This window comes from Prinia subflava, chromosome 9, assembly GCF_021018805.1.
Source record: "Prinia subflava isolate CZ2003 ecotype Zambia chromosome 9, Cam_Psub_1.2, whole genome shotgun sequence".
NCBI classification, from domain to species: Eukaryota; Metazoa; Chordata; class Aves; order Passeriformes; family Cisticolidae; genus Prinia; species Prinia subflava.
The window spans coordinates 3696501-3840679 of NC_086255.1; the positions used below are offsets into that span (position 1 = coordinate 3696501).

The 144179-nt window shown below is 43.1% G+C and overlaps 2 protein-coding genes across 2 annotated transcripts; one reads left to right on the forward strand and one right to left on the reverse strand.

Annotated features, from left to right (window-relative positions):
• Window positions 1-17515: 17515 nt before the first annotated feature.
• CPXM2 (carboxypeptidase X, M14 family member 2) lies at window positions 17516-87358 on the forward strand. Its single transcript, XM_063405138.1, has 13 exons — window positions 17516-18395; window positions 39278-39387; window positions 45723-45862; window positions 59959-60043; window positions 60329-60479; window positions 67848-67936; window positions 70613-70736; window positions 71651-71847; window positions 72655-72834; window positions 73973-74270; window positions 78498-78637; window positions 79114-79213; window positions 84575-87358. Exons 1-13 carry the CDS (start codon window positions 18083-18085, stop codon window positions 84823-84825), a joined length of 2178 nt encoding a protein of 725 aa, XP_063261208.1. The 5' UTR covers window positions 17516-18082; the 3' UTR covers window positions 84826-87358.
• A 17907-nt stretch (window positions 87359-105265) lies between these two features.
• Window positions 105266-116919, reverse strand: GPR26 (G protein-coupled receptor 26). Its single transcript, XM_063405029.1, has 3 exons — window positions 116252-116919; window positions 110977-111090; window positions 105266-105497 (listed from the first exon to the last, which is right to left on the reverse strand). The coding sequence occupies exons 1-3, from the start codon at window positions 116917-116919 to the stop codon at window positions 105266-105268; spliced, it is 1014 nt and encodes a 337-aa protein (XP_063261099.1).
• Between the last annotated feature and the right edge of the window lie 27260 nt (window positions 116920-144179).

Consider the following 144179-nt stretch of genomic DNA (forward strand, 5'->3'; position numbering starts at 1 on the left):
CAAACTACCACTGAAGATCCTGGCTGAAGAGTTTACACATTTCACCAGTGACTGTCACAGTTCTTTTCATTCATCTTTATCTTCTGACACCTCACATTTGATAATATCCAGCTCCCTCAGCCATGTGGGCTGAGATTCCCTGAATTTTTACTGTTAAGTTTATTAAAAGATATCACTGCTATGGGTACTGCTCAACAATGGGTTGGTGTGGGGTTTCCGTGCCATCGCTCTGTCAGTAAAGTTGTTTCTAATTAAAACACTGCAAATGACCAGGCAGAGTTTTTTACAGCACCAGAAATGTAAAGAAGCTGCATTCTTTAGTTCTGGGGCAGTTCAGTAATTTTCCCTGAAATACTAACTCAGCCTCCTTGTATTTATAAAGATGAATAGATTTTACTGCTCAGTATCACAGAAGCAAACACTGGCTCAGTACTGACTCACAGATAAGAAAACATTGCAAAAGGACAAATCAAATTGTTGGCATTATTGGGAGTTTCAGACATGGAAACTCTTGCCTTGCTATTGCACTAATGACAAATATCAGTTTTAGGAAGCACAAGGCAGGTCTGTATCTCCTGACTGAACTGAATATTGCAATATGAAATTGAGCTCTGCTCAGAAATGAGAGTTATCTCACCTTTGGGGCATGGCAGATCCTTAAACCTGGGTTTATATGGTGTCTTTGCTTCCCTGAGGATTCCAAGACCAAGGGGAATGTATTCCATGATTCCTCTTGGACCAGAGGTCATGAATCAAATCAATAGCTCATCCTTGAGCTTTTAGAAGATTTTGTATAAACGCCTATTACCAGCTGGGTTTTGCCAAAGTCTTTTGTTGTTTTCTTAAATATTATTAGTTCAGCCACAGGAAAAAAATATTAGGGCAATATTTGGGAGATTTTATTTCAAGACTTGGTTTTCACCCCAGTATCTGAAGCTGGACAAATCATTTCCTTTAATTGCAAATCCACATCAAGATACTCCACCACACTTTGGACAAACTGACCCAAAGCCTGACAGAGTCTCTACCTCTCCATGACTTTTCTGTTATCTGCTGAGAACATGAGGAGGCAGGACACAGATACCTACAGATGATCCCTGAAAATTCATGTGGATGTGATCTAAAAGATTATTTCTTCAGCTGCCCACTGTCCCCTTTGCTGTAAGGACTTTCCATACTACACTACAAAGCTTTTTCCAGCTCTGCTACGATGCTGGTGACCTGTAGTGGCCGTGGAGCCTGAACACCTTGGCCCCTATGGAGTGGAAGTCTCTGGGAATTCCTGGTGCCAGGTATAAATATGGAGACACCAGCAGCAAAAGTTGGGTGGGATATTCCCCAGTACACAGCACCAAACTTGTTCAAATTTCAGGAGATAAGCACTGAACTGGCGACTTTGATTTGATCAGCTTCTGCATCCAAACCTGAAACCAGAAATTCCCCTGATGGGTACAGGGAAATCTATAGTAGGAACAGAAAACAGTAACACACTGCTGATGTGCAAGGCATTCTGGTTTTATTTCCAGAGACAGACTGTGCTATCAGGTGACAACAGACATGAGTAAAGCCAGTACGTGGTCAAAAGCAGCATTTATGGGATGAACATCACCCAGGCCTTCTGCCCCTATTGCTGATCATGCAGGAAACATGCTGCTAGGGCTGGGAGCCTTACAGAATTTTTAGCTCTATATTCCTGTATGGGGGAAAATTAAATATTTTTCTGTTGTGACAGCTGTCGAGAATGCTTAGATGTACCCTTTAATTTCCTTCATCGATCACTTCAGATTGTTTTTAAATGGGGATCATAGGGGAGCCATATGCTCAGAGATATTCTCTGTACATTGTTCAGTGGAACAGAACTGCACTTGCTCCTTAGCAGGCTGATTTTTCACTGTAATGCTGTTTCCTGATGAAGTTTCCCAGCAGTTGGTGGCCTGTTCACTGTGCAAGGGCCATTTCAGTGAACCCCAAGCTCCCACAAAGCAGAAGAGCTCTTCCCACTTCCTTCTAAGTGCTGCAAACCTCTCCAAATGCAAACCATGCACACAGGTTTTGAGCAGTGACAAGTGAAGCTGAGCAGATCAAAGCAGAAGATTGTGTGAGGTGTATTCATTATTTGAAAGAAGTCTTTGCTTTGTCACAAAACTCTCAAACGTGGCTGGATCTGCCTTCTGCTCCCAGAGGGACAATGGGGCCTTCTCACCCCTCTGAGCACTCAGCAGTCTGTGAGCTCTCTCCTACCCTTCCCTTTAATCTTTAAGGTTTTCTCAGTGGGATTCAAGCTTTGCAGAATTCAGAATTTGAAGAAGATCCTGCCTCAGATCCCTTTGTATGTGAAGAGCCGCACGGGGTTTTTTTCCAAAAGGAGCAGTTAGCTCTGGGAAGTTATTGGCACTGAAATTCCCACAGTTGTTATGAGAGATAAATACTCAAAAATGCCCCTTTTTCTTTTTATTGCCCCCCTAGCCTTTTATTGCTTATGAAGGAGGTCCTGGAAACAAAAGGGGGGTCAATTAAGATAAGATAAAATGATTAAAATTAGATAAGGATAATTTTTTTTACAATGAAGGTGGTGAGGCTCTGGAACAGCACCCCTCATCCCTGGGAACATTCAGGTTGGATGGGGCTGTGAACAACCTGGTCTAATGGGAGGAGAGTGGTTTCACTCCATGGCAGGAGAATGAAAACAAGACAATCATTAGGGTTCCTTCCATAACCCTGCTCATTTTCTGGGATGTGCAGTCGGACCCATCTCCCTGGGCTCTTTTTTCTTGAAAAGGAACAGGTTTCTGCAGGAGGCTCAGCCCAGTGCCTGGGGGCTAAAAGGTGGCATCACCTCCAAGGAAGAGGAGATGGAGCAGTTTTTTTAAGGCTGATGGAAATGCCAGCGCTGGGCATTGCATAAATATCACCTGCTGCTTTCTGGGTGTGTAAATCAAGACTGGATCCATTCTGAGTAAGAGATAAAATGCTATAAAGTGCTGTACCTGGAAGGAAAAAAGGCAAGAACTCTGTTTCTTTTGCTCTCTGCAGCCTGTAGTTACAGCCCCCAGCATGGGAGATATTTTATAGAACAACATCTGGTTACAGAGTGCAAACAAACCAACAATTTACACAGGGGCATGTGAAAAGGTTTGACATATGGTATTTATTTATGAAATTCAAAGAGCTGACTGTATTCAGTTTACATTTAAATATTCCCCGTGTCCCACAAAGAGACCCCACGTGTAGGCTGAAATAATTTTGCTGTATTTACTCATGATGCTGAGCTAAGTAACCTCTAATTGGCAGACTCAGATTATACAGACATTAATCACAATTTTCCCCATAGAATAGATGGATACAGCAATGTTTACTGCAATAAATATCAGCAACAAATTCAGAACTGAGAAAAAAAATTCACGCAATAAAATGTGAAAATTCTGTGCACAGCATTTGCATCAAAACAAATTTCTAGAATACTAACATATAAAATGCAAGAATTGAAATATATTAATCACCCCAATCCTCAACTTTTAACATTTCTCAGAGGGGAATAAGAAGCTGTAAATTTGGAATGGATTGTTATGATCATCCATTTTGATCTACTATACAACACTAGCTGGAAGGAGTGTTTTATTAGGTAATTTCTACAGCAAAATTCACTTTTAAAGACATTCTCACTTCTCTATCACATCTGTCAGCAGTTGAGCTGTTCCAATAAAGTTTAGCCTTGCTGTTTAAATTCACAGCTCATTTCTGTTCTGCTTTTAATTTGTTTTATCAGTTGGTTTCAGCTACTAGAGCTGACAAATCCATCATTTGCTGAGCCAAAAGAGCCCTCTGCTGTTGGAGTTCTACTTCCACCCAGGGGACTTCTAATCCACAGCCAAGAGTCCAGTTGCATAGTGCAGAAAAACAAGTTTTCAAGCATTTGGAAGGCAGAATTTCTTATGCTGGCAACCTTCTCGTAGCTGTGTTCTGAAACATTTCTAAAAGCTGCCAAGAGGTGTGTGGGTTGGCATTGCAAACACTGGCATTTCAGCCGTGGTGGGATTCAAAAATACTTTCTCCCCCATCTCCTTTCCTCAAATTTTTGAAGTCTCAGATTTCACCTTGAACTGGTTATTTTTCAGAACAATATTGAGAAAATGGCTCATGTTGAAATGTTGTGTTTGGTGAGAAGCAGGCAGCCACAAGGTGTGGATTTGACACTCAGAGAGAAGACAAATTCAGTGGTGTGTTGGTTCTGTTTTGGACTGTGTGTCACAGCATCACCATCCAGAGCAGGAGAAAGACGTGAAGTTTTGAAAATGTAAAATTACAGTGCCTGCAAATGCCACCAAAGCTAGAAACAGTCCAAAGGCTGAAGCTTTCCAATTGATTTTCATGGCTCTCATTAAAAATGAGGGAACAGACCTTTAACAAAAGCTCTGCCAGTGCAAAGTGAAAGCAATGTGCTTTGAAACTCCAGCTTTATCTTCTGTGAAGAAGATATTATTAGCTGTGAGGGTTTTTTTCCTATTCTGGCTGCTGCTCCCCTCCCCCTGATGGACCTGGATCCCCTTGGGCTTTTCCTGGAGCTGCTGAATCCTGCAGAGCAATCCATGGTGAGGAAACAAGGATTCCTCCTGGTGGCACAGGGAGTGTCCCTCTGACTAGCACAGGCATTTAGGGACACCTCAAGTAAAAAAAGAAAGAGTGGACAGGGCAAGCTGGCTGCACACACATCATTACAGACAGTCCTTGGAGAGTAAATTCACTTTGTGGAAGCCAGGACTGGATCATCTATTCCAGCCAGAATGAAATGTTAATTTTTTCTGCATCAGACTTACAGCAATTTACAGCTGCACGTGCCCCAGTCTGGCAGGATCAGCTCAAACCAGCAGGGCCAGGGCACTCAGCAGTGATGGGGCTCAGCAGGAGCCACCTTGGGGGCTGCATAAATGAACAGGGAGGCTGCTGGCAGCTGCTTTTTTAATTAATTATAATGAACGTTTCTCTGCAACCTCTTGTAAATGGATCCACAGAAATGGAGACAATTCCAAAGACATGTTCAAGAAGCTGAAAGTAAATGGGTCCCCTGAGACAGAGGCTGACCTTGGCTCTGCTACTGTCACCAGCAGCACTGCAGAAATCCCTTTGGAGATTTCTAAAAATCTTTAAATTTTTTTAGATTTCTAAATCTCTAAAAAATTCTGAAATGGACTCTGCTTCAGAGGGCCTCCTGCACTGATTGATGCCCAGCTGATGTGTGGTCACCAGGGCTCTCTCACCTTTTCCTGATGTTCAAAGGAGATTACAGAGTCGTGGTCTCTTGGCCCAAATCATCACAGCATGTTGATTGTAGCCACGTAATTAATATTATTAGTGCTCTGGATGTGGTTACCAAATCCCAGTTTGATTCTCTAATTAGCCTGTTTTGCTAATTAATTAGGTTTTTATATCCATACAGTGAGGGTGTTTTCTCTAATAAACTTTTGTTTCAACTGGCCTGGCTTATTGGATTTTGACAGAGAATATGGAGGCTATAGAGATTTAAAATTACTGCTACAGATTTCCTCTCCCACATTCTTAATTTTATGAAATACAGATTATTGATGCTCTGGGTGAGGGACAGTCCATAGCTTGAACTGATTTGTTTACAGCCAATACAGAATTTATGTGGGCAGGTGCATCATAAGTAGTTCAGTCACCATAAAATATGATTAATTTTATATTTTATTGCAATGGGTTATTATGTAGTGTATATTATAGTTTTTGTTCTGATTTTGAGACAGATTTTGGCTCCATATTTGAATGCATCTACTTCTTGGTGTCTGCACTGTGATGCCCACGGATTTTAGGGAAAATCAGGATCAAATGTCCCTGGAAAGCTCCCAATCACCCCTGACCACATGGTGAACCCACAATAACATACAAAGAGAAGAAAGAAGAGTTAAAAAAAGGAAAAAGTGGATCACAAAATGAGGGAAATGATGGAAACCCAGAGGCCCTCAAGGCAAACACGGAATCATCCTCCAAGAAGATGCTCCCTGGGCTCACTGCCTGTCTGGGGACACAGCAACATTTGTCTGGGCATCTAAAAATTCAATTTACAGCTTAAATTAACCCATCCTCCCTGGGCTTGTCACAGAATACATGCTGGGGGAATCTGGGGACTCAAACAGGTCTGGGCAGGAGAGATGGCTTTTAGAATTAATATCAATACAAGGCAGAAGCAAGAAACTCCCTGAGAGAGCATCTCAGAGAGGGACACTCACACCCTCCTCCTAATTAAGGGTCATTATTTGTACTGAGCTCATTTGCATGTTATACTTAAAGGTCATCTTGGCTGCTGCTGCTGTTTATTTGCTATTATGATCTGCATTTATTTAGAGATGAAACAGGAGCAATTCGAGCTAATCTGTTCTGACCACTATCATGCAAATAGAAGTGGTAATCCTTAACTACCCAGAGCCACACAGAAAGAAGAGTTAATTAATTGTAGGCACAAACACGTATCAACCTTTTATTTAAAAAAGCTGCATGGTGACATCAGCCTTCGAGAATGTCAACAGACATTTTGAAGAGTTTCTGCTGCTTTTGTCCAAGAGCATTCAGCTCCCCAGAGCTTCTGGAAAGGGAGTTAAATATCCAATTATAACAATTTTTACCATCCAGATCATGAGCCTATTCTTCAGAATTAGCCTGAATTAATGAAAAGTGTGGAGAAAGCAGTTACACTCATTACCAGCTGCATGTTTTTCTGGACAAACCCAAATCCCCGACCTCAGGTTTAAACCCTCATTAGCAGCATTTGCAGAGGAGTTCAGGCTGCTGCACATCCACCAGTGCAGCTCCTGCTGCATTTCTTCCTGGTGTTCCCTGGGCAATCCCCTGACATCCCAAAGGACACGGGGATCCATGGCCAGCACCACCAAAAACCAGACCTGACACAGCCAGCTATGAGAAGTCCACAAATGTGATCCTCTGGGGGTCCCAGCCCTAAATTCAGGAACTGTGGAGCTTTTTGGAAAAGGAACAAATTTACCTTTCTTTAAAAACATAGCCACGTATCACACTCACTATACACAGAAATTGATATTTGGAGTGTAACTCAAATTTTTGCACACCAGATTTCCCATTAGGGAAATGTCATAATTTCAGAGCAACGTATAGACATTATTTTTTTTTTGCCTCATTTTCTTTGGAAAGTACCTTTTTATTTGAATCAACTATAAACATAACTGTCATCTTAGGTGATTTTTTTTTCCTTTTGTGGCAAAGGAAAATCATGATTATGCTTTATCACCAGTTTAACCAGGAAATTTGCAGAGATGAGACCTCAAAAGCTGTCTCAGCAGGAGGGAGGCTCTTACAGTCTCTTTTGTAAATGTGCCTTATTGAGAGTTTACAGGTTGTAGGTTCTTTGAGAAATTACAAAACAGAGTGAGTGCAGGTGACACTATTGGAGAGATGCCAAGAATTTTCCTGTTTTCTCCTCATTAGAATGGTGGAGCACCATTCACAATCAACTTATTAATTGTTACTCTTAATATAAATTAAAAAAAACCCCAACAAACCCACAAGTATCTGTGTTCAATATACAAATGCACATGAAAGAGCAAGTGAATAATGCTGATAGGTCTCTTCAGCTGCATAAAAATGCACCATTTCCAAGGAGAATGAATGGAGGAAGTGAGATACAGAGAGTTTAAGCAACATGGGCAGGTTCACACAGCAGCTCTGCCAGAGTTCAGAGCAACACTCTGCTCTGCTGTTCCTCAGATTTCTGTGCTCGTGGTTGGACCTTGTGTTGTTGCAGTGCAAAGAAAGGAAAATATGCAAGGAGCCCTCCTGTGCCTGGGGGAAAGGGAGTAACTTATGGAAAAAAGGAAAGTTTTCCTCTCTACTGAGTCCTGAATCTGATGTTTAAGGAGTGCAGTGTTGCTGCTTATCTGTTGAGAGATGAACTTGCATTTTTGGTTTTCCAGAATTAAAAGTTCCTAATAGTTTATAGAAGCACAATACTGCCCACTCTGAAGAGACCACGATCACAACTGTGCCATTTTAAACCTTCCTTTGTAGCACAGATATTTATTTTCTGACAAGGAACTGAAAGAGACTGTCAGACCAAGCAGAAATGTCTGTCTGTAAAGGCAGTGTTGCCTCAATAGATGGCTGTTTGAGCTGATAATAAAACCTCCTGGGTTTATCCCATTTTCTTAGAAAAACAGCTCTTGGAAAAAATGGCACGGAGAACACCAACACAGTAACAAATAGAACCAGGAGCCACCTGAAACGAGGGTGCAGGCATGGAGGCCCAAGCTACAAACTAACTGGGTTGTCTGGAAGGGAATGGAGATAGAAATCCAGGGAATCACTAACTGAGGTGTTAGTTATTCCAATAATCTTCCAATAATCTTGGAAATTGCACGGATTTTTTTTCTGGTTTAATGTTTATCTGTGGAATTTGGCTGTCTGTCTGGAATTTGCTGTGTCTTGCTTTGCCTTTCGCTACTCTACTGGCTTGTTTTAAGCTTCTGGTTCTTTCCAGGGTACTTTAAACATTGCCTTTTAAGTATTTTTTTTTTCTTTTGTGGCAGTCTTAGACATGTAGGCAAGAGGAATTTGCACATGATTGTGTGAAATAACAAGAAATAAATATTTTCCATTGCCATTACGAGGTTGGTCTCCTCCTGTAAATTATTTATGGAAAAATACACTTAATGCCATTACCCAGATTTTCCAAGATAAAGGAAGATGAAGCTAAGGTTGCTGCACTGTAATCCATTAGTCTGGTATGTGTGATGGATCACAGTCAGAAGCAAACCATGTAGAAAATAGCTGCAAGTGATCCTCCAGCTGAACTTTGGGAGCTTATTTTCCACTACCAAGGTGTGGGTACTTCTGGTAGAGCAGAAGAAAACATTCTAGGCACATAACATCCTTCCTCCCTGCTGTGTTATTGGGAGGGAAGTTTCCTTCTCCCTTTGCACGTGGGGTGAACATAAGTGATTTAAATCAGACGTGCCCACAAAGCTCCATTCCAGGCAGTGATGTGCTGCAGACGTGTCTGGGAGCTCACTTGGGAAGAGTTTTTGGCATTTTGCCCTCCTGCCCAGCCTGCCAGCCTTGGGAGGGCTGTGCAAATCACACGCCAGAGATGCTGGTGCAGTACTTGAAGGAGGCTTATAAAAAAGACAAAAAGTGACTTTTTACAAGGAAAGGTAATGATGGGACATGGGCGAACAGTTTCAAACTGACAGAGGGAAGATTTAGATATTATTTTAGGAAGAAATTGTTCCCTGGGAGGGTGGGCAGGCCCTGGCACAGGGTGCCCAGAGCAGCTGTGGCTGCCCCTGGATCCCTGGCAGTGCCCAAGGCCAGGCTGGACACTGGGGCTGGAGCATCCTGGGACAGTGGGAGGTGTCCCTACCATTGCAGGGGGTGGAATGAGATGATTTTTAAGGTCGCTTCCAACCCAAACCATTCTGTGATTCTCTGATTCTTCTCCAGGGGCTCAATGCCTGGGGCTGCTCATCACACTGAGTTCAGTTTTTCTCCATATCTCCAGTTCCCCTGTCCCAACTGAGTACCTTTAGCTCTCTTCCACCCCCTCAAATTATCATTTTTGCAAGAGAATTCCTGTGCTTGGGTTGGTCTGCAGCTATCTGTATATTGAGAAATCAGCTAGCTAAAGAAACCAGAAAATTGTTAAATTCACCAATGCAGTTTTCCATCCCTGGGGTTATTAACTTGGCTGCGTTTTTACTATTCAGCCAATTTTCATAACATGTGAAGGGAATTTATTTGCCATCCTGATTTTTTCATTCAGTTCAAATGAAATCCATCAGGACTTCTAGCATCACTAGAGATGAGGGCACTGCAGATGGACAGACTTCTGGGACAGACAGCCTGGTGACAGGGCAACACAATGGGACAGGCATTTCCAAAGAAACTACTAAATAAATTATCTTCCATGGGGCTTGAGGGAGTAAAAATGAAAAAATGATGCTTCTGTAATAGTTTGGATTTGTTGGAGATGATCTAGATGCATAGGAAGGGTGTGGCATTTTTGTTAAAACTGGTTTTCAAAGGACGGTTTGCAAGTGACTTCTAAAATTTATAGAACATTTTGACCTCGTATGACTGTAATCTCATCTAAAATACATGAAAAGTACCCTTAAAACCTAAAGCTGTCACTGAGCATTAAATAACCAAAATTTGTGAGTCCATGATGGAGTTCTCTGGAGAAAGAGGAGCCACATTTTCACTTTTCCTCATTTGCCAGCAGAGAGGCCCTTGGTTACATTCTCTTCCGAGGCTCCAGATCTTGTGAGTTTCTGCTGGGATTTTGTCTGAAGTGAGTAAAATACAGATGATGAATGAATTTGAAAATGCTTGGTTATATTTAGAAAACACATCCTATATGTTACAGCTCCAAACCACCTGTGAAATGAGATGGGGAAGATAATTATGGGATGGTGTTGGCCTACACAAACACCAGGCCAACCCCAGGCTCAGCTCTGCAGATGTCCCATTCCCCAGGCTGCCAGCCTTGATCTCATTCCCAAACCACTGCAAATCTGGAATCTCCCATGATGTGGAGCCCTGAGCCTGTGGTCAGGGAGAAACAGAGAGGAGCACAAAGCACAGCACAGTCCCAAGGCCTCCACAGCAATATCTGTATGGAAATCTGGGAAGGTGGCACTGGGAGCCTCCTTGGCTCTGTAATACCTCACCCTGTGGAGAAGCACCTTGATCCTTGCTCAGCCTCTGGGCTCAGCCTCTCCCCTGACACACTATGCTAAATATCATACAATAGCAAGAAGAGGAGGCCCTTCCCAAGGCAAAGGTGTAGGGACCATGGGAAGGAGAGAAAAAGATCACAAGCCATAAAAGCACATAACCAGCATCCTTAAAATGCCAGGAAAATGTTGAAATTGCTTCCTACCAGTTTTGTTATCAATCCAGCTAGAGCAATAGAAAGGGAGTAAGAAACTCCCTTGTCTAGGTGCTGATCAAAGGAGCCAGTAGCTCTTCCTCCTATTAGTCACAACTGGTTTCCTTTCAAAAATATTATCATTATTTCTGAGATAAAACCCTTTAAGTCCTGATGGACGGTTCTGGAAATTACTCCCCACTCCGCTGACAAGCTTATCTGGCCTCAAGTGAGGCTGAGGTATTTTGCTTGGACTGAGTTTGCCCTAACCAGCAGGGAGCAAACAAAACCATATCTGAACTGCACTATGGGGTGCATTTGGCTAAATTTCAGTATTTCCAAACCCAAATTCAGTAACCTAAATGATAATGACATCCTTTAGGATAAAACTGCTGGACTCAGTAGTATCCCTATAATATATATCCTAATAGTATCCCTGACACTGCTGATCCCATTAATGAGTGGGATATAAAACCACACTGCGAGAAATGTATTCAATCTTAGAGATCTTATAGCTTAAACATACAAAGAAGGTTAAAAAATGGAGATTCTGATGTCCTAAAAATCTCTTTCAACCTAAGGTATTCTATGAGTTTTGGAAACAAAATACTTTGGATAAATTTTAAAATGCAAGGTAATTTTTATATCCTGCTTTTTTTTTTTTTTTTTTTTTTTGGCAGAATTGGTGCCAAGTTCTGTGTGGAAAAATACATTATTGCCTTTCAAACAGTGATTATGTTTTTCACCTGTTAGTAAGAATCTGCACAGCATTAAAACTTGAGTGTGCCTTTAAATCCTATCATTTCACCTCTCAAATAGCCCTGTCCAGCATGCTGGCACAAGCCCTTTTTTAATGGCTTAAAGTTAAGTTCAAACAAGTTTATTACACAGCTGTGAAATTATATTGGCATATCCGGTAATGTAAGTCTGACATGAATCTCTGTGTGACAAGTGAAAACTCATTTCATTGCTTTCCTTTCATATTAATTCTTGCATTTTCACTGTTTTCATAAGTGAATGCACTGTGGAAGGTCCCTTCAGTATATTGTCAAAAATATGTGATTATGGAGATGAAATTAGATCTTCCAATATTGGCTTTACATGTCACTAAATTAACCAGTTTGATGTTGGAATTAAGCTATGAAGAGACGTTGTTATCATACGAAACGTTTCATTATATTAAATATTTCTTCACCCAAAGTAATCTCAGCCATGAATACTGCTTGTATCTGAAAGGAATAATTCCTGGCTCTTCTGTCTTTAAAACACAATCTTCAAATAGAGAATTCTAAGGAATACTCTCCAGTGATGCATTTGCCAGCTCTATCACATGGAGCATAACCAATATTTCTACATTTATGTCCCATCTTCAGCTCCCACTGGACTTTCATCCATAACGTCTCGGGCTACACTTATTGAAGAAATCCCAGGAAAAAATGATCTTTCAGACAAACTCCACACTACATTTCCCTGCTGCTGCCTGGGATGTGTTAAACATGCTGCTCACACTCCCCATGGCACATGTGCAGCAATTTCAGTCCAGGAAATACCAGACTGCAATGTGAGAGTCGTTACTTTTTGGGATTCAAATGTTGGCAGGTAGATGATGTCCACAGGGACTTGCTGGAAGTGGCTGTTTTCATCCAAGTGAACCAAAAAGGGACGTTCCAGATGGGCTGTGAGCACAGCGGGGGAATTTCATCCCGTTTTCTCCAACTGTTCCATATAACCACTGTCATCCACTCATCTCTGTTGTCTCAGTGCTGTCTCGGTTTTACAGTTAAAATAAAACTTATGCAGTAAATATGCCCATTTTTGGACAATGCAGACAACTCTGAACCATTGACTGGTGCAGAACTACAATCTTTCCAACGCTGATGAATCAATAAAATACAAGTAGTATTAAAAAAAATTAAAATATTAGTTCTCTTTTTTATAGTGCTAGCACCAGAGAACTTTTGACCCCAAGGGAGTCTCTCCAGTCCCCTTCCTAGCGAAAATCCTGCTGGCTTGGGTCCAGCAGTGGCTGCCAAATGCCAGGGCAATGTGTTGTTAACACAAAATCTACAGACATTCTGGGGCATGAAGAAATGTAATTCCCATACTAATAAACCCTCAAAAAAACTATTAGGTTCTTTGCAAAAATGCCAGAAATTCCTTTTTTGGCTTTGTTTATGTCACTGGTTAACTTTGCCTTTCTTAAAATTCTGTTTCTTCTCATGTGTTCAGCACAGAAGGAAAAAGTAAAGCAAACTCTGGGAAAGTGTAGGTAGAGAATTTTCATTTCTCCAGCAGAATGGGGCTGATGCAGATGGATCTGATCTAAATATCCCCAAATAATGGTGATGGTGGGTGCAGTCTCTGCTTGGCATTCACAGCATTTGTACCATGAACTGATCCATCACTTTGAGGTGCTCAAAACAGGAAAATCCCACAATTCCATTTCTGGCTCGGAAAAGGGTTCATATAGTGAAAATGATATCACAGCACGGGGAAGTCTGAGAGAACAAGGAACTTTTTTTTCCATGGCAATCTGAGCTCCTTATCCAGTCACCAGCACAAAGGCAATATGCTGAATGATTATCTGAAGGTCATGTTGTTCTTAGGAGAAAAAGTTAGGGAGAATGCACTGGGATAAATTCCCCAGCCAGGATGAACACTGCATTTCCAACCAGTTCAAATAAACAACTGCTGAAGGAAATAACTGCCTTCATTAATGGCATCAGTTCATTTTAAAATCTGTTGGCCCAAAGGGAACAGCAGCCTGCTCAGAAGGATGTTTTGTACAATTATTTGATATGTTCAGAAACAAATGTTGAGATTCTGGGTATATTTGGCATCCCTCACCTGGCAAATTAATTATATTCCCTTTAAAATTAAATGTATCATAAAATGTCTCCTTGTAAGAGCTTGTTTATGTTTCCAGTCAGTTTTCCTTTGAAAAGAACCTCTCTTGTAAGGATCTGCCTTATTAACAAGTGCAAAGAGGGCTTTAAATGCCAGGATACTGAGGCTGTGCAGGTGAGAAGGACCTTAGTACCTGTCTCTGTTATTCGTATAAGAAACAGGCATCAAAGAGCCACAGAAATGTTCAATGCAGTTTCCTTTGTATTTCCCAGTGTCAGTTTTAGGTTTCCATTTCCTCTGAGATGGTTTGACCTTGTTGACAGCAGGGGTAAATGCTTTATGCAGCAAAGAAAATGACTTTAGAAAAGTGTAATTCTCTTTTCTTGCTCTGCTCTGTGCTTCATGATTTACTACAGAGCTGAAGTACAAAGGAACAGAAACTTCACTGGTGTTCAGGAGGAAAGCTATTTTTAGAGTCATTTTGTTGCCAAAGCATATAGAAACCTTATGTGCTACCTCAGAAAGTTACCCTGGAATGGCAAGGAAAACAGAAATGCCTGGTTTTTGTCTTTTTTTTTTTTTTTTTCCAACCACGAAGCTTTGCTCCAACTAAAAAATGATTTTCCAAATGAGAAGTTGCAGGAGTCACTGATCTGTCTGAAGTTGAATTAAACCTAAACGTGTGGATTGTGAGGTATAAACACAAATTAAGATCCTCAGCAAGGATCTTCAGGTGCTTACAGGTGCACCTTTACTTTCTCCTCAGTGAAATGCATTCCTGAAGCTGCCCTTCCCAGAGTCATTTAGGTTGGAAAAGACCTCTAAGATCATGAAGTCCATCCATTTCCCAGGCACTGCCAATCCCACACACGTCCCCAAATGCCAAATCCACAAAGATTTAAATCATCCAGGGACTGGGCAGCCTGCTCCAATGCTTGATCACCTTTTCCATGATGAAACCTCCCCTAATACCCACTCTAAGCCTCCCCTAGCAGGGAGGGTGCCAGGGGCAAGGAAGAGCTGGGAGTGCCTCTTTTTCCAGAGGTGGTGTTGAAATTGGCTCAAAATACGCGGCTTGAGAAGTGTTAACCCAGCTTAGAGAGCAAACCAACATCTTCCAAATAAATCCTTCTTGGGAAGAGAGCGGGAAACCTCGCTCAGACCACAGCATGTTGTGTCTCACTGCAGCAGGGCAAAGCCAAGTTTAAAAGTTAAAGTTTAAAGCCAAGTGTAGAATGACTTCTATACTCTCACTGGCAGCATTGCAGGGGGGGAGGGTGATGCTAGTTACAGTTGTTTTCTACAAAAATCTCAGTTTGCTTTATCTCCTTCCACATCGGCAGGTTTTTACAAGATATTGTGATACTTCCCAGGCAAAAGAAAAGAAAAGAAAAGAAACAGCCCTTAGGCCCAAAACATCTGAGCCCTCAGTGATCTTCATACTTCTGTGCCACTCTTAGAAGAAAAACCTCCTTTCCTGTAAGTTGTTTCTATGATGCTGACAGATTAAAAAGTGGTAAAAACGTTTTATGGTGAAGTAGATCAAAACTGTGCCTAGAGACAGACTTTTGTGTGGGTTCAGCTGACTGAATTCATGCACATCCCAAAAAGAGAGGTGGGTGTGGAAGGGGAAGCAGCGAATCCACACCCACACCCCCAGAAAGATTTAAAACCCTAAAAAAGAAATACAGGGGAGCTGGTTATTTGCACAGGTTGATACCCAGGAAGAGGGAGTGATGAGTGTTTGGATGAATTAATCTTGCTGAAGGGTAATTCCAGAGAGAGAGAAAAGAGGGATTTGTTCGTGGTGGCTGCAGGAGGAGCAGCAATGGGTTTGGTGCTGCCTGACGTCCTGCAAAGTTCCTCCCAGCAGAATGCAAAATTTCCCCAAATCACATTCCTCGGGTCTTTAATTAAAGTACACTCAACTTTGTATTTTATGAAAATGCTTCTTGTTATGGTTGAAAATGTTCATACTCATCTCTGTGTCCATCTTTAAACACTTCAGCAAGTTAAATAATGATTTGCAGCCAAAGCTCCTTTAGTCACTAAAAAGCCAAGTCCTTAACGACGTCATGGAAAAGTTTATTTTTCTACTGCTTCTCTGGGTATGTGAGTGTTCATAATGTTTTCAGAAGACTGGCTGTGCTGCAAATGGCAGCAAAATCAAACACATTTTCTGTAGTTTGTGCTCTGCCCTCAGAAATTAGGATTGAGGCAGGAGGGGACTGGGTACGCTGGAAAGGGGAAACAAAATAATATTTGGGAAATCACTAAGAGGGGATTTCCAGGATATTCAGGCTGCTCCCACACTGCTCCCAGAGGCAGAGGTGACAGAAACATCTATTACAGATAAAAGGGTCTGAAAGTTTGATGGGAAGCAGCTTTTCATCAAATTAAGTTTATTTATGTATATATGTATAATTCAGCAAAGCAGTGAAAATGAAAAGTACATTTTATTCTAGTTTTAAAAAACAAAAATTCCTATATTTAAAATAGAAAGATGCCTAGTTTTCAGATTTAAAGGAAAAAAAAAATTAAAGTACAGCTGCATTTTTATAAAAGGAAGGACAACAGACACATTTCAATCACTACATTCCTTTTGGGACAGCAACTAAGAAAGCAAGGATGATCATTGCATATATGGGATGGGATCACCCACAGCCTGGAAATCAAATATATCAAAAGATACAGGTACCAAGACATGAAATGATGCTTATTATGGTATTAAAATGATGAGAAACACACCAAAAATGCGAGCACAAAGCCAGGATAAAGACTGGGGCAGCAGATGTAATGCTTTCTCCCAGCTGACTGGACCACAGCAAGAAATACAATATACATGATGAAAATATAAGCTGCCATTTTCAACACAGGAATAAGAATTCATATTTCATGTGAGCCAACTGTTGCACATTTCCTTCAGCACTGAAGGTTATTTTAGAGGTATGAAAAAGATGAAAGGTAAGATTTTGCTCCCAGACAAATTGATTTCATTAACGACACTGGCTTGCGTGTGTGTAGCACAAAACACCCTGCTCTGCTGGGAAGATGTTTCAGGGAGAACAAATATCAGGATTTTCACAAAAAGAGTGAGAAAAAGGGCCACAGATGAACCGTGCTCCTCCTGGTTTTCAGCTGGGCTGAATCCAGGGAGCTGCCATGAACCCCAGGAGAAGCATCTTATGACTTGGCACACGATATGTGTTGAGTTGTGTTAGTTGGAGATAACTTGCTATAAGTTGCTATAAAATAAGAAGCTACTGCAAAGTAAAACTTTATGTAAAGCTATATGATTTAAACTATATTATTGAAGCAATAAACAGTAAGTTACTATAAAGTAATATAACTATATATAAAAATATAGTTCTATATAAACTAAAATATAGTTTTCTGTCTATAAACTAAGTTACATAGAAATTTTGTTGTTATATGCATGCAAAGTAATATAAACAGGGGAGGCTGAGATGGGTGCTGGAGATGGATCCTACTTTATAAAAGTTAAAAGGGGGGGGGGGAAATAGCACCACAAAAGGGAATAACTTTTCAAATACGGATTATTTGCCACCGTCCCACATCCCAGGTATCCCCTGCGTGCCCAGGGTGGCAGTGCCAGCAGATGACCCCTGCCAGGCACGGGCTCTGCGTGCCCACCCCCGTCTCCCAGGGGAGGGAAACACTCTGGCCACGGGCTGGGAGGAGAGGGCTGCCTGCCAAGTTGACTTTTCTTGGAATAAGCGCTCCCTTGGATGAGCCGCGCAGGAGGAGCGAGGAGCCCGGGACGGAGCGGAAACTCGCGGAGCTGGGGCCGTGCGGGAGCGGCTCCGGGAGCGCCGGGGCGGCTGCGGACCGCACCTGCCACGGGCCGGGCGGGTGTCCGTGTGTCTGAGTGTCCGTGTATCTGAGTGTCCGAGTGTACCAGTGTCCGAGTGTCCGTGTGTCTGTGTGTCTGAGTGTCTCAGTGTCCGTGTGTCCGAGTGTCCGAGTATCTGAGTGTCCGAGTATCTGAGTGTCTGTGTGTCCCTGTGTCCCTGTGTCCGAGTGTCTGAGTGTCCGAGTGTCCGTGTGTCTGAGTGTCTCAGTGTCCGAGTGTCCAAGTGTCCGAGTGTCCGTGTGTCCGAGTGTCTGAGTGTCCGAGTGTCTGAGTGTCCCTTTGTCCGTGTGTCCGGCAGTGTCACTCTGTCCCCTCCCCGCAGCCCCGTCCCGCAGTCTCTCCCCGCCAAGCAGCGCCCGGCCCGGGCTCCTTCCCCGCCGCTCCCGGGGCGCTCCCGCCGCTGCCCCAGCTCCGTTCGCTCCCGGTAAAGTTCCAGCGCTCCGCCAAAGGGAGCGATGATCGCCCGCGGCCGCTCCCGGCTCTGCCTCGCTCTGTGCGCCCTCGGGCTGGCCCTGCTGGGGGATGTGTCCCGCGCCGTCCCCATGGACGATCAGGATTATTACCTGCAGGAGATTACCAACAGGGATCATTATTACTCCTTTCCATATCCCGGGGAAGAGTTCTTTCCTTTCACGGAGCAGCCCGGAGAGGCAGGACCTGTCCGTGCTGCAGAGACAGAGGAGCACCCAGGGTTCAAACCGAGCAGGAAGGAGTTAAAACAGAAGAAAAACAACAAAAAAGGAAAATCCATTCTGGAAACGCCACCAGGTAACTTTCCTCCTTCTCTTCCGGAGTCTGGAACCTGTTGAATCTCACGCTGACTGACTAAATTTTAGCATTAATGAATATTCAGTTAATGGCAGTCTCGGCAATAATAACAATAAATGTCATTGTGATGATGATGATGATGACACATTAAGTTTTAATATCCCACAGAACAGACCTGCAGAACTTTTACACACTTTGAAACACTCTTTACTTGAAAGGGAAAGAGTTAAAGAGTCGGAATGTATTAACTCTGCTGTACTCTGGCTAGTCTGTGGACTTCTCCTTCTTAATTATTCTTAATTACACTTGGCAACTGGCTTGCTGTGAAAGCTGCTGTTCTATAAGCAAAAAAACCAGATTTCATAGTAAAAGGTGATTATATGTAGTGACATCTCACCTTATCCCTTGTCACTTTAATCTAAGAGAAGTTTCTGAATTAATTTCACTTCTAAACCAGTGAATTTCTCTGAGATTTCACTCTGAAGCCCTCCAGAGGAAGATATGTAAACAGAGGTCTGCCTGAAAAAGACTAAGCCCTAACAAGCTCAATTTAATTATTGACCAGTTAAGTGAAGAAATTAAACAGCAACAAAAAGACCTTATAATAAAACAGCTGCCCAATTCCATTTTCTGAAGTTTGCAGAAACGTGATCAACTTTTACCACCCACTTTTTCGCATTAACACCTGATTGCACCACCCCAAAAGAGTAATTCCTTTCCGTGTTTCTGACTGGCTGGTATACTTAGGAGTGAGTTTGGTCCATGAAGTTCAGAGTTGTAAAATTTCGGGCCAAATCTCACTCCTCTACAGCTGAACTTCGCTTTACTTCAGGAGGAAACTTCATGTCAATGACTGGGGCATATGGCACAAAATCTGTGATTTAGAAGCATCTGTACAGCATAACAGGGAGTCAGGGGTTGTAGAGTGGCTGTAGCTTTATCCAGTGACATCCAGCAGACAGCAAACAAAATACTTTAAATTTAATGCTAACACTAGTAGAAATTAATTAGCACTTGTGCAGTAAAAATATGGGCTTTTATACTAATAAATAGTGATAAGAAAATGTAATTTCTAACATTTGGAAAACCATTTGTGGGGCAGACAGAGTGGCTTGCCAGGGTAATTCCAGGCAGAAGGGTGGTGGCAGATCACCTTGTGTGGGGAGCAGAGGCAGGAGACATCCGTGTCCCTGTCTCCTCATGTTGGAAAAACCCAGACACGGGGCAACTGAGAAGCCTTTCAAAAGATTTTATTCCATTATCAATCTCGTAGAAGGGTGAGACACAAGAGATGTAAAACTGAATGCCATTCCATCAGAAGCCAAGCTATCTCTTAGTTGCAATACCTTATAAACTTTTTCAGCCTGTCAGCTTTTGCCACACAATGCTGCTAATACTTCTAACACCACTTACCTATTATTTTACTCCACGTGGTCTTGCTACAATGCATCTTTCACAGTTCTAATTCTCAAAAACACCTGGTCTGTTTGCAGGGCCATCATTTAAACTTGTTTCCAGTTCAATTTCTCTCTCAACATCTTCTCTATGCCACGGCCTTTCCGAGTCAGCACACCTTGTCTCAGAGATGCACACAGATGTACAAGACTGTGTGAGCTTTCAGTCAGGCTTTGAGAATCCTCCACAAATCCATAGGTCTCACACCTCTCTCTCTTTCCTTTGAAACGCCTCTCAGTTTACCCCCGAGCATCTCTGTAGAGTTTGGTTTTTCCAACATCCTCAAGGTCCAGCAGCTTCCCAAGGGCGTGGCACTGCCTGGACCATCTCAAGGGCTGCCTTATCAGGTTTGTTATCTCAGTATGGTCTTTGCAGTCTACGTGAGATCATCTGAGAATGTTCTCGTTTCAAAGTCTCATTTGTTTGGTTTTTTAAGCTGAGGAAAGAAAGGCTCTGCTTTCCACCTCCACAGACTGGATCAGGTGGATTATGACAGGACAAGGGGGCTTCCCAGTGCCAGAGGGCAGGGTTAGATGGGATATTGGGAATAAATCCTTCCCTGTGAGGGTGGCAGGCCCTGGCACAGGGTGCCCAGAGCAGCTGTGGCTGCCCCTGGATCCCTGGCAGTGCCCAAGGCCAGGTTGGATGGAGCTCTGAGCAACCTGGGATAGTGGAAGGTGTCCCTGCCCATGGCAGGGGGTGGCCCTGGGTGATGTTTTATGTTCCTTTCCAACACAAACCGTTCCATCAATTCATGACCATGGGAAACACGTGGATATTAAAGCTCTGTAATTAGGTTTTTGATTCCTTGTTGTGATGGAGACATTGGGGATTTCCATCCTGTGGTGGGATGTTCTGTGGTTCATCTCCGCTTTCACCTTTCCTGTTGGCTTTTTTCCAATTTTGCCAGCACTTGGGGATTCACACTTGCTCCAAACATGACAGTGATGAGGAGAGAATCCAATCCACGAGGGCAAAGTTTATTTATCTTTACAGACAGGCACCTTCCTCGTTCCCCACCGGCTGCAGTGAGCACAGGGGGAGAGGCTCGTGATGCACCACCAAAAGCAGCTGGAAATGCCAGGAAATGCCTCAATCCCTCCTTCCACAGCAAGTTTGGGCTCTTTGGACACAGCTGAGCTTCCAGGCTTTCACCAGCCATGGGCAATAAGAGGTTTCAAAGCCTCTGAGCTTTTAAAAAATAGCCAGAGGTACAACAAGCAACTGATCTGCTCCACCAAACTCCTCCTGCTTGATCCAGGATGGGTGATTGACACCAACTGTGCAAACTGGCTGCTGGACTTACTTATATGGGAAAATCCAGTGGATTTCCCTGGGAGCAGCTGAGCAATTTTAACTGCAAGAGGCATAATAAGCCCTGAGGTGAGGGCCCAGTGAGGAGAACGATCACCACTCATTACAGATGTGAGTGAAAACAGGAGGGTTTCAGCAGGAAGTGTCAGGCAGTTTGAGCTGCAGAGTTAAAAGTTCTGGCTATAATATTGAAAATTTCTCTTTTCTCCTCTCCCAGAGGCAGGCAAGGGCAAGGTCCTGTTGGGGCAGTAACTCTGATGCTTAGTGCCGTTGTCCCCATGTCACCAGGGATCAGTTTGGAATGAAAATCTGGCAATCTGGCCCTCACAGAGACGTTTAAATACTAATACACACCTATATTTACTCACATTTGGATGTTAAGAGGCCAGCTAGAAATAATAATAGCAACTGTCAGATACCAATAATAATAATAATCATAAATCTGGCTGGGTAAGAATGTGTCTTGTGCTTACATGTACACAACTGTGTTTATGCATCTCTCCAGAGGTGGAATTAATTTATTGGACATGCAGTAAATACCGAAATTTGGGGTTTGTGAGGCTCTCTGGCAGCCAGGACATGTGGGATTAATTAGTTGTAACAAACAATAGCCTGGCTGGAGCTGGGGTGGAGAAGGAGGAGGAATGGGAATGTGTGATGTGCCCTTTGGCTGAGCAGCTGGTCCTGATCAACCCCAGCTTTGAACCAAAGTGGAAATCAAAGGGAGCAGTCTCAAGGACATGGCACTAAACAGATGACACACACTCCATTTATTTCAGCTAATTACTGAAGGTGGCCAGAATACAGATATTTGCAGTCTGTGAAATATGAAGGTAAAAAGAAATCCAATTGATGCCAGTGGGTTTGCAGGTTTTTTTCTTTGAAATATTAGAATCAATATTTGCAAATAGTCAATTCAGGTACAAGTTAGAAGTATCAATCTGCCTCTTTGCCCTTTAAATGCCTCATAAATTAAGTGGTACTAGGTCATTCTTGGAAGGCAAACAGTTGGATTGACAGGTTTTGTGTATATAAACAGATTTCCATTTTCTAATCCCATCCTTGTTTGTACAGGCCTCTGTCCAAAGCCCAATCAAATCAGTGGAAAGAGTCTTGTTAACATCAGTGGTTTTCTTTTTTGAGGCTTTTAACAGAGTTGATGTGGTACCTCAGCAACCATCTGTGGGGCAGATCCCTTCAGAGTCTGGGGGTCTGACTACAGGCAAAAATTCATCATCAAGAGATTTATGGGGCTGAGGTGCCCAATAACCTCCTCAGTGTAGCCCAAATCTGCCACAGTGAAGTCTGTAATTATTTTGATTTGATCTACAAAACTTAAACTTGTAGTCCTTGTAGAGCCATACCTACATTCTGAATGTATTTAGAAAATAAAGGACTGATGTTTATTTGTGTGGCAATGCTCAGAGTGGGGCTTAGAGCACATTTGCTCTGTATTTCACAGATCTCCCAGTGTTTGATCTCTGCACAACCCAACATTTGTCTGTGCTTAGCTGAAATCAGGATTTCCTTTGTCTCATCTCATTTGGTGCTTTCCCCAGGCTTGATGAAACTCCTCAGATGCATCAGTGTTTACTTGCCCCATATCTGTTTATTTTTCTGCAATCTTGCTCAATAATGCAATTCTTAAGGGGTTTAGTTTGTTATTTCTTTTTAATTCATGTAGTGCATAGGATGGGCCAGGTCTTTTCTGGGACGTGTGAGGAGGAGTCAGAAAGGGAAGGCAAGGAGAGGATAAAATGGACAGTGCAGGAAACATGGAGATAATCCAGCAGAGATTATTTGAATTTAAAAAAATAGACTGATAGTACTTTAATTGAGATGTTTACCAAGGTAATGAAAGCTTGGAGAGAGATCAGTGAGTGAATGAGGAGGGAAAGCTGAATCACAGGGATGTTATTCAGGAAAAACTGGAGATATTTTGGTGTGAAACGGGGGCGAAGAGCTGAAGAGTGTGTGAAGTTAAAAACATGACAGGTTTGGGGTGTTACTGGCATTTGTGTGGTGATTTTGTTCACTAGAAAGAAGAAATGACAGAGTGAGACATAAGGCATTGAACTGACAGCTGAAAGCACTGGAGACCTGGTCACCAAGACACACCACAGAATTTCTCATGTGCTGGGAAACCACCAGTGCTGCTCTTTTCTAGTCCTTTGGTACTTTTCTAGTCCATCTCCTGTCCTTCCTTCTCTGAGCAGCCCAAAGTGGAGCACTCCTGTGACCTAGAACACAGATTTTAATTTTAAAGCTTTTGCTTAAACTGCTCATAATAGGAACTCTTAAGAATGAACTTCCTGGCCCTAGGTGGGTATGCCATGAATTTTAATGTGACCTGTATTGCATCCTAATTGCCATATGTAACAAGCAATGTGGCTTTTAATGAGCTTTCTTTCATCTACCAGCCCCTATTTTCTCCTCAGCACTTCTAAAATATGCAGAATAATGGAATGTTCACTATTCCATTTAAGAGCCCATCCTTTAAAGAATGTCACAACAAAAGAGGACAACGGATGACTAAGAATGAATAATGAGCAATAGCCTCAAAATTGGCCAAACCTTTTTGATGAGCATCTTTTCTTACCCATGGCTTCAATGAATAATGTAACATGAGAAAGAAAAAAATGGGAATAAACACATTTGATTATGCCAGAGAAAACCACTTTCAAAGATAATTCTTCCAGCAGGCTTCTCTGAATTCAGCCTCATGTTTCAGGTGAGAAAAATGTCTCTTTAAAAACACCTCTTTAAAAAGGGGATGATTTCACTGAATAGATTTTAATAGTCTCAACCTGAGCCTGGAGTTGTTCCTGAAATGCCAGCATATTATGAGACACTCATTAGCTGAATTCAGTCTTGGGGTTTAATGTTATTATCTGTTCAGTGAGCTGGCGAGACAGGTCAATCCCATGGCTCACAACCAAATTTCACTTATTTCTTTTGGGTTTGGAATTAAGATTTCTGTCAGCTACATGAGCTTCAAATCTGTCAGAAGGATGAAGTAGTGGAAGTAGAAGCTGTGGTGCAGAAGTAGTAATTTCCTGAATTTTCAATATCTGAGCTGGGATTTTTAAGTCTTGCCAAATTCACTGTCTGTGTAAAAAGCAAACTACCAAAAGACTGATTTTCTGAGTACAGAGTTGGGATTTAAGTGTCATATTCACACAGTGGTTGCTTGTGATTTTATTGTTATTATGCAAAGGATGCTCTGGATTTGGTCTTCTTGTCAGGCCTATGGTGAGGTGATGTCTTGTGGGATTATTTGGTCAATGTAAATATAAATATGGGCCTTTAACACTGGGTACTCAAGGAGAATGGGAGCAAACAAAGCTCTGATGTAGTTAAAATTACTTGCCTTTTAAAATGAACTTTTAAATTCAGTGCCTGGAGAATGAAAAAGGATGTTCAGAGGAAACCGGCCAGCCCAAAGACTCCACCACTGCTGCTGGGTGATTATTTTCCTGATGAGGATTCCTAAGCCACGAATTCCTGCATCTTTCAGAGTCAGGCCTTGTTCCTGTGGACCCTTCTTCTGCTTCAAAAGGTGTTTGGTGGGGTGTTTGCATATCTAATCAAGCAACGGGAAACACCTACATTAAACCATTAGTAAAACACACTGCAGTGTTAATTCATTACTTCTGATGCAACCACATTTATAATTTCCTTGTGGGACAGCAAAAGGAACATTTATGATTCCATTCCCCTGCAGTTTTAGCATCCCAGTGTGGGCAGGAGCAGGGTGTTCTGGATGTCTGCTCTGTGCTGGGAGCACTATCAGAGAGGAGCAAGGCATTTTATTCTTCATGCACTCACCAGGCAGTGCTAAATCAATTTGATGGGTGTAAAAGGAAAATTGTTTCTCTTTTCTACCCCCAGCTAAAAACGGCAATGAGAAAAAGGTGAGAAAAACAAAGCTAATGAAGAGATGGCAGATGGTGACTCAGGGAGCCAGGGTGAAGGCATCAGAGGGAGGCTGTGCAGATCACTTAGGGCATCCTCAGAGCCTCGGGTTTGGCTGTTCATCCCTCCAGCCCTGCTGGATTTGAATTATGAATTATTCTGGTGAGTCTGCTGGTAGATATCCAAAGTCCTCTTTTGGACATGAAGTGCTTCCCTGCTGGTGGGGAACATTCTGGTGGTAGCCAGCAAGGCTTTGCACCATCTCATTATGGGTTAAATGGAGACAAGGAAAGACAAGGGCTTCACTCCTTATTTGATAGTGGTTTATATCATTTTTGCCAACAAAAAAAGCCTTTAAAGTGACTTTCTGATTCAGGAGGGGTGGTTAAAGGAGCTGTCTTGTAAATGGGAATCAGCCCCAATAGACTGTGAAGCATATTTTATAACAATACCTTTCAAAGAATTACATGAGATAAATCTACTTTGTCAGAAGTGGGGAAACTCATTTTCCTCTTGGCTTAGGAAAAGTGAGTAATTTCCTTTTCTGACACACGAATGCCCCCCAAACCTGCACTGCCTGGGCTCTGTGGGGCTCTGTTGCTGGGATTTGATATTGCAGAAAAGTGAAAAAAAGCTGGGAAGCTTCAGAGGACCACAGTGACTTGCAGTAGCTGTGACTCACAGCTGGAGCTGAGCTGACTTAGGAGTGAAAGTACCAGATCCAGGATCATTCTTCTGTTTCTTTGTGGTTATTTACCTGTAACTGTACAGGTCTGTAAACAACAGTAAATAGAGTTTTGCTCCTGCTTTCACACAAGCATTAGCAGAATGCTGGAATTGCAGAAGTGCTGCTGCATCCAACATGCCAAGGAACACAGTAAAAGTTGTGTACATAAGTTAAACAGAGATCATAGTCACGTGTCTTTTTACTTTCTATTACACAGCATATCTGCTCTGTAGCTTCTGGCTTCTGACACAGAAAATACTACCTTCAAAGTGGATAGTGGAGGTGATTAACTGAGCTTTTTTATAGGGAGGGTTAATTACTTACAGATTTATTTTGTGATTTACTTTTTTTTTTTTTTTAATGAATTGCCAGACAGACTTGTTGTGTGAGTGTACATCAGCCTGGGGCTGCTGGTGAATTATTTAAGGTATGTGCCTGGCAAAACTCTTCTCCTGTCAGCAACATGATTCCCAAAGACCAAGTCCAACTGACATCTTCCGTGAAGTTGGTAGTAAAGTGTTGTGTGTATATCTATAGTTATAAACTTAAAAAATATGTGAATTCTGAAAGTTCTGCAGTGGGACTCAGTTGGATAAAGCACCAGAGTCCTCTGTTAATGTGGATTCATTTTTTTAGACCTCAGCAGCTCATCCATACAGTGGCTGATAGACCTTCCTAAATCTGATTTTCTTGCTGGGGTTATGGGGCTTGAGTGCTTTCTGAAGAGGATTTCCTCCTTACTCTTGCATGAATCATAAATTTAGTGGTTTTCTTGTTGCTTCCCCTCATTCTGGCTCAATGGGATTAACCCTTCTGGCCGGGACCCAGAAGAGACCCTGAGGGTGAAGCCCAAATGTCCCTGCTTGTCTTCTGCAGTCCCCACTGTCCCCAGATTTGCTTTTTAGCTGTTTTATCATTTGAACTTCAGAAAGCAAAGCAGCCTCCCATTTCAAGGGAGTTGTGTTTGAAAGGGGGAGCAGAGAGCGAGTCCGAGCATCCCCTTCCTTTTCCACATCCAGGATTTAGGGGAAATGCCAAGCCCAAGAACCATCCTGGGGTGCTGGGACAAGGCTCTGTTTGCAGTGGGAGCAAGCTGGAGCCCATCTTTGTCCCTCCTTCCCAGAAAGCAGAGTATTTTTATGTGCTCCCCTTCAGAGATGACAGTGGTTCACGGTGACAGGTTTATGGCTCCTCACGACTTCCAGGGTGCTCCCAAAGGAAGGGAACAGTTCAAAGTGTTCTGGAAGAGCTGATCTCAGACCTGGGTGTCAGCACTCCCTGCACCACTGGTACAACCACCCCTTAGGCCAGGTTTGGCTTGGACACACTCTTCTCCCCCCCTCAAGATCATTTTCAGTAGTGTAATGAATTTCCCTCATGCACAAGGCAGAGGATGTCTGAAAACAAGGGACCAAATCTCAACCTTCCCAAAAATGCTTCACGGATTGATAACAGAAACTGCAATTTCACCCAAACAGCCTTTCCTATTTGATTGCCTAAAAGTAGAACTTCAGCCCTTGACAACATCATTTTTCTCCTTTTTTCCCTTAATTGTCCATTTACTGAAAAATACCATTTAAGGTTGGACTTGATGATCTTGGAGGTCTTTTCCAACCCTAGTGGTTCTGTGATTCTATGTTACAGAAGGCATTTCAGAAGCTGTGAGAATTGTGTTTGTCATCACAGGCTGGATGGGAAGTACCCTGTCCCAGAGGACAGACCCAGTTTTAGCCCAGACTGTGTAGACTGCACTGTCTTTAAATTCCAACCAAAAAATTCCAATGAGAGCTCTGCCAAAAGTCAATCTGGGCTATATATGGTCTGTATAGATGGCTGGTGGGGAGGCTGGAATCTCCCCTGGTAAATCTGGAGTGGATTTGGGTTTGTTACAGGGTGGGGCTGACCCAAGAACATGGGGATGTGTCCCAGCCTTCAGGGCATGTCCCTGGAGCAGGTGAGGCCAGAGCTCTTACACTGCTGGGGAATAGAGGGATGAGGGGTGGCCAGACCCAGCACACGCCCCAGCTGACAAAGAGAAAAGTGTCTGACAGCTCTCCTGGGGGATATTTTGTTCCTCAGGCTCCTCTGGATAATTTTGGATCCCAGCAGAGGACTGCAGTCCAGAACTCCTGCAGGCTCCCCAGGTGAATGGCTCAGATCTAGACCAGCTACTTTGACTTTCATTAGATACACAGAAGTGACAAAAAGTGACCCCAAAAATCTTGATTCCATCTGGTAGTGGAACAAAGGATTGGGGAGTCATACAAAAACTCAGAAATGTGAGTGAACTGTGAGTGTTCTTCCAAAGACCTTTAAAAATGCTGTCAGTGTGAGTCCAGGTGCTGCAGAAGCCAAGGGATGGAGCCTCTAAGGCCTGAGCCTCAGAGAAGAAAATGGATAAATTCCTCAGCTGCAAACCTGCAGGAATGGGGACTGAGGGGTCTGGGGCTGGTAGCATGTGGAATACAAAATCCTGCAGACACATCTGGTTTGTTCCATATTCCAAAAATGGACTTGGCTTTTTTGGTGCTGGAATGCCAGTGAAATGGCAATCATATATGGAGACCCCTTGCTGTCTTACAGGCAGAATAAAATGGGAAACTTTAAAAAATAGGATAAAAAAGGATGCTAGTATGGTGTTAGTGCAGATAAAATGCTGCAGAACTCTTTGAAAAAGTGGACAGAAAATAGCACAGAACTTTTCCTCTGTGACTCTTTCCATATTTCTGCTCATTAATCCTGAATCAGAATTTTTCCCTTTCCAATTAGGAGGTGGAAAAATGAGGAGTTTTATGCTCAGGGAAGCTTGCCTTGAAGCTTTCCCTATTCCATGGCTTTTCAAGTGCAGGATACCTGCACTTAGCAAATACTTTTGGCTCCTGTGGATGGGAAGGAGGATGAACTCTCCAAGGCAGCACTGGAGTTAATAAGTCCCAAATTGTGACCTGAACTTTTCACATTAACACGTTGATATTTTGCAGTGGAGCTGAATCTCTTGGTGACAATGTGGGCCCTTTTCTCCAGGGAAAGGATGTCAAACTTCATTGGGCAACTGGTAAAAATCAGAGTTTATCTGAGTGCACTCCTGGGCATTCCTCCTTGGCTCCCCAGGCTGGGAAATGCATTGCCTTCAGTTGGATTTTTGGGCTTTCAGCCTGGAGCAGGCAGACGTGAATGCAGGCAGTTTTACACTCACTAATAACTCAGATTCCAATTCATTTGGAGCTCCTGACACACTTTGCTTTGAACCACTGAGGCCTCCAGTGTGCTAAATGTGGAGCCTGTGATTATGAGCCTTCGCTGGACCACGGCTGAATTGTTAAACAAAGCAGAAAAGATGTTTGGACAGAATGAATTTTGGGAATCTTTCATGGGCTGCATGAGGCTGCCTGACCGTAGGAAGCTGGAACAGGGAGAGAGGAGCTCTGAACACTTTGGGCTGGACAGGTGCCCAGCCTTGGAGATATTTGTCTGAACCTTGCTTGAACTGCTTGATCTCCTTTGCTCCATAGCTTGGAGCTGGGACTTCACACCAACTTCCCAGCTAAAGCTCCAAACCTTCCCTACAATCCTCTCAGAGATACCCAAAAGCAACATCTTCCTCAATTTTAGCATTTCTCTTTCTGCATACATGAAGCTCAGAGCCTTGAGAAAATGCTGAGTATTCAGAATTTAAAAGGTAATAACCAAGCTTTTAAATCCACAGATTCCTGGTGCTTGCTTGGGCTTGAGGCATTTAAAAATTTATTTATTGAGTTATTTCCATAAGCTGACTTTTCCATGATTAGTTTGGAGGCAGGTAGAGAGGGAGAGGTTGAACAGAGAGACTCTGGTATGTCCAAATATCTTCACAATGGACACATGAAAGCCAAAATGTCACCTGAGAGCTGAAATCCTTGGGAAGATGAGCAAAAACTTAGGGAATCACACCTGATGGGATGTGGGAAAAGGAGAGCCTGGCTGCAGAGGGGGATTTCTGAGCTCCTTAAAAACCATGCCTTTCTCTAAAACTCCTTTGGGGAGGAACTGATTCCCTTTGCAACCCTCTGTCCTCGGGTTTTCCATGTTTTCCAGTGGCATTCCTGGGCTGCCCTGGGGTTCGTGTCCCCTGAGTGAGCCCAAATGCCAACTGGAGACTCTTCCCAAGGGAAGCCCCTCTCATGCACCCCTACAATTCCACTCCTCCTTTCTTTATTTATTTCTAGGGTTTGGTTTGGGATATGGGTGTTTTGGTTGTTGGTTTGGGTTTGTTTTTTAATAAAAGAGGGTAGTCACACTTCAATCCAGGCCTGGATTTGATTTTCTCAGATCTCAGAGTTATTTTTTGAAATGTTGCTTCTTGGTGTTTTAAACTCTTAAATCCTCTGCTCTCAGGGTGCTCCTCAAGGGTGCCACAGCTTGGACATAGTGGGCTTTAAAGGAAACAGCAAAGCTCTGTTATATGAGTTCCTAAATCTTTTGCTTTTCTGCACTTCAGGATATATCCAGAGAACCTCTGTTTATTTTCTGTGTGCACCTGGCCAATTTTTTATCCCTCCACTGAAGCCGTTTTCCACTGTTTGGGATTTAAATGTATAAGTTGCTTCTGACAATTTAGTGCTGTCTTAGAGCTGTGTATCAAAGAATACTCAAGAATTCAAAGAATTCTGTGTACTCAAAGAATATGCAGTCTATCAAATGAAAAATCAGTTAAATAAAAAAATGAGTAATTAAGTGAGAAGCAGACAACTCAATCAAACTTATTTTTTCTTTTACTCTGCTCTAGAACTTACAAACTGATTCCTTTTTAAGGGTTGGGAAGGAGTGCAAAACTTGAGTTCAGGTTTATTGTAACCACACAAATTTCTTCTGGAATCACTGTCTGGGCAACAGCTCCAGGCACTATGAAACCTTCCATGCCTTATGAGAACTGTTTGGGTTTATTAATTTCTCTTATCATTTCCTATGAAATAATAACAACAGATGTGATGCTAGAGCAAAAAAAACCCCAAGTGTATAAATGTATAAATAGCCAGAAACTTGCTAGAGCAGGCACACCAGGTCTTCATAAAACTCAGACCTTACACTTTATAAAAGGTTTTAAAACCAAGCTGGATTGGTTTGAGGTATTTCCTGTCACAGGCTCCTTATATAGGTCGAGTATTCATCCCAGATGTGCAGCCTGGCAGAGGGCTGGGCAGGGAGGGAGGGCAGGGGACAGCTCCAGGAGAGCTGGGGCTGGGCAGAACCTCCCAGCGAGGCTCCCCCAGTGCTGCAGGAGGAGAAGGGTGGGAATTCCAGGGCTGAGGGTGGGCTTGGCAATCCCAGCCCATCTTGGAGGGTGTTGCTTGTGCATGGAGCTGTTTGCAGCTGTGTGTTCTGACTTTACAGTCACCCATGAGGAGCAGCACGTTGTTGGGAGGATTTCAAATCGACAAGGATGAGTTTTTCCCAAGGCAGCAGAGAGAGGAGGGCTGATGGTCTGGTCAGAAGGATGATCCTCACCCAGCTCTCACTGCAGATACACACTGCTGCTGGTCTGTACTCTGTTGCAATTTGAGTATTTTTAACTTTAATAATAAAAATAGGAGAGATGACATCTCAGCTCTCTGCTAAGATGACTGATGGCCCTCGGCTGCCCAAAGGCACAGCTGGTGCCACTTCATCAGCGTGGCTCTGGAGGTTCCTGGCTTGCACCACGAGCTAAGTCAGAAAGCTAAAAGGGTAGAAAACAGGCTATGAAAGCCAAAACTGAAGAGCCAAGTGGTTCTATCCACATCCACGATTAACTCGTGTTAGGCTTTGAGCTCCATCATCGAAGGAAGTGAATGTATCTCTTTCAGTATCATTGCCAACTCATTTTCTGCCTTGTTGAGGAGTAAAAAATACAGTTTTGTCTGGGCTGGAGCTTAACTGGATTAAAATTTGAATAACATTAAGTGGAACTGACTGGGAAGCTGCTGATTTCAGTCCTTCTCAAGTGTAGATTTAGCACTTGGGAGTGGAGGTGACTGGAGCAGTGGGGATAAAATTTAATGGCTCGTCCCTGCTAATGAGAACTTTGCAGTTTCTCAGCTTTTTCCTGCTCCATGTGTGTGGGCTCCACCTGTGTGCTGTGGGAGAGTGAGGAGGTGAAAGCTGGGTGATATCAGAGTGGTGCCATTTATTCCAGTGGAATTGGGTATTTCCAGAGGAATTCTGAAGCTGTTCTTGTGTACCTCAGCCCCAGGTGAGCAGTTCTGATTCTCAGCCCCTTTCCTGTGTCCTCCCACTTGGATACTTCCTTTGGACCACCTCAAATCCACGTTTTTGGTTGTTTTTTTTTCCAAAAGCATGGCTGTGTTGCAAAATCCTCAAAGAGCAGCCAGAGTTCTCAGTAAATTTGTATTTCTGGGACCAGGAATTATGGATACTTTCCAGTTTATTGATGTTTAAGAAATTTCCTGACTATGCTGTGACTGCCACAAAGTGAATGTTCTATCCCAACCATGGATATATTGCATGTATTTACTGCTGTATAAAATTCCTACTACAGCTCTCATGGAGGGGAATAATTGCACCACAAGCCATTTTTTTATTCATACAACTTCTTATATATTTATCCTATTTTTGGTAAAATACACTCAAATTGGATTGCTAATATGGTTAAACTTGAGCTCTTCTAAGATGTCTCATTTATTGAGCCAGGGCTGTATCTTAAGATCAGAGTTATTTCTGTCTTAGTTTTATACTTGTTAATAGCATTCCACATTTTAATGTTTATTTTTGATGGCTGCAATTAATGCTCTTAGTGTAGAATCTTTGCTCTTGCAGTACACCTCAGTGACCTGGTATTTTTAGCTATTTCTGGAATGAAGATGTGTTTTTAATGGTAATTTTTGTCCTATACCCAGCCATTGTGCAAGTGGTCTGTCTCAGTTTTGTTCTCCATTTTTTTGGCTAGGTCTTTCTGGCTCTGGAAAGAAGAGGATGGTTCTCATTTTTGATGGCTGTGCTCAGTTTTGTGGCTTCAGCTGGAATTACAGAAAGTCTTCACCCTGTGCTTCAGAAAAAAAAATCAGAGGAGACATTTTGAAATTAATAGCACAGAAGTCAGCCCTCAGAATTTAGTCAAAGCTCATAATAATAAAAAGTTAAGCACTGATATGATATTTTTCAGGCTGGGTTCTTTTTGCCACTAAAGCAAATATGATTTCTTCAGAGTGATTATATGAAATTCTTTCTCTAGAGAGAGAGAGAGAGAGGGGGGAGATCTTTGCAGATGTGGGTACAAACTGGAGAGTTCCTTGTGCCACATCACAAATCCCATCCTCTGCCAGGCTGGTGGCAGCAGAAGGCAGCTCAGGGAGTGAGGGTGGTGTCTGGAGTTTAGATGAACCTCTGGAGTCTGGAGGCTTGGCCAGCAAACTCCCAGGCACTCTGGGAACTGCTGCCTCCAGCCGTGCCAGCAATAACAGGAGCTCTTCCTGCAAATGTTTTGTTGCATCTCGAGCCAGCCACAACCTGGGCTTGTGAGAGAGCAAAAATGGGAAAAGCGAATGAGAGAAAATGGAAAAGGGTATTTTCAGGATCTCATTTGTTTTCATGCCAGACCTGACCTAAAGAACCCAGATAATTCTTCATTTATTCTTTATTTGTTTTTACATCTTCCAGGGCAATCACCAGTGTATGTTGCAGTGCTGTGATCAATATTGAAGACCTCAATGCAACATTTGTTGCTTGTCCTGGAAAAATATACAGCTTCAATGCAAAGTTAGGCAATAATTAACGTGGTCTTAGGATAGGAAATGTTGGCATCTCCCTAATTCTTTATTTGATCTGTGGTCTGGGACTATAATTCAGTATTTTAGCTTCTGTGCAGGGTGTTTGTTGTAAATGCACTTTGCTTGCTTTGGTCTCGCAGTGCTCTGGGAACGGGTTTTTCAGAAAAAGTAAATAAAAGCAAAATGTGTTTGAGGAACTTTCAGCTGCCTCAGGATGCAGCTTCAAATGATCTGGGGCGTAGGGTGGCTGGTGGTCTGAATTCAGGCCAGAAAAGAAAATTGTAATTGTTGTTAGCAACACTTCAGATCTGGGCAGAGTCAGAAAACCACTCAGACTGAAATCCATGGACATTTTTCCAACTGTGGAGTGTGAGTCATGAGCATCTGTGGGAATTTCACACTTCCATGATCACATCCTCAAAACAGCAACATTTAGAGACCAAATTTGCACACATCCCCACTGCCCAATGCCCTCATAAATAAATATAAATTATTTATGTTATATATATATATATATATAACAAATTGTTTAGAAAATGGAAAACTTCATTCTGTTTAACTCAGCCCCTACAAAGGCCATCAGAGAAAAGTAGTTAAAAGATATTTTCAGCAAGGTGAAGGTTGTCAGAAATGTGCTTTTACTGTTATTTCACCTTGTGTGCATTGCAGTATTGAAGTACTTTGCCTACCTGTGACCTAAACATAACTTCAGCCACAGAAATTAGACTGGCAGAATTCCCATTAAGAGTTTCTGCTGTTGGAAAATGAATTATCAACCACACTTTTCCTAGGAAAACCTCTAAATTTAGCTGCTAGGGCAAAATTTATGATACTGGCCTTGCTAAGAAATTTTTGTGCAAGACTATGAAGAATAGTATGAACGGTATAATGACCATTAAAATCTTAATTCTCACAAAATATACACTTATTTGTGTGCTTAGTTTACCTGTATCTGTAGGTAAATTCACAGTTTTGCCTCTTAACTGCATGTTGAAGTGTTTTATTTAAGCAAGACTTAAATCCCGTGTCTCCTCTGGGATAGGAGATTGTCAGGCTGCACAGAGCTGATGTTTCTCCATTTCCAGATCCCAGTGTCTCTGCTCATGAGGATTTAGACCAGCACAGACTTGTAGGAATTGAAGAGGATTTCAGGTATGGCTCTTATGATATGGACTGAAGAGGAAAAATGCTGCTTCTCTCTGCCCCCTTCCATTTGAAAAGCTGAACCAATTCCAAACTTGATGGAAAATTCTCTTTAAGCTAAAGATATGTTTGTCTGCTTTGCCTCTGAAAGAGGAGGACAGAATGATTTCCTAAATCTTTATTAGATACAAGAGCCATAAAGGCAATCTGGACTTGCCTCTAATTCTTTATTTAGACCAGAAGGAAATAAAATAAATGAGTAATTTAGGCAATAGAGGTGAACACATGTGTTTTCCTTGCTAATACAGTAGTGTGCTGCAGAGCAGCTAAAATTGCAGCAGAGCAGCTAAAATTGCACTGCAGGAGGGAAGGAAACCACGCTGGCTCTGCTGGAGGTGGGCTTTGACCAGAGCTTCAGCTGAAGATGCTGCAGCAATGGGACAAAGCCATAATGGGGATGAAACTGCTTTAAAATATCCCCACACATGCTGAGATTGCAAATTGTCCCTGCTGGCTCGAGGAGGGGGCTCAGCTGCACATTCAGGTGTTGTTCTTGTTATAGGCAAACCTGGAATGAGAGGTAAATTCAGGTTTCAGGAGGTGAGGTGGAGACTGAGCTAATTCCTGAGGTTTCTCCTGCTGATTTTTAGGGACAGGGGGTTCCCCACAGAGCCCAGGTACCAGAGCTGCCTTGGTGCCCTGGCTGGGACTCCTGGGAGAGAATAATTGACAATAATGGACACTGAGGTGAGGCCACTTAGCATTGCTGGAGGAAAGCTGTTCTGGAATCAAATCTCACAAGAACACCCTTCCACAGGCAAATGTTCTCAACTCTCAATCCAAGCCCTTCTTTTTACAGCTTGGAATGAATTCCTTGATCCTGACATCTTATTAATGGCTGGTTTCTGAAGTGAGTACCTATCCATGGCTGCAAATCACACACAAAATCATGCTTGAATATGGCCAGGAAGGAAGAAATGTCCACAACAGCCCCATCCCTGCACCTTCAAGCCTAAGGTTTGCTTTTTGTGTCCCTGAACCAGAAATGCAATTTTTTAGAAAGCTCTTATCTGCACAGGACGTGCATTTCAATGTTTCAGAGCCACAGTTTGATTCCCTGTGTTTTACAATGATTAAATTTTCAGCTGGTTGAAGAAACAACCAAATAACTGGGTCATTTCCAGCTGAATCCATTATGTAGTAGATTCACACAATCTCTGGTCATTCCTGTAGCTTTCCCTGAAGTTTTTTTCAAACTGAAATTGTACAAAATCATTAAGACAGCCCTGCTGATTGGGTGGCAATTTTCATTGTTTCATGAAATATTTCTTCAAGTTCAATAAAATATATTAAAGCAATACTTTAAAGAGCAAAGTTTTTGTGAATGCCATAAATCAGTTTCTTTTCCTATATGTTTTTCAAAACTAGGCTGTCCTGGTTATCTCCAGTAGCTTTAAGAAGCAGGGGACACACACCCCAACAAAATAATTTATCCAAAATTAAATTCACAGTATGAGTCAGAATTTATATCTTTTCAGTAGTGATATGGCAAATTCAGGTGGATTTTGTTGTATTGTACTGAGGAAATTCGAGGTAATCAGAAGAAGCTATATTGAAAAATTTGTCCCCACCATCTCTGAACATTACAAATTGTTGTCCTGATCTGCATGTTCCTCTTTTCATCCCTTTATTGATGTTGGAATTCCTGTGCATGTGGAAAACATTTATATCCTAAAGTGTTAATATTCAAATGTTATGGCTATAAATAGAAGACATAATTTTGTTTTAAAGCAAAATCAAATGTCTTCTCCTGTGGAAAGCTGGATGAATTCCATACATCCAAACTGCCTTAAACAATAATCTTGATGATTCCAAGAATATCATCCCCATGCAGGGTTACACTGATGGAAAAATCTAAAGGTCTTCAAATGCAAATCCTGCTGCTCTGCTCCCAGTTTGGGATGTCCACTGGAGAAAGAGGAGCCAACAGTGCAAGAAAGTATTTTCATTCATTTTCAGTCAAGTATTGGAGCAAAATATTCAGGTTTTTCTTACCAAGATAATAAAAAAAGGATTTGCTTAATTAGTGAAGGCACAGCCTAAAGTCTAGAGAAAGCAGGTGTTTTGCTATTAATTTATATGGATAATTGTAAAAAATAGATTTCAGTATACTATTGAATTGATGGTGAAGAGCCTCATGATTTCACTTGGAATATTGTAATGCTTGAGCAGATTGGTAAGGAGAGTTTCGTGAGCAATTAATTGCAAGGTTTTCATCAGAGTTACCTGTTCTGCCTGTTGTCCCTGCCTGCTCACACAGCCCAGTCTTGGTTTCACTGCTAAATTGAGCATTTCCTAATATTGGCCTGGTAATCTGATGCATCCACAGACAACATCCACAGGTAATTCATCCTTCAGAAAGAAAGAGCAGTCAAGCACCTTTCTCTGAGATCCACATGAACGTTTATTATTAAGCTTCAATTTTTCTGCAAACAGAGATAAACACTAAAATACCCAGGGAATTTTTTTCAGCCTGGAAATACCCATCTTGCAGCCTAAATCCACAGGGAACCCAGGAATTCTGCAGCTTTACAGTGAATTAATACCATTTCATTCTGAATAAAACCAAACCCCCTTCTGGTACCTGCATGGGCAGGTGAGTGTCAGTGCAGGGAGCCTCAGGCTGCTCTGACAGGCAGCTGCCAGGCTCAAAATTGGTGCATTTCCTACAGGTTTCATCAAAAGAGGGATTTGCATTGCTGAGAGCAGTGGTGGATAAGGACTGTGCATGTCATGGAGCAGGGATGTGACCCCTGGGTAGCTCCATAAACCTTGGCTGCAGTTTGGCAGCAGAGAACAGGATGTGAAACACAGAGAGTTTTTCAACTTTTATAACTCCCAGCAGGAGCTGTAGATCGCCCCTTGGCTTTGGTAGGAGCAGCATAAACATGGAATTAAATGATATTTTATGAGCTGAGCATGCAGAACCAGCTTGCTTTTATTTTTCAGCTCACCTTTATTTTAGCTCAGACCTGGCACGGGTAGTTCTGGGTAACTTTTGAGCGTGGGGAATGTTGAGATTGTTCACAGAGGAATATACAGGATTGCACGATGACATTGATATCCAAACTTGCCTTGAGGACCAAACTTGTTAAAAAAGGCAGGCAGTTCCCAATGATGTAATTTACTCCCAGAAGAGATCTGTCAGAGCTTCTTCCAGTTGGAATATGATGAAAGATGCAACACTCTATAAGGAAATGAAATTAAAACAATCAGACAATCAAACCCAAATCCTCCCAGCTATTCCTTCCTCTGGCTTTCATTACACATCCTGTATCTTCTCTATTTTGGATAATTGAATTGAAAGCTCTTTGAAATGAGGAGCTGTCTACATTTCAGCTCTTACATAAGACTAAGATTGCTGTTGGTACTTTAGAAAGTACATTTAGGTTTAGCTTTTGTCTTTGCTACTTCTGAAGGAGACATTTGGCCCTGGATTTGTGTGAGAACTTCCTAAGGATGAACAACAAAACTGCAGCGTGGATTGACAGCCTGACATTTCTCCTGACGGATTTTATTTCAGTTTGTTGTGAATTAAGGAGGACTCTGGGAAATCTCAAGTCTTGCCTGTTTGTGCCTAATAAAGCAAAACTGCACCTGGAAGTTAACTCCAACCGGGATGAGATTCTCAGGTACATTCCCACTGTCCAGGGCAGAGTCCCCATCCCTGGAGGGATTTGACAGGTGTGGATGTGGCACTTGGGGACAGCAGTGCTTGGACTTGATGATTTTTGTGCTTTCCCAACACAAATCATTCTTTCATACTTTGATAACCTCATGACATTTTGGTGAGTGATTAAAAAACCAAACATTTGTTGGATAATCACCAAACAGATTTTTCTCAACCTCTTCACTTCCAAAGCCAAAGCTCCAAGCACTGCTTTGCTAAAGTAATGGCATTTGCTTTTCTGTCCTCAAGGATGTGCAGAATTTGGGGCTTAGAGAGATGCAAAATTGGTTCAAAATTGCTCTGTTTGTGCTGAATCACCATCTCTGCAGAGCCCAGCTCTCTCTGGGCTCCCAGACCTCTGGAACAGATGCTATTGTGCAACAGGAGGGACTCTGAGTGAAGTTTCCAAAACAGATTTTAATTAGAAACATAACTTCATACAGTAGCTTGGAATGAATACAGGGAGGGGAACAAAAATCCAAGCGAGAGATGAAAAAGAAATCACCAAAAAGAAAAAGCAGAAGGGCGTTTTGCTGGTGTTTTGTACTGAGAAGCACTTGACAGGAAATACCGTGCATGTCCGTGGAAAAGTGAGGCACAGAGCAAGCAGCAGTAACCATCTGAGCCCCTGGAAAAGGGTGTAAATCTGCATTGCCTCATTGATTTTCCAAGAGCTGCCATTTCTCATTGACCTCAGCACTGCTGTGCTCGTTTGTCCCAGGGAGGACCCCAGCCAGCTTGGCACTGCCGAAACCCACAGACTTTGAATACTTGTTTGTTTTGTTGTTTTGGGTTTTTGCAGGGTTGGGGTTTTTTTTCTGTTTAATTAAAATTTAATCAATCTTTTGTTTTGTAGATTGCCCTCCACTTGGTCTAGAGACATTAAAAATTACTGACTTCCAGCTCCACGCCTCCACAGCGAAGCGCTACGGCCTCGGGGCGCACCGAGGAAGGCTCAACATTCAGGTAACATCAATTTTGCTCCTGAGTGGGAGAATGGCTCCAGGTTGTGCTGCTGAATAAAGAGAGCCAGTGGATAGTTATTGGTTCTGACTGCTTTGTCAGCTCATGTAATTCAAGTCAAGGGGAAGCTCTGGGGTGGTAGAGTGAGTAAGTTTGATGGATAACCTTTGGGTTGTGGGCTGGTTAGGAAAAACTCCAAATGTGGTGTGCAAATCCAGAGTGACCTCTGCGAGCAGGCAGAGGTGGGGCAGCTCCCTTCCCAGCTCCAGATCATCCCAGCCTGCAAGGAAGCTCTCACAGCAAGTTGCTTTTTCCTTTGTTGTTTGCCTGTTAATGACAATGGTTAATTGAAAGTGTGGTTTCAAGTGAAACCCTTTCCCTAAGGCAGTTTTGTTTCAGAAGCAGTGATTATACCATCCAAAAACTGCTTCAGTTCAAAACTCTCTAACACACAATCCTGTCTAGTTTCCTTTATTTGAGATTAAAAATGTGTTTAGGTGCTTTGCAGGACCAAATGCCTTTTTCCCATTTCCCCTGTTTGAGTTTCCCACTTTATTGTTAGGGCTGTTCTCTGAATTACAGTCTGTCCAGACGAAAAATGTTACTTTGCATGATAAACACAACACTTAAAGTCATAAACAGGACATGAGCACCGAGCCAACAATGAAAGACCTCTGAAGTTTATTTAATTTGTGATCTTTCACCCATTAGACCCCTCCATTTGTGTTTCTCCCCAGCTGAAGGGGTTTGATGCTTTTAGGGGGGCTGAGGCTGGGACTAGGAGGGATGAGCTCTAACCAGCAGTGCCACTCCATGGATCCCTCTGGAAGAGGGATCACCCCTGGTTAAAATCCCACTGTGCCTCTGCACAAACATCTCTCAGGGGAAAATACCTGCATACCCCTCCCTCCTGGCTGTTGGGGATTTTCAGTGTTTGTTTTAATGTATTAAAGTTGGTCAGAAAGCTCAGGAAACCACTTTGGAAAAGCCAGCTGTGGGGGGAGTGGCAGGCAGCCAGCACAGAGGTGGGAATGGGCTCTTCCTCTCCAACCCAGGGGCAGGCACACGGGTTTGTGTGCAAGGTGAGGTCCCACCTGCATATTTATTAACTACTGACTATCAGCCTTCATATTTATTGTCTTTTGAGAGCCCGCTGAGGGAGTTGGCTTCTTTACTTGGTATCTTCTGCTAGGAAAAAAAACCCCTCATGATCACAAAAATGGAATGCAGGTGATATTCAGGGGGGTCTAGAGGAATGCTTGGTTATTTTACTACAGTCTTGTTTATATGATGGCATAAAACCAAGGACTGTGCTGCAAACTCTGAGTTCTCTGTTGGTTCTGGCTACTTATTTTTCATGCTGCTGTTGAAGTTCAATTTGTTTAATCACAAGACCACATTGGTTTAGACCGGTAGCCCATCCACTCCTGTCATCACCAGTAGTGTGTTAAAATAAATAAAGAGATCTTAAATAAATATATATAATAAATAGAGTGTTACTAATGGCTGATGTTTCCTTTAAATATAATCTCCAGAGAAGCCAAGGGCACAGTCTTTTACTGAGAAGCAAAACAGAAGAAAAATGCCACTCACCTCTTCCCAAAATTTCCCCAAGCTTGGAGTAGACCAATTTTTTTTTACACCTACTGAAACTATATATACAGTAATTCCCTAAACCCCCTCACCACATAGGGTTACTCCAGCTGTTAAAAAAATTGAGCTTGCCTTTATTTTTCCTTAAAATTTTTTTCTAAGTTTTCAGGGGTTTTTTTTCTAAGTTTTTCTCAGTTTTCTTCTGGCTTGGTTAAAAATGAACAACACTAAAACTTTTCTGAACCTGGAATCTGCAGGTCCCTGTCACTGGGGTTTCAGAGCTTCATTTTACTCTGCGTGAAGATTTCTGACTTTCATATTTAGAGGGAATTTTTTTGTGAGCAGGGCCGGGTGCAGCAGTGGCTGATGTTCAGGTGGGTAATGAGGTCCCTGGGGATTTCCCTTTGCTGCTCAGCACAGGAGGTTGCAGCGTGCTGGGGAAAGGCAAAAGGCACTGGGGTTGAAGCTGCTGTGTTTTCCTGCTGTTCAGAGCTGTACATGCAGGAGAACACTTGGCCCAGCTCAGAAACACTGATGTGCCACTGGAATTCTGTCAACATGTAATGCTGTGGCTGTGGTGACAAACAATTTTACGGGCTGTTGCCCTTGTCCAGTGATCTGGATATCACCACAGAGCTGTCACAACCTTCGTGGGACTGTGGTGTTCCCCCCTAAAATAATACCAAATCCTCTCTCTGCCCAGCCTCATCATCTGATGCAAAGTCAGCTGAGAAGCTCAGAGCTCTCCCCAGGTAACTGGCACTGCCTCAATTCACAGAGAATTTGCAGAGTAATTAAGTTTTTCAAAAGCTTTTCAGGGTTTGTTTTGGGTTTTTCTTCCTTTTTCCTGTTTAGATTATCTGAAGCACATGAAATGAGTCAGTTGTTGTGTGTTTTATTCCAGAGAAGGACAGGCTTAGAATTGGATGAGACTTTGCAGGATCTGCTTCTCTTGTGCCCTTGAATTGTGTGGGACCTGATTTTCCTCCCAGTCCTGCCTGCATGTGGGGATTAAGATGGGATTTCTCAAGGGCACGAACCACATTAGCAGAGCCCCATATTTTGGGATCTAACTGCACTAGTGGTACACCCAGGAGTAATTTAATATCGTCAAGAGAATTTATGGCATAAAATAATATTAATTGAGGCTCTCTGCCTTTGGGGATAAAAATCATTAGTATTTGTCACTCATAAAATAATTAAGAGTGAATAATTTGTCAGACTGTGTTTCTTTCCCTTCCTTTTTGTCCTGGTTGGAGAAATCCAAACAGTGGATATTACCCAAGTAAGGCAATCCCATGTCTGCAGACACAGGCATTTGTGTATGAAGGAGACCTCCCAGTGCCTGAAGGGGCTCCAGGAGAGCTGGAGAGGGACTTTGGATGAGGGATGGAGGGACAGGACACAGGGAATGGCTCCCACTGCCAGAGGGCAGGGCTGGATGGGATTTGGGCAGGAATTGTTCCCTGTGAGGGTGGGCAGGCCCTGGCACAGGGTGCCCAGAGCAGCTGTGGCTGCCCCTGCATCCCTGGCAGTGCCCAAGGCCAGGCTGGACACTGGGGCTGGAGCAGCCTGGGACAGTGGGAGGTGTCCCTGCCATGGCAGGGGTGGCACTGGGGGGGTTTAAGGTCCCTCTCAACCCAAACCATTCCATGGTTCCATCATTGTCTTTCCAGGTCTTAGTTCCCTTTGAAAAGCTGCATTATCAAATCACAAGGAAAAGACAAAATTATTGAAGATTTACTCAGAGGCTGTGTTTGAGTTCCTCCCTACTGGCAGTGGTTGCTATAAATACCTGTGATGAGTAATGCCTTTTTTTTTTTTTTCCCTTCCCAAACTTCCTATGGTAAAATAATTTTTTTGATCATCCTCCTGGGAATAGAAAAGAATTTAAGCAGAGGTGGTTTGATATTCGGTGTATTTTTTACTGCTGCTCCAGCTGATTTGTGGCAGAACACTGGAATTTCTTTCTTTATTTGAATACATTTTGGTAGTATCATCTTTCTCCTCATTATAGAATAAGGCTTTTCAAACACTAGTATTGTGAGCAAGTTTTTATTCTGGCTTGCACACATCTAATTTAGAAGAGAAGCATGAATTAATATGCGAAGTCATGTTATTTGTAAAGGAATTTGTAACCTTCATCTTATTTTCTGGATACCTAATAAGCAGCTGGTTTGGTTTAGCTGAATTACAATTTCCAACTTTCACACTTGGGAATAACTTATTTGTGAGTGACAGAAAAAGTCTCCTTTCCTCTATCCAAAAGGGTTTTTTTTTCATAAGACACTGCATATTGAGAAATATTTTTGCATTTGGCTGCAAGTGAAACACAAACTGGGTTAGACTTGGAGTTATTCTTGAATATTCTGTGAAGGGAAAAAGGATTTGCTCAAGACTTAGCCCTGGCTTCCAATTTTCATCAGCTCCTTCAGTCTCCTGCTTATGAAGATAATTTAAGTACCCATGACATAACTTGAATCTGCTTTTTCCAGTAATTCAATATGGATTTTTAAAATTCAAGTAAACACCTTGCTGAGGAAAGGTGTCTTGGTCTGTATTATTTGATAGAATACTTGGTGATTACTCTACTCATCTCTTAGGAATGATCATTTTTCCACAGAAATTTAATGGGAATTTTAATTACTAAATACTTGATTGAGTCTATAAGTTTTTATTTCATAGAAACAGTTTTATGAAGTGGCCATAGAGAAATAAAGCACCTTCAGATAAAAAGTATTGACTTGAAGCTTGAGAAGAGAAATAGTAGCATAAATTTATTGAGTTTTTTCCTTCAGAAACATTTCTAAAAAGAATTTCTCATTGCTTAAACTCCTCTTTTTCATGCAGTATTTTGTGCTGATTAGACACAGACACCTGCTTCTTTTTACACAGTAAAAACCTTTTATTTTAGCTTCAGAGAAGCTGATATCAGAAAATAAGAGAGCAGGGAGAAGTAGCAGCATGGTTTCTTCTTTTCTTTTTTTTATTTTTTTGTGGTTTGTTTGTTTGTATTGTGTTTTGGTTTTTTTATGGTATCTTTGCCCCTATTTAAAGCCAGAGTATTTTAATCTGTGGATAACTAAGACTCCCCATATTTGATATGCAACTTTATTTAAACACAGTTGAAACCATGGATACTCCAGAATGTAATTTAAGTGGGAGGATTTTTTTTTTTATTTTCATAAGCACTTTTTTCACACTTTTTTCTTCTGTTTTCCACTTCTCATTGCAATGTGGAGGGGAGGTTTATTCCCTGATGAATATCCTCAGTTTAATAAGGACCAGGGGTTGGGAGAGAGGGGGTTTGTTCTGCAGGAACTGCTGGAATTCCCCGTGTGAAGGGGATTAGCAGGATGCTGGGTCAAGGTGCTCTGCAGATCTTAACACTTCCTGGCAGGGTTTTAAAGCCTGAGGCTACTTCAGATTCCATCTTATTTTAAAATGCATTGAAACCTTTTCTTGCAAAGGGCTTTAACTCAGGTCAGTGTTTGTATTCTCATGTTTTCCCATTGTTCTGCTCTCCTTGAAGAATTTATCTCCCATTGTTAATAGGCTTTTTCTCTGTGTTTTTTTCTCTGAATTTTGTATGAATTTCTCCTTAAAATATCAGAGCTAATGCATAGAAGTAGTGGGATTAATTTAATTTTGGTAGATGTAGAAAAACAAATAATTTTTAAGCTGTCTTATCTCCTTCCAGAATACTCAAGAAAATGAGAAGTTTTAGGGATTGAATCAGTGGCTTGTGTTTTGCAGCATTTCCTTCAGATGCCATCAGAGCCACACTGGGAAAAAGGATTAACCACTGCATCCTTTTTGAGTTAAAGCCACCCATTTGGGTAGAAAAATCTGTGCACCTCTTCATTTTATTTGGGAAATATTGAACGATATCCATTCTTGGAATTGCATGGATGGCAGTGATAAATGCCCACAAACCACAGATGAAACACCACAAAAATACACAAAAAAGCCTCAGAGGACCCCATGGCAAAGCTTCTGTGCTCTTTATGGCAGTATCCAGCTCGGTGCCAAACATTTCCTGGGCTTTGGAAGGAAAATAAATCTCTGAAGGCTTCAGATGCTATGTTTCATGAAATTCTAGTTCAGATTTATTTGGAAAACAGCTTACCCAAAATACCTTCAGCTGTTTCTTTGAAAATGGTGGGAAGGCTGTTTGGGGTGGGTTTCCCAGCAGAAATTGAGATACAAGTTGGTGCTCAAGTTGGGGAGCTGCCAGACATTCCTGAATTTTTAACCTTTGCCACCCTTGCTATGAAAATCAATAATTCTGGTTCTGGTGGGAAGGAGTGTTACTGTTTCCTGATGCCCTGCACTCTGCTTTTCTGCTTCCAGGGAAAATGAGATTTTTCTAATCACTGACCATTATTTATGTGGGCTGGAGTTGGCTTTGCAGGACTTTCCAAACTCTGCAGCCCATGTGGATAATTTGTTCTGGATAAAGGCTGTGACTCTGGGTCTGTGGCTCTATCAGGCCACAAGAACAGACTGAAGCTCTATTTATATTTTCTGACTTAAACTTATATGTAAATATTCTTTGCTTTCAAAGGGACTTCCCAGAATTTCCTGCCCCACCTTGAGTAAGGAAATATTTTAGTGAGGGCCTCAAGGGTCTTAAAGTGGTGCCAGAGGAGTGAGGGGGATGGATGATGTGTCCCTTTCTTTTTCCCATGAAAGACCTTCAGTTTCTTAGCTCTGATTTATGGTCAGCTTTGCCTTCTTTTCAGGCAGGTGTTAACGAAAATGATTTTTATGATGGTGCTTGGTGTGCAGGAAGAAATGACCCCTACCAGTGGATTGAAGTAGATGCTCGAAGGCTGACAAAGTTCACTGGAGTCATCACACAGGGAAGAAACTCCCTCTGGTCGTAAGTACACCTGAGATTTATCCATGGGGTCCTGAGCTTTCAGACCAAGGAATTCACGTCCTGATGTGCTTTGGTTCTTCAAGAAAAAAAACCCCAGAAATATTGGAATTGCTGCGAGACATCAAGTGATTGAATGGGGCAACAGTAATGGCAAAGTCATCATATATGGCAGAAAATAGAAGTTTAAGGGAGCAAACTCCTGTAGTCATGATCAACATCTGGGCCTTTACACTCACCTTGGCATATTTGCTTGTGTTAAACTTCCTCATTCTTTTCCAATATTTAACTTGATTAGCTTAGGCTGTAGTTTTTGGGGACCTTTTTAATTTAGTTTAGAATAACCATGCCTCTTAGAGATGTCTTAATTCCTAGGTAATCACCAAGTAATTGCTGTAATTCCAAAATAACATGATTTTTATGTGAGCAGATAAACTTTATATAAACTTATATATATCTCTAGAAATATATAGAGATATATATTTACATATATATTATATATGTAAGCATATAATTTATAAATTTATATATAGTTATAATTAATTTAAATATGACTTAATTACATCTCTGCATATAATTATGCAAATATACATTATATATGTATATATATATTTATATACACAATACATATAGTGTATATATAAAAATATACAATTTTTGAGCTTTCTGGACATTGCTTGTGCTAGAGAATGTGCTCATGGCACTGAGAAATGAGTGTTTTGCCCAGATTTGTCTGCATTTAGTCCTCTGTGACTGTTGTGGAGTGTATATGAGAGATGCAGCAATCAGATGGCAGGAACAGGAATTGGAGGTGAGGATTTGGAGTTTTTTCCTGCTCTTTATGTGTTTGTTTGGCCTTTTAATTTGTCATTGAGTCTCACAGCTTGATGTGAGCAGATAATTCCACTTGTACTGCTGGACCTTTTGCACAGAACTCTCCCTTAGAAAATGAATGTGATGTATAATTGAAGGTAAACCAGAAAAATGTCACTATATCTTAGGAAAAGAGTATTTTTCTTTCTTAATCTCCTAGGGGTTTTTTTGTTTTCTTTTTGTTTAATTCCTTTTAACATGGTTGTGGGAGTAGGTGCTTATTTGGCAATAAGGTTTCTATATTTAATCCACATTGTTCTGTGGTGGGTAGGTAATTACTGCAGCAAAGCCTTACTCTTTTCTTTATTCATCCTCTTGACATTGCTGTTCCTCTCAACGCCAGAGCTGCACTGCTTCATCCTGTCCTGCTTCTATTTTTAGTTCAGCTTTGTTAGGAGTTTACAGCAGATCTTGACACTCTATTTATAGCTGGGATTCACAGGAATCTTGGGGTTTTGGGGTGGGTTTTTGTTTTGTTGTGGGTTTTTTTGGGTTTTTTTTGAGCCATAGAAACACAGAAAGGTTTGGGCTGGAATGGAGCTTAAAGGTCATTGAGTTCCAGCTCCCCTGCCATGGGCAGGGAGTTTTGGTTTTGCCCATAAAAGATTGGTGGGGAGAACCCTGAGTGTCTGCAGGAAGAGCAGGATTGGTGCTGGCAGAGCAGGTCCAGGCTCCTCCTGGATTACCCCTCAGATTTGAGGAAAACCAGGCACATTTCTGCTGAGAGGAGCAAAGATGGTTTCAAGAGGACCAGCAGTGCTGTGGGGCAGGTTAAAGTCTGCTGAAAACACGTCCTGGAGGAGTGAGCTGTGCCCCATGGAAGGAGCAGGGCCATGGGGAGGGACAGTCCCAGTAAGGGACAGAAAAGGGCTGGGGTGGGACTTGTACTGGGTGGGAATTGTGTTGGGGTAGGGCTTTACTGGGGTGGGAATTGTGTTGGGGTAGGACTTTACTGGGGTGGGAATTGTGTTGGGGTTGGACTCTGTTGGGGTGGGAATTGTGTTGGGGCAGGGCTTTATTGGGGTGGGAATTGTGTTGGGGTAGGGCTTTATTGGGGTGGGAATTGTGTTGGGGTAGGGCTTTATTGGGGTGGGAATTGTGTTGGGGTAGGGCTTTATTGGGGTGGGAATTGTGTTGGGGTAGGGCTTTATTGGGGTGGGAATAGTGTTGGGGTAGGGCTTTATTAGGGTGGGCAGGTTCCTCTGTGCCTGCTTTGCTCAGAAAGCAAAGGAGACTCAGCAGCTTCCTTCCCCCACCCTCAGCTGCTGCCTGGGATGGAATCAGAAAGGGATTATTTGTGATACGAAATTTTGTACCAAAGGATGCCCTTCTGTCACCTGAGGCACCTTCCCAGCTTTGTGAGGCTGTGTGACAGGAGGAGAGTGCTTTCATGGCTGATGGAAACATATGTTGGAGAAGAATCTTATTGTAGGTATGGGAGCCAAAAAAACCACCTCTCTGATCTGTGTGGTATTAGAAGTGAAAGCCTGCCAGGCAGGGGAACTGAGGGAGAGACTTTTATTTAGTCCAAAGCCTTGGAGACTTTCCCAGCTTTATATTTTAAAAATAAAAAATCAAGGCACTGAAGGAGAGCAGGCTTGTGTTAGATATTAGGAAGAATTTTTTGGCTGTGAGGGTGGGCAGGCCCTGGCACAGGGTGCCCAGAGCAGCTGTGGCTGCCCCTGGATCCCTGGCAGTGCCCAAGGCCAGGCTGGACACTGGGGCTGGAGCAGCCTGGGACAGTGGGAGGTGTCCCTGCCATGGCAGGATGGAGCAGGATAATCTTTAAGGTCCCTTCCAACCTAAAGCATTCTGTGATTCCATGACACTGGGAGAAAGAACCAGCAAAGCAACTCTTTTTATTGAACAAGAATCTTTTAATAAAATGAAAAAAAAAATTGTTTCACTGGAAGATCTGGCTAGATCAGGTTTGTACCTGTCCTGATGCCTGTAGTGTCCTGCTGCTGCCTTAATGTGGAATTTCAAATGCCCAGGGAGGGCAGGCAAGGACTCCCTGCTGAATCCTCCACCAAACCTGCACTGCAAGGCTGCAACACTCGAGTTCAGAGCAGTCTGCCCTTTGCTCTCCTGTGGGTGATGCTGCAGCCAGAGCTCTGTTGCTGGTGCTGGACTCATCCTTTTCCTCCTTTGGAGCAGCTCTGGCACCTGGAGCCTGGTTTTGCTCATGATCACTCCAGTCAGGCAGGATCTGCCCACATGCAGCTTTGCTCATTGAGGGTTTTTTGGGCTCTCTAAGCAATGATGAACTGAAGGTTACACTTCACACAATGCAAAGAGCACAAAAGTGTTTGGGATTTCCATTTCCTGTGCACTGCCAGGACCTGCTTCCCCTCAGTCCTTCCTCTCCTGCTATTCCCTGTCTGTCTCTGGTGGGTTGTGGCTCCTCTTGAGGAGGAAGAGGCCGAGTTGCAGAAGCAGCTCTTGAAAACACAGATGACCCGATGGGAGAGAAGGAGGCTGAGCCTGGTTTGTGATGAATACTTGGATTGTTTAATCATTTCCTTTTTAAGGAAAAACACTTCTGAGTCAAATTTTTTTGCTCGGCTGTGAATTCTGTGATGGTCAGAGGGAATCAAACCTTTCTCCTGTCTTTTTTTAAGCCTGTAACAAGCAGAAACAGGTTTTGAACAAAAAAATCTTTATTTGAGGAGTCCTTTCTTTTATCAGTCAAAGCAAGCATGTGGCTTGAGGGCTGTTGCTGTTCAGGCACCTCAGTCACTCCTGGGAATCCTGAAATAGTGGAAAAGTGTTCTTTAGCCACCATAAATGGGCAAATCTCCTTAGATCATTCCAGAAGATCTGCAGATGATGAATTTCACAGAAAAAGTGGAGCCCAGCTGTGAGAACCAGGACTTCTGATTGATTTTTACACTGAAGATATCCAAAAATCAGGAGTGCCACAAGTGCTGATTAATAGGAATGAAGTCCAATGCCTTGAAAGTGAGGAGAATATCCGTTGCTTTGGGGGAGAAATAATCCATGTAATTCTTCATATTGCTGCCAATACACCTTCCAGTTTTAGGAACCAAATATCTTTAAACAACTGTTCAAGACACTGGAAGCATCACTGTGGAATTGTGCCATGGATTTAAAAGAATGATGTGGTAGTTTGAAATATGCACTCTCTTGACAGAGGGAAAGAAACTATTAATCACTCTTAGCAGTTTGGCAGGGATTTGAAAAACAGAGTAAACTTGTTTCCCACAAACCAAACTCTCTTCTGATAATTCAGCATCATCTTTTGTTATCAAGAGAAAACCCACATGTCAAAATAGAGTTGGTGTGTGCTGGCAGTAATATAAAGCTTCAGGCTGTGTGATTGCAGAGGATGTTTTGGTTTTCAGGAGAGGATGCAGTGTTGCAGTGAGTGAGATGTATTTTCTAAAAATTAACCTTTCAGTCATGGTAAATTGTGAACTATCACTGCATGCCATGGAATGACAGAATGACAACAATAAGAAAAAGCATGGATGAAATGATTTGGGCAGAAAGTTGGAATTCCACTGCAAAATAGTGAAACTTTTAGAGAAAAATCAAAATAGACTTATTTTCAAGCATGTTCTCATTAAGACCTGTCAGCTTCATGAAAATATTGAAGATTTTTTTTTACTTTTGTGCAAGATATTTGTCTTTAGGAAAAAAAAAAAAAATGTAGGGGGGCATCTTAATTTTTCAGTTCTGATTTGGGTAGAGGTTATTCCCTGTGTCTTCCAAAACTGCAATAGCTCTTAGAAGGTCTGAGGAGACACCAAATCAATGGTGTTGCTGGCTGGAAGAAATGACTTCCATGTATTTCCTGGCTCTAAACTGACACACTTTTAAGCTGGTCACTTATTTTCATTAGTGCTGAAGGAACACTTTAACTAGAAGCTGGTGTGGACACCACTGCACACTCCCTGCTGTGTCACTTGTTTGATTTCCCTGTGCTGCTCTGTAGAGACAGAAAATAACAAATATCCAGCAGATTGGATTCAGTGTCTGATCATGCTTTTGCTACAGACAAGATTCTTGTGGTTGAATAGGGGAATGATTTTGCAATTTTTTTTTTGGTGGTACACCCTCGACCTCAGCCTTCCCTGTGTGCAGTGGAGCTCTTCATGGTGCCCCAGCATCCCTTTTGACAAACTGTCCTGAGGGGATTGTAGGTCTGTAACAAGCTGGGTGCCTTCCAGAGATACAGCTGAGGATAAATTTAGGTCAGTGCAATTTGCCTGCTTGCTTCTAATTTTGGTGGTACAGCATTCTGCTCTTCAGTCACAAAATGGATGTGTTGCCCCACATTTCAGCTTATTGCTGCACTCACTGGTGGTTTCTCAAAGCTCAGATTTGTTTTTTAGGCAGTCTCTATGGCAAGGGGGTAATTTACTGCTTGCAAGGCAGTAAAAATCAGAGTCACAGAATCATTAGTGTTGGAAAATGCCTCTAAGATCATCAAGTCCAACACTGCCAGGGTCTTTCCAGCTGTTCCTGGTACTAAGGTCGTGGTCTCAGTAGTAGCACTGGCTTCCCAAAGAGATAATCACAGGAGCATCTTCAGTATTGCAACAGTGACAAGGAAAGAGCAGTGATAATCCTTCCAGTGACACTGTGGTAGCATTCAGGAAAGTGGAGTGGATATTCACAGGTATTTTGAGCTGTTACTACAGTCTAAGAAATCAGAATTTTTCACTGTACATGAGAATTGTTGAAATTCAGCAGTGCAGTGCAGCTTGTGAGAGCAGAAAATAAACCCTAAACCCTGTGCAGCTCACAAGTACAAGAGACAAAGTTAGCACTGACTTGCAGAGCAGTTCCTCCTGTCCCCACGCAGAGGCTGTGAAAACAACCCTGGTGGAACTTCAGCAAGTTCAGTGGATATGTCTCAATGTTTTATCCAAATCACTTCACAAAACAAGCAGCTGCTGTGTGCAGACTCGAGTAATTCTGCATTAAATCAGTTATTTGCCCTGACTGGGTGACAGGGCTGCAGAGATGATTACAACTTTCCCAAAGTCAGCCTCATGGAGTGAATCATTCCAAATCCATAGAAATCATATCAAGTGTATTGATGTGAGTTTTAAAACAACCTGAACTCATTGCAGGAAAAGCTCCCTTGAGATAATAATGCCAGCAGTTACATGTTATACTAATGTTTAGGATGGGTTTACCTAATAAGTTGTATTTTCTCTTGACTGTGGCTTGGTGAATCCTTCTCATGGGCTTTCATGAGCCAGCTTTTGGCAGCTGCACCTCCAGGGCTCTCCATCTGTTGGTTGAATTTCAGTCCCTGTGATGCCTTCAGTTTTATCTTCCCTGTATTTCACATTCTGTGCTGCCCAGGGTGCAGCTCTGAGCTCACACTCAGGGTCACTCAGCTCTGCACACAGCAGGGACACAAAACAAATCCTTCTCCTGCTGCACACCAAGGACAACTTTCAGCCCAAAAGCACAAACAAGGGTGGCTGGGGGGAGGAACAAGAAGGATGGGACTTCATAATCTGAAGCTATAATTGGACAATTAAACCCCAATATGCAAATGAGCTAAAACTTATCAAAGTGTGAGACCTCGTGAGCATTTGTCCATTTTGTGACCATTTTGGGTCCACTTTGGATGTAGCCCTGGCCAGGCTCTTGTCCTGCCCAAGCTGTATCCTTAAACACCTTTTAATAATTATCTGCTTTATTCTCTTAGCTCTGTCCAGTCTCTGTTCCAGGTCAGCCTAATGGACAAGGCATCACCTGTGCCCTGTTGATTTTCCAGATGAGTTCTTGTCCCCTGCCCAGGATTTTGTCACAGCCTTGGTCACCCTGCTGAGCTCTGGGGAGCTGCCTCAGTGACCAGCCCGGGTGATCCTGTGTGGGTGGGGTGCTGACAGCTCACCCAGGGTCAGGTTTATGCTTTCACAAGTCTGTGTGACAGCAGTGTCACAGCTGATGCTGCTCTGCTGTGGGGCTGGTTTGTCCAGGGGCTCCTCTGCCCGAGCCTCCGTGACCCACTGGGAGGGAGCAGCTCATTGCCAGCCCCAGGGACAGCTCCTGCCTGGCCACTCTCAAGGGGTGCTGAGGAGGGGACAGAACCTGCCCTGCACAGAGGAAAAGCTTTTTAACCTCCACGGAAGGGGCTTGAAGCCAAATGAGCCGAATCCTTTTGGAAAAGGCGACTTGCAGCGAATTTCAGCATCTGCTGCAGCAGATTGCTCACACTGACTCATCACAGCCTGGGTTTGTGTGTTTGGCACCTGCACGATGCCTTGGTGCAGTGAGAATGGTTGGGTGGGGGTCATGCTGGGGTCATCAGCTCCTTGTCCCTCCACGTGTGCCCTTCCCAAACCACGGTGTGTCCCTACACTTTGTCCCTTCCACACTTGGCCACCCCTCTGTGGGCTTGGTGGCAGTGAGACCCTTCAGCACTGCTGTGAGTGTTCTCTCAGCTGTGGGCACGAGTGGCAGTGTTTGTTTGCTGGCTGCTCTCAGGGCCTTTCATTTTCCTGCATTTTAACATTCACAAAGTGAAGCGCTGCCTGTAAAGTCTGGGGTTTTCTCCTCAAATACAGGACTGATTTACAAAGGTGAGGTAGGCACAGAAAGGGATGGAAAATTAAGGATGGCACAAAAAAGAGGTTCAGAAGAAAAAGCATCACAGCTTGGTTGGGGACAGCAGATGCAGAGGATCTGGTGCTGAAAGATTTTCAAACTCATGCAGATCTTGTTGCAAAATGTGGCCCAAATGAGGGGTGTTTGGACCAAAACGTTTAGGGCTGAGGATGTCTCTGACCCTGGCACCTTCAGGCATTACTGGCTGAATGTGCAACAGCAAAAAAAACCATCCACAGCTGGCACCAGATTTTCTAAAGAGTCATAAAATTCTTGTAAAAACCACGTGTAAGTTGGAGATGTTTGGTTGGAAAGGTATTTACAGCCCCAGCTCCTGTTTGTTGAGTAAAACTTTGACAAATCTGTGCTGAATTGGGTTCAAGCAAGTGAAATTCTGGCTCTAAGCTTTTCTTCATAGGGCCTCCAAAGAGATGGATTTCACAGCAGTACATTCATTTCAGTCAGCTAGAAGCAATTTTAAAAATTAAACATTCGAAGATTTCAGTTATTAAAAAAAATACCCTTGCTGGCTAGTCAATCTTCATCTCCTAAATCATATTTATTTTAATTAGTTTGCAAAACTTGCTGGGCTACCTGTGGTTAGCCTGGACATTTTTTGACTTAGCTTATTGGGAAGCTGTTTGGCAGTGGGTGATTTAAAATTTTATCAGCATAAATATTATTATAGAATATTAATATTAATGGTTTTACATTTAATTGCATGAGAGTACAAATTAATTTTTCAAGTAGAAGGCCATTTAATTGCCAGCATGCTGATTCTGTTGCACGAGTATCATTTAGTATAAGGCTTGTCCAGCATTTTTTTGGTATAGAGATTTTGCTATAACAAGTATTTTTGTGCATCAATTTATTTATTATTGCTGGGTGCACATTTATTTGCCTGACTGGTTCTATTTTGTATTAATTTTGGGGGTTTGTACTGCAGATAAATCAGGTTATCCTGACAGCAGAAGAATAAAATGCTTGGTTGGAGCCAGGTCTGTTGTAGATGGTGTTCGTGGGAGCTCTGCTGGTGTTTGCTGGTCTCATTCCAAGAATGTCAGAGAATTGTGGAATAGTTTGGGTTAGAAGGGACATTAAAAGTCATCCTGTTCCAATCCCCCTGCTGTAGGGACCTTCCACTGTCCCAGGTTTCTCCAAGTCCCATCCAGCCTGGCTTTGGGCACTGCCAGGGGTCCAGGGGCAGCCACAGCTGCTCTGGGAAATCCATTCCAGTCCCTCACCACCCTCCCAGGGAACAAATCCTGCCCAAAATCCCACCCATCCCTGCCCTCTGGCAGTGGGAAGCCATTCCCATGTCCTGTCCTTCCATCCCTTGTCCCAAGCCCCTCTCCAGCTCTCCTGGAGCCTCTTTAGGCACTGGAAGTTGCTCTAAGTTCCAGCCTGGAGCCTTCTCCAGGCTGAACATCCCCAGTTCTCTCCTTTCCAGATAGGAAGGTGCTTCATCCCTTCAACCTTCTTTGTGGCCCATCTCTTCCACTCTGGTTTGAGCCTCTGCTCAGCAGCCCCTCAGATCATCTGTTTCACCTCAAATCACGTGGGGTTCCCTTGATGTGGAACAGCATCCTCAGAGATGAGCATCAAAGTGTTCAGTTTATTTCACCTGCTGCCCGTTCAGCTTTCCATGACTGAGAAGCTTGGCCTTAAAATATTGCATGAGATAACATGCTGCTCCAACAGGATAAACCCAACCAGTCCCAGTCCTCAGCTGATCCTGGACAGGAAAATCCTGCTGGAGCCTGGGCAGGAAAAAGCCTGGCATCCCTGCCCTGCTTCCCCTTCAGCCCTCATTGTGTGTTCTCCTGAGCTGGGATTCAGCCTTGGGACCAACACACAGGAAGGAAAGTCAGGAAATTGTCTCAGGGAAGGCACGGCTGGAAGATGTTTTGTTGTTCTGGTGCTGCCCATGCTCTCTTTGCCTGTGCTCAGTAGCCTGGTGCCGTGGTTAGATAAGGAAAAGCTGATTATTGGGGCAGGAAACTGCCAGAGCTGCAGGAGATCTGCTTTTGATTCTCTGCTTTGATTCAGGTTTACTCTCTGTCCTTGGGCAAGTTTTTTAATCCCTCATCTTTTTTTTTTGGATGAAAATGGAAAAGCAGGACATTTCCATGTATCACAAGAACCTGAATTTGAAATTGAAGGTGTTCAAATAAGCTTTGTCTAAGGCCAGAGCATTACAGATAAAAATCGGGTAATTAGTAATAATTGAAAAGTCCACCACATTTGGTGAATTTGATTCACATTTTGATTTCTGCATTTACTATCTCTGAAAGGAATTGATTCATATTGTCAGTGGACACTGAGATTTTTCAGATGGGCTGTTTCTGCAGAGATAAGGCTGCCATAAATTTTAAAAGGGATTATTTTAAAGGGATGCACCTGAATAGTCCAAAGGATCCCTGTCAAATCTGTACCTCATGATCTTTTTCCTGCATGGAAGAAATTTGTGAGGCAGAAGTGGCACTTTGTGGCAGGGGGTAGCCTCAAACACTCGTGGATTGTCACACAATGGATTCTGTATTGCCTTGCCCTCTGCCAAGAAAGAGCTGGATAATTAATGCACACTTTTCTGAATGCTGGCCTAGGACTTCCCCAGAATTCTGTCCCCTCAGCTCTATAAACCCAACAAATATCTGTATTTTTCTCTTAGGAGTGCAAAGGTTTTTTGGGAGATTTTATAGAGTGAAACCAGAAGAGCTTCTCTAGAACAACAGCAGGGACATCCTGAGTCTTGGAAAACATTACAGCTTTCTTTCAGCCTTCTTTAGACAGCTTTATTGTTCAGTGCTGATGGGCCCCAAAAAGATTGGCTGTGACAGAAATCCCTGTCTGCAAATCCCAGACCCGAGGAGATGGATCTTGGTGTCACCAGGTAATCACACAGATGGATTTGCCCAATACCTCTCCTAGCACAAGGCTTTGCTCCAGCTGCCGTGTTCCTCTGATGGATTGTCACAAAAACCCTTTAGATTTCTGTGCCTACGTGAATAAACCAGGTGTCCATGGAACTCCTGGATCCCACAAAGTGCTGTTCTTGCTGCAAACAGGAGCATGTGCAACACATCCAGCTCCTTCCTGGGGTTAGCAGTGCCACACACGGGTGGAAAACTGCAGCTCTCGGGAAGATCCAGTGAGCTGGATGTTCTTGTGCTGGGCTGGAGCTGTAGAAGTGTCTGGGATTTGAAGTACTCAGCCAAAGCTCTGCCAGTTTTAGGCTTTGCCAGTTTTTTTCCAGATCCTCTGACCACAGGAACACACACAGAGCTGCCCTTCCCCAGCACGGGGCTTTTAGGGAGAAGGTGCCGTTTCTCAGGGGTGTCTGAATTTACAGGAGCCTTCTTAATATTACCAGAAGCTGTTTTTATTATGGCATTGGGGGAAAAGGGGGAAGGATTGAAGCCCCTGGAGGCAGCTTTGCATGTAGTGCCAGTGAGAGAAGGATCTGACCCCCTGTGATGTTTTTATTTTGCTTCTTCCTTACAGGCAAACACAGTTAATAGTGTATGGTGTGTACCTTCCTTTATTGCACTGATTGACCTCATCCATGACCCTCTGAGGTCCTTCTATCCTGCCACTGTCCAAGACTGGATGCAGTCCATTAGGATTTTTATTGCATTCTGCCTCTCCATAGCACGTTACTTGTTGCCACTCAAGATGGAAAATGTGCAGGACTGCTCATATGTATTTTCCTTTGAGAGAAGTTTGAACTTTTGTAATGGTAGGGAGTGAGAAAATCAAAATATGTTAAATAAAAGTCCCAGCTTAGAAATGTTACTGTGACAACAGCATTTTCTCATGCCAGTAAAGCGAGCTTGTTCTTTTAAAACATCCTATATGTGCTGTGGTTTTCTTACAAATCTGTTACAGAGTCTGTCCATGGTTGTTGTGGTTTTATGTGACTTTAGTACTCCATTTGAATTTCTTCTGTGGATGTTGAGCAATGAATATGGATGTGCTGTGTTTGCTCTGGTAATCTGATCTGTGCAGTGGAAGTGAGAAAAGTTCTGTAATGCTTCAGAAGCAATGATGTTATTTGGATTGTGGCGTTGCCCCTTTTGGTCATTTAGTCTGATTTTGAGAGATGGCCAAGAATAGTAAAAAAGCAATTATGTAAAGCCCATGTAAAACCCCCAATGAAATGAGCAAATAAATTTAGAAAACCCCAAACAAACCAGCAAAAAGCCCAATATAATTGTATGCACATTGAATATGTACACTGCCACCAGCACCCTCCTTCAAACCCAGGAGTTTTGCTCTCAAGCTTATCTTTTTCTACTAATTCAGAAAAAGCTATTTTCCTCTTTTTTAGAGTTTTGCTGTTGCCCATTTTATAGAATGGTTTGGGCTGGAAGGGACCTTAAAGCTCATCTCATATCAGCCCCTGCCATGGCAGGGACACCTCCCACTGTCCCAGGCTGCTCCAGCCCCAGTGTCCAGCCTGGCCTTGGGCACTGCCAGGGATCCAGGGGCAGCCACAGCTGCTCTGGGCACTCTGTGCCAGCGCCTCCCCACCTCCACAACCAAGAATTTCTTCCCAATATCCCACCCAAACCTATTTTCTTTCATCACCCTTGTCCTGGCACTCCATGTCCTTGTCACAAGTCCCTCTCCTTCCTTCTTGTTGGCTCCTTTATTTGACAGGAGTAAATCAGCCTTTCTTCAGCTTAAGAATACAGAGAAGCTGAGGGAGGAAAGTTCTTTGCAAGAGTCAGGAGAAAGTTGTGCTGAACATGCTGAAGTCACTGCTTATTTTGTTGTGTGTCATTTATCATTTTACAGCCAAATTCTAGAGACGCCAGCACGGCACTTCTCAGCTCTCCAGTAAATCTTCTACCCCAGGAGCCCTTCCACTGAAAGGCAGACAATTAGGGTTTTCAGAGTGCTGCTAACTTGTTACAGTTGTTTACCAAATACTAAAGTTGTGTGCATTACAAGTGGTAGATGTACCCTTCTTTTCATTACGATAACAAAAAGTTGTCTGCTTGGCAATAGTCAAGATTTTTCCATTTAATCTAACATGAATGGCAAAATCTATTCACTGAAGGAGGCTGGTGAAAGAGTTGCAAAGGACTGGTTTAGTGTCTAAAACAGAGCTGGGTTTGTTCAGTTGTTTTTTGGGTTTTTTTTCAAAACTCATTTATTTTTACTTTTGGAGGCATTAGTATAGAATGTCCAGAAGTGATTTTCCAAATTCTACTAAATATCTGCCTCATCTTTGTTTTTAGATGTGTAAAAAACCTCAGCTGTCTGTTTTGTGTGAGGTTTGGTGACCTGGGGCTGATGGTTTTACTCTTTTTCCATCCTTGCCCCTTTTTGGTCTTCATTAGAAGCCTGACTCTCTTTAGTGAGCACATAAAGGCTGGTTTGTCCCTTCAAACACAGGCACAGTGGGTTCAGTGGGGGGGGGGTGTGTTCATAGGTAGTTTGCTATTATTAGTTGATTTTAAAAGAAAAAACAAAACAAATCAAAGTCGTATTTGTATGGGAGCAGTACAAGGGGAAGTTCTTAGGTGTGTCTGTCCCTCCAGGTTCTCCTGGTCTCCAATTTTTATGCTCTGCTGTTTCTCCAGTACCTGCCCCAAGGCCCCTTTTGTTCTCTCCAGTGCCAAGAGCTTTCCTAACCTTGATTTCCCTCCCAGCCATGGGACTGTAGCTCAGCTAAGAACCTGTGCTGAAGAAGAGCAGCTCCAGAGCCCTGCTGGTTGTACATAAATACAGAATTTAATCATCCTGGACTGACTTCATGGTACAAATGTTCCTCCAAGCCACAACTCTCCTCCAAGTCACTGCCTGCTGAAACCAGGTGTTAGGGGAAAAAAATAAATCACTGCTGCTCTTCTGAGTAACAAATGTGAGGGGAGAGTTGGGCATTACCTTCTCCATCCCTGTGCACACATTTCCACAGGTGATGACCAAGCAGTGTGAAACTCCACAGCTTTAATCCAGAATACAGGAAGCAGCATTTGACATTTCCTCATACTCTTCTTTAGATGGATCCAGATGAGGCATAACTGAAGTATTTGACTTTCTTAGATAAAAGGGGATTTTGCTGTAAATCAGATAACATTAGAAAAATCAGCCTATTGGGGATTGATCAGGATATGGTAGGAGTGCAGTAGTCCTGTGATCAATTGTCTCTCTGTCCCTTATGTCTTGCTAATAAATACAAGAACTGCAGGCACCAGTTATTCTTCTGTTGAAAGAAATGGAAATGTTGCTGGTTGAAATTCAGAGATGTTTCATCCTTGAGGATTTATTACTTTTTTCCCATCCTCTCTGATAATAACAGCAGAACTAATAAATGTTCTACAGCTGAAAAGATGATCTTTGAACACTGCATAAATCTATTCTAGATAAGGCATTTATCCCAAATTCTGCATATCAAAGGAGAGGAGAACAGCAAATCTCTCACCTCCTGGAATCCCAGAATATTATCTCACCAGGATTTTGCTTCTGTGTGCTAGGCTTTTTGAATAGTCTGTTGATTCCAGACTGGCATGACTTTGCCAAATGGGATTTCCACTGCTAGCAGCCTTATAAGCTTGATTATATTAAATAATGTGCAGTCATTCTGAGTTATGAAAAATAACTTATTCATTCTCTTTTTCAAGGAGTAACTGGGTGACCTCTTACAGAGTGTTGGTGAGCAATGACAGCCACGCCTGGACTGCTGTCAGAAACGAATCTGGGGATGTGGTGAGTAGAATGAAACACGTTTTGTGAGGAGGAGCAGAGGTGGGAAGGCAGGGACTGGCCACAGATTGGTCAGTGGCAGCATCTTTTAGTGGTTGATTTTAAGAGCAAATCCCAAGGTACAGGATTGCCCAGGGGGAAGGGGGGCACTGCCATCCTCGAAGAGCAGTTCTGGCCTGAGCCACCATCAGCCTGGCCTCGACTGGTGATTTCACATTTCTATCACCAAAACCACTGCGAGTCAGCTGGCAGCACTGACGTGTCCATTTCCCTGCTGGGCCTGCCCAGATATTTGAAGGGAACAGCGAGAAGGAGATCCCAGTGCTGAACATGCTGCCGGTGCCGCTGGTGGCGCGTTACATCCGCATCAACCCCCGCTCCTGGTTCGAGGAGGGCAGCATCTGCATGAGGCTGGAGATCCTGGGCTGCCCCTTGCCAGGTAAGGACAGCCTTTGTTCATTAATGTTGGCGTGGCTGCCCGTGGCAAGACTCAAAAGCCTCATTTCCTTTGGATGTCTTGGCTTTTGGTGCCACATTAATCTTTAGTGAGTAGAGTTTGCAAAAAGAAACAGAAATATCTGCCCAACCCCACAGACAGCATCAGGATAACTTCTGATATGCAACCCATAGTGCCTTTATTAATAAAACAAGATTGCCTGGATGATCTAACAAGATTTTCTTTGTTGTTTGGGTTTAAATGAGGTGCAGTAAATCTTCCTGAGTGCGCATGTGTCTTGGTTTGAGAGATGTTGCAATGTGTCCTGTCGTTGGTGAGCCTCAATGGCCCATCAACAGAAGATATACCCTGGAGGGTGGACAGTGGTGGAAGAGATAAGAAACACTTCCTCACCTGGTTTAACAGCTGGTCTATTATCAGAAGGCATCCACCCTCCTCCCCCTGGAGTTACAAGAGATAAAAAAAAAAATCTCCCCAACTGCTTCCAACAGATGAAATAGAATACACTTTTTTTTGGTTACATAACCCAAGACAACATGTACAGTGGACACAACAGGATTATGTACTGGGACAGGCACTTGCAGATGTCTCAAGCTTCTAAGGCAAGAAATAAGAATTATATAGCCTGATTTATAATTTTTAATTTTTTTTTTCAATTATATAGGCCATAAGACTTCCCTGAAATATTTTGAAGGCAAATCCTGTTGCTGAACTAGTGCTTAGGTTGTAGGGAGGAAGGAGGGAGTTTGGGCTGTAAGGAATTTCTAGGATATTTCAAGTGTTATTAAATCCAGCATCATCCCTGGTAAATCAGAAGTGAGGGGAAGTTTTCCTATGCTATGCAAGGACACTTGAAAAAAGAAACCCAAATCCATTCAATACTGTGAATTCTGCCAAAGCCATGATTCTGCCCAGGCACATTGTGAATAGTCTTGTGATAGATTTATGTCTTCATTTCTGTGTGTACATGTATATAGATATTTTCAAAAACCTTTTTTCTCAAATATTTTCTGCTCATTCCACACCTCTGATCTTTTTTGTTGCCGTTGTTTTCTTTGATCTGAAATTCTGGCGCCATGGGGATTTTTTTTTCAGAGATCTGTGATTTTAAGAAATACTAGAGCCAGAAAAAACCTGTCTTTCCAGAGCCTTTCATTGCTGCTTTTACAGTTCCTGCCTCTGTTCAGAACTTGCTCCTTCAGTTCCTCTGGTGATGTGGGGTCTTCACATGCCAAGCAGACACAGCTTGATTTTTGTCCTTTAGATGTTTAAACACTCAGGGGAAAAGAAAAAAAGGAAAACTGTTTGGAGCTTGGAAGGGATAATTCTCTGCCAAAGCGAAGTGTGGGGCAAGCATTGTCATAAAATTTAGTCTGTAGATGTGTTATCATGAAGCACTGAAATTTAGCAGCACACAGACAACTGCTGTCAGTGGGTAAAAAATACATCCTGGACTTGATGGCAGTGGCCAAAGGTGAGGATGTGGATTTCCCTGTTTTCAGGAGAAGCCTGATTTCATTTAGCTGAGGGTTTAGAACACTGCATCTCTCTGGGTTGCTTGTTTCCCATTGTGATGGGCAATTCCACAGACAATATTTCCCCTCAGCTCTTGAGAGGACTCTCAGAGAGCAGTGATTTATCCCAAATTCCTGTGTGGAACTGCTCTCTGTAAACCAGGGTGTGAGGCTGAAGGAAAAGGAACCTTTTTTCAGCAGTGTGATTTTCTTATGGACACACACAGAGGTCTCCAGGGAATAACAGAGATGACACCCAAACTGTTTTGTAGGGAAATTCTTGTGATCCCTAAAACTGCATCTAATTGGGAAAAAGCAGAAATGTCAGTGTTTGGAAAGCTGATTTTTATTAAGTGCAGCAGTTTTTTACCCTGGATTCTTACTGGCTTTACACCCATCCCGGGCCAAATTCTGCTTGGCAGTGTTGGCTTTTGTTACCCATCAGCTTCCCGGGTCTGTGTCAGTGGGTGAAGCTGGGAACACATCTCCACTTTCAGCACTGTCCTGCTGAGTGCTCTTCCAGCTTTTCACAGGTCTTGGATTCACGTGGAAACAGCATCAGTGCATCCCCCTGGTAGTCATTTATGGAGTTAATTGCCCGCAGTGGCTGAGTCAGTATATTCCTGAAAGAAAACACCAGAATCATTCATTGAGAAACACAATGGGAGTGGGGTGTGTTCATTCAAAATGTAATTGGACTGAAGAACTAATAGGTTTTGATAAGTGCTGACCCATCTTTTTTAGCTCAGAAAGAGCTGGCATTTCTTTCTCCTCGCTCATTTTGTCCATCGCACGCGAGGTGCCCGGAACAAAGCTGTTCCTCAGGTTCCAGAGGCCTTTCCACGCACATTTTCTTCCTGTAGGATGGGACTTTTTTTTTTGTAGCTCCCTCTAAGTGGTTTTCTCACCCTTTATTGGTGTCATTTTGTGCATTCTAAGTTAAATATCTGGATGGTTTGGCCGTGGGAGCAGCAAATCTGACAGTGCTGCTCTAACACACTGTGTTGGCTGTGGGACTGGAAATCAAGGGCTCTTCTTTTCTCAAAGGTTTTTATCTTTCCATAAAAATGACAAATTTTCCTAAATGCACCAAAATCAGGAGGTGGGACTCTGTTAGTTCACACACCTCCAGCCTTTCCAAAGCCTGAGGCATAGGGCCCCCAACAGCTAAAGGAGGGTGGAAGGAAAGAAACCCATTTTTTGTAACTCTGAATTTCTTTTCAAGTCTTCTAGATTTGTAATTTTAGGGTTTATTCCTTTATTAATCCCTGAATATATCAAACCATTTGCATTCAGTCTGTGCTCTGTATCAGCTTTCCATCAGGCAGGCTTACAAGGGAGGGTAATAAAGGAATAAGGAGAAAGGATAAAAGAAAACGAAAAAACCCGAATAGGATTGATATTCTAGGAGGGGCTGTTAGCACTGTTGGAATGAGATGGAAATGGTTAAAGGCAGCTAGAACCCATTCCTGTGGGTAGGGCTCTGTCCATAAAACCTGCTGTATGTGGTAGATGCACTAAAAATTGGATAAATCCTGATAAAACACAATTTGGACAACTGAAATAGAGAAGTTACTACTTATCTAAGCAGTATTATATAAGATAATTGTAAATTTTTATCAGTGAAATGCTTCTGTCTTATCCATAACATACAGTTGTGTTGGATCTTAGGCTAGTTTGGACAAAAAAACTTTTCTAAACTGTTACAGTAGCTCTAAAAAAAAGAAAAAAGAAAAAAAGAAACTCTGTTGTCCAACTACGTTAGTGGTACCTTTGGATAACAGAAGGGATTTTCACCAAGAAAAAGACATTTATTCTTAGAGGGAAGATGCCAGAAAATCCTACCTATAACAACAATCAGCGCTGCCATGTCTCAAAAAAGAGGGCAAAAAGAGGACAAAAACCACAAGCATTTAATTCCCTCTCCACTTTCCAAAAATGCTGGTATTTACATAGAGGGAGACTGACACACACAATCTTTTGCAATTGCCTCAGAGGGATGGATGTGCCATCCTTGCCTTCTCTTTCTCAAACCTAAGGAAGGTCAAAACGAAATTGCATGTGATCAAAAGCAGCCAGAGATTGGAGAGAGAAAATTAGTTGAGTTCTTCATGAATTTATTTATATTGTGGAGTATTCAAGGCAAGAGGCAATTATTTTAATGGAATAAATTTGTGATGAAATTTAATTTTTAATAGTTCTTATATAGGAAACTATCACTGGTACCATGATTATGCCATTACTTTGAACCCAAGATAAAAATGAACTTTAACAGCTCTGTAATGGAGTACTGTGTTTTTGAGTGGCTTCAGTCTTATTTTTGCTGCTTCTCTCTTAGTGCCAGGCTACCTGGTCAAGTGTAGAGTTGTGTTCATTTTTTGATAAAAATGTGACTTTCTACAAGAGTCTTTCATTATAAATGATCCTGTAAACAGCAGTTCTAAATCCAGCATCTCCTTCTGAGAATAAAAGGAGAAAAGAATCAGTTTATAGTTGAAAAATATTATTTCACTGCTGATTTCATGTGTGATGTTAATGCTCATGAGCAATGCTTATGGGGCTGCCATGAAATAGATCATCTGGAAAAAAAACTTGGGATCTCCTGATGTGGCTGCCAGTGGATTTATTTCAAGATTACACATGTGCTGCCTGGGAGATGTTCAATTTAGTGAAGACAAGCCAAATTCACTTAAATTACATGGAAATTAAGAAAACCCAGTCATATGCGAAATAGCACATTGGGGTTTTGAGTGTAGTCTAAAGGGTTTAAACCAGAATATTCTTTTTATCAAAAACTTCTCTGAATCCCTTGGATTGCCTTCATCATGCCCTTCATTTGGAGCACCACTTCTGAGAAGCTGAAACTTACTGGAAGCATCAGGGCTCCACTGGTTGAGGTGCTGTAATAAGTGAAATTCTCCCTTTTTTTCATCAACTGCTGAGCAAGTGCTCATTTCTGGTACTTTTTGTGGGCAGTTTTCAGGGCCCTCATGCTGCAAAGTAGCTGGGAATTGATCCACTTGGAGTTCTGGGGTCCCCAGCACAGGAAGGACATGGAGCTGTTGGAGAAGATCCAGAGGAAGCCTCAGAGATGATCAGAGGGATGGAGCAGCTCTCCCATGAGGAAAGGCTGAGAGAACTGGGATTGGTCAGCCTGGAGAGGAGAAATGTTGGGATGATGTAATTGTGGTTTTCCAGTGCCTGAAGAAAGCTGCAAAAAAGATGGAGAGAGACTTTGGACCAGGGCCTGGAGTGTCAGGACAAGGAGGAATGGCTTCCCAGTGCCAGAGGGCAGGGTTAGATGGGATTTAGGAAGAAATTCTTCCCTGTGAGGGTGGGCAGGCCCTGGCACAGGGTGCCCAGAGCAGCTGTGGCTGCCCCTGGATCCCTGGCAGTGCCCAAGGCCAGGTTTGGCTTGGCCAAACCCTGGGGCAGTGGGAGGTGTCCCTGCCCATGGCAGGGGTGGCACTGGGTGGGATTTGAAGTTCCTTCCAGCCCAAACCATTCTGGATTCTATGAATCCATGATTTAGCAGCTGTTACCACTTGTCCATCTTTACAAAGAATAGAAAGATAGAAGGGAACAAGGTGCCTCTGCAGCAGCTTCATTAACTCTACTGCTGATGCAAAGATAGATAAGAGGTAGAAAAAGCCAATATATCCCTCTATATAAATGGGAGTGCCACAGTTTTGCAGGATTTTTTCTTCTTGGAAGAAAGAGAGTCTTTCTCCAGAATTTCTGTGAATAAATCAGTATGTTTCTATTACAACTCTTCTGTGGTTTGAGTTCCTCAGTCTCTTATTCTCAGTTTTATTAAAAAAAAAAAAATTTGCCCAAGTGGACCCATCCAGCTGTGCTCAAGCCTTGTTTGCCTTTGTGCATTTTAGCTTTTAATGTTCTAATCTGTATTCCTGCTGCAGCAGAAATCCAGAAATCCAAGCAGGCTACAGCAGAGCCTGGCAAAGGATGAGTGTTAATTCTCTAGGGAACTGTCAAATTGAGCTCTGTTGCTGAGGAAGGGCCAGAGATACAATCATTCTCACTGCACAATTTTTTCAAGTTTCCACCAACTCTACAACATTCTCAGTCATTCCCATGATATTAGTGTTTGATGTATGGAAAAAGAGCCAGGCTTTGAAAGGAGTGGGATTAAAGTATCAGGGGAAAAAATCGGTTGCTGTATATTTTGGCTCGTGGTGATACAGAAAACCTTCAACATCCTGGCAGTTTTATGATGTTTATTTTTATATTTTTACAGCGTGGGGATATTTTTTCAATTATGAAGATATTCTGTGTGGCATTAAACACATTGTCTCTTTCAAGAAGAAGTGAATTTTTTTTCCCTGATTTTCATCTTTTATCCATCAGTATATTAATGAGTAATTTCTACAAATTAACATTGGTTTTGATGAGACAGGATTCTTTTTGGACATTTTTCAGTCGTATTTGTAGAGCAGCATTCAACTGACCTTCCAGCATCTCTGCTGTAGATTAGGAAATGGAAGTGGAGACAAGGATGGGTCATGTTACTGAGAAGCTTAATGGAACTTGCATGTTTCATTTCATAAATAACTTAAATAGTTCAAAAAGACCCCAAAAATGTTAGAATTTTATGGGAGTATTTAATGGTTTTAATGCCAGAAATATGAAACTTTAAAATGTTATAAAGTATTTTGCAGTGTTGTGAGTTTTCCATAATTTCATTAAGGATTTGTTGCTGTGGGATGGTAACTACATATTTTTACTACTCAGAACTTTTCTTTCCCCCCCAAAAAAAAGTCACAGCTGACAGGTGATATTGTTTAAAACCATTTTTTTTTTCTCTAGAGACAGTGTCTTTTTGTGTTGCAATAAGACAGGATGATATTTAGACTTTTTCATATTTTGCTTTTCCCCCAATAATTTTAAACCAATGAAGATGATTTTGTGTGAAGGGAAACAATTTTTCATTGAAGCCTGACAGCTACTGGTTTGACAAATGATTACTCAAAATTCCAGACATCCCAGATGTGGCAAGTTAAGGAATGTGTCTGATGTTTTCCAAATAGACTTGTTTGTCTCTGAAAATAAATCACAGTAGATTAGGCTAGGAACACATTTATCAGGAACTTCAAAGCTGAGTCTTGGCCAGTTTGTTGTTGGTTTTTTTTTCAGGTGAAGGGCCTGGAATGTCAAGGAGACAAAAGATTCTTTTCTAACCACATATCTTCCTTTGATGCTTCAAAATGAACAAACTATAAATAATATCCATAAATAAGCGAGTATGTAAATTTTTAAATGACAAACACCTCTGGCTTCCACAGGAACTCTTCTGGAAGATAATTAGGATTGTTTAATGTGCACAGTTATTCCTTTCTATATTTTGCAAGCAGTGCATAGACTTGGAAAATACTCATCAGGAGAACTAAAATTCCTTGCAATAGTAAATTAATCAAGTGGACACAAAACATTTACTGTGGCTTTTTCCTCTAATTCGATTTTTCTTCCACTCTTTTATCTTGTATCTGACTCATCATTTCCCAATGACTTTTCCCCTCCTCTGCAGCCTAAGGCTGCCCCTCTGCTTTTCAGTTGAAGTTTAGGGTTTTTGTGCAGAGGAGCTGTCTGGAAAGCTGATGCCTCCCTGCTTTTGTTTGGATCTGTATGAATTGATTTGTGCAGTGATCAGAAATATTTAAAATTAGTTGTTTCTATGAGTTTTGCTTTTGGAAACCTGCTTTAGGTACACACAGGACAGTGGAATTCAGATTTCCACATTCCTTACATGATTTGTGCCAAAGCACCTCTAAATTTGAAATTCCTAAGTGTGTGAAACCTCTTCTATTTCTTTTCTCAGACCCAAACAATTATTACCACAGAAGAAATGAAATGACAACCACTGATAATCTGGACTTTAAGCATCACAACTACAAGGAGATGAGGCAGGTAGGCAAAGAGGGTGGTGGATGATGGAGGGTGGATGGGTCCAGGCTTTTCAGCCCTGGGGAATCTGGATTCCACCTCTACAGAATATCATTAAACTCTATCTACAGTATGTTTTTAAAATATTTTCCCTGTTTTAATCTGATAGAAGAAGCAGTCCAATGAAGTCCCAAAGTCTTAATTTGTAGATAAACTAACTTGAAAGAGGTGACACTGAGTGACAGAGGAAGTATTTTCATATAATGTGCCACTCTTTTTCTTCCATATGTATTTGAGAAGTGAATGACATAGTGGTTTCTCCTTCTAGATTTGACTCTGATTTAGCCATCAGTTTTCTCATATATTTCAGTGGGTTTGCATAATCAGAATAAACCCCAGAGTCCAATTCCATACTCACAGTTGTGAAAATCAGCAAAAATTCACCAGAAAAAAAAAAATCTGTTAGTATAACTCTAAATCTACCAGCCTTGTAATCTTATTCCTTTAACTTCAAACAGCCAACCTTGTTCTCGGCTTTGTTATTGTTTTTCATCTTGCTTCATATCACCACAGACACAAGTGTGGGTTGTCCTGAAGAAATATTTCTGCCCACTTTCTCTTCAAATATAAAGATAATATGTTTGGACTTGATGTGTGTGATTCACTTGCTGTGTGCTGGATTTTCAGTGTATTTATACTGCATGAATCACCACGGGGTTTTATTGAGCAATTGTGTACTGAGTCACACGTTTATTTTGGTAGAGATTTCATGGCCCATATTTCTTAGCACAAAGATTAGACGAGTAGGAACTCAATTGGCATAATTACTGTCAGGAACAATAAAATAAAATGTATTTATGTTGTCGTTGCAGAAAGGCAGGTTGGTCAGGTTAGAAATATCTTGGGGAAAAGAACCACAGCTTTAAATGAGAATGTTTTTGCACTCTTCATACAAATGGAAAATCTGTGACTGTGGTTGTGAATTGTGAACTGTGTGCTCTCCCAATTTCTGTTTTCTTCTGTGTCAAAATAATTAATTTTTTTAGAGCTCATCGGATTTTAATTGCTGGTGGGCAGCATATTGTGGGTTGCATTGTAGTAAGTCTTATATTCCCAAAACTATTCTCAAAACTTCAGTGCAAAATGGAATAATAACTGCCAGAGTCAACTTCTTATTAAAAACAAACAAAAAAACAGTAACAACAATCAAAACCATACTCAACCCCAAATATACATTGATGTCAGTTTTCATAGCCACTTCATCACCAACCACCTTAGAAAAATGCTGTTCTTTGAAGTGATTTGTTACCAGCACTGAAGGAGGAGGAGATGGTGTTCCTGGGCCATGCTTTGGAAGCATTATATTACATTACAATAAATCAAGTATTTGTGAGAGGGACGGATTTTTAGAGTGTCAGGTAGTTTTAATACAACTCTCTGATTAGGAAGATGAAATTTACAGCTCCAGTTTTCTCCTTGTAAAAGAACATTCAATATTCTTCTTCCAGTCAGTGGGAATGCTCGCTGCATCTTGTGTGCAGGATTGTTTTATGGCCCAAAATATTTATTATATGTTCATTTCTGTGTATGTATTTGTATATATTCACGTGGTACAGGAAGCTGTCACATCTTTGATGTGAGTATTTGAGTACAACCTTGTCTTTGAGACAACAAACCCAGATTATGGGTGAAATATTGTGCCATTTGTAGGAAATGGGAATGAGAAGGTCAAATATGAAATATGTTCATTTTCAGCAGTGTATTTCCATTAACTCCATTGCATTACATGTTACCAGAAGAGTCACTGTAAATGTTACTACAAAGGCTCTAATGCAGGAAAAGTTCTTTGACTCAGAAAATAATCACATGTTTGCAATTAAACAGATGATGGGGAGTTTACTGAGGCCAATGCAAATATTTCCACTGGATGTAATATACTTTGAACTTGGTTCTGGCCATTTTTCTCACCATTAATGAGCATTTCCATACTTCCAAGCACTTCTCTAAATTGGTGTTCCTGGTATCCTGTGAGCACTGCAGTGCCAGGCACGTCAGGAAAGCTTCTGCACGTGGAAATTTCAGGGTCAGGAGTTTCTCTGTTGGGTTTCAGAGGCAGCTCTGAGACAAACAGGCTCACACTCCCCATTTCTCAGCTTGTGGAGCTGCATGGATGCAGGGAAACATCAGCCAGCTCAGTTTCCTTCCATTTGCAGAAGGTGTGAGGAGAGAAATTAGTAAACACAGGTCTGAGTCAGTGACATTATTTACACAGTATGGATTTAGCCTTTAGCTAAAATAGAACTGCTTTTAATGCAATATCTCTACTTGCTGGCAGAGTGAAAAAATTAATATTTCTATTGGAGAACATGTTGCAACCTGCAAAATAAATGCATTTCTGTGCACTGACACCCCGGATCACCTCAAGTCCCTTACCTATAGTACCTCACAGAGCATGGTTGTTTTAATTACTCTCCATTATTTTAATTACTCTCCATGGCATAATGTTTTAAAAATGAGAAAGCAGAGCTATGAATTCATGAACTAAACATAAAGCTTTTACAACTAAGAAGTAATCAGAGAAGCAAATGAAAACTTTGTGCTGCATCCAATTTAGAATGAACCAATCCATAGTGGATCTATTTTGATGCTTGCATTATCTAAATATGTTCTTTTTTTTTTTCTCTTTCTTTTTGTTGGCAGTTGATGAAAACTGTGAATAAAATGTGCCCAAATATCACAAGAATTTACAATATTGGAAAAAGCAACCAAGGATTGAAGCTGTACGCTGTCGAGATTTCTGACAACCCAGGAGAACACGAAGTTGGTTAGGATTTTAATCTTAACTAAATCTATTGAAAGGGTGTTGGGATTTGGTTTTTTTCCTCTTCCTCTTTCTCTGTATCTGCACTAATTATCACTGATGGAATTATATTCATGGCAGCAAAGATTTCAAATGTATGTGGGAGGAACCTCAGCGCTGTATTTCTAAATTGGGAAGAGGAGGGTGAGCAAAAATAGAGGACATTTTGAATGTGGGATCAAATTCTTTAATGATCATTCTTCACAGTAATAAAATAAAAGTGAATTTTAATACTGGGGGATGGATTTTAGTAGTGGGATTGATGTAGCTATGGATAGAAATTTACCTTTTTTTGTGTGGGTTGAATGCATTGCAAGCAGGGACAGGTCAAATCTCCAATTAATTTTTAATTCATGAGGTTTGGGGCTCAATTTCCTACCATGATAATTCTTCAGCATAGAAGATCCTTCAGTCTTTGGTCCTTCTCACTGTGATAGTGCCTGGGACAGCTGTTGGAATAAAGGAATTTTGTGCTTTGCTGTATCCATGAATACACTGATAACGTCTTTAGATTAGTTGCTAGGAAAATTCTTTTTTGGCTAAGTATTTTTCATGTGACTTTTAGACCTTTGAAACTGTTAAAATCTATCTCTAACAAGCTGAAGTTGTGAGTATAATTAAAGATACGTTTAATCAAAAATGGGGTTTAGAGGTTTTACACAGTGGCTTTAGATATCACTAATGCATGAGCCCGTTCTAAATTAGCAACAGAAAGCAATTTATTTCTCCAAAGTGACATTTCCACCTCTCATTTGCACAGCTGAGACATTTCTCCAACACTCCTTAAGTGAAATGTTGCTGATTGACATCGATGCCGTTTGATAGAGATTTGATTTGCTGCTCTGACTACAACTCTGCTCCGTGTTTCTGTTCCACAGGGGAGCCAGAATTCCACTACATTGCGGGAGCTCATGGGAATGAAGTGCTTGGACGAGAGCTGATCCTTCTGCTCATGCAGTTCATGTGCCAGGAATACCTGGCTGGGAACCCGCGCATCGTGCACCTCATCCAGGACACGAGGATCCACCTGCTGCCCTCAGTGAACCCTGATGGATATGACAAGGCCTACAAAGCGGTAATTAGGATTGTGAACACATCAAGGAGCTCTTTTCTTTCCAGTAGATGAATCAAAAACGCTCCTCTCGTCATTGTTTTCTTCAAAGGTCACGTTTTGCAAGCGACCGAAATTCAAAAATGAAAAGATGGGCACATCAAAGTAAACACAAACCACCTTGGGAAAAAGCTGAAACAGTATTTGATGTGATGTTGGCTAACAGGAAAATGTACATGGAAAGGAGGGTCACAAAGACTGCCAGAACAAACCATCCTGAGGTGTACAGAGCCATGGGAACACCATTAGGCAAAATGGAAAATTCATGCAGTCTGTTTTTCACGAGAAACCAAGCTCAGCATGTGAAAATTTGCATTCCTCTGCAGCTGAAATATAATAGTGTGCCTTTAAGGAGAGCACAATGTGTTGGGCTTAGTAATAATTCAGTCTAGATGAAGACAGAGAACCAGGAAAAATTGTAGAGGCTGGTCAAATGCACTGGAAAATCTTCCAGAGCAGTCTGTAGAAGACTGGAACAGGAGAGTCAAAATCACAGTCATGGGAGGAAATGTGTGCTGTCTCCATTAAGTAATATATTTTGGCTAGGCTCAAGTAAATATTCATGGGTTTTCCTTCACCTCATTAAAGATTAGTACAAAATTTTTTAAAAAATGCCAGTTATTTAATTCAGTTAATTAAATAATTAATCTTTCGTTTCTCTGTATAGAATTACCTCTGGCACATTCCCAAACCACAGGGGCTCACAGGTTGTCATATTCTGAATGAACAATAATTTTTATTTTCTTTCTTTTCCTTTTCTTTACATCGAAGGGTTCAGAACTGGGGGGCTGGTCTTTAGGACGATGGACTCAGGACGGCATTGACATCAACAATAACTTCCCTGACCTGAACTCTCTGCTCTGGGAGTCAGAAGATCAGAAGAAGAGTAAAAGAAAAGTTCCGAACCATCACATCCCGATCCCTGACTGGTACCTGTCCGAAAATGCCACTGTGAGTAAGGCCAGGAGAGGAAACACAAAGGCTGGGATGTGCAAAGAGAGCAAGATTTACATTCCTCAAAAATTAATAACCTGGGAGTGAAGTTCCACTAAGTCAATAATTCCCTTTATGTCAGTGGAAATAAAAATGCACCACAAAAGCACCATTGCCCCCTAGGATTTAGAACCAGGTCTTGAGGAAGAAAATGTTTCCCAGAGGATTTTCCTTTCCCTCAGCTATTACAAGAACCTGGAGGACTCAATACACAACTTTTAGGCAGCAAGGTAGACAAGGAAAAGCACAGCATGAGCTTGGCCAGCTGCATCATCTTCTAACAAGTTTGTGGCATAGATGAGCTCTTTGAAAACTCACTCACAGATTTGTCCTGAGATTTTCTTGCTTGCTGTTACTTGAAATATATTCTTATCTTGATAAACACAGCAGCAGATCAGGCATATGCAAACCCAGTGCTGTGGCTTATGTTAAAATCATTCATTGGATTGTAGTGCAAGAAATTCAACTTATTTTGGCCTGACCTTTTAAATGTAATGGCAGTTATTAATAGCAGCTTCACCGTGGCAGTTTTTAGTACTTCAGATTCACACAATCATGGAATAGTTACAGTTTAAAGGGGCCTCTGGAGATGAGCCCAGCCCCCTGCCAAGGCAGGGTCTCCTGGGGCAGGTGACACAGGAACACATCCAGGTGGGTTTGGAATATTTCCAGAGAGGGAAATTCCATGACCTCCCTGTGGAGCTGTTCCAGTGCTCTGCCACCCTCATGGAAAAGCTCATCCTCATGTTGAAGTTAAGCTTCCTGTGTTTTAATCTATGGCCATTATTTCTGTTTAAAACCCCTTATTTTGGAAAAAAAGAGGAGGGGCAATGTCACCATCTGACACCTCTGTCAGTTCCTGCTCTTGGCCTCACTTGACAGAGATGTTCCTATTGCATAAATTACTGAAGTGAAGGTTTTGTCAGTTCTTGAGGGATGTCTGTGACCTCCCAAGGATGGGAGCACCATAATTTAAGGAAGGCCTTCTCCTTGCCCACACCCCTTCTGCTGGCTCCTCATGTTCAGGAATTGCCCTTTGAAACAGCATCGTCACATTTCCAGGCTGAATCAGAGCCGCTGTTACTTTTCCTCCCAGGTGGCGGTGGAGACGCGGGCAATCATCGCCTGGATGGAAAAAATCCCTTTCGTGCTGGGCGGCAACTTGCAGGGGGGCGAGCTGGTGGTGGCCTATCCCTACGACATGGTGAGATCCGTGTGGAAAACCCAGGACTACACTCCCACGCCGGACGACCACGTGTTCCGCTGGCTGGCCTACTCCTACGCCTCCACGCACCGCCTGATGACGGACGCCAGGAGGAGGGCCTGCCACACCGAGGACTTCCAGAAGGAGGATGGCACCGTCAACGGAGCCTCCTGGCACACCGTGGCTGGAAGTAAGGGGTAGAATGATGCCTTGAGTTTTTAGCTTTTTCCGCATTGTGCATTGTGGAGGCCCACGGGCTGGCAGGGTGGGAGCTGGCCTGACTGAGAAGCAGAACTTCACTCCTAAGCTAAGCCAGGCTTTAGCGTCAAACCCTGAAAAACATTCATCCAACACATGGTGAGCCTGAGATCTCCTCCCCAGATCCTTTGGAGTTGTTATGTTAACTAGTCCAAGTTCTTCTCTATTGGTTACTTCTGTTCCATGTATGGGATTGTTTCTAGAATGATCCACCCCCAAGACTATATACTCTTACTTCTCCCTTGTTTCTGGTCTTTGGAGTTTGTCCCTGTACTGTGTTCAGCTTCTGGGCATCGTCCCTGTTTTTATTTCTCGTTAAATTAAATTTTCTTTTTGGGGCACTCCATCGTTCCCTCTCCTTTTTTCTTACTTCACGCCGCATTCACCTTGAAGTCAGGGGACTCAAAGATTTGTTGCAGCCACCCTCACTGCAGCAGTAACTCTGAACTTCATATAAAGTGTTAGCAAGTTCTCCTCACAGGGTAATCAGACAAAACAATCCAAGGACACCACTGCAGCTTCAGGCCCAAAAAGTGCAAACAACAGGAATTGAGAAGAGCAGTCTGGGAGGATGGGACTTCCTAACCTGAAGCTGTAATTGGACAATTAACCCAAATATATAAATGGACCAAAACTTACAAAAGTGTGAAAACTTGTGACCCACTCTCCATCTTGGGTGGAGCCCTGGCCAGGCTCTTGACCGTGGTGTGTCCTTTGAAGGCCTTTTAATAAATACCTGCTTTATTCCTTTAACACTGTCCAGCCTCTGTTCTAGGTGGTCTCTCAAGGCATCAGAAACTCCAGTTAGTGTTACCTTATTAGTTAAGATAAAGTCATCACTACTTGGTGTATGTGGCAGCAGCAGTTGTGTTAAAATACGGGTTCTAAGAGGAATATTTTCAGATGTCATTACTGTCATTAATACCTGGTGGCTGCTTCTTTTACAACCCAAGTTTTCCAAAAATACGCATGTAGAACGTTAGCTTTAAGAACTTTGTGCACTCAAGACAGTTTATCAGGAAGAAATCAACCCAGTCCACACCCCCACACGAGGTGACAAGAAGAAAACTGCTGCCAAGCACCACAACCAGTGTCAGAACTGCAGCAGTGGCTTCAGGGAGAGATTCCAGTGGCTCTCAAATAAGGAAATCCTGATTTCAGCCTCCTGCTGACTGAACACAGCCTCAGATCAGCTCCCACTCACATTCACTCAGAGCTGTAATGAAATGCCATAAAAAGCTACTGTTTGCCTGCTACTGTCCTATTTCTAAAACACCTGGACATCCTTACACTTAAATTTTGCATGGGCTCCACAGGCATTCCTGCTGCCAGGATAAATCACAGCCTGGATCAATCTCCACACACCCAAGCCTGTTAAGGAGCACAGAGGGGAAGCCATGGCCTGTGGTGTGGCCAAAATCTGGATTTCCAAGAAAGCCCAATTAGAAGCCTATTTTTAACAGCATTAGTTTGTCTCTCTGGATGTGCACTTGGAGCGGGCTGGGAAGCAGACACTGCTGATTCACCACAGTTCTGCTCAAAATCCTTGTGTTTTTCTAAGTGCATCAGTCAAACAACGTTTTCCCTGAAATTAGGAAATGAGACAGGCATGTGCCACCGCTGGGCTGGCAACAGGAACAGCCCTGATGGCAAACAGATGCAGGCCAGTGTCTCTGAAACACAGGTTTGGCTGAGTCTGACTCGTGTTTGGAACTTGCAGGTACTTCCACTGCATAAACATTTCGGGATTTTGGACATGGCTTTTGGGGCTTTTATGTTGGCCCATGTGGAGTTAGTGCTGGCCAGCCTTTAAAGGCTACAGTCAGGAATTAGCTTTTCAAATAGTCTTTTCAGGAGGTTAAAAAGTGTTGGGTGAATTTGGGGGGAAACCTTGAACTCTTATGTCTGACAGTTCATTCCCAAGCATTTCTGCAAATTTTAAAGCATACTCTGAGAGCTAACTTGACCACTTAATTATCTAATTTATGAATTTAATTTTCCTAAGTGGAACAAGAAACATCATTATGAATTGATCCAGAAAAGATGACATTGGTCTTGTCACTAACAGCTGTCACACTGTTAATTAAAGATGGACAATATAGATGCAAAATATTACCCTAATTTCTTAGGACCAATTACATTTTGGATTTGTTTCATCTGATTTGTTTTAGCTCTTGATGATGTTTTAATTATGATTTATGTCCTGCTCTGTTACATTATGGTAAGACCTCCAACAAAGTGCTTGCAGAAGCTTTCCTCCCATCCTTTAGTGTGGGTGGCATCTCCCCATTGTACCACGCTTGAAACTGCCTGTCCCCTCTCTCCTCATCCATCTGCTTCCTTGCAGTGGTCCTGCACAGAAACTTCTCACTGCTCATGCCACGGGAAAATTTAGATGGCATTTTTCTAATTTCATTTCAGTCCCTAGAGAAGCATGTGCACCACAGATACCCAACACCTCCTCATGCCTTTAAAACCCAGCCATGATATTTCCTGCTCATTATTTTGACTGCAGTGGGTGCAAGTTCTTCAGCAATCTAACATATAAAGTTTCTGCATTGTAAACTACACAGAGGCAAAAAAAAAGATTGATTTAATTTTATTTCCTGTGTTTTTGAGGCTGGATTTGCATGTTCAGGCACTAGGAAAGAGTCGCTCTTGGCAACGCAAAGCCATTTTCTTAAATACATGTATTAAAACTGAGCAATTACTGTGTATGGCAAAACATTTCACAGCAGATTAATCAGAATGTTATACAGTATGTGAGGGGAAAATAATTGTGACTGTTTCTCAAGTGGAGGGGAAGCACATTTATGCAGAGTAGCATATGCCACTGGCTGATGTTTAGGTTTTCCCCATCAACAAAAGTGAAAAGTTTAACATCTGTCGTATAAAATCCTCCTGCTCTGCTTCCAGAAGGCACTGAGGGCTCATTAAATACTTGACTCTGTGATAATTGGGCAGGAACAGGGATTTTAGTTTAACTCTTCTTGGTCAGAAGCACGTGATGATTGCAATTCCTGCTAATCTTTGCCATTTAAAACATAACAATTAATGATGATTAACAAACATATTTTAAAATATTTTTTTATTAGAAGTGCAGGTGGAACAAGAGATGAAGCTCACAGAATTTCTTCCTCAAGTGTTCATGTTCTGTATCTCGTTATCTGTGTGAGAGTGGAGAACTAATAAGCAGGGAAAATAATGGTGAGAAAAGAGGAGAGAAACCTGGAGGATGGAAATGTCGGAGCTCTGTTTGTAAAGTCAGTCCTCCTCAGTGCTCCAGACCTTTGCAAAGGTTACTGTGGTCCTGTAATGCAGAATGAAACTGCAGCTCCTCAGAGACTGGAGGCACTGAGCTTGATTAGGACACATTTCTGATGGAAATCCCTATTGCAGAACAACAGTGCAGCTCCCTCTTCTGCAACACCCTGACAGGGGGAAAAGAGACCCTTTCATTCCTTACAAACTACAGGCACCATGTGTAACATAAAATAATTTTTGCTACCCTGATTTTTCTGGCTTTTCTATCAACTATATTACTCAGGGAGGAGAGCAGACTGAGGAACTATTTCACCAACTGCTCTGATAAATCACTTTTACATAACAACCCCTGTGAGCACATTGCTCTGTGCCCTGGCACTCAGGGTTCTATCAGCTGGGTAAAGAGCTGCACCTCCCTGCCACCCAACACAGACAATTCCATTTCTACCCAGGGTACTCACAGGGGAGAGATGCTCTGTGGGCAATGTCCAGGATTAGGGATGCTTAGTGCTTTCTTAAAAGCAAAGCACAAATTTTTTGTCATGGAGAGAGACCTTTCTCCTGGCTGTATCTTCTCTTTCAGTAGAATCCCAGAACGGTTTGGGTTGGAAGGGACCTTAAAGCCGATTGAATTCCACCCCTGCTTGGAGCAACTTCTCACTCTCCCAGGTTGCTCCAAGCCCTGTCCAACCTGGCCTTGAGCACTGTGGTGCTTTGCTACAGAACATTTGGCATTCCTAAAACCTTTTTGCCCTTCCAATTCTGCAGGCTAAGCCAGCTGGATGAATACCCAACATGCGTTCATAGAAGTTACATTAATTTGCGCAAAAACCCAAATCTGATCAATAGATTAAAAAGGATATGAAGTTGTTCCCTTTTTCCCCAATGCTGACAGGCATCAATGACTTCAGCTACCTGCACACGAACTGCTTTGAGCTCTCCATCTACGTTGGCTGTGACAAGTATCCCCACGAGAGCGAGCTGCCGGAGGAGTGGGAGAACAACCGCGAGTCCCTGATCGTTTTCATGGAGCAGGTATTCACCAGAAGTGTGGCTCCTTTCAGGCTGACAGATTCGGGCTCCTACTGTTTTTCTTGCATGACTAATTATGTGGTCATTGGTATTTTTGATAGACATATCACTCCAGCCAGGCTGGTTTGACTTCAGGGAATAAAATAATGAAGTTTCTGAAAAGTTGATGCTGAGCTTGTATTGGAAAGGGCTGCTGGAAAAAGACCTCAGTATTGTGTCTGTTGCTTCTTCTGTTCTTTTTATCTATATCTTGAATTTGATGCCTCAGGAATCCTAACAAAATTCACAAGCTGATTCACAAGTTAATGCCTGAAGGGCTGCTACAGGGTTAATAATGATACTCCACAATGTTGTGAGCCATAAAGTAGGAATATAAAAATATAATTCACTTATGGAATTAATGATTCATTGTAAGTTCCCAGGAATACTACTGTTCACTGCTGTGCTATATTTACTTGCTTTTTTTGTTCTCTTCACAGGTCCATCGTGGCATCAAAGGTATTGTGAAAGATGTGCATGGAAAGGGAATCCCAAATGCTGTTATTTCAGTGGAAGGTGTTAACCATGACATTCGCACAGGTAAAAACAATAAAAATACACAACATCAGTGCAAAAGATCAGATTTGTGGCTTAAAAACTAACCCACTAAACCATGTTACTAAGTACCATATCCACATGTTTTTTGAATGCTAATTTTTTGTATGTTTTACCTCTTTACTGGTGTTCTGTGTTCTTCATTTGCTGCCACTTCCGTGTGCTTCACCACTGAGGTACAGAGTGACAGACTTGGACACATAAACTGATTTCAGGCTATGGAATATCACAGAGCTTTGTGACTTCCAAATCTTTAATGTTTGCCACAAGAGGTGATTGAGCCAGCAATGAATCTTGGAATATCTTAGTTTATGATTAATTTCAGTGCTACTGTGTCTCCATTGTAAAAGAAAGCATTGAGTGACAGATACTTAATTAGGCAATAATGATTCTGCCTTAAATATTTCAAAATGGGGCCACTGGGAAATGACAGTGGGAACTAAAGTAATCAGCTGTTTTTTCTGGTCTTGGAAGCCTTAGCAGTGCTGAAAGTCTGCCATAAAGTGTGGGTTGTATTACTCTGTTAACAAAATTAATGTATTGCTCTGAGTTAATGCAACATGTGATTAATCTCCAGCTCTCTGGATTGTCATGTGGAAAAAAAAGAAAGTGCAATAAATGTGCAAGATCCCAAAATCCACCTTGTAACACTCGGGGAACCTTGCAGCTATTTACATCTTGACTTATTGCTGAGCCTCTATGGCTCAAGGCCATCTGCACTTGTTAGTAAAAATAAAAGTACTTATTTCATTCCCTTTAATTTTTCTTTTTAATGAGACATTTAAGCTCACACTCTGGAATCACTGTGGAGATGGGAACATAAAAGTTCTATCTTGTTTCATATTATCCAGGTAACAATACACGTCTCATTAGTCCCTGAAACTGGAGGATTTATGCTGGAGCCAAAAAGCTAAAATGATATGTATAACTCCAGAGAAAGAAGGCAAATTGTCAGCAGTCTTCTTTCATTTATACCTTTTAAAATGAAAAATGAGTCCATTTCAACCTCTGAGTTGCCTTGATGTAAAAATAGGCCAAGCAGGAGAAGAATTATGGCCACTATCCCTATTCACATAAGTTTTGTTTCCAGTGAGCTGAGCTCTGCTGTGTCACTGATACATTAACGTGGTCAGCTGCCCCGTGGAGCCAGACAAAAGTTGCCTGTAAAAGCCCTCTAATAACATTTAAAGGTTTGAGGAAATTCCTTTGCTTCTTCCTGTGGGCTGAAATAAAAGCGCATTGGTTTGGCTTTCTCCTGGATACAATATCCCTGATGGAAGGAGAGGGATGCTGACATTCAGCTAACACCATTAATGGGCTAATTGGAGACATTGGTTCCAAGAGCAAGAACTTTGGGGGAAATTATTCCATTTTCCCTCGATGCAGATGGAACTATTGATTAAGTCTGAGTGATTCCATGTTGTTACAGTCAGATATGGGCTGGACTCTGTGAGGAAACCTCTGGAAAAAGGGTTCAGTTGGGTGAACAAATTCCCCTTTTCCCCACCATGGTGCCAAGGCAGCTTTGGGGGTTGCTTCCTGTAATTTGGGAAATGACAAGGTAAATATTGATGGAGAAATGTGCAGTTTCTTCTGGTGAAACTCTTCTGTGTCACAGCCAGACTTCAGAGGCAGATGTTTCTGTGTGGTTGTTGAACCAAAGCATAATTAATTTCATTTCACAAAGTGTCCAGGGAATTTTTTGCTAATATTTTGCTGTGATTTCAGTATTCTTTATGTACCAAACCCCCAGGATTTTGAAGTAGCATTTTAATAATATTTATTATAATAAATACATTATATATATCAAATATTTATTTAATTAGTCTAAACTAAGCATTATTCTGCTATTACATCTCTCCTGCCTCACTCCAGCCTGCCTGGCCCATACAGAAAAGTTGAGTTTAAGTTGTTACATGCTTTGGATGTGCAGCACTGTGGCCAGGTTTCCTGGAGAGTCTTTTGTTGGTAAAAAAGAAATTAGAAAGATTATTTTATAATGTATTTAAATCAGTGCACTTTGGTACATTTAAATTTGAAAATTGCTTTTGCACTTTTACAGTTATTTAATTGTAACTAAGGTCTGTCCTATCAGGCCCGAAGGACATTTCTCTTAATTGTAGAATTTATGGAGTAATCTGACATATTAAATTCATAGCAGTGCTATCTTTGTCCTTTAATGCATTGTTATTTTATCTAAGCAGACATGGCAATCCTTTTCCAGCCCCAGTAGGTGGATATGGATGCAGTCTGCCTCCAGCCTGCTCCCACTGGAACCTATTATTTCAGCAACCCTATTATTTACTAAATTTATCTGTGTTTTTAATTATGTTTCTTTTTGCCATCTGTTCTGAAATTTTTCTTACCTACTGGATTTAATCTGATTTTCAAAAGAACCCCAACCTTTCAGCCTGGTATTAAATTCTGGGCACTGACAGCTGACAGAAATACTCCTGTCTGCTTGCTGCTAAATGGAAGGGAGGGGAAGTGCATCCTGCTGAAGGCTTAATACCCAGCTTTGCCATAAATTCCCAGTGGGGTGTGAACGTGTGGGTTTATTCCTGGCCCTGTGTGGGGCTGTGATGAGCTGACTGTTAAATGTGTCAGAAAAATGTGGGTCAGGTTTGCAGTCCTGGGGCTAAAGCCAGGCTGGGAGCAGGGATGTGATCACAGCCACACACGAGGGGGATCCAGAGCCCTTTGCCTGCCCTGTGGTGTTGCCAGAGCATTTACAGCTAAAAATGAGCCCCGGGGGATAAATACAAGAGTTTGGGCAGATTTATGGTTTGGCCTTTTGTTCAGCTTCCAGCAGACCCAGTGGTGAGGGAGAGCTGAATAAAGAGCCTCTCTTGGAGCCTTTCCTAAAAACGCCAAAGTCATGAGAAACAGAAAATTGGGACCTTATCATCACCCCAAACGTGACCAAATTGACTTTAAACCCCCCTGGTCATATTAGGATGTAAGAAAGGACCTGATCAGGTACAGTTCTGGCACTCTCAGAGGCTGCACTATCAGGATCTGGTCAATATTGCCATTTGTTAACACTTGCTGTTTGCAAACACTTTTTTTTTGTTTGTTTTACCAAACCCTAAATTGAAACGCTCTTTCTTTAAACAGAGGCTGGCCAGCCTGATCCTTCCCCAAATATAATATTTTTATGCAAATCATCTTCAGTTTTTGCTACACTCTGCATTGCCTGTGAGCTGAGGCTGGTGTTAGTAAGGCTGTCAGGTCTCATCAGTGCTAAAAAACCCCAACCCCTCCTCATGCAGGAGATGTTCCATTTCTATTTTTACATGGAATTGCGTATTTGAATATGTGCATTCATTCACAGGGAGTTTCTCCAGGACAGAGTGCAAAACTAATTTTAGGTAATAGTTTTTTCCCCTTTTTCAATTCACAGCTAAGAATACTCGGTGGTTAAAATCATATTTAAAAGAAGCCTAAAGTAATCCTGATGCACATATGGGTACATAAATGGGTATATCTGAGATCATTCATGGGGGAAAATAAGAAACCAAAACCTCCTGATTCAATGAGATGTTAAAATACATTTTTATGAGTAGTTTAGTTGATTACAGGAGCTTGGTTTGTGCATTTACATTTAACCAGGTGCTTTAAACATTCTGGTCAATTTGCTTTGTAGGAAAATCAGTGTAATAAACCCCAGTGTAATGCTTTATAGAAGGGAATATTTACTTACACCTGGAAATGAGTTGATATTATATATTCACACCCTTTTCCTAATAAGTAGCACCAAAATCTTTGCTCTGTCAGTCTGGTCAGGGTTGTGTGATGTGGGTATTTCACTGGGGCTCCTCTGTTAGGAGGATTAGTTTGGGAAAGGTCTTTTCTACCCCATGGGAATCACCAGATTTTGTCTCAGGCCTTTCCAACTGCCCAAAATCCACAGCTCGATTGGAGCCTTTTTTTATTTTTCTGGAAAATATGATTGAGGTGTGTTTTTCTCTAGGGTTGGCAGGGTGAGGAGGGCACTTGTGGTGGGAAGAGCCCCTTGACACCTTCCTGGTGTGAGGATGGAGAGTTCTACCTGTGGTGTCGTTTTACCCATGGCCAAGGGCTTCTCCTGGGGATGATGCAGGGCTGGGAGTTGGACTCAATGGTCCTTGTGGGTCCCTTCCAGATCAGCTTATCCCTTCTGTGTCCTCATTTAATGGACTCAAGTTGCCCCAGGAAAGGTTTAGATGTGATATTAGGATAAATTTCTTCATGAAAGGGTTTTCAAGAACTGGAGCAGTATGCCCAGGGATGTGGTGGAGTCCCCATCTTTGGAAATGTTAAAAAAATCTGTGGGTATGGCACGTGGGGACATGGTTTAGTGGTGAACACGATGGTGATGGTTGGACTTGAGGATCTTAGAGATGTTTCCCAATCTCAGCAATTCTGTGACTTTATAAAAATGACTTTCCTCAAGGAGAATGGACCAAAGTCCTGAAAACCATCTTTTTTTATTATTGACGGCTTAATGAAGGGATGGGACCACCATCAGGCTAAAATCGATTTATTGCTCACTAAACATCAGCCTCAAAGGCTGTGAGATTTTAGAGGAGCAAGAAGTTGGCCATAGCTCAAAGTAGTCACAAGTGTCTTCATCACAAGGCCATATATAACATCCTAATCCAATGGAAAGTTGCCACAGAGTTTGTTTTTCTGACCTATAACCTTTGCTTAATTTTGCTGCACTGCATTTACTTTTATCCAATGGGCTACTACTACACATACAAACACACATATGCTTGTATTACCTAAACTCTTAGCTTACTCTATACATTACTGCACTACAAATTAATGTATACGTTATGTAATGTATACATTAACAAACATATTTTCTTTATTTCTTTTCTTTATTGAAAATATTTTCTTATTAGAAATGCAGGTGGAACAAGAAACGAAGCTCACCGAATGTCTTCCTCTAGTATTCATGTCCTGTATCTTGTTATCTGTGTTACAGATAACTAGATATAGATATAGATATAGATATAGATAGAGATAGAGATAGAGATAGAGATAGAGATAGAGATAGAGATAGAGATAGAGATAGAGATAGAGATATAGATATGTACAGAAATATAGATGTGTCTTGTTATAGTATATATTCACTGTCTTATACAGTTTCTTACTTAAGGCATATTTCTACTTACAAATATAGAAATTAAGCTTATAATTTCTCTGCTTAATGTCTGTGCTTTTATTTTTATTTTTATTCTCTGCTTAATTTGTTTTTGTTTTTACATCAATCCAAGCCTCTTCCAAGGCTGCAAACCAAACCCTTCAGTATCTCTGGAAGTCTCTCCCCTTCCACTCCCCACGTTTTTCCCCCACCAGGAGCTGACGGGGATTACTGGCGTCTCCTCAACCCGGGCGAGTACGTGGTGGGCGTCAAGGCCGAGGGCTACACCGCGGCCACCAAGAGCTGCGAGGTGGGCTACGACATGGGGGCCACCCGCTGCGACTTCACCATCGCCAAGACCAACCTGGCCAGGATCAAGGAGATCATGAGGAGGTTTGGGAAGCAGCCCCTCAGCCTGGCGGCGCGCCGGCTGCGGCAGCGGGCGCGGCGGTGGCAGCGGCGGTAGAGCTCGGCCCCCGGCTCTGCCTCTCCCAGCCTGGCTGTAGTCGTAGTGAGAGTTACGTAGCCCATCTCTTCATGCCTTTTTCTCTGCACGAGGCCTTTCTGTTAGTGGAGCTGGATGGATGCTGGGTGGGGGGTTCTGATTTTTGGTGGGAAAAAACCAATCGGAAGCGAAGTTCGACTCAAACCAAAAGGAGCCCCCGGTGGAGGGGAGAGACAGGGAGGATGGAGGAAGGTGTTTTGAATTGAGCTGGAATGAAATGTTTTTGCTTGTTGGGTTATTTAATCCTTTTTCAATCTGGTTTCTTTAAAAATGGAAGAGAAAGGATAAAAAGCAACAGCGACAAAAAAGAGATACTTGTAAAGGAGAAGTGTTCTGGGTGAAAAGCTGAAAAATGTATCTAAAGTATAAAATAGGTATATTTTTTGCAACTCAAAAAAGTTTTGACTCTCTTTATGTTTTATTCTCATATGAGAGGAAAAGCTGAGAGGCGACAACTTTGGTTTAATGTGATCAAAACTTGTGTCAAAATTTCTCTCCTTCTCTGAAATTCCCCTTTTGATAAGCACTGTATTTCAGGAAAAAAGCCTGCAGTCAATAACCCACCTTTGCTTTCCTGCTTGGGTTGTTTAGATTTAAGGATGCTTTGTGCTGCCAGAGTTTGATGCCAGGAGTGTTTTCTCCTCTGGCTTTTTAAAGCTGCAGTTTTACTCCATGAACTAAACCTGCCATGAAGGTTTTGGGATCAGGACCTCTCCAGCACTGTGGCGTGGCAGTTCTTCCCTGATGTGGGAGAAGGACCTGAACAAAGCCTTTCCTGAGGATACAGCCAGCTGTGTCATGTATGAGAGGAGAGGCTTAGTCACTGAGAGGTGCTTAATTCACAAACCCACTGATGCCATCTTTTTTCCTAATTTTTGGCCTGACTTGAAGTGCCTTTTGTGCTCCTGCACACCTCATGCCACTGTCTCCTGTGACGTGCAAGGGGTTCTGCATTCCTCTGCAGGCCTGCTCACCTTGCTGCTGCTTTTCTGGCCTTATGCCTCTTTGGGAGCAGGATTTGTGCTTTATTGTTGGCTTTTGAGTAATAAAATTGTACTGCAGGACAGGATTGAGGTCCAGGAAAGATGCAGAGAGCATCTAGGAAAGAATCAGTGCTGGGCAAAGTGCCACTGATGAAAATGCAACTCTGCTCCATTAGCTTCAATGTTATGACCTAAATTATACCTAAAAAACCAGGGTCAGCTGCATGATTTTAGCCAGTCTGTGGCTAAATAAACATCTCTCAATGCGCTTGGTAGCAGACAGCAGCATACCCTTCCAAGTACAATTCTGTTTTAAACATTTTGATTGCTATTTGAAGTTTTTGCCAGTTTGGTAGGATTCTTGGAAAAGATGTTCAACAAAATATCATTGAAAGTGAGGAAAAAAGAAAGCATGAGCAGAAAAGTTACTGTAAAAATACCATGTGCCATCTGTATTAATTATTTTTTTTACTGTCAAGGAATGTAGGAAACACACAAAAGGTAAAAGACTGCAGAATGAAAAACATAATCATGAGTCCTTGCCTAGTAAATAATCATATTCTTAAATTTCATTAGGCAATTTCAGCCCATGCTTGTTCTGCAGATGCCATTAAATAACAGCAAAGGCTCCAATAAAACAGAAGAGTGCACTTTTAATTCTCTGTTGCTGAAGTTATGGAACACCTCCAAGTCAGTATCACTTCAATTAAGTAATAGAAGTAAACAACTCATCCAGCCACTCCATCATGTGGAATTATATTTTACTAATTTCACCCTCTTTACCACCCTTACAGGATCCTGTGTGCCATATTTATTTTTGTATAGCAAATGTAACTGCAGTTTGTCAAAAGGGATATTTTTTTTCTTGAGAGGTGAGAAGGGATTAATGATGTCTTTGTGCAGGTAACAAAGTGAAATAATTTTGGAATATGGAGAAATGACTGCAGGCAATTTTGTTTGCAGTTAAATTTGACTTGTTCACTGGCACATGTAGATTTTATGACCATCATGATAGATCAAGAGCACACAGGATTTTTTGGGTTATGGAGTTTTTTGGGTGGATTCTCTCTGGAGTTCTACAAAGGCGTCTTGCAGGGTGGTTGGAATGCACTGGCAAAAGTGGAACAAAATAGCCAAGTTTAACAGGGATTGAAGGTGGAAACCACTGTTTTAGTCCTGGCAGATGGGATCTTTCCACCTTGAGGTAATGGTGTGAGAGTTCAGCTTGAGATTCCTGGGCTTTGTTGTCAGAACTGGGTTCTTTCTGTGAGAAATTTGATAACAAGAAATGGATTTGCTGGGGCATTCTTGGACATCTGTTAGCTGAGACTGGATGGACTGTGATTGCTGAAGGCCTCAGGTGCTGGGGACAGTGGCTTTGGTGCTCCTTCCTGGCTGTCACTAGTGCTTACACGAGTTTGGGCACAGCAGAACTGGGACTAATGCAGGTGACCTTGCTCCGTTTTAGTCCAGGCATTCCTAAATAAATGGCCTAATAGCTGTCGAGTGGACTTGTCTGTGTAATTATTTTCTGATTCTCCAGCACTGGAAAACACTGCAGGCTCCAAGGAGTTTCACCAGGAATATCAGATGTGTGAATATTTGGTGCTGAGATGTTTGTGCCTGCCCTGGATATAATGATACCAAACTGATGTGTGCCCTATTTACTGCTGCAGTTATGCACTTGGGAGTTAAAATGTTCCTTTCCTTTAAAATACACGGCACCATTATTTAACCTTCAGACACATCCAAACCACAAACTAGTAAATCTGGATACCAATGTTTTCTACTTATCTGCCTTTTCCACCTCTTTAGAACAGGTATTTTTTTTCTAAAGTCTGTGCTTTAAATCTCTTTTCCTTTTAGTGTTGTAGGAAAACAGACAACCCTGCAGAGATGCCAAGAAATAAAACTTGAGGGTGGATTCAGTCCTTTTGTAATTACAGATACATTTGTACAGCTTATAGCAGCTCTCTTATGTGAGAACTTTGTTAAACCTTGATCTTCCCTGATATAAAAGAGAAAAATACAATCCCTTCCAAGTAATAAGAAATTCAGCAGCACAACCTCACCCACAAAGGAAAGGTTAAACAAATGAAAGGTTAAAACAGAAGATACTCCACTCTGCTTGATAATACCAGCCATCAGTCATCTGCTCCCATGCAGGGCCCTGACAATCATAAAACAGTGGGAGCTGCCTGCCTTCTCCTTAACTATCCCTGCCAGGTTATCCAGCTGTTCATTTTTATTGGTTTAATTATCAGCTGGGTTTTGCTCATCCAGCCTGGTAACTACAAGTGCAGTAACCTCTCAAAGACAGCTCTCAGTACCTGCAAATCCCAGACTGGTTTGGGTTGGGAGGATCTTAAAATCCATCTCATCCCACCCCTGCCAGGGACAGGTACACCTTCCACTGTCCCAGGTTGTTCCCAAGCTGGCCTTGGACACTGCCAGGGGTGGGTGAATCAGGTTGGGAATGTACAGAAACGATATCTGCTTACCCACATTGGTAGAAATGCAGTGTTATTTTTTAATCTCTAATCCAAGTTCAATTTGCTGGCAGCAGAAGGCTTTTAGGAATATCTGAGTATGGCTTTTGCCAGGAGGTTGAGCTCTGTGTGGACAAAACACTGATGAAAATGAATGTGAATGAAATCATTGTCTATGCTAGTTAGGAAATGCATTTTTTTCATTGGATATTTTAAGCCTGTCACATATTTTCAGCTTCTGTCACCGTCTACTTTCCCTTCTCTTACCCATGTATAGTTGTGGGTTTTTTCCTCTAACTTCAGCTCATTATTTTCAGGGAATGTGGGACATCTCCCCAAAGTGTGGATTTCAGCAGTGAGTGGCAGTGATCCAGCCAGATTTCCTCATCTCTTTTCTCAGGCTGTGGCAGGTGGTTGACCTTTATGAGAAACACCAAAAGAGAGATGGGCTTGAAACAGAGCACAAGTGGATTCACATCAATGCCTCCACTAGTTAACCTTTAAAAACTGGCATCACATACCTTTGCTGTGGGTCTGTAAAAGCCCAAGTTTGGAGCTTTTGTATGTTTTATTTTGTAACCAGGCTCTGGGTGAATTTAGGCAGCAGCCCCAAGCCTGAAGGGGAAGTGTAAAAGCACAGACAAATTGTAGGAATTGTTGTGGCATCACCTCCTGCTGCAGGACAGCTCTGTGCACCCAACCCTCCAGCCAGAGCCCAGGGAAGCTCTGCTGCTTCACCCTCACAACTTTTCAAAGCCTTTTCCCTCTCCTACTGCAGCACTTGCACACAGGGAGAAAAATCAGTGATTTTTACAGTTGATTTCATGGGTACTTTTAGCACCACTTTTGCCTGTGCTGCTTTGTGTTATAGAGACAAACAGAGGGTTTTTGCCTCTTTCCAGTCCTTAATAAACAGCTATGAATACTTTTGGCTTCAGGTGATTAACTTCTAGGAGTTTTAGTGCTTTCTTCTGATACCTCCTTAATATTCCAAGTTTAAATCTTATCTCTACACTTAATCTGAAGTGTTTACTGGTCTTTAATTTCTTTTTGAAGGTCATTAAACTTCAGATGCCATTTTTGTATTTCTCTATAATGTTGTAATATTTATTTAGCAGAAAAATTTGCATTCAATGAAGCCATCACAGTGAACGCAATCTTGTCACTAAATAACCATTCTCTGCCATTTTCCATTGGTAAAATCAGCATTTTGCAGCATCAGTAGTCACTTTGTAGCTAGGTGAGATTTACAAATCCACCAAGTCCACACTGAGATTTGCAGGACAATTTGTTGACCCACTTTTGTGGCTTTTCTGTCCTTTTAACCTGCCAAGAGACTCAATTTGATTTTGATGGAGATTGCAGTTTCCATTAAAGTTTTAATCATTGCTCACATGCTCGTGATCTGCTCTTTGGGCAGATAAAGGATATTTTTAGACATTTCACAAATTTCAGAGGGGCCATACTGACTCAGCAATTTTTGGTGTGACATTTCAACTTAATAAATAAATGAGTATTTTCATCAGTAAAAAACGACAATACTTGGATTTTTGACAGCTTGTAAAGAACCTCCAGGCAGTGAACACAAAGGTGCTTTACAGGTGCATGTTTTTGATACTTAATCTGCCTTTTCAGGTGTTTGAGTGCCTTTGTTCACCTGCTGGGGTGTCACACTCAGAGATGTTAAATCCACCTTCCCTTTGCTGGTGTTTGGTGATTTCCACAGGCTGGATTAACCAATATCCCACAGTTTCTGCTCTTTACTGAACTGATCTTCAGACCAGACCCTTTTCAGGCACTTGCCTCTCCCAGGGGAAGGTCCAGCCTTCATCAGAAAAGGTCCCTGTAGTGTTGGATTGTTCCAGGCTGGATTTCCAGCATCCCACCTGGAGAGAACACTTGGACTTTCATGTCACAGCAGCACTTTTGAAACTCTTGCTTTTCCACCAAAACACTACAAAAGAGCATTGCCCTGTGTATTCTGAAATACTGGTGGTGTTTAGAGAAAACAGTAACGATTCCCATCTATTGTGATGCTAACTAATCTCAACCACCTGATACTTTAATTATTCTAGTCATTAACTCTCTCCCTTAATTTGCAGCAGCTGCTTTCTGAAATTCAGTACATCACTTATGTCAACAGCACAATCATTCTTATTAATTCTGCTGTCCCAAAAACAACACACAAGAGCATTCAGAGTAAACTGTCATTTAAGGATTAAATATTCATCCAGCCTTATTGTCAGCAGCAAAAATATGAAAAATAGAATTACTTCTTGTGGTTTAGATGGGACAGGAATTCAATACCTGGGTTAATAAGGAGCAAAGGCAGCACAATCTCACTTAACCAGACCAGGGGGATTTAAATCTGAGATCCCTTTCTTACCACCAGGGTCTGAATCCATGGTCTCAGTGTAAGAAGTGTTAAAATCATTATAAACAAATAAACATTGCTGTTTATTACAGTTTTGTGAGCCCTGGAACTCACACGTGAATGGAAACATTAATTTGGGTTGGCCAAGCTCTGGCTCAGCTCAGGGAGCAGCTCCTGGCTCCAAGGCTGTCCTCACAAGCAGGACAGGTGAATTTACAGAGTAACTGGGAGAGGAGTGGAAAGTGAAGGGAGAAACAGATTCTGTTTCTATGATCTACCCTGTATCTGCCTTATTTTTCTACATTTGGCTAATGAAGGGCAGCTGGAGCCACTGTAATGAACACATAATGATTTCTGGGAACATTCAAACCCCAAGGATTGCACTGAAGGACCAAGACCATCCATCAACAGCTCCACCAGAGAGACAGAAACTGCTAAATCTCCTTATTCAGTTTAATTTTAAATGGCTTTGCCACTGTTGGTTGCTATATGGTCATTTTTAAATACTAAAACAAATTCCTTGAGTGTTACAGCTTTGAGAGTCATTCTTCAGGGATGTTTATCAGCTTTTACTGGCACACTTTCTCTGACTTTTGCCCTAAAAAGTCATCAAGGACCAGTTTGGTGACTCAGAGTCACTTTAAATTTGGGTACTGATGGTCCTGATACCAACAGCACCCTCAGTCAGTGCCCCCTCAGCACTGTGTGCAGAACAGGCCTGGTTTGGAGAAAATCCAGCATTTAAAAATTGGTTTCTCCCTAATGAAAGTGTCCATAGAAAATAATTGCTGATTTCCATCTCAGCTTCAGAAGTAATGTGTCATTCTTAAAGCAGTATGAGTCTCCAGAGGGGGCTTTTCAGATTATCACAGTCCTCAGATGTATTATTAAGACCTTGACTGCATGATTCACTTAATAGAAATATAAATAAAGCTTCCCTAGAACTTATCCCTGTCTTCTGCAGGGAACTTGGTAGATTTTTTGGTAAATGAGACCAGAGAAAGTGTGAGATTGGGATGGGAGAAACACAACAGAGGGAAATACAGAGGGATGATGATGATAATTAATAGTAATAATAATAATAATAATAATAATCTCTCTAATACAGAGGGAAAACTGAAGGATAGAAAAGAAGATTCCAGTTGAAGTCTTCTACTCCCCTATTTTTCCTGAATAAATTTGCTTTTGCCTGAATTTTCAAATAGTCCTTGTTCCTGATGCAGCCACTGAGGTGAACAACAAAGGACATCACGAGTGGTGGCAGTTCAGGATTGCCAGTCCAAGCCAGAGAGTTCAGGAGCAGATGGTGGCAAATTATATTTCAGCAAACCTTGATAACGAGTTTATTATAGACCAGAAAATTACGCTGAAATTTGGGATGTGGCAGAAAGCTGAGTGGGTATTTTTCACACCAAAGGACCTCAAAGCTGATAAAAGCCCAGGGTAGGAAATGGGAAGAGCAGCATTCCTTCAAAGACTTTGTGATTTGACAATCAACTGTTGATTGAAATGCTGAGGATGTTGAAATCACCCATTTCCAATTTAAAATAAATGCCTGTTAATAGAAAGAAAAATATAAACTATGGAGGGAGAGGAAGGAGCAAATCAGGGTGTTAAAAATGAAGTAGAGATGAATCTGTGTGACCCACAGCAGCAGTGGGGGTGTGTTGGTGTGGGCACACAAGAAATGAGGAGGGCAGGCAGCCCTCAGGGGGCACCAGCACTGCAGAGCTGCCAATTGTTCCACATTAGAAACCCGAATTGTACAAATGCAGCCTTAATATAGCAACAATCAGGGCAGAGTGTGGGAGTCCCCAGAGTTTGTCAGCTTCCCTGATTGCATCTCCTCGAATTTCAGAGAGCCTAAGAACTCAGGATGTGAAATAGTGGTTAGAACATCCCTCCCACCATCCAAAAAGAAAGAAAAGAAGGGAAAAGAAAACAAACAAAACAAAAGCCCCATCCTGCTGATGAAACTCCAGAGTCTCCTGTGACTTGTGTATCTGAAAATGCTACCTTGAAATATTTGGGAATTTGGTCACAGTTCTAAAGAGACTCTAGAGAGGAAACAATGGATTCTCATCTGCTGAAACCACACAAAGCCTACTGATGCCACCATAAAACTGCCCAGCCTTTTGTCACAGCATTTGAGAGCCTTCCTTATCATATCCCAAAGCTTCCAAGGGTTGCCCTTTATCTGAGTCCCACTGGGAAAGCAGGAGGAGTTTCTGCATCCAAGTTCATGACCCATCCACCCCTGGATGTTTATAAAAGGTCCAGCACATTGTGGGTGCTGCTGGAAACAGACTATTAATAAAAATGGAATTTGAGTTGTCATCTTGAATTTATAGAGTGTTTCATGTAATAGAATCGTTCAGGCTGGAAAAGCCCTCTAAGATTTCTGAGTCCAACCCTTCCTCCTGCCAAGGCCATGTCCCCATGTCCCACATCCACAGAGCTTTTAAATCCCTCCAGGGATGGGGACTCCAGCACTGCCCTGGGCAGCTGTGCCAGGCCTGGACAAACCTTTCCATGAAGAAATTTGTCCCAAATATCCACCCTGAGCCTCCCCTGGCCCAGCCTGAGGCCGTTCCCTCTGCTCCTGTCCCTGTTCCTGGGAGCAGAGCCCGACCCCCCCCGGCTGTCCCCTCCTGTCAGGAGCTGTGCAGAGCCACAAGGTCCCCCTGAGCCTCCTTTGCTCCAGGCTCAGCCCCTTCCCAGCTCCCTCAGGAATCCTCCAGCCCCTTCCCAGCTCCCTCAGGAACCCTCCAGCCCCTTCCCAGCTCCCTCAGGAATCCTCCAGACCCTTCCCAGCTCCCTCAGGAATCCTCCAGACCCTTCCCAGCTCCCTCAGGAATCCTCCAGACCCTTCCCAGCTCCCTCAGGAATCCTCCAGCCCCTTCCCAGCTCCCTCAGGAATCCTCCAGCCCCTTCCCAGCTCCCTCAGGAATCCTCCAGCCCCTTCCCAGCTCCCTCAGGAATCCTCCAGCCCCTTCCCAGCTCCCTCAGGAATCCTCCAGCCCCTTCCCAGCTCTGTTCCCTTCCCTGGATCCGCTCCAGCCCCTCAATGTCCTTCTTGTCATGAGGGACCCAGAACTGGACACCGGATTTGAGATCCCTCAGCAACCCCAGCACAGGGGACAGACACTGCCCGTGTCCTGTGGCCACAGCAGGGACAATAAATGCACTTTTTTAATGGCTTAATACCTCAGTGCTCAGTCCAGAGAGGCTCTGGTTAGCACTGAGGCTGCTGCTGCTGCTGAGGGCTCTGTGCACACGTGAATTATTGATGGTAGGAGCTCTGATAACCTCCTGAAGATCAGGCATTGCCACCAGCCCAGGTGCTCCCTACAAAGTGCCCCGGGGCTTTTTAGCCCCCAATTGTCACATCAGGTCTCTGTAAACCAAAGTGCTCGTGCCCCTCTAGCCCAAAATACCTGAGGTGTCTTCAGTGGCTCAGCAGCTCTGTAACCCCTCAAACAGGCAGGGGGTAATTGCTAAGCAAACAGACCTAAATTCAATCAGCTGCTCTCAACAAAGGGTTTGAACATCTCTGCGTGTGCAGTTAAAGCAGATCATCCTAATGTGAGAATGATGGCAGGCTCAGGATCACTTCAATGGGATGATTAAGAGCTCTGGGCTCCTGGGGAAGGCAGTGCAGCAGCGTGTGCACCTGCATCCAGTAAAGGGAGAAAATACAGGGAATAACAAGCTGGAACTTGCCAGCCCATCGTGGGGTGTGGGAGGAGCTGGTGGGCCTGGGGTGGACAGGGAAAAGAGAAAATACAGTGTGAGACAGCCTGGGATGGTTCATGAACCTCCCAGGGGGCCACACTGGATGTTTGCCTGCCTCCTAAAATCGATGGAGATTTTGGAACACACATGGAATCTGGGTCATGGAGGAAGAACAAGTAAAATTAGAAAGGCACAGGTAGTATCTGTGTCACCTAATCAACTCAATCTACTCTGCTCATTTTTAGCATAACAAGAATATGCCTCAGTCCCTGGAAGAAATCTGTGAGTGCTGGCCAAAAAATAGAGGAGAAAACAATCCCAAGTAACTACAAGTTCTGCTGAGATGATCTCACTGCCCATGTATATTCATTGTTTGCTGCTAGGCAGAAATATTCTTTCAGTCCTCCTGATGTGGAAGAAGTGGCAATTACAATTACAAAATACTAATATCTTCTATAAGATTAATTGACCAATTTTTAACAGATAATAGATTTTATTGCCTTTGTAGTATTCCTTCAGAGGAATATTTTGTAAAGCCCTTACATATTTATAGGTGCTACAAATATAGAAGTGTATAAATATGAAAAAAATGCATAGACATATATTCCCTTCCTCTTCTTTCTTTAGCATTGCAAAGAAGGGACAAAGTATGAAAAAAAATATCTGTAACAAAGCAACCCAGGCTGCAGTAGCTGTGTTAAGGCTGCCAAGGTCACAGGAGAAGATGATGTTTTATGTGGCTACCAGTGACAAATATCAGCACTAATGTGAGTTTATTGACAAGCAGAGATGGCCAGGAAAGCGAGGTGCAGGCCCTGCAGCATACAGAAACTGCTACAGTGATTTCTCAGCTAATAAAGGAAGCTGAGATGTCCCCCCTGGACTGGGTGTCTGTCCTTGAATTATCAGGCAGCACTTTACATGGAACATCTACCTGCTGCTAAACACACCATTATTTAGGGAATGGTGTGAGTTCATCATCATTTACATTTTTCCTTAGATTCAGATACCATCTGCTGCTCTGTTTGCTTTTGCCTAATGTCACAGTCATAAGCATGTAATTACCATACTCCTACTCATTTTTTTTCATGTTCTTATTCATTTCAAGCTTAATTTCAGTCAGTTTTTCTCCTTAGCTTTCTTAAACCCTGCAATTATTAGAAGACAGTTAATGGGATCAACAGCAATGTTTCATGCTGCAAGGATAAATTTTGAAATGGATTAAATGAGGACAGATGACAAAGCACTGAAAGCAATCTTTAGATCAGTGAAAATGGAAGGAAAAAGTAGCCTTGTAAAAACTCACAAATTATAACTTTGCATGTATTAAAAACTCTAAATCTTGGGGTTCTTCCTCATAGTGGTAAAGCAAGAATTTGCAACCCTGAGAAAGTGTTTGTAAAAATTAATGGAGGAAAGTGCAACCCTGGCTCTGCTCTTCTGTCCAAGTTCAGAAAAACTCGACATGGATCAGTTCTGACCCTCGGAGCCCTGCCAGGTTTGCTGTTTGTTTCTGGTCATTCTGCAGCTGAAGGGGGGTTACAAAAGCGAGGGAGAGGGACACTGCATACAGACAGCTGGTGACAGGACAAGGGACAATGGTTTTTACTGACACTGCCCTCCCAGGGAACAATTCCTGCCCAAGATCCCATCCATCCCTGCCCTCTGGCAGTGGAAGCCATTCCCTGTGTCCTGTCCCTCCCTGCCTTGTCCCCAGTCCCTCTCCAGCTCTCCTGGAGTCCCTTCAGGTCCTGGCAGGGGCTCTGAGCTCTCCCTGGAGCCTTCTCCTCTCCAGGGGAGCCCCCCCAGTGATGTAATCATGTGTGGGGTCAGATGTGATAAACCCCACCAAGGTCTGTCACCTCTGAAGGGCCAGACCTCAGAGAGAAATGGATTAAAATAATAACAACACAACCTCTCTGGATGTGCTTTGTAAAAGAAAAGGTTTTAATAATGACAAAAACAATGAACAGTATCAAACAAAAGAAAAGCCGAACACAGTGCAGAGAACACTCTTACACAGGCTAAGGCAGTCCAAAAAAGCCCTGAGCAGGTCTGTGCAGTCTTTTAAGTACTTGATGGTACTTTTTGGCACCTTCCCCAATGAAATTGGTGACAGGTTTTGAGGTCCAGGTGTCCAACCAGTATCCCTGCCTGGCACCTGGCCAATTACTGGGACAAGAGCATTGAAGTTTCTGGGTCCTTTACCTTATATGAGCTGCAAGGGGTGAGTTTTAAACCTTTCCCTGTATGGAAACACCTGCTGGGGTGTGGGGGTGCATTCCTACACCCAGCTCTCCCAGCCTGTCCCAGAGCAGAGGGGTGCCATCCCCCTGATCAAAATGGACATTTCTGTGATGTTTGCACAGCAGATTCCAGCACACCCACTGCAAAAGGACCTGTGCAACCACAGCAGGGGATGCAATATCAGTTTAGGCCAGCTCCTTGCCATCAGATGTCCCAGAAGCCACTGAATGGCTCTCAAACCTTTCTTTTCAGAGGCCTCCTGGGCCCCTGGTGCTGCTCTGGGATTTGCTGTCTGCCCCAGTGGCAGGACCAGAGTGGCTCAGGGACACACCTGAGCTCTTCCTTTGGTCCTGGGGCTGCTGCAGCTCTGCCTGGGCTCCTCTTCCACGCTGCACCTGCTGCTGAGTGCAGGGGATTCAAATCAATATTGGCACTGTTTGAGGTGCCTTGCCAGGCTGGGAATGTGCCCGCTGTCCTGCTGGCATTGCAGCTGCTTTCCTCCCAAAGCCAGGCCAGCAGGAGTTACCACGGGGCTTTTAACTTGGTTCTAGCATGGTGATGGCAAAAGAGAAAAGTTAAGTAATGATATGGATGGCAAGTCCTTTGAAACGCCACTCCCTGGCATTTTCCAAGGTAATTATTCTGTCTCCGCTAAATCTCCAGGCGAAACTTTCCAGGAATTAATATTCCTCTGCGTTTGCCTTTGTACTGTGAAAGACAATATTTAGGTCCTTCCTCAGGGATGAAAAAAAAAAAAAAAGTTGTAATGGAGACCAGAGCAAAATAAAACCTCCCACGGACTGAGAGAGGGAGCAGTGTCCCAGAATCTCTCATGGTGTTAGCAGCTTCCCTCTGCCTGTTTGTTTGAGCTGGAGCCCAGGATGGAGCTGTGGCTCTGGGAAATGCCTTTTCCCCCGTGTGGGAACACGATGGTCGTGCTGAGGTTTGCACAGCCAGCTTCTCCCTTCAAAGGTAACAGTGAAATAATTTCATTCCCAGCCTGATTCTGTGCCTTGCTCCCGGTACAAATTAAAGGTGGCTGCAGGCTGAAGGAGAATAAATGATTGACCTCAGCCAGCCCTGCCAGGCTTTGGGAGGGCAGGGTGTTAATGTGGGCTCTCCTGAGACCTCCTGTGGAGGTGGGGCATGCACAGGGAAAAGTGGGGAAAAGAGTTATTTAAAACAATGGGGGGAAGTGGGAATAAAAGATGCCACACAAAGTAATCGTGTTGGTTAAATCAGAAATTGTTTGATGTCTGAGGATTTTCAGCTCTTCTGGGATCTCTTCTGCTTTTCTACAGTGGAGATTTAACACCTGTATGGGAAGCAAAAGAGCCCTTAAGAGGCCCAATCTGTGCACTGGAGTGGAATTTAGTCTGCAGCTCAAATCTCTGTCTGGAGATCACAGGGAGAGGGATGGAAATGTTGCTGATTCCAGTGAGTGGAAGGTGTCTGCCCACGACAGGGGGGTGGAATGGGATAACCTTTAGGGTCCACTCCAATCCAGACTATTCCGTGATTCTATGCTGTTAATAAAATCCATTATTAATTATTCAAGCATTAATCCCTGTAAATCAGGAAAACCCGTTTGGAGACCAAGAATTTGGACTTTACACGGACCGTGCAAGGCTCTGAAGCTTTGCCCTGTGCAGGGTTTGCCACTGGGGGGTGTTGAGGTCTCTTCAACCCGAGACCTTTCTGTGGGGTCTCTGAATGGGGGAGATGTTCAGGGAGCAGGAAAGGGAAACCCCTCACCCTTGGTTTCACACCTGAGACCTGCCCCACATGTCAGGGAATAACTAAATTTAAGTAGAATCACGTGGACTAAGGCTAAACATATATCCAAGACCAGACATAAGCATTGGGCATTCAGATCCTCCAGTTCTTCCTCTTGTGTTGCTCATATTGGGATGAAGTAATATCCCATTAAAACGAACTTTGTGGCTGTTTGCCAAAAAATGGGAGGGACTGACCAGGTCATATCATTGCAATGACACCACATGCTTGACTTCTGCAAAAATGAAATGAAACAGACCTTTTTAAAACATTAATTTTATATGAAAAAATAGCTCATGCCAAGTCATTTATCATAATCACATTTCATTAACAGTAAAGTTAACAAAAATCACAATATACAGATTTAGTATGCATTTATTTATATATATCACTTTGTATTTACCATTAACTCTATGTAATAAAAATATATTACAACATTTGATATGTATCCACAAAGCACAAGCCATTGTAAACAGAACAGACAGCACAGGCCCCCATTATTCAAAATCTGAACTCAGGAAAAATATTTATTTTGTTGTCTTCCTTTTAACTGTAACACAGAGGATTTTACGTGCCTGCCTTTGCATTAAAGGATTTATTTGGAATATCCCTTAGGAGACTCTCAGAGTTTAGCTTACCTGGGACCCTAAAATCCATGTAAACTCATGGCACCCTTAAGTGTGTTGTCATTACAAAGAGGTCTGTGCATCCCTCTATCCATGCAATTTAGAAAGGTTTCATTTATATTCCCATTTCCCCCCAAAATAAATAGCCCCTGCAATTACACCCCGTTGTTATACAAAAAAGTTAAATGCAATAAATTATAGTGGAATATTTATAATAATATAATCAAACATGCCCTATCTACAGCAGCTATTAATGTTATTTCATAACTATCTTCCTTCAGGCTGGCTCTAGGTGCTTTTAGAAATAGGAAACCATCCAGTTTCAATATTTGCAAACCAAAATAAATAATTTAAATACACAGACTGAACTTTTTATACCTCTCATGATATGAATGGTCCTTACCCAAGCAACCCTACCGTCCTTGCAGCAAGGAGTTGTAAAACCTAACAACTTTTTTAAAAATCAAATAATCTAATAATCTAATCTAGGGACAAATGTTTATATCCAACTGTATCTGGAAGGATTGGAAATAGGTTACATTCCTGCAAGAATTCAGAAGAGAACTATTGACGATTGCCAAATACGTGGAAATTTAAATTGCAAAATAATCTTCAAAAATAAAAAATGCTGTGAAAAGAAATTCTAAGGATTAGAAAAATGCCCTATGCATAAATAAAGTTAATCAAGGCACCTCTTAGTTACCTATTTCTATTTTCCAAGGCAATATGTGATAGAAGTTTTCAAATGTCTCATCTGGGAAGCCCTATGCTATAGAAAGTCCCATTCTTTAGCCTGGCTGATGCAGGTAACTTTATTTTACTTGCACGAGGCTGGGCACAAAGCACAGAGAACTTGTCCCCAGCCTTGTCACACGTTTGCTGTGTGACCCCGAGGGCACCGAGCATTTTACTGACTTTTCCTCACAAAAGCCACTCAATTAAGGAGATTTCCTCCTTTGTGTTTTTTCCCCTCTGTTGGTCATTGATCCCGTCAGCAAAACAGGAGGAGGATTTACCTGGCTGTGCACAAGGGTTTAGTGGTGGGGAGGTAAATTAAAACACTTTGGCGTCTGACAGGGCTTTTTAACCTTTTTGTTCAAGAGCTCAGAGTAACAAAAGTGCATCACAGAGCAGGACGGTGGGGTGGGCAGAGAGGGGAAGGCAGCAGCCAGTTCTGCACCACGGACCTGCTGCATTCCCACCAACACCTCACTGGGGTGCTCTGGAATTTCATTGAAAAGTGCTGGATCCAAATCCCAACGGAATGGGGACTTCTGATTTTTTTGCTCTTTGCACTACTTTTAAAAAAGGTTTGTTTTAAAGCTCTAATTGTAGAACTACAGTGATTAGAAAAGAGTTTTCTAGTGCCAGAAAGATGGAGAGGAGCTTTGGATGAGAGCAGGGGGTGACAGGACAAGGGGAAATGGATTCAAACTGAGAGATTTAGATGGGATTTGGGCAGGAATTGTTCCCTGTGAGGGTGGGCAGGCCCTGGCACAGGGTGCCCAGAGCAGCTGTGGCTGCCCCTGGATCCCTGGCAGTGCCCAAGGCCAGGCTGGACACTGGGGCTGGAGCAGCCTGGGACAGTGGGAGGTGTCCCTGCCATGGCAAGGGTGGCACTGGGTGGGATTTAAGCTCCCTTCCAACCCCAAACCCCTCTATGATTCCATGACTCAGTAGTAATTCCAAAAGGAAATCCTAAATTCCTAACATGACTTCGTGTGTAAATAATCAGCCATATGGACTCGTGCCTTTGGGTGTATTGAAACCATGTGAAATAGCATTTTCTTCAACAACAACAACAACAAAATGTTATTTTACTCCACAATTGCCATCCCTGCTGTCACACCCCTGATGCTTTTGCTTCTTGGCACACACATTTCTGAAGGGCACTTACAGCCTGCAGGGCTAATCCTCCTCCCTAGAAATATAAATATAAATATATATGATAAACTACAGCAACTTCTCCAGTTCCTCAGATCAGCAGTATTTGCTTAACGACTGACAATCCTAAATACATATTTACACCAAACACACCAGAGAACAGGTAAGAAGCTGACATTTTACAAAGACTGCAACAGCTCTTTTCTCCATGTAAACCTTTACACCCTCCCAACAGGGACAGCTGCCTTCTGGAGCAGGATGGTTTTCCTAAAAAATAAACTTCACCCATCAAAAAATCTGGCTATATTGAATGCAGAAAGCATAAAAAGCGAATTAAAAATAAATAGATTTAAGGCTACAATGTCATTGTTCTCACTTATTCGGGTCTGGGGAGGTTACAAAGATGTAATCCCTGATGGTGCAGACACAAAAGCCTGTGCTGAGCCCTAACAATCCAGCAAAGCAAACACTCAGTGACTCTGGGATCAGGAATTTACTGAGCTCTCCCTGCTGATCAGTGATTTTCAGAGTCAAGGAACAACCAGCCTACAGAGGTGTGAAGTCTTTGTCTTTGCTTTCAAGCTTTGTTTGATCAGAAGAACACAGAGTGTGGGGAGGAGACAGATCTAACAGCAGTGAAAAGCAATTTCCAAGGGGTTGTTCCAGAGATATTCCCTGTACATGTAACAATGTCTAGGACAGGATATTCAGAGCCTACTTCATTTAGGATTAAGAGAGGTGAGAGAGCTGTGGAACCTTAGGCATGTAGGTCCAGAAAAATTCATATTCTGCAAATTGAACTTTAAGAATTAGACCCTCTGGTCATTCAAACAACCTGAGCAGTTTCCACATAAACCATCTGAAAACCCAAAGAGTCTTCCCAAACCCCAAAGGATCCTTCTATGGCAGCTGTGCTGCTCTTGCAGCCTCAGCCCAGCCTATGGCACAGCTATAGGGCTTTGACAGGGTTTTCACCTTTTTCTTTGGAATGAGGGAATGCCTGAGAGACTGGGAGAGCTCCCAGGGTGGGAAGAGGGCACTAGGAAAAGCTCACTGCAGCCAAGGAACCCCAAATCACCACAGCAAAGCCAGTTTGTCCTTCCCACATTGGAAGTGAGCATTTGCACATCAGAGGAACTCCCTAAATCCTGTTTACATCCTTCCATTTGTAAATACCATAAAAACAGGACCCTACACATAGAGAAGAAATCTATAAACCCTGGATAAAGTCATCAAACGGACCCAGTCCAAAGGTGAAGCCACCATTGTTTTGATTTATGCCAAGAGAGGGCCTGGTACTTAATAATTGTTCAACAAACCCTTTTCAGTCTCTCATATTTTTTGCCAGCTGCAGTTACCCAGATCTTCACATTCAAACTGGCTCAAGAGCATGACAGAAACCAGGATCACATCTCACAGCCAGGACTCTGAAATTACGCAAAAAAACTTCAAAATGAACAAAGGAAAAAGCTCAGAATCCACAAAGCAACGTGGTGGACTACATTCTCTGAATCATCTGCCAGTGCTCTGCCTGCCAAATTTACAAGATATGAAGGAAATGTTAATTGAACATGCGTGTGAGGAGCAGATATTGCATATGGGTCACAGACACAACAAACAGAAAACTGCATATTGCCTAAGCAGCTGCCCAGATTTTGCACATGCAGCTCCAGATTTTGGGCACAGGTTGCAGCCAAACGTCACAAACTTCTTCAAAAATATGTAAGGAACGAGTGGAAACTCCCCCACCCCCCCTTGCACACACGTGTGTCAGACAAAAGAACAGTTCTGCTCCGTGAGCAGAGATAATAAACACTGTGCATTACATTTACCAGCATTGTTTTAACCCACTCCAGTCAGAGTGTTGTACAGGACACATAATACTCAGCAGACAGAGAGTTACTCACATCTACATTCATCACTGAGACACACATTTTAGAAAATTTTGCCAGTTGCCTATAAGGATTCAGCTGAGAATCTAGCACTTAGCAAGCCACAGCATCATATTTCCAGTATCCTATAAAATGTCATCAGGAAATGCTGGGGTGGTATTTTTATTTGGTGTACTGAGGCAGTTTGTCAAGCACCAGCATTTACAACTCCTGCTTGCTTCAGATGGTCAAAATATGACAGAGAGCTGATGCAAGGAAAGGGAAATTATATCTATTCTCTGTTATAAGATTAATTACAGAAGAAAGGCACCATGAAAGAGAGACAAATTTTTAAACACATACAAGGGGAGAGATTTATTGCTCATGGTGGGATATAAATCAACCAGTGACTGACTGTGATACACAAGCATAGTGAGACAAATCCAGTGGTGTATTCTCCATCTTTTACTAGACACCCTAAATGGATTATGGTTTTTTTCTCCTGGGCAATTAGCTTACTCTCTTTGAATCTGAAGGTTTAAATGTTTCTGGAGCTGCCCTTATTGACACACAAACCTCCCATTGACTTTGGCATCAGCTCCATGTGTACGTTTACAACAGCTGTGGACTCTCCTGGTGCAATTTAGTAAAAGTGGTCTTAGTCAAATATGTTCAATGTAGAGCTTTTTATCTTTTTTTAACTCAGCAATAATCAACTTTCTAACATCCTGTATTCTGATACAATCCAATCATCAATATGTCTCGAATTTCTTAAGAAACAAGTATTGAACTGGGTGTTTTTATCTATTGCACCTGAGAAAATTATGTTAAGCCTAAAAAGCAAAATGATTAAGATGAGGTAGACTATTTGATCTGGCTAAGGGCTCATTTGAATGCAGGGGTTTAAAAGCTTTCTTAAATTCCTTAACTATAATTATGTGTGGATTTTATTTTAATTATGGTAATTTTTATAACTGAAATTAGGCTGAAAATTTTTATTTACATGGTATCTGATAATCTTCAGATAACAACTGAGGTGTTCCCCCACATTCACTGACTTTGGGGTGAAGCCCCTCACTGAGTGCCCAGTCTGGGCTTTGAATCAGAGGCCAGAAAATTCAACAGTGGACATTTTTTGCAACATACCAAGCCCTTTTCTTGCATGAGAGAAGGTGGCAACTAAAAAGCAATCCCACATTTTTTACAACTTGAGGCCTTTTTTCCTCAGAATGGCGTTGAGAGTTAGAATCTGAGCAGGGATAGATGGCAGAACAGCCAGTTGTGACAGCTGTTATTGAAGCTGCCATTGCATTCATGAAGCCTAATTAACCAAGCCTATTTTAAAATCTGGGCAGGCATCTGAGTGCATGGTAAATGTTAATAATGTTCCTATGCAGAACTGCAGTCCAGAGCTATAAAGACTTGCACTGACACCTCCAGAGATTTGCACATTCAGATGTGGATTCAGATTATTGGCTCCACTGTCATGGTGGAGAGGGAGGCCTATTATTTGTGCTCCCCTTGCTTGGGAAATTATACCTGAAACTCAGATCTAGGCTCATCTTTCCTTTGAGTAGGGAAAAAACACCCATGATTAATAACTCCTCAGAAAAAGAGATTTGTTATTTTCCCTCCTGGGCACAGGGCCCAGATCTAAAGCTTTGGGCAAAATCCAGCTCTTAAGAGCTCAGATATATGAAAGGTAGGCAGGAGGCATCCTGACCTTCCCACCCTGCCCACCATTTGCATTTTCCTGAAATTTAATAGGGAGAATATTAGTGAATTTCTGTGTAAATAACCTTAAAAATTTAGAGAAAACATTGCTGAATACAGCACACTCCAAAAGTGTTTTTTCTCTTCCTTCAATCCTATGGGATTCTTCCCAAAATATATATCAGAAAGGAGTGAACTGTGTTGGGCGCTGGATGAATATTTAGATTTTTTGGAGCTTTTCTCATTAAGATATTTTCTACACACAACCTTCTCAAGCCACTAGGGTGGGTTTTGTAAAGCTACATCAGACGGAGCTTCACCTGCAGCCAACGACAAACACAGCACAAATATCCCTGTGCAGTTTTTAGAACCATCTCTACGCCAGCAGCAATTTGCTCCCATCACTTTCACGAATCCCCCTGCTGAGGACTGAGTCCTTTCTCTGCAGATGCAGCTGCTGATGGAAATCAATGGGATTTTTGTGTTTGTGGAGCCTGCGGGATCAATAGCGCTCTTCCAGTCACAGGGAGCAGGCTCAGCGCAGCCTGCGCGGTTCGTGGGCTCCTGCAGGGACACGGGCTGGGCCTCACCCTGCCCACAGCTGCCTCCCCAGGCCTGGGCAGCTGAGGAGAGCTGCTGGGGACGGGCCAGTTCCTGCTGTTTCACAAACAGAGAGCATTTTTACAGTTCCCATACCGGCTGCTCACTCGCTGAGCTGCGGGAGGTTCCGGCCGTGCGGCTCGCCCGCCAGCGCCGAGGAGTTGATGGAGCTCCTCTTGAGGACCTTGTTCATGATGTCCTTCCACGTCTTCTTGTACTGGTGCCGCAGCAAAGAGTACACAAAAGGGTCTGAGACAGCTTTGCTGTAAGCTAAGCACTTGGAAATGATCCCCCAGTGGGAGCTGATGTGGACCGCGGAGGATAATTCAACAAGTCTGGGGAAAGAGGGAGGGGGAAAGAGTGAACATTAAAAATCACTTTAACCCACCCCAAACCCTCAAATTATTGCTGGGCAATTGCAACAAAACTAAAGAAAAGAAAGCCCTGCTCATGAAAACCTCTGTGTCCTCCTCTTATAAACTTTAAAGACTACAAATGTAAACTTGAGGCCTGTTTGCCAAAGTGACATCGCTTGGTCCTGTGGGAGTCAAATTCCTGTACTATGAGCAACCTAAAAACCCAGCATGAGTCTGAACTCGTGATTCTAGGACCCCTCTAGAGCATCTGAGTCACCTCACCAGGGCTACCCTGCTCTCTTGGCCAGTCCAGCTCCTAGAGAGAGCTCGATGCCTTTAAACAGTTTGTCTGAGTCGGAGAAGCACACAAGGAAAATTCCTCACTCTGAGATGCAGTATTGTACCTTGAATTAAAGAACTGGCCAGTTCAAAGGGCAAGGACTCACATTTGCAACACATTTAGCAAGACAAAGCTTTTAAATCTTTAGGGGAGGGGGAGAGGGAAGAGCTTCATATACTCCTTCATATACCCCTCATACCTACACTAGCCCAGACAGTTCACTAGGTACTGAGAGAACATTTTTGACAGGGAAATATTGATAACTCCCCGTGTCTTTGAGCAGCATCAAAGGGCAGCTCTGTTCAATATGCCTCTATAGCTGTTAGAAACTATTGATTTTCATAGAGGTCAAACAGCCACGTGTGCTGTTACAGAGCCCCACGTGGCAGATTAGACTTTGCTGGACCTGTGTGCAGCAGCAGAGGTTCTTAAATCTGCCTGGAAATACTTCAGCTGCTCACATTTCTCCAGACAGAGCACCACTTCCAAGGAGCATCCTGCAGGGTGGCTCCTGCAGCAGCAATGACAATAATGTTGGACCTTCAACCAGTTTAGAGATTGGGATTTTTTTTTCCTCAGTAATTTTGTTCCCATTCCATAACCTTTCACTACAACATATTATTTAAAATAATGCTGGCAGATGTCACAGTCCAGTCAGTGTGAGGGACATTGCAGGTGACATGGGAACATCACATGAAAACACTTGGGAATTGTTTGTGCCACTCCACTGGTGCTGCTTGGCCCAGCAGCTCTGAGGTCCCAAAGACCCCTCATCTGTCCCATTTCTCTCTCATCTCAACTAAACAAATCTCTCCTTGTAATTCTTTCCTACAAAGATCAGAACTGAGACATTTTTTTCATCTGCTGGAGTTTCCAGGTGGTCTCATCTGGTGTATTCTCTCTTTTGTAATAAAATGCAACTTATGGCATCCACGTTAAAGTGTTCTGAAATGGGAATTGATCATTTGGAAATTAACCATTTAGTGAGTCATATTTGCTTTGAAATCTACCATGAGCCATCCTTGTTGCTCTCCACTTCATTTATTCGATGCCTACTTCACGTTTTGAATTTCATCATGCTGAATTTCCTTTGGATGATTTATTTTTGCTGAGTGCTTTACAGATGTGAATTTGATTACGTTTAATTAAATTCAGCGGATGCCTTGAATAATAAAAATATGACAAATTTGTGTCTGAGGCTCTGTCAGTCAGTTCTACGAGACATTAACAATCTCCATTTAAAGCACATCAAACAGACACTTCAGGGTTGCAAGCCTAGACGTGCTAATTTTACCTTCATTGACTGATCAAATGAAAAACCTTCACTTTTATTAACAAAATCTGAAATATTTTCCTTGCGTTCTGTAAGCTTCCTTGGCATTTACACGTTTTTCAATTCACATGTATTATTTTTTATAGTAAATTACATTTGCTGTTATCAAGCAGCAAACACAGAAATGTAGCCAAACCCTGAGCTATGCATTTCCATTTCATGTACAAACAATTAAATGTCAGCCTTTCAAGGCATATCACAGAATTTATTGCCTTTGAAAGGTTTTGTTTCTCATTTGTGAGGGAAATTATATGCACAGCTTCCATTTTCATGAAACGTTTCAGCCTAAAAGAAGACATTTTTACTGAAGGAACATTAATATTTCAGTGCTACCTGTAAATTAAATTTTACAGTATCAACTACATAATTCCCTGGCTTGCTTTCATAAGCCTCTCTTCTACTGTCTGGTCTTCAAACCCTTTTTATTTCAAAGCTTTAAGCTCTTTTTCTGTGGAATTTTGTTCATATTTTAGAAACTTACACCTCTGTAGAGTGTGTCGTTTCACATGGTTATCCAATTATTTCATTTCCCCTTCAGAAAACAAACAAGAATGCCACGTTGAAGAGTGGGACCTCGATCTCTACACTCGTAATGCACACTGGAAACCCTTTATTTACGTGTGCAGTTAATCACTACACTCAAAGATTTACTGAACGTGTGCCCACCCAGCTGGGATGCTGAAGAACACAAATTGCAGAAGAATTCTGAGCGTCTTGTGTGCCCAGGCAGGACGTGCAGATGCAGAGGGCAAACAACAGCTTAAAACCAGGCTTTGCTTACCCCCTGTCCCCCAGAGATGATACAACAGAATTTTAATCATCTTCTGCCTGTTCCACCATCCTCCTCTGTAACCCGAGGGCTTGGGACTATGAACTTCTGCCTCCTGTTACTTCAGGATTTTTAATTTAAGGCAAATTTCCTCACACATTGACAGCACTTATTAACTTACATGAGCAAAGTTCTGTATTTCATTATGAAATGCCTGGAGTTGGAAATGAGTATTAGAAACTTGTATGACTTACCTTCATTTTTCTTATGAAAAAGTTGCTTGGAGAAAAGAGGTTTGGAACAAGTATATTTAATTGCACAATGATCAATAGAGCAAGGGAAGAGATGTGTACCAGTAGATTATTTTACAAAACAAGACACAAGCTGTGCCTGGAAATATAAAATATGGGGGATTACACCTGTCATGCTGGTAAAGTGGAAACACTGGGTCAAAGACAATCAGATTCTGATCCACTACTTAAGATCATCCACTGAGCTAATTAGAAGGGTGTTTTCTTGATAAATGAAGTGCCTAGTCTGATTTTTACCTCAGTATGATCTGAAGAAGTCTGGTTTACCCAGAGAAGCATTTATCTGTCTGGGGTCATGAGCACAACTCCTTCACTCGTTCAGGGAATATTTTTAGCGTGGAAACAGGAAGATGTTATAGTAAAACCTTGTGATTTGCTGCTGTCAGCCCCAAGTTCAGGGAGTACTTAAAAGCATGTTTAATTGAAATATATTGCTGATTAGGAGAGGCTGAGCAAGGCACTCCCTCTCCTGACTTCTGTCCACGGCTCGAACAGTGATGGATTGTGTCTCTCTTGAGAATGCAAAGCACTGGACGGAGCCCAGAAATTACTACCTGCTCACACAATTAAAATCAAATTCTCCCAATCCCCTCGGTGTCCACACGCCCAGCCCTGAGTGTGAGGCCCAGGGCAGGTAGGGATGAGTGTCCTGGAACTCCCAGCCCTGCAAGTGTCCAGCAAGGTCTCAGGGAGCTCAGGAGGGAATCCCCCTTATCCTGCTCTGCAGTGATCCTTTTACACATGCCAGAATTTAAAAGGCAAGAAATGTGGAGCACTTCACCCCTCCTGACATGTCTGAGCAGCTCCACCCTACCCCAAAACATCCTCATGCATCCAGGACCCTGCATTTCTCCTTTCCTCACCATCACCCTCATGGAGAAGCTGTTCCTCAGCAGGAGAACATTGAAGTGATCCTTGGACAGAATAAAGGGGAGGCTCAGGGTTTTTCTACCTCCTCTTCTGTATCTTAAGGCAACTGGGACACAAATGGGGATGCCAAGGAGAGAAGAGGAGGTGGGGAGGTGGTGCCTGAGTGCTGAGATGCCTTTGGAGGAGCACAGAAATACTCCTGATAGCTCTGGTTAGAGCACTCAGTGTCACCAGGGTGAGCTGCCAGCTCCTCTGTGACTAGGTGGATTTTCATTAAGTGCAGAGACCCAACTTGAAATTAAAATTAACCATTTGCAAAAAGACAAATACCTTAATGCCTTACAGCTTGAGAATTAAGGCTGAATATCCTTAATTACAAGTCCTTTCATAGCATTTAAATGCATGGCTTGCAGTGGTGTCTTGTGGCCACAAAGTGAAAGCAAAGGTAATTCTAGTAAATTACCTTAATTTTCTAATTCTGAAAATTCAGGGTATTACACTGAATTGGAAAAGCTCAGGGTTGGCCAAATGTTCAATTATATTGACCCTTAATCCAGATTTTTCAATGATTTTTTTCAAGGTGGATCTGAGTTTGACTGATGTCAGCCCCATTACATTCTAGTTAAAAGTATTGGAATAAGACATCCACTAATTTTTTTTTTCTCTTTCTGTTGTCCATAGCAGCATCTCAGTTTTTCCAAAATCTTAGAATAAGGAATGCAAGCTGTAAATTTCCTTCAGAAGCTAGATAACTATTTTTTTCTGGATGTACTCACTTCCTAACACTTTTTATTTCATAGCAGTAATTTAGTGTTTCCCACAGGAGCCATTTCCAAAGATAAGCTGGTGGACAGACTTCTACCATAAATCACGAGATTTTTCAGTTATGAGCCCGCATAGCTTTGATATTTGATATTTATGACTAATAACCCCTACCCAATCAGACAAAACTGTTGTTTAAGTCTGTGGGCCATGTTCTCGCCTCAGTCTTGTTGGCCAAATTTTTACAGTCTGAGTTATTCAGGAGAGTGTTTCCCTGGAGATCAACCCCTGGACTGGGAAGTCAGTCAGAGCAGTAGGTGACAACAAAAAACAAGTCTGTAAAAACTCATGGACTTGATGCCTTGGGAAGGCTGAGCTGGAGCAGAGACTGGACAGAGCTAAAAAATAAAGTAGGTATTTATTGAAAGGCCTCTGGGATATACCTTGGGCAGGACAGGAGCCTGGCCAGGGCTGCACCCAGGGTGGACCCAAAATGGTCACAAAATGGACAAACGGTCACCAGGTCTCACACTTTTGTAAGTTTTGGTCCATTTGCACATTGGGGTTTAATTGTCCAATTCCAGCTCCAGGCTGTGAGGTCCCATCCTCTTGTTCCTCCCTTCAGCCACCCTTGTTTGTGCTTTTGGGCTGAAAGTTGTCCTTGGTGTGCAGCAGGAGAAGGATTTGTTTTGTGTCCCTGCTGTGTGCAGAGCTGAGTGACCCTGAGTGTGAGCTCAGAGCTGCACCCTGGGCACCAGAGGGTCTGAAATACAGGGAAGATAAAACTTCAGGCATCAGACTGACTCCCTAAATCCCTCCCATGCAAGCAGCACTTTGACTGGGCTGAGTGAGCAGAGTCTGACCCTCCGACTGCATCAGGGCTGAGTGGAGAAGCACTGTGACATTTCACATCATTTGTTAGCTCAGTAAAAGGCAGCCTCTGTCACAGGAGTGGAAATGACACATCAAACTTCCCCAGGAGACCGGAATCCTGCTCTGGCTCAGAGCTCCCTGCTTCCCCAAGCCAGGAGTGCATCTCTGCAGCCTTTCCCAGGATGCAGGCCCACTCTTACCTTGTGATTACATAAGGTGCAAAGCAAAGTATGAAGGTGCCAATAAAGGTGCTTATTTTCTTCGTGGCCCGCTGCCTCCGCCTCCTTTGCTCCTCCAGACACCGCTCCCGCACGCTGGGTGGCATCAACACAAACAGGGACAGCAGTCAGGACACTGAGACACTCAGATTGAAGATTTGAGAGAAGCTAAGGTTATAGTTAACAATAGGTGTTGCTGATTGAGCTGAAATGAATGGATAAGCTTTGCTGAAATCAGTTAAAAGTTAGAGGATGGTTAAAAGAAATTGGATTTAAGATAAGCTACCCCAGATCTAGTAACTTATTGCTTGTCAAACAGAGAAACTAATCAATACAACACCAGACCTCCTGTTTCCAGAAACCCGCTGAAATAGTCCTGGAAAACAGGAAAGAGGGAGTTCTACCAGCCATCAATCACATCTACATTGAAAATGTTGAAAGTTTAGAATGCGGAAGACTCGTTTTACTTCCTCCTTTTGGTGACCACTCCTCACAAGAGGACCCCCGACCCATTTCAGGGAACAAACTCCACATGCTTAATCGCCTTGTTGTCAATTAGCATACGAAGCAGAGAAGAAGAAGTGACAGGAGTATGAATATGCATTTTTATTTTGTGTATTCAACATTTTTGTAAATAAAAGGCTTTGCAATTACCTGTGATCTTTGCAGTGCGCATTAGGGAGCTATCCCACAATAAACATGCACTTTCTAACTTTAACTGTTAGAGAGTTTTTTGTCCATCACAGTTGGATATCGATATTAGATCGATATTCATATTTTAATAAATCAACACCAGGCAGCAACCTGGTAAATAACCAGGTAAACATCCACTGAGAAATAATGGAGAACAATCTGCTTGAATTGCACAAAGCAGCAACAGGAGCACTGCATTTAAATACCAAATATTTGGACAATACCAAATATTAATGCATTGTCTGCTCATCTTACCCTCCACAAAGTCACAAATACGTGGTTGTATATTTATGTGCACACACCCCCATTACATCAATTGATCTATAGTAAAATTGGTGGAATTCATCCTTGAATTCAGTTTGCAGCTCCTTTCTGAACTAGTGTAAGCTGTATTTGCAGGCAAGATGATACTCAGAGATTTGGAAAATATCCAGAGTGGGATAGGGCAGCTTCTTCCCTAGAAACAGCAATTCCAACACCACTGCCTTGGAGAGGAGAAACTTCCCAGCAAGAAAACCAATGAAACAACAACAGAAAAGGGAAAAAGAACACTCTGAACCTTCAGCCCCACATGGGAGCTGTCATTGTATCCCATAGCCGAGCTGTGTGGCCATAAACATCCCATCAGATCTGCAGGGCTGCTGTGCTGGCTGCTCCACAAAACTGGAATTGTTCCATAAATCCACAGTCCTGGGATAGCCTCATTCCTCACCTCAAACCAGGTTCTAACTAAACGGTTAATTAGTCACACCCCGGGGCTTTTCCTTACCTGTGGGATTTTAGGACAAGAGCTTTTCCTTTGAGTTTTCTGTTGGTGGTCTCAGCCACCAGAGAGCTCTGAATCCCTTGGTGTGCCAGCAAGGAGCACAGGGCTGAGGAGACCTTCCTTTCAGTGCAGAAAATCCCAGAAATCAGCACATTTGCTTGTGGAAACAGTGATTCATGTGAAAGCTCTTCCTCTGTCTGAGTGACTCCCGTGCTCCCTATGATTTGTGAGGGAAGTGGGTGAGTTCCTGTGCAGGTGGATTGGGCAGCACTGGGATCTCCCACAGTGCCAGGACTGCCTGGACCTCAATAAATCCCCTTGGAAAGGGCAGAGCAAAGGCAGATTCCCATCCTTAACCCCTCTCTGACTCCTTGCACAGATCTCACAGTCACTTCTCAGGCAAACTGAATGGGCTGGCCCATGTCCTCTACTTTTATATATATATACATAATTTTTTTTAAACATGACTGTTTGGCATTGGTCTTTCCATTTTTGTTGTAAATTTTTAATTGATGACTCACTCTCAGGCTCCACACTCTCACAGCTCTGAGGCTCATGGCCATACCCTTACATTATTTACTTCATCTGTAAATGTTTTATCAACATCCAAACACAGATTGTGTCCTGAGGATCTCAGTGTGCTTCAGTGATCTCTGTAGCAATGAGTTCCTCTGGCTGTGTTAAAGAAAAAGGGTTTCTTTTCTAAATTTGGTCTTACATGGCCAGGCCCATGAACAGCTATCACAATGTGATGAAATAAATACTGGAGGGAAAGTTTGTTCTTCTAACAAATTGTCTTTCTCTTAAAGAATATAACACATTTAAAGGTATTACATGTTCTATATGTGTGTTATTTGCAGCTAGAAATGACAGCTGAGAAGGGAAAAAAGGGGACCTATGTGCTTTCAATTGTGCAAGAGCTGGGGAACTTGGAGTATTTTAATGGGCAGAAAATTTATCTGAGAGTTTCATAAGCTTCGTTTAAGACGTGTGTTCTTAAATTCATAATATCCCAAGCACATGGCAGTACAGGAAAGTGAATCTCCTAAACAGATTCAATTAAGGTGTTGTTAGGAAGGAGAGGGTGCTGGATTTTTTTGCCTCTGTTTCCCCAGTTACATCTGTTCCTTTCTGTCTCTCACTCCTGGAGCTCACCCATGACTGTCCTGGTAGACTCAAACCCATTTCTTTTGTTCAGACTTTCCAGATGTATCCAATAAATACCACATCAGAGAAGAAAGCTTTTTATCTCACTCCTTCGTGTAGACAATGTACACAGATGAATATTTTGGTTTTGCACACACTTTCATGCATTAAGATAAGACACATGTGAGTTCTAGCAGTGACATCAGTAATAGAGCAGGATTATTGACTAAGCTTTCATTTAAAGATTTTAATATCCTGGGAAATCAGAGCTATATCCCTTTGAATGTTTGGTATTTTAAACAAAGTTTATGGGATATTGGACCTTTAAGATGTGTAGAGCTGGATACACCAAAAAGATAGCATAGATAATTTGAATTAAGAAATACATGGGTTAAGCACTTAAGTGAAGTTTTGCCCAAATCTCCCACAATACCCAAGATATTTTGGTCTTAAGAACAAAGAAAAAGCAGGATCCACTAAAAAACCCTCAGCTAACTTGAAATACCAGGTGCCCTGAACATCCACACAAATCTGTAGGGTATTTGGAGGTTTCCTTTGTGCTTGCCTTGAGTGATCTTCAGGAGATCACTCGTGCCTTTCGAAGTCACAGGTAATAAAGCCATCTGTCACAACGCTGTCACTGGGCCCCTGCGGGGGGATTCTGAGTCACAGCAAGCAGCAGATTGTCTGCACGCATTTCCCAGCCTGGAGACTGCACCCTGCAAAGAGCCAGAGGAGTCAGAGCACTCCAAACTGGGACTGCAAACTTTGTTCTGACTCTCCCAGCACCCACGGCTGTGCTGCCCGGTCCCACAGCACCCTGAAATTGCCTGTTACAGAGTGCAAACCGTGCCTTTGTTGTGTCAGTCGTTCCTGAGCATCCCTGGTTCGGCGGGCAGAGCTGCAGCCCCTGTGCAGCTCTCACAGGAGGGAGGAGGACCCGAGATCTGCCCCTGTCAGCAGCAGGGACTGGCACTGGGCAAAGCAGCCAGACCCTCCAGGGGTCAAATCCAGTTCTGTAGGGTGGAAAAGAGACTAAAACTCTCCTTTCTTACAGAGAGGCATCAGGATAACCTTACCAGAGGTAAAAGCAGGGTGCTCACAGCAAAGAGCCTGCACAACTCTGTCTCCCCTGAAGGAAGGAAGAGCCATTCCCACAGCCCCGCTGCATCCATCCCGCAGAGAGAGGATCACAAAATGCACAAACACCCTCCAGTCAACCTCAACCAGAAAAAAAAAATGCAGAGGAGGAGAAGCAGCACTGAGATTTTTGCCCTTTCACTAAACTTTGCTGTGCAGTCCAGGCATACTTTTAGCATTAAACAAAACGAATGGGGTTTCAAAGAGCGCTGGTGGGTTTATGGCACTTTCTGGGAGTAACCACCACACCTCCTCATGCTGCAGGAACCAAGGCAGTCGAGGCACAGTTCAGCAACCAGGCAGCACTGGGGCACGAGGGTGTTTTTTCCTCACTGTGGCTTGGTGAATAAGGGAAGATTTATACCTGTATTTCTCAAGAAAGGCAGCAAGACTTGCCCAAAGTTCTGCTCTGCATTCTTGGTCAAGAGACAGCTCAAACAGCTTATCAGGAGACTTCTGAGCAAATGTTTCTGTTGCTCTAAAATGACTTATTTGCCTCAGCCTCAGGCATCCCCAAACCATGACCTGTGTTTGAGGACAGCCACATGTGCTCTGAGCCCTGCAGCTCTGCTCCTGGCTGGCTGCAAATGGAGAGCAGGGATGCTCAGATGGGATGTGTGCCGTGGGACTGCCCTCTCTGTCTGCTCTCTGCTCTCCTCTCTTCCAGCCAGATTTCTTCCCTCTATCGCACACCAAGCCTGCATCCCTTCTAGATCTATACATCGATTATTCATGCAAGATTTATGGCTTGTGCATGATCCCTAGTGTACTTTTGCACACATTCCTCTCCCTGTTTGGTTCCTGCCCTCCAGCCCACAATCCTGCCAGTCCCTGGGGACTTTTCTCCTCCTGTCTGGAGGCACCAGGGACTTGCCTAAAACCTCTCATTTGAAATGAGCTTTATACATCCCTTGTTTGTCACATTAACGTTGCTACTGAATTCTCTCTCACTTAAGGTTTAAGAACAGGCACTCGAGCACATGAATTTTGCAGATGTAATTCCCTTGAGGATTTTGCCTGCAGGAATGAGAAAGTTACAGAGAGCACAGCAATGGGGAAACTGCTGGGAGAAGGAGCAGCAGGCAGTGCTCAGCTTCCCTTCCAAACTCCAAGTGACATGTGCAGCCTCCTCCCTCTCAGGGATCCACCAACGAGTTTTGGGCTAGCAGTGCCCAAAATATGCCAAGCCATCGACCACTAAATGCACCTTCAGAGACAAAGGGCAGTGATCTGATCAGTGTCTCAAAGGGAAGTCCATGCTTAGCCAAAACTGCCTGCTCGTTCACTCTCCCTCCCAAAACAAGTCCTTAAGCCTAACAAAAAAATGAGTTCTGTAATCAGGGAATTAAGCACAAGTGAAAGGAAACATGCGGAATAGAAGCTGGGAGGATGTTTCTTTTGTCCCCCTCCCCTTCCCCTGCTGTGAGACAGATCAGTCTCTGTTTACCACAACACTGAGCCCCCTCCTCGCTTCTTCTGCCCTGAACAGCTGCTGAACTCACGGGAGCTTACCTGGGGTGGATGTCCACGAGCAGCACCAGGGTCTGCATGGTGATCACGTCGATGCGCTTGCAGTGGAACCGTGCCACCTTCAGCACTTTGAGATACGTGAAACACAGGACCACGAGGGAGAGGAGGAAGCTGAGGGCGTGAAAGACCCCCGTGAAAATCACAAACTGTGTCCTGTCCTCCGGTCTCTTGCTGTAGAGCGTGCAGGAGGCGTAGAGGTGATGGAAACCCACCCAGGAGAGAGAAGCTGCCACTATGGGGAAGGACGCCGAGTGCAACCACGTGTAGCTGAGGATGAGAGCGGCGTCTCGGTACCTCATTTTGGAGTGGTAACTCAGAGGGAAGACCACAGCAATCCACCTGTCAATGCTCAGAGCCGCCATGCTCAGCATGGAGTTGGTGGTGAGGAAAGTCTCCAGGAAGCCCACAACGTGGCAGACCTGATCTCCTGCCGGCTGACTTTTGTAAATGATCCCGGCCAAGGTCAGGGGCATGCTGGAGACGGCCATCAACAGGTTGCAGAAGGTGAGGTTGAGGATGAACAATCCCGGGACCTGCTTGCGGATGTCGGCGCTGTACAGGAAGCACATCAGCACCAGCACGTTGGCCAGCAGGGCCACGAGCATCAGCAGCACCACCACGAAAGCCAGCAGCAGCTCCCAGACGCTCATGGTGCGTCCAGTCACGGCAGGGACATCTCTGAAACTGCGCCGCGCCGGCTCGGGGGGACCATGGCCCCCGCCTCGCCCCCCTGCCCGGCCCGCTCGCTGCCCTGCATGCCCTCCGTGGGTTCAGAGGAGCTGCAGCTTTCTCCTCCAACCTCCCCCTCCTCGCTGCTCCTTTCCACGTCAACGCTTCCCGAGACGTGCACAGAAGCGCTGGGAATGCCCATCAAACTGCGAGGAGGGCTTAAAAAATCTCAGCAGGGCTGAACCACTGCCTGCCGTCGGTCCATTCGGAGGAGAGCGCGTTGTTCTGAGGAGCTGCTCTCCTGAGAGCCCTAATTGTCAGCCCCAAGCTCGCAGGCAATCCACCGAGCGAATTGTGCTCTCTTTCTCCCTTGCTTTCCTGCCTCTCTCTCCCTCCCTGTCTCTCTCTCCCCTCCCCTCTCCTCCAACCCTCGTTCCCTTCCAGGCTGAATGTAACCTGCTTTTTTATGATCACAGATAAAAACCCCATTAATGGATTAAGGCATGCACACTGCTGGTGATTCGCAAACGTGATTATGTCATCCCTGCCCCACAACCCCTCCCCTCCTCCTTGCGACCGTGACTAGACTTTCCTCAAGAGAAACCCCACGCTTTCATTTAATTGATTTAGCCACTAATTCGCAAACAAGCCCTGTAACAGAATTCCTGCATTCCAGCATGCTCCCCACATTTTGGTGCATCCCTTGCAGTGCTGCTGCTTGCTCTCAGCCCGGGCAGGGCTTTCTTTTCTCTTCGTTAGCTGTGCTTGAAGAGATGGGGGAAAATGGATATATTCTGCTACTTCTCTGGAGCTGTCATTAGGCTACGGGAATGGTTTCACTGCTGGGGTTCAGCACTTTGCAGTTCGTTGTCTCCAAACACCATGCGGAGGAGGAAACGGATTGCTTCCCCTCCTGCTTTAAGAGCAGGGAAATCAAAGCTCAGATGCCAGATCCACATGCCCAAGGTCACCGAGCAGGTGAGGGGCAGGGGCAGCATCGTGCTGCAGGTACCTTTATCCACTCAGCCTTTCTCATCTCCAAGAATTTCTCCTTCCTCCCCATCAAAGCCTCCCTCCCCGTGAGGGTGAGCACCCCGTGAGATCAAAACCAAAAAACAGCTTGTCAAGGGAAACAGGAATGAGTCTGACTTGCACATAATTAGGTGTCAAAATTAAGTTTGTTTTAAAGGACGGAGCGGGAGCTGCTGTTTTCTCATTGCTTTCCCTGTCTCTTTAAATCAGTTTTGACTGGGGAGGCTGCGAGTTTGTGAGCAATCAGGACAGCTTTCTGATCAAGGCAGCCAAGCTTTAATCCCTGCACAATAAGAAGCCAAAAGACACCCTGCAGCACGGTTCTTGGGGCTTAGTAAGTGCCTCTGCACGTGTAGGAGAGCTCGATGCTCGGGCAGTTTTCCCCCGGAGCCCTCCGGAGCTGAGCATCCCCACGAACAGCAGCTGTTCCCTGCAGCTCAGGAGCAGAGCTGGCACCCTGCACGCTGCCAGAGCTTGGCATGTTGGAGAAAAAGCCTCCCTCCCTTCAGTCGTGGCTTGTTTTGTTCTCCAAAGCCAGGCTTTAAAGGGCTGATAGAGCCATCGAAGGAGCAGCTCGGGGTGCAGTCCAGGTCTGTCCCTCAGCCCTGGGATCTCCCTGTTTCCAGAACACTGCCCCTCATGCCGAGGGGGTGAGGAGAGAACTGCAGTGTCTGTCTCTTTTCCAAGCCAGTGAAGTGCTGGAGTGACCATCCCTGGAAGTGTTCCAGACCTGTGTGGATGTGGCATTTGAGGACGTGGCTTAGTGGTGAATATGGTGGTGGTGTTGGGCTGGCTGCTGGGCTCAGTGATTTTAGAGGGATTTTCCAGCCTTAGTCATTCCATGAAAAAAGCCTAAAGGTGACCCCTTCTTTATATACCAGGGGCTGTTACCCTCTTAGAAGGGGTGGACTAAGGAAATGAGGGAGAAAATGAAGGTTTTGCTGCTGTTCACAGCAGCAGAACCTCAGCAAGTTTCCTGCTTGGGTAGGAGGAACAGCGCTGCTGAGAGGGGTCTGCTGGCACTGACAGCCTGAGCAGAGTGTCCAAGGGACAGCCAGGGACAGCTGAAAGCCTTAAAGCTCAGCAGGCAAAGGCAGCTGCAGGACCACAGGAAGGTGCTGCATGAGCTGGGAGCCACTGTGAAGAAAAATGTGGGAAAACTTGCTAGGAAGAGCAGGGGGGAAAGAATAGGAAATCCTGGTGGTGTGAGCGGCAGGAACTCTGTGACAGTGGTGAAGGGGAAACTCACCCCCACTTGGCATCAAGGTGATTCCTGACTCTTCTTCCCATACTCAGCCTCCTCCTGGGCTCAGATGAACCCTGCAGGGCCCCCAGCTGCACAAGGACTGGGGAATTCAGGATTTTCCCTGCCCTCATGAGGCTGTGGGTTCATCAGGGTGGTTTCCTGACACAGGGAGCTGCCATCCCTTCAGTGAGCTGTGGTGCCTCCAGGATGGAAGAGCTCTGCTCCTGCTGTGATGGGGTCTGGCAGCAGTGCCAAGCCTGGGTGGACAGTGGGGGAGGGAATTCATGCCCGGAGAAAAAGGATTAGAGATGACAGTGGGGGAAAGAGGTTTCTCCCTAAGTGACAGATGTGAAATAATGGGAGGCAGAATGAGAGAGTTCAGTGAAGCTGTGATAGAATACGGAAGGTCAGATTTGGGGGAGAATCTACAATCAAGGGGAAAACTTTGCAGATATCAGGAGGAAGCTGAAGTTTTCTCTCAGTGAGTAATTTGAGTCTCAGTGTGTATTTTGCATTCTGAAGGCCCAAGTGATTTACAGAACTAATTCCCCTGTTGCTAATCCCTGCAGCAGAGGGGGTTTTCTGAACACTTGTGGGCTTATTTATCGTGTGCACCCAAGGGAGCACGATGGACCCATGGAATGGCTTCATTTTATACAAACCAGGAGCAAAGAATCTGCTGGGCATCTGTGCAGGGCTGAGCCCGGCTTGCAGCACTGCCCAGTCACTGCCCCTTCCCCAGGGGTGGAATCCTGGGTTGGAATCTCTGGAATCTGTGGGGTAGGAACACAGAATCGTTTGGGTTAGAAAAGACTCCAAGGCCATGAGTCCAAGGAAGACAAGGCAGCTCTTTAGGCACTTGTGTGGGTTAATTTTGTGTGGGTTAACTCTGGTCTCTCCTCAGCCAGTGCTACGCAAACCTTTGGCACGGTTGCTTGATGGAGACAGGAGCCACAGGTCTGTCTGTCTTTGGGGTGTCAGAGGTGACCTTTACACCTCCCCTGTCACCTTCACTGACCAAAAATTAATTTACTTCATCCCCTACTCTCTTTAGCCCCAGATAACCAGCATCACCCTGTGGATTCTTCTCTGGCTCCCCCCTCTCCAGCAGGGTCTGTGTGTGGCACACTGGGACAAACTGGGAGCTCCTGGGCAGCCAGAGGGTTTCTCATGGGCCACCGCTCTGGGGATGTGGGGATGTGGGGAGAGAGACCCTCCACTGCTTCTCCTCCCAGCCCTGGAGCTGGGAGTGCCAGGACAGCTCCAGGGCTGCTCCCCAGAGCCCTCCTGGTGAATTATTCACGCTGGGGCTGTCGCTGCTCCTTGGCTTCACAGAATTACAGAAACAGCAGCTCTGCAGCACATGGCTGCTGCTCCTGGCACTTCTGCCTGCTGGATGGGTTTTTAAGGACTCTTAGGGCAGCTGAGGAAATCACATCAAGCCAGGAAGAGCAGAGAGCCGTGGGAAGCTTTGAGTCAGGGAGGTTTGTGGGTGGATGTGTGTGTAGGTGGGTGGCAGAACTCTCTCCTCCCCTGAGCTGCCTTGGAGCCAGGTGAGAGCTTCCTTCCTGGGGACCAATTAGGGGATGAGCAAACTCAGTGACTTGGTCCCTCTGCGCTATTCTGGCAAGTGCAGGATGTTAAATGACATATTCCAGCACGGGCTCTGGCTCACAATTCATATTTCAGGATCTCTCCCTATCAGCACCATCAGTGATGCAGATATTGAGTCACACTTCATCTTCATATGGAGCTCTCTTAGAACAGCATTCTTTTAAAGGAGAGAGTGTGTGGATGTACCTGCTTCATTTGGTTTACCCCAAAGACAAAAATGGGGACTCAAAATAGAGCTTGGGCATTAGATTTTAATTGCACTGCCATTTCTCACCCCAGGAAATATCTATTACCAAAAAATAATTAGCTACACATTAATGGTTTTAAAGATATTACAGACTTCTGGTTTGGTTTTCTGATTTTTTTTTTCTTCTCAACCTATTTTTACTCCTCGCCTCTTGCTTAATGCTGATGAATAAAAGAGTAACTAATGGGAAAATTAACACCTTTGAGGGATGTTGAAAACCTCCAATTAAACAAACAAAATTCCATCTTATTTAAAGGGGATTAAATTAGCATATCCATAATATCACAGCCTGTAGAATAATTCAGCACACACCAACAAGGGTGTTGGAAAGGGTCCTGTTTCAAACTTTTCTAGAAAGAATGATTTCCATCCTCCAGGAATGGTTGAAATATTATTGTGGAATCATAGAGGGGTTTGGGTTGGAAGGGAGCTTAAAGCCCATCCAGTGCCACCCTCTCCCAGTGGCAGGGACACCTCCCACTGTCCCAGGCTGCTCCAAGGTCCATCCAACCTGGCCTTGGGCACTGCCAGGGATCCAGGGGCAGCCACATCTTCCCTGGGCACCCTGTGCCAGTTCCCCTTTCCCCTTTCTCTCTAGGATGCTTTTTGCAGCAGCTGAAAGAGAATTGTCTTTTCACAGGAGCTGTGAATTGATGTAGCAGCCTGAGCTTTGCTTTGCCTTGGGAAGTTTTTGTTCTCGTTCCAGGGGACCTGGAAAGGGCTTGAAGAGATTGAGGGGCCTGTAGCTGAGTGGGAAGGTGATGGAACTGGAAGGGTTTTATTCAGGGAAAGGAATTAAGCTCAGGGTGGCCTCTCATAATGTCACCTGTGATGTGCTGTCACTCTCGGATTTAAGCTGGCCTGGGCAAAGCACTGGATAATTGAAATTATCCAGTGCTTTGCAGAGGAAGAAGGAAGACAGAGGAAGTTGCTAATTTAAAGACCCCAAATAATCTTGACTGTCTGAAGACAGGTAAAGAAAATTAATTCCCATTTTTAGAGGAAAGGCAGGAGTGAATTTGCTAGATGTTACATTTTACACTGGGCCTATATGTGATAAAAGTGATATAAGTGACACCTGTCACATCCACACTGCTCTAGATAGAACTTGTTCACTTTACCCTGTACTCCTTCAAAATGTCAGAGCAGAAATCACTTTTGTCACACTTGCTCTTTTTAGATGTGTGGTATTTGAATTTCCTCTTGTTTTAAACTGGGCTGGCTCCTTCTCACTCAGCAAAGATGAAAATAGAGGCTTGAACAGAAGGCTTTCAAAATGATACGTAGATGTCAGTGCCTGCTTCTATATAAAAAGTCATACACGAGCTGAACCCTTGTAAACTTCCATTTAGCAATTAGCTCAGTATTTTATTTTTCATAATTTCCTCTAATACAGCAATTTTATCTGGATATTCTTATCTATCCACTTCTTTCCATGACATGTCCATTATTAATCTTGTTATCTTGTGATGGCAATGTTTGATCTTTGCATCTTGGTTTGTTTGGGGTTTGGTTTGTTCAGGTTTTTGGGTTTTTTTTAAACTCAGCAGAATAGCATTTCTGCTCTTTCTAATAAGTTCTGCAGGGGAGGAGGTTATGTTACATATGGGGATGATCTAACCAAATATGTCTGTTTTATTAACGAGGGATATTTGGATCTTTGCCGCAGGCTGGGCAGAATAGTTTGGGTTCAAAAATACATTTAATTTCCAGGAGCATACATATTTTTTGCAGAGCTTGGTTTTGCTTTGCCTCCCTTACTCTGCTGGGATTTTGGACTTCAGGGCTCAGCTCCTTGAGTGTCACCTGCAAATTCTGCACAACTGATTTAAATACACTGGAAACTTGTTAATGTTATTCTAGCTCAGGAAGGGAGACATCCAATTCCTTCTCTCAGAGGCTAAAAGACTCACTGTAACACAGTCTATTAAAGGCTTAAGTTATGTCCCTGTAACAGCTCTTTTGGGGTTGTGATTCCCTTGGATCTGTGATATATTGACAAGGTTTTATAAGGCTTTTTTCACTGGCAGATTTTCTACAGGTCCAGTAGGTTTAAGGACTTTGAAATTCTAATTTGAATTATTGATTTAACTGGCTTAGTGTGGTAATGAAGGAATTATGCAATCCCTTCAATAAACTCAGCAGCCTTTTAAAAATACATAAGTTATTTCCAGGCCATAGAATGGGAAGCACTATTAATGAGGTGTGGCCTGCCCTTGCCATCAGTTTGGCTTTTTCATTTTAAAATGTTGTTAGTGTAGAAGGGTTTTGGTTAGAACCTGTAAATCTCAGTCAATATTTTACAAGCAAAATAGAATTATGGAAAGATTTGGGCTGGAGGAGACTTTAAAGATCATCTCATTCCACCCCCTGCCATGGCAGGGACACCTCCCACTGTCCCAGGCTGCTCCAGCCCCAGTGTCCAGCCTGGCCTTGGGCACTGCCAGGGATCCAGGGGCAGCCACAGCTTCTGTGAGTAAATGGAGGGCAAAGGGAGGTCAATACTCACCACACTTGGTTTCTGTGTTAATGCAAAGCAATCCTGTGTCCATAACCAGCAGGTTCTGAGACTGACACTGGAAATCACCAGAAATGTTTCTGTACTGGCATTTCCTTGTAATCCAGGGAGATGGATCAGTGGCTGCTCTTTGAAAAGATCTCGTCTTCTTGTATCAAATCATTAAGATCCCAATAAACTGGAAGAGCAAATCCTGAGATCCTTCATTGCCACCAAACAGGGCTCCAGCTCTGAGATATCCCATTTTTAGCTCCACCAGTTGCTTTCTGCAGCAAACCTGACATTCATTTTATGGCAGGTCGTGTGCGATGGCTCTCCTTGGGCCTGGAGCAGAGCATGTTCCATAAAATAATAACAAATGCAAAATTGCTGAGTTATGATAAATTCCACAAGGGTTAATATATTTTTTTTTCATTTAGTAGCTCAACCAAAGACTGCTGAGGTCTGGTTTCGGGAGTTTCATCCTTTGCCAAGATGCAGCTGCTGCAGTGTTTGTGTTCAAGAGCTCAGCAATGTCCCTCACCTCTCTACTAGTGCAGAACACAGGGACAGAACTCCTCTGAAACAGTCACAGCCTTTCAGTCAACTCTAGCTCTGCCTTGTCATCTCCTTTAATTTATTTTCCAATGCAGTAAATGTTTAAAATAACCCCCAAATTAAATAGGAAATATTGGCCACTTTCTAGGGTTCCTCTCAGTCATTGGTCCATGTAGGTTACCTGGAATGAAAGAAAATTCACACAGAGACAGAACCAGCCTGGTGTCCAAGCTCAGCAAGCTCCTGGTGGAAAAATTTGGAAACCTCCCCAGTCCACAGCGGTACTGAGCATTTATGAGCTGTAAATGAACAGGGAAAACTCCAGTTTATTTTTACCAAGGAGTCCTGACCTGTCTCGAGTGAGCTCTTCCTGTGGAAAAAGTTGATTGAATCCACACTCATGCAGACTGTTTCCATGTCTACTGGTTAATCCATTCACCTTTTTAAAATGCTCTCCTGATAAAGGTTCAGAGAAATAAGGAGAAAAAGAAACAAAGCAAACACACAGGAAGATATAAGATTTGTGGAAGGAGCAAGTGAGGACAGAGACTTTGAAGTGAGCTGTTATAGCCTTTATATCATAATATTCTAGATTTTTTTTTTACTTTTCTTATATTAAATTTCACCTGATACCTGAGATTCTAGCCACCAAACCTAATTATAAGGCAGAAAAGAAGAAAGGGGTGAAATTTTGCCCATGTCCTTAATCACTCTTTGATTTTTATCAAGGCAAGGCATACTAAACATCACCTGCAATTACCTCCCACGCAGAAAGATGATTTCCTTTTGTCAGGAATACCTCTCAGCCAGACCCAGGAGCCCTGGGTTTTTATTACTTGGGGCTTCAGGAACACCTGCATTTTCTTGGCAAGCTCTGGAGATGAAAATGCTTTAAAAGTGTTCATGTTAAGAATTTCCTCTGCTGTCCTGAGTACCTCGTTGATCCGGTAGCTGTAAAGAGGGAAAAATTAAAGGAGTTGCTGACTGAATTCTTTTCCTGATGTTGAGGATCTCCTGCTCTTCATCACAAGTTTTAGCTTTATTAAATTAACCCTGAGTCCCCACTTTTGTTATTTGTGTGAAAGCCAAACCCCCCAAAGATTTGGACAGAAAGCTGCAAATGGGGATTTACTTTCCTTCCAAAACGCTGATCATTTTCCTCTCATGTGAAAGAAAAAATTTTAATTACCACTAACAAAAGGATTTTTTAAAATTTCCTTTTGAAATCAGTGTAATTCAATTAGTTTAAAGGAGATATTCCTCCTCATCCTCTGGGCCTGGGAGGTGAGGAAACACAAGAGATGTCCCTCAGCCCCACAGCCAGGTGATGCTGGAGCTTCTTTTTACTCCCAGGTACTCTGTTTGAAATGGAAACAGTGGTTTCAAAGATAGCTTTAAGTGCAGAGAAACTGAGGTTAATGCAAATCTCTGCAATATTTCCTCATTTACAAACAGTTCTGTTGCCTTGGATTTCCAGCTATCATTGCTCCCCTCTGGACATTGGAGTCTCCCCCTTTTTGCTTCCAGCTGTGTGAAGTCACACTGGATTTTGAATTTATTTTCTTCTAATCTTTCTTGCAAACCTTCTGACATTTCTTGCCTGTTAATGGAGGGAAGCAACCCAAACTCAAACCTCTGCTACTTTTCTTCACTTTTTTGCCTCCTCAGGGCTCTTTCACATCTGACAGTCTGACTTTGGTGCTAATTTAAGGGAGGAGCCTTCCCATGAGTGATACTGGAGAATAAAAAAGTTCAATCCAATTAGCAGAAGCTGCATGTCTGCCCCTCAGGAAATCCTCTAACACACCCTGGCAGGGCAGTGAACCCTTTCAGATCGTAGGATCACAGAATGGTTTGGGTGAGAAGGGACTTTTAAAGGTCATCTCCTTCCCTGTGTGTTACATGGAGGTGGCAAAAGGAGTGAAAGGGCAGAAAATCCCAATATTTTAGTTTCAAAGAGCTGGATGATTTCTGCCCATGATTTTCATGGGGTCTTTGGAGTGATGTCCAGAAAGAAATCTTGTAAGAATTGGTCCATTTTGGGCCATTTGGGACAAGTAAAACCTGCCATAAAAAGATTTGTTGGGTTGTTGCAGCTGGAGGAGATGGAAAAGTAATATTGAAACGAACTTGGGGGCTTTATCACACAAACAGTTTGCTTGGTCTAATAAAGTGTAATTCCAGAGACAGCCAATGTCCCTTTGCAGCAGGGACACCCAAACTCTCTATTCCCAGGCTCTCCAAAGCTAGATAAAAGCTCATATTCATCCACTGAGCCAGGAGTCAGCTAAAATCAATATTTTTATTCCCAAGTATGCCTTGAAATTTTTTTTTTTTTTTTTTTTTTTTTTTTTTTTTTTTTTTTGCTTTATGAGGCCTGCAGTGCCAAACCCCAGCTTTAAGATGATTTTTTCTGACAAGACATGCATCACTGGGAATGTTTGCCTGTAATGGAAGTGATGGCACAGGTTTATGGCCCTGTGAACACAAAGCTGCACTGACAGAGGCTCAGAGAAACGCTCTGTGTTCCACATGTGTGTTCCTCAAAAGCCATTTTGCCTCGGGGACACCTCACCAGGGTTTAACCCACAACAAATTCCAGCCAAACTGTGGGATTTTCCAGCCTTTAATGGCACAGTCTGAGCTGTGGTGGCACAGGGGATGAGCAGTGTGTGAAATCCCTGGTGGGGGTGGTGATCCTGCATGTAGCAGGGATTATTTACTACCTTTCTTTGCTCAAACCTTATGAGGTTTAAAGGCTGTAATTAGTGAAATCCTTTTTCCATCCCAGAAAGGACTGGAGGCTCTTTACAGCCTTAACTTGCTCCCAATTGTCCACAGAGATCCCAGAATGAGGAAGGAAGTAAAAATCCCCTCTTTTCTCCATCCCTGAGCTGATAACAGGAAAACTGGATTTATAATCTTGCTCCTTCTTCTCACACCTCTCTCCTTCCTGAGCATGATGAGAATAACCCTGGCTGCTGTAATTGTTCTTGGAAAATCTCTACAGATAGACAGAAATACAGACAGAAATACAGATAAATCCATGAATATTCCAGGCTATTATCTTTATCCATCAAAGGATAGGATTAGTTCCTGTGCAACTTTATTAAGCACTGTGTTAAATGACTTTCACCAGAGAAAGCTGTATTATAATGGGGGTGAAAAACAGCACAGGACCTACAATAAAAATTCCAAGAGACAATACATTATCCAAACAGAAGTTTATATATTTAAAAAAAAACCCAAAGAGTCAATACATTATCCAAACAAAAGTTTATACATTTTAAAGGATTCTGGTAGCAAAGTGCTTTCTCTCATTTCCTTAATTTTTTAATTGTCCCATTGTAAGATGCTACACTTGGCACGTAGAGAGCCAAGGAGGGATTTTCTCATAATTTGATTTGGAGAATAACATGGAATATATATCTTTTCATTGCCCAGCTCCAAGACATATTAGCTCCAAGACAAATTAAGAGAAGGATTCTGCCTGGATGGGTATTAAAGGAGCATGGATTCTGAGAAGGACTGGGTTCTTCTGTAGGTATAGGTGGGTGTGGACTTGGAAAAGTGGGGACTGGGAATAGTGACACTCCTTACAAAAACAATGTCCTGCCCAGACTTCCAGCCATCCCAGCAAAATATGACCTAAATCTATCCTTGGATGACTTGGGCTCTCTCCTGACTGCAACCACCCTGTTTATCTTCTGCTGTCTCTACCAGAGTAATCTGCTTTAAAATATCACTAAATTCTCCTCTGGTAATTTGGTGATTTACTGAATTTATATGGAAAGAGCTTCATTGGATTTTTTTTTTTTAAATAACAGTATCCTTGTTCTGTTTTCTCTCAAACTGCTCCTCCTGGGTTGGCTGCCTCTGTTAGCCCTGAGCATTTTGTTCCCAGATGAGTGTGGCAGCATTTGCTTCTTTCCTCAATGCAGCAGCATAAAAGGCACAAGCAAAATGTGGTCTTTTTTAATAGGATCTGAAAAGCTGCACTTTCTGGGTTAAGGTTGCTTTTTGTCTAAAGAGAAAAATCTCATAGGTAGGAAAGACATGACAAAGAAAAAAGGCTTTCTGAGCTGAAACACTGAAGAAAGTGTTCAGGAACAGTTAATCCCCCAGAAGATATTTCTTGAGCAATTCTGGCAAGAATTGATAGAAAAGGTTATTACTTATGTGTCTTGCTGTTATTTGCAGCATGGGCAGGAGTTGTCAAGACACAAGTCTGCTGCATTTCAATATTTTAGGTCATTCTTTATGCTGGAATCAGGATGGTTTCTCATTCATGTCACTTCTATCCCCTGCTCATTATTTGGTTTAGACACCCATCCCTATAGCACACGGTATTTAAGGCCTGACCCTGAGCTAGCTGGAGTAAAGACTTCTGTAAAGGTCAGTGGGAAGAATTTGAGGGCTTCTAATTAACCCTTGTTAAGCTTTTCAGTAAACAGGAGAAAACTTCCCAAACAGGCAAAAATAATTGGCTTTAGTTGCCTTCCTGCATTAATTGGGAAAGAGTGAGTGCTTCCCAGAGTGGCAAACCACAAATCAAGTTATGAAACTCAAATAATTAATACATTTATACCAAATAAAAATTTTTAAAAGTAAACGCAAGAGTCAGTTTGCAGTCAATCCCTCAGGACATTGAGGTTTGTATGATCTCAGTCACCCTGGAGTAGATAAACGTGGAGCAAGCCACTATTTTCTCTTGATGGGATTGAAAGATGAGTGACAATTCAGCCCTGTAAGTGCCTGATTTAAAGGCTTCACCCACTCCCATCACATCTTTGTCAGCACAGTGTCTGCCAGCCTAAAGGGTTTTCTCCAATCAATTTTTGCATTAGTTGTTGGTAATTGAAAATCCCCAGCAGGTCTCTGTGGCTCTCTCTCCATCTCTTCATTCTCCAGGGGAAATGCTGAGTTCTTGTCTCAGACTGGGTCCTTGTGTGTGTCACATCTGCTCCAAGGAGTGTCCTGTGACCATGGTCAGCTCTGTACAAGGGTGATAAACACCCTGATCACTGTGGAATTTAATGTGAAAATGAAATCCAGGAAGATGCTCTCTGTCTTAGCTGAGTAAATGAATTCAGGGACAGCAAAGTAACACCAATCTAAATTTGAAGGCCAGTCTGAGACCCCTTTTAATAGTTTGACCTCTTATTCCTTAGACATGTCCCAAGAAAAGCACATTAATCCTTTCTGTGGATTATGACACATTTCAGAATGGGGGCAGTTGTGTTCTCCTGATTTCATTTTATTTATTGCCCCAACAGGCAGAATTATATGCAGCCAGATTTCTTGGTACTCTAATTCTTAAAAAATTAGTTTCTGCTCATAAACATGAACAAACTTCCTAAACAGCCATCATTTCTTTAACAGATAGATTTTTACATTTGTATGGCCCTTGTTCTAATAATGACTTCAAGTGAAATAAAAGGACTGTAGTAGGTAAGATATGTTACAATCTTTACAGCTAATTGAGCTAGTTAATTATACATATTCAGCTTCTTATCAGAAAATTATCAGCCTGGAAATAAATACTCTGTAGCCAAGGTAATCACTCAATATTTAATAAACTGTGTAGGCATCTCCTGCCATTAGGATTCAATGGCAGTGGAATTTCAAAGAGCATTTTGGATAAGGGCTGATACACACCCAAGTGGTTTGTGCAATACAGACATGCAAGGAGAATTTTCCAGCTCTGAGGAATCAGACAGGATTAGGAAGCCATGACAAATGATCCAAAATAGAGTAGAAGTCCCAAACATCAACTCCAGTGTAATGCAGGCTTAGCCAGGAGATTGGTTTAGGAGCCACTCTCTCTTCTCTTATCAGCATCCCAAAGACATTCACCTCCCTCCTCCCACTCTGCCCTTTCCTTGCCACGACATTACAAAACTGATTTTCAGTGTGATTTATCTCCTAGACTTGAGAATATCAGCTTGGTGTCTGTGAATCATCAGGAGTCCAGGGAAACAACATTCAGATGTTGTGTGCATCCCATGTCAGACCAGACTGCAGTCCAGAGTTTTGATTTCGTTTAACAAACCCAAATTACATGCCTTGACTTGGGCCCATCCAAACCTTTTGCTTCCATTTAAAAAGTTAAAACCAAATGTTTTGCTGTAGCCATGCTCCCTTCAACTTTCCATTCTGCAAATCACTCAGCTTGCTGCCTTCTCAGCTGGACTTCAGCAGAAAAACGTCAGGCTTTTCCATCGAGTGGAAAAAGAGCTGGGGAAAAAAATGCTTATGCTAAACCTAATTGGCAGCAGGGAATAATACCAGATTCCTGAAAAAAATGTTTATGTATGACACCCTTGCTGCTTAACTGGCAGAGAGGCTGAAAAATGCAGCTGGGTGAGCTGTGTCAGACTTTTCAGTTCGACAAACTGGGGACAAATATTTTAGCAGGTCCTGCTGCTGTGGGACAAGGGGGGATGGCCTGGAACTGAGGGAAGGTCAGTTTAGATCAGATTGAAGGAAGATATTTTTAACAATGAGGGTGGGCAGGCCCTGGCACAGGGTGCCCAGAGCAGCTGTGGCTGCCCCTGGATCCCTGGCAGTGCCCAAGGCCAGGTTTGGGGCACCCTGGGACAGGGGAAGGTGTCCCTGCCCATGTCAGGGGTGGAACAGGAAGAGTTTTAAGGTCCATTCCTACCCAAACCATTCCATAATTTGTTTCTCTGTGTCCCAAACTCCTGGCTTTCCTGAATCAGGTGGCACTGGTTGACACAGATGCTGGAGGTGACTGAGGAGCCAAATCTTTCCCAGTGCTTCTGCAATTCTGCTGAATAACCAGAAGCAGGAGCTTTCCATGGGCCAGCTGCAGCTCCCCCAGCACAGCTGATGAGCTCACATGTCCCTGTGTAAAGGATTCTGCTGTTTGAGGAGTGCTCAGCTGCACACAGGATTCCTCTGTGCCTTTGCATTTTCCTGCCTCTCCAGTTGATGAGAGGATTCCAAATGGCAGCACCTCTGTGGTCTGTCAAACCCCACCCTGGTCTCGTTCCATATGGAAGCAGCCAAATGTGCTGAATGCAATTAAGTTCATGTTTAAATTAGAATGAGGAGTAATTGACAGTGAAAATCTGGGAAATGTTTCAGACAGAAAGGAAGTGGTGAGCTTTGTTTTCCCATGAACTTCCTAAGAGCTGAAATATCACTGTGCTCTAGGAGACTTTGGGTAAAATGTTATGTTTGATTCTCAAAAACCAACATGAAAATGGTGTTTGGAAAGGGGAATGTTTTTGTTTTCACAATGAAATCCTCAGCAAACATTATCCTCTCCTCCTCGGATTTGTGTGACAAGTTTCACTGGCTCAAATCAAATGTGTTTATTTCCAGAGAAGCCTTTCAAGAAAATTCTTTTGAAATGCATTGACTTTAGTTGTTATCCTACACTTTTTCATTTTTCATTAACTTGACTTTTAACAGCTGGTGTTTAATGAATAATTACACAGTAATGAAAAATACATCTTGCATTTAAAGAAAGCTTTATGCAGATTTGCTAATCAATTCAGACACTGTATCTTATTTGTTTATAGCACATCTCCCAATTGGAGCACAATTATCAAACTTTGCATCTATATTTAACTGTCTAAATTGAAGGAAATAAAACAGAGTTGATTCAACTAATTGTCAGTGTTACCAACCAATTAGTATTCTGAAAGATTATTCTGTTAAAGCTTTTCCCTCCAGTATAACTCATCTTAAACACCCCTGGGGTTTGGTGTTCTGCCCATAGTCTCCAGGTATTTTTCAGCTCTAGAAGCAAATTGTGGAAGAATAGGACTAATAGGTCCCTTCAGTTGTGAACATGAAAATTTTAGGCAAATATGTGAAATTATAGATTAATTCTCAGTCTCTTATTTCTTGTAGCACCTCAGATGGGCTGGAAGGACTGAACATTGTTATATCTTCTTTTTTTTTTTAGGAAACAGATACTATAGTTGATCCAAAGAACTGTTAGAAAAAATTACTGCAAGCATGTTTAATTTTTTTGATTTACAGCAAAAGTAAGAAAGGAAAAGAACTTGCATTGTGGCTGTTCTAAAATGTGTTGCTGATACTCTACATGACATGGAAAAGCACTTTTAAAAGGTCATTTAGCACATTAAATAAATGTAACTGGATGAATGTCTGCACCAAGAAATCCGGACAAATTCAGCATCATGTTCTAAAGAGCAATAAGTTCTCGCTCCCTGGTCATAAAATGAATTTAAATAAAAATAATTGAAAGATTGGGTTTTCTTCCTGTGGTCTGCTGTACTTGAGAACTACCTTATCTTCCATATTATGAGGGGTTTACAGCCCCTTAGAGTGTTCTAAGGAAGAAAGATTTAAAAGAAAGAAGGAAAAGCTCCTGCTGTAACAACAAATGGGACACAGCAGCTGGGTACAGATATGGAAATAAGTGAATATCTGAAATGACAATAACAGTTGACCTGATGTAATATTACTCCAAATACAAATATGCAGATTAAATGAGCCACAAGTGTGACATTTCTCAACGTCTCCAGGAATGCAGCAGTTCCCAGTAAAACCAAAATTTTCTCAGAATATGAATTCAGAAGAATTCAGAATTCCAGGATTCCCTGGAAAAGATGAAGAGATGTGCTCAGGCTGTGCCCCAAGCACCAGGCATGGACTGATTCATCCCACACTCAGGGGGTGAGATTTTATTGCTGCCACCCTGGGCAAGGGTGATGCCCAGGAGGGGATGGATCCAAAAGAAGGCAGCAAAGTGCCCAAACCCCAGGAATCACTGAGGGCTCTTCCTCCCTCACTCTCCTGGGGTTGTGCTGGGTTTTCCAGGTGGTGAAAATGTGGGCAGCAAGCAGCAGGGGTGGCCAAAGCATTGGCTGCTCCCTGGGGGCACTGGGCTTGCTGCCCATGGGGGAGGATTGCTGCTGCACATCAGCTCCTTGTCCTCTTTCCCATGAGCACAGGGGCATTCTTGGGGTGTCCTGTGCAGGGCCAGGAGCTGGATTTGATCCTTGTGGGTCCCTTCCAACCCTGGATATCCTGCAACTCTCTGATTCCCCTGGATCCTCGTGCATCACTGCACTCTCAGGAGAGCAAAACCCAACTTTAACTTCTTACCACCGTGTAAAACATGGAAAACTCTGACCACGTCCCTTTTAGAGCATGTGTGTGAAGTAGTCTTGAGGTCAGCAACTTTAGAGCTGCCTGCAGGGCATTTCCAAGAAGTGGGAGGGGGATAGGGAAACACTGTGCTCCACCCAGCTCCTGGAGCACAGGACAGGTGTTTTGTGCCATCAAATAAAATCACTCCATACAAGCTAAATAAATCCTGTGTATACAGTGTGAATATAGGATGCAGTGGGCAGAAATTCCCTTTTTTTTTTTGTGAGTTGCTGCTGCTGGCTGAAGACACGTGCAGTGCAGTAGGGGTGGCTGTTGTGGGACAGCAGACAGAGAGCAACCCAGAGAGATCAGGGTTGATGCAGATGGATTTGGATATGGAAATAGGAGGGGAGATGTGGTAATTGCAAGTGGTGAACCCCTTGGCTGCCTGTTTCCCTGGTTGCTCCCTCAGTGAAAAGTCACTTTAGGGAGGAAATCTAACACTTTGTGGCACTGTGCCTACAGGGAGCAACTTCTGGAGATGGGAAAATGTCAACCCCTGCCAAGGAATCGTTAACTGCTCTCCAGGAGGGAGGGGTGTTAATTGCTAATGAGAGCAGGGCTGTGAGCAAACCTCACAGTCCATTTTGCTTGCTCCATCCTTTGAAGGTTTGCTGAAGGCTCTTCTGCCAGCTCTGCAAGCACAGAGCCTCTGCTCAGGATGGGTGAGAAGTGTTGGAAGTCCCTGCCTGACCCTGGCGAGGTCAAGCCCAGTCCCCAGGACCCTCCCTGGGGCAAACCTGGCCCCAGCTCTGCAGAGGATTGAGGGGAGGTGTGCCAGTCCCCCCTGCTGAAATGAGATGCCTACAGAGATATTCAATGGGTACTGTTGGCTTTAGCCAGGCATTTTTCCCCTCCCAGACTTGGTGTTTGTTAGCTCCATGCTCTTGTGTTACACCTTGGTTATGGAAAGAGAGCACAAAAAGGGAGAAATCCAGTGGAGAGGTGTCCCTGCCCATGGCAGGGCCTTGGAACTGGAGGATCCTCGAGGTCCCTTCCAACACAAACCACTCTGATTCCATGGAAGGATCCGACCCTGTGGAGCTGTGTGCCAGGCTCATCTGCTCACACAAAGGAGGGAAAAGCCCTTCTTGGCCTCAGGACTCAGAACTTTGTGCCTCACAAAGCCCTCACTTGTTCTTCTTGGTCCTTGAGAACACGTACAGGGGAGAAAAGGAGAAGTAGGCCGTGATTTGCTGCTCGTGTTTGTGGCCAGGCACAGACTTCAGTCTGTGCAAGATCAGCTCTGTCAGACTTGTTTGATTGTGAAATCCAGATAACATCCTGGCAAGAGCCATGAAAACAACTCTAACTGTGCTGTGATTTGATTGTCCTATGAGGACTAGGTGAGAGCACAACCCCTGTGCTCTGGGGACACAACAGCAGGGAGGGACTGCGAACCCAAACCCAGACCCAGACCCAAACCCAGACCCAGACCCAAACCCAGACCCAAACCCAAAACCCAGACCTAAACCCAGACCCAGACCCAAACCCAGACCCAGACCCAAACCCAAACCCAGACCCAAACCCAAAACCCAGACCTAAACCCAGACCCAAACCCAGACCCAGACCCAAACCCAAACCCAAACCCAGACCCAGACCCAGACTCAAACCCAAACCCAGACCCAGACCCAGACTCAAACCCAGACCCAAACCCAAACCCAAACCCAGACCCAAGCCCAAACCCAAACCCAAACCCAAACCCAGACCCAAGCCCAAAACCCAGACCCAAACCCAAACCCAGACCCAAGCCCAAACCCAAACCCAAACCCAAACCCAGACCTAAACCCAGACCCACACCCAAACCCAAACCCAAACCCAGACCCAAGCCCAAACCCAAACCCAAACCCAAACCCAGACCCAAGCCCAAACCCAGACCCAAGCCCAAACCCAAACCCAGACCCAAGCCCAAACCCAAACCCAAACCCAAACCCAAACCCAGACCCAAGCCCAAACCCAGACCCAAACCCAAACCTAAACCCAGACCCAAGCCCAGACCCAAACCCAAACCCAAACCCAAACCCAAACCCAAACCCAAACCCAAACCCAAACCCAAGCCCAAGCCAAGTGCTGCAGAGGCAGTAAATCAGCCCAGAGCCAGGAGAAGGATATAATGAGTCATGAGCCCTAAAATCTGGTCATTGTCTGTGAGCACAGGTAAAATCACCCTGCAGCCAGCCAGCTGAGGTGATGTGGGAGAGATTTTGAGAGGTGTATTAGTAAGCTCTAACCAATATTGCTTTAAATCTACCAGGTTCAACATTTCTGCACAAAGCTTATTTTGTTCATACATCCTCCTCACTCAGAAACATATTTTAAGCAGACACACTCCATTTTTAAAGACTTCTATAATAATTTATGTGCCACAAAAGGGGGAGATTGCCAAAAGAGTGAATCATTTTATCTTGTTTGAAAATGTTATAAGGTAAGTGTGAAGTTATGAAGTATTATAACACTGTTATGTGTCAGGAGCTTGATGCAGGAGGAGATTTGATGGGAAATGGTGCTAATAGCGTGGTAATTGCCAAAATAGATGAAAGGCTTAGAGCTGGCTGCAGCAGGAGCAGAGGGGAAGCCTGTCAGAGGGGAATCAGACACACAAATCCACTGAAAAGCAGCGGATTTAGGATGTCTGATGCTGCTGCAGCTCCAATAAAAATCCCAGCCTCAGCAAAGAGAGCTTTTACTCTGGCAAGGTGTGGGATTTGGGGATGGGGCAGTGGGAGCTGTGACAGCTCTGATTCCTGCAGGAACCTGGAGGAGCTGCTGGGAAAATGCCAGAGGTGACCAGGGAGTTTCCCTTCCTGCTCGCTTTGGGATGGGAAGGGGCAGCTTCCCAAAAGTTATCCAAGTTCCTCAGAAGTTATCTGAGCACAGGTGTCAAAACCCAGCCCCTGAAAGAGGCAGTGAGAGGTTCAGGGAAAGCAAAGGGCTCTAGGGGTGGGGGCAGCATCTCCTTGCCTTCATTCTTTCATTTGGGGAAAATTGTTATTACCACTGAGATTGTTAAGGAAAATATTTGGAGGCCTGAGCTGTCACACAAAGCACAGGGGAAAAGCCATAACCATCAGGAAATCCCTCAGAGCAGAGGATCTCTCATCTTTCATCCAGAGCTCCAGAGCAAGGAAAAAACCTCCTAATTGCAGGAGACACCCCAGTAAATTGGGTTTTACCCCAGATTGCTGGGAGCTGGTGACTTCCATGCCCATCCCAAAACAGGCTCAGTGTTGCTTAGCTATTTTTCTCTCATGCTTTCACTCAATTCCATCAGGTTCTGTGAGCAGAGAGGGCTGCCAGATGATATTTAATGATTCAAATGAAGGCTCCTAGTGCCATTCTCTCCCCTGGGGGTGACTGAGACCTCCTTTGGGGCTGTGGAGGGGTTGGGGGACGGCTCAGGTGGCAGCAGAGACAGCTTGGAAGGACTGAAACAGAACAGCTGCTTAGTTTGGGCACCCAAATTGCTCCCATAGTTTGAAAATAACACAAAACAGGGTAATTTTTGCAAGGAGGAGACTCTTGCTGAGTTACCAAGGCAATGCCAACCCCCTGGATAACTCTGGAAGCAGCAGCAGCAGTGAGCTGGTGCAGGGTGAAGCTGCACAAGTCCCTCAGCCAGGGGACGGGAGATCTCTGTGCTCATGGATGCTTCTCACGCTGCAACTTCTCCTCCTCTCACACATGATCCCTCAGAGCCCCCTTCACCTTTTCTCTGGCTGTTTGGGGAGGCCACAGCAACCCAGTGTTGATTCCTTAGTGCAGCAACCAAGTGAGTCAGGCCTGCCAGGCTGAGCAAGATCAGAAGCAAAAATTATGAAGGAGAAAGTGAAACCCACCCAACTGGGAATAAATCCCATCTAAAAGCACACACGGGGATTTTTTTTAATGTTTGTGGGGGGCTTTTGGTTGGGGTTTTTGTTGTTTTTGTTTTGGTTTGGTTTGGGGTTTTGTTTGTATTTTTATTTGTTTTGATTTTTCATGGGATCTTTATGGGGTTTTCTGTTTATTTTGGGGGGGGCGGATTTTTTGGTTTTTGTTTCTGGGGGGTTTTGTTTGTTTGTTGTTTTGTTTTGTTTAAATCCATTCCAATGCTGAACTTGAATACCCAGCAGTGTGGTGATGCTGTCAGATTTTTAAGAACACACTACGCCAGCTGTTTCAGGATTGTATCCCAGCACTATGATTATTATTTAATAAGCTCAGCCAGAGCGTTCACAAATAAATAAACCAACAGATTAAGGGCAGAAACAACCCCCCTAAAAGGATGAGCTCCATTGCCTCTGGTCAGGTGTTGTAAATAACAGAAGTATCAGGGAGTGACTGCAAGTGCAGCAGGAATGCTGGAGTGCACAGGGCAGAGGATTCCCAGCTGGACAGACACTGGAATCACATCCCCTCCAATTATCACATCCCCCTCCAATTATCACATCCCCCCCAATTATCACATCCCCCTCCAATTATCACATCCCCCCCAATTATCACATCCCCTCCAATTATCACATCCCCCCCAATTAGCTGGGGAAGGCAGGGAGCAGCCCCGGACAGCCTCCCCCAGCAGCAGCGCTTGAGCAGCGTTGCAGTTCTTTGGGGAAGGGAGCATTCCCTGGGAAGGATCCCCTCTCCAAATGCCAGGCACGGTGTTTGCTCAGCAGCAGACGTGCTTTAGCAGGCTCAGCTGGATCCCTGTGCCCGGGCAGCTTCAGGAAAGCCTCCCTGGCAAGGCTGCCCGGGGGTGCCAGGCGCTCCTTCCCGCTGCTGGCTCTTTTCCACCTCTTTGCTTTCTCGTTTCCATCCCAGTTAGCTCTGCCTAGCCTGGAGGAAGTGAACTAGATTCTCTTTCTGGGGCATCATCAAAAGCAGTGTTTATGGATGGCAGACAGTCACATCTGTGTGAATCTGGTGGCAGCACGTGTGCGCTGCTGTGGCTGGCAGAGATTTGGGTTCCCTGGGAACACGGGAGGATCAAAAAGCATCCAGTGCCCCTCATCCCAAACCCAGGACACTGCACAAGCCCTGGCCATGCCTCAGCACTTTCTGTCTGCTTGGAAACAAAAGCATTTGAACTGGGACCAACTAAAGTTTACAAATCCCAGGGTACGATTTAAATCATGTTTCAAAACAATCTTCCTCTGAAAGATGACCTTCCTCATCTTCATCAGCTGCCAGATTATCAACTGCCATAGGAAAGAGAAGTTTGTATCTCCTTGGAACAGATGTGTCAGCCAGAATATAAAAATATTCAAAGTAATATCCAGTTAACATGCACATTTCCTGAGGCAGAAAATATTTTTCTTGTTTCATAAGGCACCAAATGAACTCTCAGCAATCAAACTCACTGACAGAAATAAGACTTCATTTCCCATCAGACTCCTTGATTTCCAAATATAGTTTTCCAAACAATCCCTCCTTTAGAGCAGTTATGATGCCTAACAACAACTCAGTCCAGTGCCAGCTAAGGCAGGCTGGCTCAGTGCTTGCTGGAGCATTCACATGGAAACAACTCCTCCTTCTGAAATTCCCACCCAAACTGGCCAAAGGAATGGGCACATGCCAAAGTGGAAACATTCACTCACTTTCATAGGTTTGAATCACATCAAAGTTGTATTTTTCCTTATGCACCCCCCGGGTTTAATGCTAATTTTAACAAGTTTTATCTTTCACAATATTTGACTTTTTATCAGGAAGACTTTGGTTGGGGCTGGGGGACATGCTCAGCTTCCAGGTGGTGCCAGCAAACTGTTTCCCCCTGTGGGGTAAAGCAGTGATCAGGGATTCACAGACAGCATCCCCAGGGAGGTCAGACACGGCATTAACACATTTAGAAAGGAAATGATTAATTAGTGCCAAGGGCAGCGAGTTTATGACCCCTGGAGATCTCCACCCAAGGCTGGTGACACAGAGGGGGTTACAGGACACACCAGCAGCAGAGCTTTTCCACCTGGGGTGTGTGAGAGACCTGGGGGCTGAGCAGCCACATCATCTCCTCTGGGGATAAACAGGGAGAAATATGGGAATTAATCCTGTGGAAAGTGAGACAGGTGAATATGTCATGTATTATGTCAATTATTAAGTGGGGAAAAGTCACTTTAGCAGAGGAACTTTAGGCTTTGCTAGGATGCAGCATTCCCACCTTTCTCCTGGTAATACTCAACTCTTTCACCTTCCTCCCACCAAGAAATCCATCGGTCTTTGACTGCACATGAAGGTTTATTTTACTAACTCAGCTGGAGTGTAAGCATTCCAAAAGGGTTTATTTCCATGTGCTCAGTGTTTGAGTGCAATCCCTCTCACCAGGATTTTCACAACGCTGTTTGCTTTGTGTTTTGTTTTATTTATTGGAATTACGTGCGGTTTACTCCACCTGTGCTTTATTGGAAGAGCAGTGCTGCTAACTGAGAGGCTCTTTCCACTTTTACTGGAAAGGCTTTTCTGAATATTACCTTTGGATTGGCAAATTTTCAGCAATTTGCACTCTCAGCAGCACATTGCTATGAAAATTGGATTTGGGCAATGGGCACTCCCTGAGCTCCTTTACTTTCAGTGTAATGGCTTCAGTTGGAAGTTGAGCATCCATCATCTTCCCAGCCACTCCTTTCTGCTCAGCTCCAGCTGCAGAGTTGGGCTCCCAATCTTTTAACCTTTATTCATGGGAAAATACCATCACTTTGATTGATCTGCAGAGCTTGAGAGTTTAAACCTCCTTTAAGAGACTGCTGTGAAAATTAGGGAATAATTTTATTGTGCTTAGGTCACGGTATGACCCCACTTTTTTTTTTTTTTTTTTTTTTTTCAAATTGCTGCTCCATGGTACAAACCACTCAGTGATTTTTTTGAGTTTTCTTTCTGTACTTGAGCCCCAGATTTGTATCTCTTAAAAGTATCCAGATATGTGGAAGGTGGTTTCAGATAAAAAAAAACAAAGATGGAAAAGAAGTGGTGGATGTTGATTTCACATCCTTAAAAGAGGGATAAATGTAAAACACTTTCTCCACTTCCACACCACCAAATACCCAGGAATAAATACTCATGGATCCCATGCTGTCACTAAAGGAAAGATCAGAGAGATGTGTCTGTCTTACCTGAACCCATTTAAAAGTGGAATTTATCTCTTTAGGCACATGAAACAAAGAAATTGTTGCAAATGACATTTTTTCAGCTGTCCCCTGCCTTTTGATGGGGTGATATTATTGACGCTCCAAGTCACGGAGCCTGAGGATCCAGGACAGCCAGTTCAGCCTTTCAAATCTCTCACAGCAGTGAGATGTTTTCTGCCTTAGATTTAATAAGATTAATTAATCTTGGTAGTCATCCCTCAGGAAATATTTGTTAGGAAAAACAAAGAAAAATAACTATGTCCACTTCCGTGGGGAAAGTTCTTCCTGTAAACAAACACACTTGCAAGTAACAGGACTTAATTACTTCTCCCAAAGCCTCTGAAATCCTTGTTTTATCCTTCTGCATAAAGACTCGCTGCTTACAGTAATTTGCAAGAGCTCTGAAGACCTAATTCTGCACACTCCAATTAATAATATTCTAGAGAGACAGAAGATATAAACAGTTTTTCTAAATTAATACTCATGCTTCTCTTCAAGCTTTTAATCAAAGAAGACAGCATGACACCTCCTGAGGCTTGTATGCCATTGTGTTGCCAGTAACATTAGATTGTTCTAGTCAAAATGTATTTTATTCCCCTATTCTCATGGTGTTTTCAGCTCCTTATAAATTGCTTCTAGTTATTAGTTTTGTCTGTGGTTGGTCTTCAGCTGGGGAGGATGATTTGGCTTTGGAATGGGGTTTTATCCTATGTATTTTTTCACCACTGCTGTAAATATTTTTTTATCAAAGATCTATTTCTTGCGCATTTTTGGGGTAAAATGCCTGCTTCATTTATATCTCTGCGGATATTGTTGTACCCACGTGTCTTGGTTTGGAAAGACAGGTGTCTGCTAAGGAAAGCAGGAGCCTCCCTTGAAGACGTAAACTCCTTCCCTCTGAATTATTATAATTTTGAAGTTAAGAGGCTCTCAGGCAAAAATATGGGAATAGAAATAACAGTTCTTTACTGGGAATTTTAAAATACAAGTGTAGTAGTACAAAAAAAGCAAACAGACAAAAGAAAACCCTGTCAGAGTCGGACCATGACCTGACACCCTGTTGGTCAGGGTGTTGGGAGCAGCCGAATTAAATCCTCCTGCAGTGACAGATGTGGCTCTGTTGGAGCAATGATGCTGTAGAAGGGTGCAGTTTTCCTCTGAAGGTGCAGTGGGGTGAGATGGGTCCAGCCTTCCTCTGGGAATGCAGAGCACACAGGCTGTGCTGGGCTCTGAATGCCAGGGTTTATCCAGGTGGGAATGCAGAGCACACAGGCTGTGCTGGGCTCTGAATGCCAGGGTTTATCCAGGTGGGAATGCAGAGCACACAGGCTGTGCTGGGCTCTGAATGCCAGGGTTTATCCAGGTGGGAATGCAGAGCACACAGGCTGTGCTGGGCTCTGAATCCCAGGGTTTATCCAGGTGGGAATGCAGTGCACACAGGCTGTGCTGGGCTCTGAATGCCAGGGTTTATCCAGGTGGGAATGCAGTGCACACAGGCTGTGCTGGGCTCTGAATGCCAGGGTTTATCCAGGTGGGAATGCAGAGCACACAGGCTGTGCTGGGCTCTGAATGCCAGGGTTTATCCAGGTGGGAATGCAGAGCACACAGGCTGTGCTGGGCTCTGAATGCCAGGGTTTATCCAGGTGGGAATGCCGGGCTCCTCCCCTGGGTGCAGCATCTCCCATGGATGATGGAATTGGATCAGCCCTGCAGGGAGCCTCAATGGCCCCTGGACAGCAGAGATCCCCTGGAGGGAGGATGGGTTCTGGAAGGGATAAAGAACCCTGCCCCAGCTGGTTTTAACAGCTGGTGATAGAATACAAACTGCTGGTTACATCTTGCACTGCAACCTAAGACACCACGGAGGGCCCAGGAAGCTGGAAGTCCTCCAGGACTTTGCCCATGGCTTTTGCCACGGGTGTGAGTCCAGGAGACCCTCAGTGCCAGTGGAGTTTGTGGGATGTGTCAGTGAGGGCTCCCACAGACTCTTCCAGAAGGTGTAATTAACCCTTTCCCAGGTTTTCTCCATAGTGCTGTGACAAATCTCACATCCCTGGGGTGCATGTCCTGGTAGACAACAGCTGAAATCCAGACATTTCCTTCCTCAGCGGGACAAAATTTTGCCGTCAACATGCCCATGACAAGAAGCCACGCTGCTGGAGACCCCATTCCTTAGAGCTTCAGGCCAGCTGGGGAGATATTCCCTCCTTCCCAAGGGATGGAATATCTCCCCAGTTGCCTTGGATTCCCAGAAATCTCGGGAATGTAGGGCAGTATCTCAGCAGGTACCAATTTTAGCAAAGGGCTGAAACCATGTCTACATCGGAGCAGGTATTGCCAATTTCCAGGAGCTCACAAGAGCTTGCAATCTATTCAGGGGCACAGAGGAAGATTTTTGAGGAAATCCTGTCAAAAAACCCAAAACCCCCAGTGCTTTGCCATATCAGTGATCAGAAATAGGAACTCTTGGTTCTGTAGTCAGGGGCTCAGGAGTTTCACCAAGTGGGGTTGCTCTTGCCTTGCTTTCTATTTCACGAGGACATTTTGGACACAAAGATCCTCAGTGGGCTTGAGAGTTGGCATTGGCACATTTAATTTTGTTTCTCTGTAGTTATACACAAGTATGTATACACATAAACACACAAGCACATATATACTTATATTATCTCTCTCTATCTGTCTCTATATATTGTATATAAATTCTCACACAAGCACGCCAGCTTTGTGCAGCTTCTAAAATCATCATTTATCTGCTTACGTGAATAAAACCAACATTTTCCTCCGTCCTACCTTTGCAATCCCTCCTATACAGTCTTCATGAATATCTCTGCAAGTGACCTTTTTATTTTATTTATGAGAATATTTTTAGGAAGAAAAAAAAAAAGAAGCCGATAAACTCTTTGTATCACTATGGATTTTCACAGCTATTTCCCCAGAAAGTGAGCAAGTGGCAGGGAAGTAAAAATATGAGCAATTTGGCTTCTCTGTAAGGAATTATTGACAGGAGTCCCCAGAAGACACTGAAGTTGAAAGCGGACAAACCCTTAAAAAAAAAAAAAAATTACAAGGGACACATAAAGGATGGGCCAAAAAGATTGTCCTGGTTCTTCTGCTTCATCTCACAGAGTCAAACACACAATGAGTCTATCTCAGAAATATGAAGATCCTACAGTCTTGATATTTGTGCTGTGAAGCTTAAATATCCTTCTTACCCAAGAAAAATGTCAGGGGCACAGAGAAATAAATTATTTCCTTCGTGTTTTAGGCAGCTGCATGTGCAGTTATGGATTGCTCTTCCGGCATTTTTCCTCTTGCAAAGTTATAAAGAGCTTTGAAAAAATAAATAGTGAGCTGGTAATTTGTATTTTCCTGAGGCAGATTAATTATTTTGGTTTAAATTAGCCTGAGCTAATCCTGCGGTTATTGTTTTCTCCTAAATACATAATATACAATTTATTTTGAGAAGTGTAGTGGGTGATGCACAAGGAAACTGCTTTTTTGGGGGGGAGTTGCTGTTTTTGGCCTAAGCAGAAGAATATTTGGCTCACAGGGATGGAAACCTTCTCCCAGTCCCACCAGTTCTTTTGTCTCTGAAGGAATGGGTTTATTTTCATGCCTTTTTATGCAGTAAGGTGTATAGGAAACATTCCTCACACATGGAAATATTATGGTTTGCCATTGACAAAATAGCAACATGAATTAAAGGTGGTATCAACACTGTCCTTCAACAACGAAATAAATATTTTCCAGTAGAACTGCACTAGGTTTGTTTGTTTTTTTTTAAGAGAAATAAACTGAGT

Excerpts from the sequence above, each read along its gene's own strand:
- CPXM2 (XM_063405138.1), top strand. The coding sequence starts at position 18,083 with ATGATCGCCCGCGGCCGCTCCCGGCTCTGCCTCGCTCTGTGCGCCCTC. Across the intron at positions 60,480-67,847 it reads CCTGGGCTGCCCCTTGCCAG|ACCCAAACAATTATTACCAC; the intron begins GTAAGGACAGCC and ends TTCTTTTCTCAG. Across the intron at positions 72,835-73,972 it reads ACCTGTCCGAAAATGCCACT|GTGGCGGTGGAGACGCGGGC; the intron begins GTGAGTAAGGCC and ends TTTTCCTCCCAG.
- GPR26 (XM_063405029.1), bottom strand. The coding sequence starts at position 116,919 with ATGAGCGTCTGGGAGCTGCTGCTGGCTTTCGTGGTGGTGCTGCTGATG. Across the intron at positions 111,091-116,251 it reads CTCGTGGACATCCACCCCAG|CGTGCGGGAGCGGTGTCTGG; the intron begins GTAAGCTCCCGT and ends GATGCCACCCAG. Across the intron at positions 105,498-110,976 it reads GCACCTTATGTAATCACAAG|ACTTGTTGAATTATCCTCCG; the intron begins GTAAGAGTGGGC and ends CTCTTTCCCCAG.